Below are 144,179 nucleotides of genomic sequence, written 5' to 3'. Positions count from 1 at the left end.
CTTACCCCCCACCCCCACTCATGCCCTGTGTCTCCCTTCTTTATCCCCAACCCCCGCTCATGCCCCGTGTCTCCCTTCTTTCCCCCCACCCCCGCTCATGCCCCGTGTCTCACTTCTTTCCCCCCACCCCCTGCTCATGGCCCCTGTCTCCCTTCTTACCCCTCATGCCCCATGTCTCACTTCTTTCCCCCCACCCCCTGCTCATGGCCCCTGTCTCCCTTCTTACCCCTCATGCCCCATGTCTCCCTTCTTCCCCCCACCCCCCGCTCCTGCCCCGTGTCTCCCTTCTTACCCCTCATGCCCCGTGTCTCCCTTCTTTCCCCCCACCCCCCGCTAATGTCCCGTGTCTCCCTTCTTTCCCATCGACCGCCCGCTCATGCCCTGTGTCTCCCTTCTTCCCCCCACCCCCCGCTCATGCCCCGTGTCTCCCTTCTTTTCCCCCCACCCCCCCACTCATGCCCCGTGTCTCCCTTCTTCCCCCCACCCCCTGCTCATGCCTCGTGTCTCCCTTCTTTTCCCCCACCCCGCTCATGCCCCGTGTCTCCCTTCTATCCCCACCACCCCCACTCATGCCCCGTGTCTCCCTTCTTCCCCCCACCCCCCGCTAATGCCTCGTGTCTCCCTTCTTTCCCCCCACCCCCGCTCATGCCCCGTGTCTCCCTTCTCTCCCCCACCCACCGCTCATGCCCCGTGTCTCCCTTCTTCCCCCCACCCCCGCTCATGCCCCGTGTCTCTCTTCTTTATCCCCCACCCCCCGCTCATGCTCCGTGTCTCTCTCCTGTTCCCCCCACCCCCGCTCATGCCCCATGCGTGTCTCCCTCCTTTTCCCCCCACCCCCCGCTCATGCCCCATGTCTCCCTTCTTACCTCCCACCCCCCGCTCATGGCCCGTGTCTCCCTTCTTCCCCCCACCCCCGGCTCCTGCCCCGTGTCTCCCTTCTTACCCTTCATGCCCCGTGTCTCCCTTCTTTCCCATCCACCCCCCGCTCATGCCCCGTGTCTCCCTTCTTCCCCCCACCCCCCGCTCATGCCCTGTGTCTCCCTTCTTTCCCCCCACCACTCATGGCCCATGTCTCCTTCTTACCCCCCACCACCCGCTCATGCCCCATGTCTCCATTCTTTCTCCCCACCCCCGTTCATGGCCCGTGTCTCCCTCCTTTTCCCCCCACCCCCCGCTCATGGCCCGTGTCCCCCTTCTTACCCCCCACTCCCGCTCATGGCCCATGTCTCCCTTCTTCTCCCCACCCCGCACTCCTGCCCCGTGTCTCCCTTCTTACCCCTCATGCCCTGTGTCTCCCTTCTTTCCCCCACCCCTCGCTAATGCCCCTTGTCTCCCTTCTTTCCCATCCACCCCCCACTCATGCCCTATGTCGTCTTCCTTCTTACCCTTCATGCCCCGTTTCTCCCTTCTTTACCATCCACCCCACGCTCATGGCCCGTGTCTCCGTTCTTACCCTTCATGCCCCGTGTCTCCCCTCTTCCCCCCATGCCCGCTCATGGCCCGTGACTCCCTTCTTAACCCCCCCACCACCCGCTCATGCCCCGTGTCTCCATTCTTTCCCCCCACCTCCCGTTCATGGCCCGTGTCTCCCTCCTTTTCCCCCCACCCCCCGCTCATGGCCTGTGTCTCCCTTCTTACCCCCCAACCCCGCTCATGGCGGCCCATGTCTCCCTTCTTCCCCCCACCCCCCGCTCCTGCCCCGTGTCTCCCTTCTTACCCCTCATGCCCCGTGTCTCCCTTCTTTCCCCCCACCCCCCGCTAATGTCCCGTGTCTCCCTTCTTACCCCCCACTCCCCGCTCATGGCCTGTGTCTCCCTTCTTACCCCCCACCCCCGCTCATGGACCGTGTCTCCCTTCTTCCCCCCACCCCCGGCTCCTGCCCCGTGTCTCCCTTCTTACCCTTCATGCCCCGTGTCTCCCTTCTTTCCCATCCACCCCCTGCTCGTGCCCCATGTCTCCCTTCTTCCCCCCACCCCCCGCTCATGCCCTGTGTCTCCCTTCTTCCCCCCCACCCCCCGTTCATGGCCCGTGTCTCCCTTCTTCCCCCACCCCCCGCTCATGGCCCGTGTCTCCCTTCTTCCCCCCCACCCCCCGCTCATGCCCCGTGTCTCCTTTCTTTATCCCCACCCCCGCTCATGCCCCGTGTCTCTCCCCTGTTCCCCCCACCCCCTGCTCATGCCCATGTCTCCCTTCTTACCCCCCCACCCCTCACTCATGCCCCGTGTCTCCCTTCTTTCCCCCCCACCCCCGCTCATGGCCCGTGTCTGCCTTCTTACCCCCCCCCCACTCATGCCCTGTGTCTCCCTTCTTTATCCCCCACCCCCGCTCATGCCCCGTGTCTCCCTTCTTTCCCCCCACCCCCCGCTCATGCCCCGTGTCTCACTTCTTTCCCCCCACCCCCTGCTCATGGCCCCTGTCTCCCTTCTTACCCCTCATGCCCCATGTCTCCCTTCTTTCCCCCCACCCCTCGCTAATGCCCCGTGTCTCCATTCTTTCCCCCACCCCCCTGTTCATGGCCCGTGTCGCCATTCTTTCCCCCCACCCCCCGTTCATGGCCTGTGTCTCCCTCCTTTTCCCCCCACCCCCCGCTCACGGCCCGTGTCCCCCTTCTTACCCCCCATCCCCCGCTCATGGCCCGTGTCTCCCTTCTTCCCCCCACCCCACGCGCCTGCCCCGTGTCTCCCTTCTTACTCCTCATGCCCCGTGTCTCCCTTCTCCCCCCCACCCCTCGCTAATGCGCCGTGTCTCCCTTCTTTCCCATCCACCCCCCGCTCATGCCCTGTGTCTCCCTTCTTACCCTTCATGCCCCGTGTCTCCCTTCTTTCACATCCACCCCCCGCTCATGGCCCGTGTCTCCCTTCTTACCCTTCATGCCCCGTGTCTCCCTTCTTCCCCCCACCCCCGCTCATGGCCCGTGACTCCCTTCTTAACCCCCCCACCACCCGCTCATGCCCCGTGTCTCCATTCTTTCCCCCCCACCTCCCGTTCATGGCCCGTGTCTCCCTCCTTTTCCCCCCACCCCCCACTCATGGCCCGTGTCTCCCTTCTTACCCCCCAACCCCGCTCATGGCCCGTGTCTCCCTTCTTCCCCCCACCCCCCGCTCCTGCCCCGTGTCTCCCTTCTTACCCCTCATGCCCTGTGTCTCCCTTCTTCCCCCCACCCCCCGCTCATGCCCCGTGTCTCCCTTCTTTTCCCCCCACCCCCCCACTCATGCCCCGTGTCTCCCTTCTTCCCCCCACCCCCTGCTCATGCCTCGTGTCTCCCTTCTTTTCCCCCACCCCGCTCATGCCCCGTGTCTCCCTTCTATCCCCACCACCCCCACTCATGCCCCGTGTCTCCCTTCTTCCCCCCACCCCCCGCTCATGCCTCGTGTCTCCCTTCTTTCCCCCCACCCCCGCTCATGCCCCATGTCTCCCTTCTCTCCCCCACCCCCCGCTCATGCCCCGTGTCTCCCTTCTTCCCCCCACCCCCGCTCATGCCCCGTGTCTCTCTTCTTTATCCCCCACCCCACGCTCATGCTCCGTGTCTCTCTCCTGTTCCCCCCACCTCCCTCTCATGCCCCGTGTCTCCCTTCTTACCCCCCACCCCCGCTCATGCTCTGTGTCTCCCTTCTTCCCCCCACCCCCGCTCATGCACTGTGTCTCTCCCCTGTTCCCCCCACCCCCGCTCATGCCCCGTGTCTGCCCTGTTCCCCCCACCCCCGGCTCATGCCCCATGTCTGTCCTGTACCCCCCACCTCCGCACATGCCCCATGTCTCACTCGTGTACCTTTCCCTGTTTGGGACCGGTATACCCAGATGTGGAGCCCAGGTTGCTGTGCAGAAGGGATGTGACCTAGCAGTTCGAGCTGCACTGCCCTTTTGGGGATGAGGCCATGCCTGAATTGCATATGGTTTTTCCCCGTTCTATAATGACTTGGCAGGTGAAAAACAATGGTCAGGAGTGTTGCCCAGAGCAATGCCAGTGGTTTAATATCAATTCTAAGCCATCCAGCCATCACCTCTTTGTTTTTGCTTACATTATATAGCGCCATTGGCACACACATGTGAAATCATGATGTGAGCTATTTGATGTCATGACTTGCATTTCAAATGCACTCTTTGTCACATATTTTATTTTAAAGGTCACTTGTTTCTAAGTAAAGGAGCAGGTCGAGCATGGCGACTGCTAATAACGTTGAACTAAACTTGCGCTATTATTATCACTCGAGTTAGCAGCTAGAGCACGATTTCGTTGTGTGTATGTCTTGACACCCAAAACTTAAATATTTGTTCTAAGTAAAGCGTGGAAGAAAGTGACCATGCCCAAATTCAAAGTTTGGGTTAAAATCCCTGCTTCGCTGTTTAGCTTAAGTGTGTGATCCTGGGCAAATATTGTAATCTCACCCTAATTTCAACTGCAAAAATTGGAGTGCTTATGAATGATTACACATACATGGTACACCCTTACAATAGGACAGTTTTAATAAGTGTAGTAGGGACACATTGGTGTACGCAGGTGCTCCTAAGCTAGTAGCTCCAATACTGCTGCATAGAAATGCATTATTGCTGCACTGGCCCTCTTCCAGTCTCGTAACACTGGATTTGACAGGCAAACGGTCTCACAGCCAGTTGTGCAGCAGAGATTCTAGTATAGCAGACTGGTAGAACCAACATTACATTTTCTCCCCTGTTGCTCCCAGCCACTGAAGTTGCTTGGGCCGTCCAGAGTACTGCCCCACACTCTGCAATGTCCTGTTATGCTATGAGATTGAGTCTTTCATTGCACACCATCTGCCATTTTGACACTTTCTAGGACCTTCAGGATCTGCAAGAAGTGGGTGTTTCAGACTTAAAGGAGAGTTAACTGATTGTAACATTGAAGCTGCACTAGAATAGTCTTATTACAAGTAATCAAGTTAAATGCCCCTTCACAAGTAAGTTTGCCACCCCTCCACCATCTCCAAAGTTATTGCTTCTCCCAACATTTGAAGGGTTACCCCCGTCTAAATTTTAGCCTAGGTGCACCCCTGGATGTGTGCACTTGCATTTTGTTAGGCAGAGAGGTGAGGGAAGCTTTTCCCCGAAACTGGCGGTGTTAAAGTTTTACAGTGTTTGCTCAGAAAAATGAACTTGAACAAACACAGTAAAACTTTAAAGCTGCTACTTTCACGAAAGACTTCATCACCTCTCTGCATATTGTGCTTTAAAATATACTTTGATAGTTGGTCTCCAGACAGTGGGGGAGGGCGGTAGACAGGAGCAGAGCCTCCAAGTGTGCCCAGTCTATTTTCTGAAGTTGCCCCGGCTAGCCCTGTCTCTCCCTTCCGGCTTGCATTGCGCACTTTGACGCCTCCGGCCAACCCATTTTGCTTTGACATGAGCCCTGGGGGTTTAATGGCCGGGCCCCACAACCATCCCTTGGGGCCCTGTCCTGATTTCCTGGCATTTCTTCTCCTTTCTAGCTCCTGCTGCATCATTCCCCCCACCCCTCTTCTCATTCACTTGGGCCGAGTTGATCATCTCATTCCCCTGGGGCCCTCTCCCCTTTTTTAGGCCTTTGTGTACCACTCTGAGGCCCCCACTCCCCTGTTCCCGACCTTGGGTTGGGGGGGATTACTTTGACCGGGTAGGTATGATTAAAGTGCATAGAAGTAGGAGGAATCTGGCATGAAGTACTAGCTAAAATGGTGGTAATGTGTGTTGAAGGCATTTCATAACCAAGAAGAAGGCAGAACAGAAAGCAGACTCACAAACGGAACCTGGAAGGTAGAGGAGCCCTGCGCTGTTGCTACTAGACGACCAGGCACATATGGGGATTATATAGGGATGGTTGTGGAGGGGCGCTGTTTAAATGTAAAGCAACAATGCAGAGAGATGCATAAAGACTTTACCAGGCTTGGGGTGAAGTATGCACAATTTACCCAAGTAGTCTGTTCTTCACTGGATTACTATTTCTGGGAGTGAGTTGGTGTCTTCCTTTCCCCCAAGTTATCTAAATTGTGTGTGCTTCTGTAGCTTCCTACATTTATTAATTGATGCAGTCTTGTGGGTCCCGCTCACCTTTTGTGAACAGTCATAGATTTGTATGGAGTTCAGGCCTAAGTTAAGAAAACAATCCCTCTGTTCACTGCACATTAATGCCATCTCGTAGACCTCTTTATGCCAACGTTTCTGGTCTTCATTGGTATATGGTCAATAAGCAGCAAAACCAGAGTATCAGAGGCCCTGCTGGACCAACCAAAGAGCAAACTAAAAGTGGGGAGGCGGGCACAGAAGAACCATCCCAGCCCATGTACTTAGAACTTCAAGTACATGGGAAAGGAATCACGCTAATTGCAGAGATTAATGTCTACACACTTGGCACTACTCTTACTATCTGCTTGGCATTTTAAGAGCATTGCCAGGAGGGATCTTTATTATGTTATGAATAGTACGCTATAGTTTCAAAAGCTCAAGCTATGATACGTTTTGAACAACTTTATGTTCAATTGCATAACTAATATAGAATGAAAGGTCATGTCAGGAAGGGTGGTTCAAGTTGTTCATGCTGTTTTCCAGGTAGGAGCAAGGTGCCTGGCAGTGGCATAATTCTAGGGAGAAGCAAGAAAAGAAACGCAGAGGGAGGACCGCTAAAATGGCTACAAAGAGAACACTGCTAGATTTCTTTGCGCCTAGTACAAAAAAAGCCCAGGAAGATCCTGTACTGTTATGTGGAGCAATTGTACATGACATTATTCGCAACTTAGTTGACAAAGTTGAGCAGCAGAAAAAAAAACATACAGGAGAAAATGTTAAAGATAGCACTTTTGCTGAATGACAAGTTAGGTATCCATGTTTAGAAACAAAAATGGATCAACAAGGCAATAGGAGACTTCTATGTAAAGTTTGTGTTAAGGCAAACGTTCGTAATGTGTGGGGACAGGAAGGAGCCACCAATGTTCAATTATCAACCATATCGCGCCACAAGGATTCCAAAGATCATCAAACTGCTGACCGAAAATTGCACACCTTGTGATGTCCAACATCGATTCATAATGTCTAGGTAGTAGTGATAGTGAGGAAGATGTCAGCATTGTTGTAGAAGAGAATGACAAAATATTGTTCAGTAGAGTATTTTATTCAGCTAAAGAGGAATTGCCATCCGAAAAAGTAAATAGTTTACTTGAACTTCAAGCTAAAAATGGAGTTACTACTGTACACAGTAAAGATTACAAAAATGTAAGCTGGGATTCGGTGAAGGATGTACAAAGTAGCATTGCATCTGTGATAGAAAAACAACTATTTAAGCAACTAAAGCAATCACCTGTGTTTGGTATTATGATAGATGAAAGTCAGGATCTTGGTGTTCAAAAGAAACTGGCTATTTGTGTCCGGTACCTTGATAGTACAGGAGCACCAATTACTAAGTTATTGTGTAATTTACGCATTGACGATGGTAAAGCAAGCACAATTGTAGCACGGGTGACAGAAAAAATGAAGAGTATTGGTCTTGATATGGGAAAGCTTGTATCTCTTGGAACTGATGGCGCTGCAGTTATGTTGGGATCAAAGACAGGTGTTGGTGTGCAACTCCGGGCCAAATACTCACCATTCTTTACTCAAACACATTGTCTTGCACACAGACTCAGTCTAGCATGCACAGACTCTATGAAGAAAATGCCAGTCCTCGACAAATTTACATCCCGGTTTAATTCTTTATATGCCCTATTTCATACTTCTGCAATAAGAACAACAAAACTTGAGAAGATGCAAGAAGTAATGGACGATCCTGTTTTAAAAATGAAAGAGACACACTCGGTTAGGTGGCTTAGTATGAGAAAAGCGGTTGAAGCAGTCCACAGAAGCTACCCTTCGGTTGTAGTTTCTCTATCGGAGCTTGCTGCTGATGGGAACGCTACTGCATCTTCACTGCACAAATACTTTAGCAGCTACAAGTCAGCCGTTATTACTGCATATGTTAGATGTACATAATGTTGTGGGAATTCTTTGCCGGGAATTGCAGAAACAGACTTTACTATTTACTGAAATTCAACCATTGGTAGATGCTACTTTTATAAGTCTTGATCCTTATTCAAAGAGGATGGTGATAATTTAGGCTATTTGAGATTATCGTTGGGGTCGCCTGACACAGAGGGCAAATGTATCTCACTAAAAGGTGTAATACTATCTTATAGTTCTCTTTCGGATGCAGAGTTTAACTTATTAAGAGAACAGTATGTCACAAATCTAAAAGAAAACATTGGGAAGAGATTTCAAAATGAGGATAATGCCATTTTTACTCATTTAGGGAACTTGTTAGAACCAGCAACAGTTTTAGACAATAGTGAGTCAGAAATCGGGGAAGCACTCAATGCCATATCCACATTTTATGGACAAGCAAAAAAAGTAAGAATTCAGTATGACAGCGAAGGTCTGCATGTTGAGGAAAATGAGATTGCTTATTAGATGGCCAAACTTTACAGAAAAAAGAATGGCCTCTGTTGCATGGTATGATTAAGGGGAGCTGTAAGGGTTGCAGTATGACAAAAATCTGCAGGCGTGTTGCTAGTTTACATGGTGATTTGATGCCAAATATTGCAAAAGTATGCAAAATTGCTTTATGTCTGTTTGTAACCAGTGTAGAATGTGAACGTGCATTTAGCACACAAAACAGGATTAAAACAAAATTCAGATGCTCCCTTAAAAGTGAAACCATAGACACTTTGATGAAAATCGTCATGTTAGGACCATCCTTTAGGGACTTTGACCCAACTACTGCAATAAAACTATGGCATGCAAGGAAGAAAAGACGTCCAGCCAGGCTTTCACAGCCATACACACCTAGACAAAAGAAAACTAAAATTAACTGAATTCTTGTAGGTTTTCTTCACCGTGGTACTTTGTTTCTGCCGTGATGCTTTCAAAAGCATTATAAACATTTGATGGGTGTGTGTGTATTAGCAAGGACACAGCAAGCCTGGAGTTTTGCATATTCAATCCTCTTAAGCATGGTTGGAGGAGTGAAAGCGGAGACTTTATTTGCCAGAGACTAAACTTCACCCCAAAACAGGGCAGTCATGTACTGTGTAGCCAGGAGTGTTAGTGGATGCAGATGTTTGCAACAATATATAAGATTGTCTTTTGAAATGTAGACTGATCCGTTTACCTCCATTCTCTAGGTGACAATCACACACACCTATAATCAGCTTGCTTTTTAAGTGTGTCAGGCTGTTTTTTCATGTTTTAGTGTGTGATTGTGTAATGGGTGGCTCAGTTTACCTTGCTCCGAGCTGCCATGTAAGCCAGTAAAAGTTGATTCTGGCTAGTGAGTAATGTGTGGAATACTTGGTGATCAAAACAGATTACCTTGGCTCTACGTATTTGTGAAGCGTTGCATGTTATTTTCAGAATTTGTGGAGTCTGTTTTAAATGATAGGAAAGGAGACCACATGTAATCTTTCCAATGAGAACAACACACAGAACATGTTATAGAAATTGATTTTGAAGTTATAAACTCTAGCCTGGCACTGTTTTGTTGACTGCTTTCACTTCTTTCAAACTATGTAAGCAAGTTCTGTACTGTAACACTTGCTTACTCACGCTCCATCTGCAGGAAATGCATTAGTCTCATTCTATAGTTCATAACAGAGTTTCTAGGCCTAGAATTTTGAAAATGAAGCTGCGTATGTAGCATGTACTCACAAGTTATTTTATGGCAGAATATTTTCCACAAGTGTAATAAAATGGTTAAAGGCAAGCCAGACAACTTTGATCTACAACTCTTTTTGTCTACGGGTCTGACTTTACGTATGCATTGGGTGTATATATTGGATACGTTTTACTCTCTTGCAGAGGAGAAAACTCATTTTTACTCTCTTAAAATTGCATTTACTCTCTAATTTCAAAAATCATGCGTAAAATACTCCTACCTCAAAATCCTGATACTACATCTAGGGCCCTTCACTCGTCCTCCTCCAAATTTCTGTGGATGAGCCGCTTTCAGAGATTTGGGAGTAGATTTTTATCCTCTGCTGGTGCCTCCCTCTGGAACAGACTCCCTGCCTCTCTCCATCTTGAGCCGGAACACCTTAAGTTCCGGAAACTTCTCAAGACCATCCTTTTCTCTTTCTTCTCTCTCTCCCTTGCTAATCTCTTTTCCCTCTCTCCTCTCTCCTTATCCCTCCCTATCTCTTTTCAGTTTTTGCTAACTGGGTGCCTGGTTTATCTCAGAGCCTAACAGCCCCCAGGCTCCCCCGTCAGTCTTTTGCACTTGCCTCTGGGCCACTTCACATTTTTTTCAGCATTACTGCTCTTTCAGTTTACAATCCATGAGCGGGGCAACCTCTCTGCACTTAACCCAGGGCCCTGCTGGACCGGACTCGTTTTGTCCACCCCTCCCCTCCCTGTCCCTGCACCTCTGTATGTATGCATTACCAAAATGTTCTAGGATCTGTTAATTGTCTCTCCTGATCCCCCACCGTTTCTCGTCTCCCCCTCCCGACCTTGGTTCCAACTATAACATTTCATGTACTTACACTAGGAGAAATGTTGTCAGGCCTAGTATTCTACTTTTCTTTCTCTGTTTTGATCATTCGGAATCTTCAAGGCCTAAGAATGATTACTGTATTCCCTTGTTCCCTTCCCGCCTTGAAACGCCTTGAAGCATTTCACCTGTGTATACGTGCTGTATACATAAACTATAAATAAATAAATAAAATACACAGTGCTAACGTTTCATTGCTTTCCTTTTCTTTGAATCAGGCACTGTGGAGGCACTCGCTTTATGTGGTCTGCCACAAAGTGCTAATGGTTCTCATCCTTCCTTTGGACCAGCTATTGTGGAGGCGCTTGCTTCAAGCTGTCTGCCATTCAGTGCTACTGGTTGTTTTTCTTTCTTGGACTCTGGCAATCAGGGGTGTTTGCTGTAAGTGGCCTTCCACGTAGTGCCAATGGTTGCCTTACTTTCTTTGAATCTGGTGTTGTGGTCCCTGTAAGCAGTGTAGAGCGTGGTTATACTATTCCTCTTCTTTTCTTGGAATCTGTCCCTGAAAGTGTTCCCTTTAGGTGGTTTTCATATTGTTTCTCTTTTTTTGTAATTTGAGCCATGGTAAGGGTGCACACTATCAGCAAACAGACGTACTGTGCTGCTGTAATTGCTTTCTTAGAATTGCAGGCATGGTAGACACATATAGTACAATGTTGGTAGACACAGATCTTTACAAGGATCCTTTTAATCTTAAGTCAATAAGGAAGTAACTGGGTGACAAATTCACAGGCAAGGCTTAAGAGGAAACAAAACATCACAAGAAGAAATATCACCACAAGTCATTGGTTGTAGAATCAAGAGACTATATTTTTGCCATTACATTGATTGAGCCTGGCCAAATATTTCTTAGCCTATGGTCAATTGACTTTCAATACAGTCAGCACTGAGTAACCAAGAAAATATTGTTCATATGCACTACAAATATACTGGATACTTCAAAATCCAGTTCTTGGTGCATGCTACATAAAATGTCAATATTCCCAGTCAGTTTGATGAAAAAAATGTAAAATAATTGGTGTGGGGCAATGCCTGAGATGCAAACTAAGAAAAGTGCTGCCTTGTTGCAGTAGCAGGGATGTGTTTATTTATTTTATTTATTTATTTAATGGAAACTATAGGGAAAACAATGCATTTTTGGCACACAAACGCTTACAGAACGTGTTAATCGGAGGACCAGTGTCCTTAACAATGGATGAGAGAATGTGGTTATAAGGCCAGATGATGCAGGGGAGGTAGAAGCATGAACCGGGGACAAGGACATTAGATCATGCGATAGGAACAGGATAGTGGAGGAGGAGCTAATTGTTAGGATGAAGGGGCGGGGATAAGTGGCATAGGATTGTAGTAGAGCGGCAGGGGGGCAGGGAGATGTGTTGGTGTTGAATGGTGTGCAAGTGGTTCTTCAGGAAAAGCTAAAATGTTGGATTTAAATAGAGATAGTAGTGTGGAGAGGGAGAGAAAGAACATTCCAGAGTGACAGAATGAGGAGAGGAAGCACACGCGGCACACGAGGTGCCAAGGAGTTACTCTGAGGCTGATTGGAGGGAGTGAGGGAGTGAGGGGGAGAATAAAGAATGAGATGGGCGTATATGTAGGGTTGGGCAATAGCAAGTATAGTTTTGAAGATGATGAAAATTAGTTTATGCTTTGCCATCTGTCTCATAGATAAACAGCTCAACTGAAAACAGCTTGGGAGGTGGAGGTGAAGCGTGTACAGTCAGTTAAGTTGAGGATGTTGTTGAGAGTTGAAAAAGCATAGTTGGGAAGGCCATAAAGTACAGATGGAGAGAGTACTAAACAGGAGATTAGGTGCTTAGCAGTGTTCAAGGGAAGATGTGTCACTGTTCTGATTTTTCTGATTTTTAGAAGATTAAGACTGGCTGCAGTGGCAGATTTGGAGAGGAAGTGTGAGATATTTTGAGATGGTTTGAAGATGAAACCAAGGTTGCAAGCAGAAGCAGACTATGGAACGTAGTCAGGAGAAAAGAATAGAAGAGGAATAGGAAGAGATTGCCTATTTGGATGGGATGTAGAGAACCTCATTCTTATTGGAGTTCAGCATGAGGGAGCGAGGTGCCATCCAATATTTGATGGCAGAGAGACAGATAGCTCATCAGATAAGAAGAGAAAAGAGAAGAAGATTCGAGTGCCATCAGCAAAGAGTTCTAAGACAAGCCATAGTAGGAGATCAAGGTGCCAAGAGCAGAGGTATAGAGCGGGTAGAGAGGTTTACCCAGGACGAACCCATGTGCAGTACAAACAGTAATTTAAATTGCGTGGGGAGGTAAGGCTGTTCTAAGACACCTGGACGTGTCTGGGGGTAAGATATGAAGCAAACCAAGTGAGGGCATTGTCCCTGATGACTAGGAGAGATAGTGTTGAGAGAAGGTCAGAATGGTTGACTGTGTTGATGGCAGCAGAGAGGTTCAGCAGAATAAGATTAGATGAATCGTTAGTATGGTAAGCAAAGAGATCTAGCTTGCGGCATTGAGGATAGCTGATTGGGTTACATGCAGAGGTCAGAATTGAATATGATACCAGAAGTTGTGTGTGTCAAGGAACTCAGTGAGTAGAAAACTACATGCTCTAGTATATTGGAATAGTGCGGTAGAAGAGAGACAGAATGAAAGCTGGCAGGGCAGTGTTTTTAAGGATAGGGCTGACAGTAGCAGACTTGTAGGATGATGGAAAAGTGGCACTGTCAAGAGAGGACTTGAAGAGGGGAGCATGATATGGAGTAACTCTAGAAGATGTGAGTTTCACTACATGTGGGGATAGAGGGTCGATGGGGACTCATGACATTGTAGAGACTGGATGCTCGGCTGTTGCCTTTTTTTGTAGTTAAAGAAGGTCTCAAAATGTATACTGCCTGGTAGCCATCACCCTTGTGATTACGATACAATGTGGCGTGTCTATGTGGAGTACTAGCATTCATGCCAGGGGTTTTGTGACTTTTCTGCATGACTAGTAGCTTCTTGAAATCCTAATGCCTGAAAAGTGATAAACTGAGACACATGAAGAACATGTGGACTGTACACAATGGTAATTGTTACTTGCCCATAGACCCATACCTTACCATTGATATTGCATGGTTTTCAGCCCATTGACCTTTCTGCAGGTATGTTTTAAGTCTAGTTACACTGCTCCATTTATGTGTCTGTACGCAATCCTGTCGAGGCAAGTGTGTTGTTGCAGTAATTGATCATGATGCTGATATTACCTGAGAGAGGTCAGCTGGTGCTCAGCAACAGTGCTTGTAGACTCCCCAAAGCCACCCTTAAAATCTGTGTGCTTTCTCATTGGCTAACTAGCACAGACAATGGGCATCTCCAATAAAGGTTTTTGTATGTCAGTAGGTATTCATTGATTTATTAATTGACTAAAATATCTATTTCATACATTTTGTCCCAGCAGCTACTGGGATGCATAAGACTTAACATACATATCTGTTCAGTTAAACAAAGGGCAAGACCAACAGTTTTTCTCAAAAGGTTTCCATAAAAGTGATGGGTTCCACAAATTCGGTCTGAGAAAGTTACCTTGAGTGCTCCTTTTTGGGTGCTCTTGGGCTGGAGGAGATTGTTGTCCTAATTCCCAACCTATTAGAAAAGACATGGAGGTAGGCGGAAAATCAGGAAGAAATGACAGTTCAGAGAGAACAGTAAGTGATGAAGCATGAGTTTTGAAGACATTAAGGTTACAGAGGTAAGGGTGCATGGAAGATGCTACCACCATGGAGAAAAATACTGTTACTGCTTTCTTTATTGTGTATGTGTGTAGGTTTTATGTGTAATGGTGTACCCTTGTCTTGTCAAGAGGGGACATGAAACCCTCTCAGCGGCGGGGGTAGGCCAACCAGGAGGCAATCCAGAGCCTGACCTACATGTGAGGAGGAAGGTGGCAGCTTAGAGGTCCCCAATTCCTGTCCCCCTCCTTGTGTCAGCAATAATTAGTGCAGTACAACTTTGTCTCACACTATGCTTTGCCAACAAAATACTTGCCAGAATGTTTCTATCTCTTGTAAGAACAACATGCTGAGCTGAGGGAGTGTCGAGAACCAGAAGAGAGAGTAGTCAAATAAAACACCACATGCAGTCATTGCAAAGTTACCAGAGACCGAAACCCAGGCAAACATGAGCAACCTTCCGGCTGCTCACACAACCAGTATTCCAGCAGACGATGGCGAGAGTGCCAGAGATGAGAGAGAAGCTGTGGGAGAAGCGCTGCACACATGTGGCAAAATGTCAGCCTGCACTGCGTCTCATAGCAGCGAATACACATAGCTTAGAGCTATAGATAATAACCTACACCACCAGAAAAAATAATTCAAGGGGCACAAAACTTTGGACACATGTGACTTACATTTGTGGAGCTAGATCCAAGGCCCCTAACACAAACTTGGACATTCAGCTTCCAGGACCACCATCATTATTCCGTGGTAGACCCACGTGCAGAAATGAGATGGGGCTTAGCCCACTATTTATAACTCTTGCCGCATTTAACCCCTCCTGGGCGGGGAAGATAGGACCAGATTAGCCAGGGAAAGTTGATCAAATGAAACAGGAGGGGGAGCATAAAAAGTGGGGCAGAATGCAGGACGTTGTGGGTTTTTCGGGTGAGGTCACAGGAGGAGGGGGTGGCAGACCATGAGCAAAGAAGGAAAGAGTGCAGAGTGTGGAGGTGATTCCTTGAAAAGATGAGGTATTGGTTAGTGAATGCAAGTGGTACTGCATTTTGAGTGTCTGTTAGATTGTGACAGGCGTGGTTAGGAGCAGGAGAGTAGGGAGTGCATGTGAAGTGATTCTGTGAGTGGTAGTGGAGTCGGGAATAGTAGTGTAGAGTAGAGAGTTGTTGTGAGGAGAATGGAGTAGTAATGTGAGAGGAGTGAGTAGTTATATTAAAGTGTTACGGCAAGTCATAGAAAGAGTGAAAGACTGATTTGGGACAGAGAACAAAGATGTGAAGAGTGAAAGGAGTAAAGGTGAGACTTGATTTGAGGAGAGCAGTGATTCGGGCCCACCAGGAAGTAAGAGGGGAAGGATTGCAAGGGTGTGGAAGAAAGGAGACTGAACAGGGTGTCAGAAAGGCACAATCCTCTTCCCTGTTAGACGACTTAACTTTGGATAGAGTAGGGGAAGTTCAGAATTCACAGAGGGAGTTTTAGTCAGATAAGGCCACAGGGATTTAAGTTTACACCAGAGAGTATTTAGCCTTTTAGCATACTGAGGTTGGAACGAACAGTATCTACTTAAAGGAGGCTAAGGAACCCTGGCTTTGGGAGGACGTGCTTGAAGCCGAGAGAGAGGGTTGGCCATCAGACCCATTAAAACATCAATAAAAATCCTTGCAGCGTCTCTGAGGCATGACATAATTTGCGTGCTATATATGACACGACAATCAGTGGCATGGCAATGAACATTACAATCTTTTTTTACCATAGCGTACAATTAAAGGAATTCATACAACCTATTGAAGAATGACAATCTACAATACATTCCATTTCTGCCCTTACTAACTTTCAACACAATAAAACCTGCCTCAGTGGATATGCAGTCAAAAGGTTTATTGGAAGCTTAATGCAAACTATTAAAGTTTGTAAGATATTTTAAATAGTACTTCCTAACACAAAAGAGGTTACAAAATGATCAATATTTAGTAAGTTAAATATTGACACAAAAGTAAATGAATTCAATGAAGGATTCTAGATGCATTGCAGGATTCAAAATGAAGTTTCAGAGAGCAGGAGCTAAAACCAGATCCTGGGTTTCAGGTGTTACTCTGTAGGCAAGAGCTACAGCTGGGGAACCGGAGTGGGTTTACAGCACACTGCAAATCAACCTTCCACAGGAGACGCAAACTTTGACCTTTTACTCATTATGCATGATCCATTAGGGTTAAATGCATACACAATGTGTCCTAGTTCTTCTTGATCCCCTCTGTCAAATACTAAAAATTAATGTCACATGTGTATGTTTGTAAGGCACCAGTTGGCCTGGGGAGCAAAATCATAGATGCTGATTTAAAGCTAAGTAGGCTCCTCAAGGCTAGAAACAGGAGCTCAATAGACAACCCCCTTCTCTTTCAAATAGCTCTGCATTTCCTACAAAACCAGTTGAGAGTCATTGTTCATCACAATGCACTTGGGGTTATGTTCCCTCATGCACACCTTCTCTGGAAATTCGACGACCATTGCTGAGGAGATACTGTGAACAAATGTGACCGTAAAGCATTTGGATGTGTAGCCCATCAAGACAATACCAAACCTACAGCCATGACCTGCCCTTCCCAAGTGATCCATAAAGTCTATACCCATTTTATCCTATACACACTTGATGCTCATCACAAGAATCATCTCTTGAGTGTGAGTCCTGTGCCTCACATTGCACTTTGCACACACACTGGACTCCTTCACACAGCCCGCTACTAGTATGCCCATACCTACAATCTAAAACCTGAAATGCAGCATCCTTTTCATTGGACTGCAGCCAAGAGAACCAAGTGGGCTAGTTTCACTAAGGGCCCATGCAAGCCCCTGAGCGGGACTATCCAGTCACCTCAGGACAGCTCAGATTTCACCTTAATGAAGGAAAAGAATATAATATGGGTGTCTCTTTGACCCATTGATGTACTAAATACCCTGTGATTTCACCTCTCCCTGCCCACCCATTCCTCATCCGCTTTGCCATTGACCACCACTTAATAGTTTTGGGGAAAGTGACAAGCATTCACCGACATGGCTCTCCTTCCCTGGTACATATGCATGGCAAAGGTGTACTCCTGCATGCCCACCAACTACCTGTCAATGCTGGTGTTTCTAATCCTGACCCTCACATGGAAAATAGGTGTTGTACTGGCTTGTGGTCAATGCAGTCAGAGTAAAGTATTTCCCATACTTATGTCCTGGAATATCAGGAAGTCCAGCAAAATGAAAGGGCTTCATGCTAGATAATGGAATAATTATTTTCACTGACAACAAGTGGCTCTGATGAAAAAGCAATGGGACCCATCTCTACACCCTGCAAAACCTATGAGTGGGCTTTAAGCCAGGTCATGATCGGTACATGGCCAATTAAGCATTCCCTAGGTTAACAATAATCCATTGCCTGGGCCCATCACTATTCATAGCCATTGACCTCATACGCCATGTCTGGAAGAGGTTGGATACCACAAATTATACCATGTTGATATTCGGGGAATGATGAAATAATAATAATGTATTAACAAAGGATTAATAATAATCCTTTGTTCTATGTATACCATAGTTATTACAGAGCGTATTTAGGTATTTATTCCTCTTACCAGCATACATCTCACAAAAAAACAGGTAGTGGCATAGGGTCTCTTTGGCCTGGCCACAGGCCTTGCAGATGTCATTTCTCCCTACTTCCCATTTGCTTGTACGGTAGGCCAGGTCAAGTTGGCCCTGCCTAAACTTTGTGTACAAGCATCTAGCATAGGGATGTATAACCACATACAGATAGAGTTCAAACCCCAGGCACACTGTGCATTCCATATAATAATCCTGTGTAACCAAATTACCACAAGCCTTAATCTTATCTGTTGTGGTGGCCTCCCGCGCCATGCTCATTAATTCCCAATGGTATGTCAAGTGGATGTATCTAATAGGATTCCAAGTGGAGTCTATTCAGGTGTCCTTTAACATATACAAACCAGGGCAAGGAAAGGTCACCCTCTGAATCCAACAGATGTAATATAGCCTCACGGTACACCATGAGCTCTGGTGTGGTCCATGCCCTGATCTAATACAGAGCGGGCCTAAGGGTAACGTCGAGACCTATTACATGGAGCCCAAGTTCTAAATAAATTGGTGTGCCCAGACATGGGGATAGTAGGCTAATCAATCACTTAAAGACATCTCTCTCTACCAAGTCTAGCTTTTTAACTGGGGCATGGCCCCAGATCTTGGCTCCATACAGTGCCGCAGCCTTAGCTTGAGCAGTATAAATAGTCAGGGCAGTTGAAACAGCCCTGCGTCCATGTGCGAGTACAAATCTCCAGACTGCACCACTATATTTGTCCAGGATTGCACGTGATTTAGCTAACTGTGGGGTCCAGCCGCCCCTATCCTCAAATATTACACAAAGATAGTCAAAGGTGCATACTTGCTCCAGGGGGTACTATTGATGTGGAGTTGAATTTTAGTAAATGTTTTAAAGACTGGGATTGCCACAAGCGCTGGTGCACCACCTAACACCAACAAGGAAAACGGTACTGAGTTGAGAAGGTGAGGAGGAACGATAGGAGGGGGCCCAACCTGAACTGTTTGAACCCGATCGTTTGAACAAACGTTTCCATCTTGGCCCCACCCTGCCTCCTTTTGTTCATTTATCAGCTTACAACACTCTTTTATGCCAGCTACTGTAATGGAGTGTAACGCTGACACGTAACCAATCCCCTTCTCTATTGCCACAAAAGTTTCCTACCTATGTTCAATCCTCTAGAGGAAAATCCTGACTGTTAGATGAAAATTGCCACCCTCATTATCAGGTTCTGATTCGAAAACACCCCCCCACAGCTCCACCAAACTCACAGGTGAGGCTTACCAATTAATAAAGGATATAAAACATTTCTCAGGGGGTACTTTGGACCTCGTGTGCTGTAAAACCACTGTCCCACATGAAGAGGTCACTCCCATTGCTTCATCAGAGGATTTTCCCAATACATAAGGGCCGGATCCACACAAGGTCAAAGCAGGAACTTATGTGCCATCTACATGGAACTCACTACATCTGTGAATGTCTCTTGCCAGACAGGAGCAATTCCAGCTAAACTTAAAATTGCTACAGCTATTCCTTTGATAAAGAAACCGTCACTCGACCCTTCTCTCCTCTCTAATTTCTGCCCTATTTCTCTTCTTCTGTTTTCTATTAAACTGTTGGAATCTCTGGTCTCCCCTCTTCTCTCCTCTTTTTTAGAGTCATCTACACTGCTCAATTCCACCCAATCCAGCTTTAGGCCTGGTCGGGGTACGGAAAGTGTATTAGTGTCAGTCTTGGATGACATGGCCAGGCTGGTTGATGCTGGTGGGGTTCTGATTTTGCTGGATCTTTCAGCGGCCTTTGATAGGGTTGATCATGCCATCTTGCTCACCCGCCTGTCCCAGATTGGGATTAAGGGGCAGGTCCTCTTGTGGTTTTCTTCTTTTCTGTCTGATTGCACTCAGGTGCTCTCTCTTCCTCCTTTTCTGTCTCGTTCCTTTAGACTCACTTGTGGAGTGCCACAGGGCTCTGCCTTGCCACGCATTCTCTTCAATATATACATCTGGCCTCTCATCTGTCTCATCCGCTCCCTCAGTGCCAGGTGCTATTCTTATGCTGACGACATCCAGTTCCTAATTCGTTTGGATTTAGCTCCTACTGAGGTGTCGTTTGTTTGTTTGTTTTATTACTTGTATTGCGCACCAGAGCCGTGGGTATTAGGGCGCATTGCATAAGATCACTCGCAGCTTAGTTGCACATAAAAATGTACATTTACATAAAGCAATATAGTTACACACAGGCAAATTATATACATACAGGGTATATACAAACATGAGATTCAGACTATGTAATGAGAGCAGGCACGTGAGATCTTAGGAGAGTCACGGTTCGTACGATATTAGTCTGTAGAGTGTAGTAAACAGTCAGTAGTCAGTAGGTGACCAGTACTGGAGTATGTTCAAGGTAGTGTGCCAGTCTAGGTGTCATAGGTCGACCTAGATGTCAGCATCTCTAAGCCACTTCATAAGGCTCTGGCGTAATTTATGGTACGAATGCTATACTGTTAGTGGTGAGGGTAGCAAATTCCATATTTGGGCTGCATTGACCTGGAAGCTACTGACTCCAACTCTGGCCAACTGGGAATCAAGAAACAGTTCGTATGAGAGAGTCTAGTTGTTCTTGTCGCAGGTTTCGTAATAATTCTATCTGAAAGGTAATGTGGTGCTGCATTGTTCATGCATTTGTGTGTGAGAGAGGCAGCTTTTAGTTTAATTTTATCGTGTGGACAGCCAGATGTTGGCTCTTCTCATCTCAGAGATATGTTCTCTCCTTGCAATTCCAAGTGCTGCTCTGAGAGCATTGTTTTGCAAGTATTGGATTTTCTTGATAATTTGTTTGTTGGCCCCTATGTACAAGGCGTTGTAGTAGTCAAGCTTTGATAAGATAAGTGCTCTGGCAAGGGTGATGCAGCTAGTATTCAACAGGAAAGCTTTTCCTGCTCTAATCAGTTTGCAGGTATATGCTGTGGCCGAGGCCATAGCGTTGACCTTTTTGTTAAAGGAGAGAGTACAATCCAGATAGAACCCCAAGGTTTTTAACTCCTTAGTGATGATAATGATATTTTGGTCTATGTTAAAGGCTGAGTATGTGGGACTGCATTTTTTGAGGGTCGAGGGAGTGCCCAGGATGATGATCTCTGTCTTGTCATCATTCAGGCATAGTCCATGGGTGGCCATCCATGCCTGAATGATGAGGCATACCCTGTTCACCAAGGCCAAATCCTTGTCATAATACCAGTGAGAGGTAGGAGGATCTGAGTATCATCGGCATAATTAGTGTAGGTGATACCCAGATGATCCAGATCATCGAAAAGGGGCTTAGTGAAAATGTTGTGTAGGGTGGGCGTTACGCACACCTGGCTCCCACAGAGGTGTCGATCGAAACTGGACAGCTGCGGTCTCCACCAATGTGACACATAGGGCCGAGATGACGGACTGGACTGGCCCACCTAGCTTCGTTTGCTTGGCCCGTAGGAATATTCTTCTGCAAATGGAGAAAGGAAATTAACCACCCGTGGAGTTGAGCGTAAATCCCCCCACCCCCGCTGTTCTCCCCACAGATCACCTTTGATGTCCCCTCTTATAGTCTCACCTAATGGTTTGAAAAGATGAGCTGTCCATCCTGCATTGAGCGCAGGGGTGCGTTGATATCCAGTTGCTTCACTGGATCGAAGGAATTGGTGAGTTCCATAACAATATTGACTCTGAGATTCCCGGCAAGGTGCCGTAAGTATAAAGTTCGTAAGAGTTCAAATGCCTGACTTTCACTCTTGTCCGATTCCTTGCAGGTTGCAACTTGACCCTAATGAAGAGTTCCTCGTGGCAACCAGTAGTATTCTGGTAAGGATTTGTATTTTCCAACACAGTTCGATAAAATAATGTCAATATGTAACCAGTTGCTTTCTCCCTTATTCAGGCGCTGAGAGAAAGTATGAAGTCTCGGGGAATAATACCTCCGGCGGTAAAATCAGGTAAGTCTATTGTGGTGAGGAGGGTTCCCCTTGTTAGTCCCTTTGTTTCACCTTGCTGTCCTTTTGTTTCCCCTTAGGGGCCGGGGTTCAGCGGAGATGCAGTGGAAGCTGTGCCGAGCCGTGAAGAGGAATAGTACCCCCGGTGGTAAAATCAGGTAAGTCTATGGGGGGTAACTAATATTCCTCTGTTTATTCCCTGGGCTCACCTTGCTGTTCTTGTCTTCTCCTTAGGTGCCAGAGTGTGGCGGGATCATGCAGCAGGATGCGGTGGAATGTGAAGATGCTGTGAAGGCCGGTGAGTTCAGCGCAGCGCTGCAGCAGGCGAGGCGACGCGCATAAATAGCTTCTTTCTTCCACCTTGAAGGCGCGATGGATCGGGAATTCAGGTAAGGATCAAAGGTATTGCTCTTGTTCTAACCTTTTCTCCTTCTTTCTCCCTTTTTCTAGGAGCTCCAAACTCGTGGCAGGCGTGGCAGAAGGCTGGATGCAGACTTGCAGGCACGGTGAGCGTTACGCTGCTGGATGCAGAATAACACGAAGCGTGTGCTGCTCTTCGGGCGTGGTTTAAATAGCCTCCAAAGTAGTCCCAGGTAAGTATTCCTCCCCAGCCCTGCCCGAGTAAAAAAATAGTCCCTAAGTAAAGTAGTCCCCTCCAAGCCTCTTTGGCTTGGAGCTCTTGCAGCATGGTCTGCATCAGGTACGTTTTAATCTATGAGCCTGGCGTCATAGGCGCCAGGACTGACTCTCCATACAAGTCTGGCGCCATAGGCACCAGGACTGGACCCAAATAGCCTGGACCTAATAGGGGTTTTTGGGCCTGCTTAGGATAACTTGATGCCTGCTTGCAGGGTTGCTGGACTTGGTCTGGGTCCCCGGGGGTAGGCATCATGACAGCACTCCCCCCCAAGTCCCCTCCTAAAGTCGTTCTTCCCTGTGGTTTCGGTTTGTCTGGGAAATTTCAGTGGAATTTTTTCACCAATCGGGGTGCATGAACATGGTCACTAGGTTCCCATGACCTTTCCTGTGGTCCGTAACCTTTCCAGTCGATTAAATAAAAGAGTTTTGACTTAATAAGCTTGGAGTCCAGTATGTTCTTAACTTCAAATTCGGGTTCGCCGTCTACAAGGATAGGGTCTGGTGGCTTGGTCAGTCTTGTCCCTGGTTGCACTGGCTTCAAAAGCGACACATGAAAGACGGGGTGAATTTGCATATTAGCAGGTAAATCCAACTTGACAGCCACCGGGTTGATAATGGCCTTAATAGAGTAAGGTCCAAAATATCTGGGGTTAAAGGTCTGTGTTCCCTTTAGAGGTATATGTTTTGTGGCTAACCATACTTGGTCCCCTATCTAGTATTGTGGAGTATCACTTCTATGCCGATCAGCATCTTTCTTGTATTTTTCTTTCGCCTGTTTTAAATGTGTAGTTGCTTCCTTAAGGGCTTGTGTAATCATAGCATGCAGATGGTCCACTGCGGGCATTTCTAAGTGTTGGGGTGAGTCAAGGTCTGAGGTTCGAGGATGGTGCCCATATAAGGTGTAAAAGGGGCTTTGTCCAGTTCCAGAGTGTACTGAATTATTGTATGCATATTCGGCGATCCAAAGAATGTCTTTCCAATTACTCTCAATCTGATGTAACATACAACGCAGGTATTGTTCGAGAGTCTGGTTGGTCCTCTCCGTTTGTCCATCGGTCTGGGGGTGGTGAATGGTCGATAACCTAACATCGATTTGCGCCAATTGACAGCATTTTTTCCAAAAATGTGAAATGAATTGACTGCCCCGGTCAGAGACCAATATGGACGGAAATCCGTGTATGCGAACAATGTTTTCGAGTAGCTCCTTGGCCAGGATTGAAGCTGAAGGTAATCCCTTTAAAGGAATAAAGTGGGCCGTCTTGGAAAAAAGATCCACGATAACTAGAATGGTGTAAAATCCATTGCATGGTGGTAGATCAGTAATAACGTCTAACGATAAGGTGTGCCATGGTGTAGACGGAATGTCTAAAGGTTGTAAGAGTCCAGCTGGGTTTTTCTTTTGACTTTTGTTTTGGGCGCAAATGCCACAAGACATCACAAATGATTTAATATCCTTTCGCCAGGTGGGCCACCAGAATTGTCTTTTCATTTTAGCTTCAGTTTTTGCAATACCTGGGTGCCCCTCCATTAGGGTATCATGATAACGGGAAATGACTAGCTCTTGTAGTTCCTTGTGTGGCAGAAATATCCTCCCATGGTAATAAGGCAGATCATTGGTGACAGAGTAGTCCGGGACTTTTTTTACCCAGTCCTGCAGGGCTGTAGGATCAAAGAGTTGCTGGATCTTTACCTGAATGTCCTCTAGTGTCTGTAGAGTAGTCATGCCAAGAATTCTTTGTTCGGAAATTATAGGTACTGGTTCTGGGTTCACTTCTGCCTCTCCCATCCCTATTCGGGATGAGGCGTCTGCTTTACCATTCTTACAACCTGGTCGATAGGTTATTACGAAATCGAACTCGGCAAAGAACAATGCCCATCGGAGTTGACGTGACGATTGGGCCTTGGCTGTCTTTAAATACTGTAAGTTCCGGTGATCGGTGTTCACAGTAATGGTTTGCCTGGCACCGAGAAGATAGTGCCGCCAAACCTTGAAGGCAGATTTAATGGCTAATAACTCCTTGTCGATAACCGCATAGTTTAACTCGGGTGCCGAGAACTTTCTGGACCAAAATGCTACTGGATGAAGCTGGCCAGTTTCAGGGTCCTTTTGAGACAGGACAGCTCCCATGGCTAGACTGGATGCATCAGTTTCCACTATGTATGGAAGTTCAGGGCACGGGTGCTTTAATACAGGTGCAGACGTGAATTTCACTTTCAGCTATTGGAAGTTATTTTCAGCTTCTTCAGTCCACATAAAGCGTTTATTTTTTCGCAAGAGTGCTGTGATGGGATGTACAACATGTGAAAAATCTGGGATGAATCTGCGGTAGAAATTGGCAAAGCCGAGCATGCTTTGTACTCCTTTAACTGAACTTGGTGATGGCCACTTAAGGATTGCGTCCACCTTTCGTGAGTCCATTCGGACCCCCTTTGGGGTCAGGATAAACCCAAGGAATTCAACTTCTGTGGCATGAAAAACACATTTTTCCAGTTTTGCATATAGTTTCTGCTGGCGCAATTTCTCAAGGACTGCTCGGACGTGCTTCACATGGTCAGATTCTGAAGAGGAGTATACTAGAATATCATCGATATATACGACAACACAAACGTCAATGAGTTCACGAAGAACATCGTTCATGAAGTATTGGAAGGCTGCTGGTGCATTGCACAACCTGAAAGGCATCACCTGGTATTCGAATAATCCATACTTAGTGTGGAAAGCAGTCTTCCATTTGTCGCCTTCTTTTACACGTACCAGATGGTATGCCCCCCGGAGATCTAATTTAGTGTATATACAAGTGTCCTTCACTTGGTCTAGTAGTTCAGGGATCAGAGGCAATGGGTATCGGTTCTTAACAGTTATCTGGTTCAATGCACGGTAGTCTATGCACGTTCTGAGGTCACTTTCCTTTTTGGGCACGAAGAACAAAGCTGAAGATGCAGGGGACTTGGATGGGCGAATAAAGCCATTGGCAAGCTACTGGTCTAAGTATTGTCGTAGGTGAAGGTGCTCAGGTTCCGTAAGGGCATAGATCCTGCTACAAGGGGGTTGTGCACCGGGTATGAGTCCGATTTGACAATTGTACGATCTGTGAGGAGGTAAGGTGTTTGCCTGTTCTTTTTGGAAGACATCCTGGAATTCTTGGTATTCTGGAGGTAGTTGCATGACTGCTGTGGTTACTGTGGCCAGGCCTGCGTTCTGACTTTTCTTTGGGTAACAGGTTTGTGCACAATCCGGGAAGGTTATTCTCTTCTCTCGCCAATCAATACAAGGATTATGTGTTTCCAACCAAGGTATCCCCAGTATTATTTGGAACTGTGGGACTTTGATTAGATCAAACACAAACACAATAGTCTCTCGATGCCCATCCTAACCCAATAGTGTCATCTCTGCGGGGGAATAAGTTACAGGCCCAGAGGCAATTTCAGTTCCATCGACTGTGGTGATGACATCTGAGCTGGTTTTTCAGCAGAGAGGTAGATTCATCCTGGAGGCCAATTCATAGTCCACATAGTTTCCTATGGCCCCACTATCAATGTATGCCCTTACTGCGTGCATACGCGATGGCTGCCCTGGATCTACGAGGACCATTGGTATGATGAAATGCAAGGTCTGAGTAGCCTTCTTCAAGCTCGGCAAGCGGACCTCTACGCTAGTCGGGCGTGGTCGTTTCCCGAGTCTGACTCCATATGGATTTTATCAGCAGCTCCGACCACCTTCTTGGGTGGTTTTACAGGGCAATCCCGTAGAAAATGCCCAGAAGTTTCACAATATAGACACAATTGCATTTGCCGTCTCCTTTCTCTTTCCTTCTGGGTTAAGGATCCTTTAACCCCTCTGATTTGCATGGGTTCTGAAGCATCTGCTCCTTTGGGGTGAGCGTGGGTTTTGACCAACACCCGATTCTGAAACTTGGCTCGATCAGCCTTTCTGTTCTGAAGTCTGTGATCTAACTGGACCAGTAAGTCTATATATTCAGCAAAGTCTTGAGGTGGGTTCACGACTTGAGCCAAGACATCCTTGAGTTTTCCTCGAAGCCCTCGATGAAATAACATGATTCATTTTACCTCAGGCCGTCCAGTTTCCACTATGAACCTATTAAAGGTTGCGATGTAGGATAGAAGGTCCTGGTTACCCTGTCGTAGGGACAAAAGTTTGTTATCCAGGGCCTGTCCTTGGGAGTGCTGGGCAAATAGTCTTTCGATGCTTGTTTGAAAGCCCTGAAAATCCCGAAGAATTGGGTCATCCTGAGTAACTAGTGGAATTGACCAATCACCTGCACTGCCGCTGAGATATGACAATACAAAGGTTACCTTGGCTTAATTGTTTGGGAAGGCTCCAGGTCTGCATAAAAAGTGCAAGCGGCATTGGTTCATAAACACGGCAAACCTTTTGGGATCTCCAGAAAAGCGTTCGGGTGGAGCTAATGGAATATTTCCTGGTAGGTTTATTTGCACAGGATTACTCAATAACACAGGAGCTGGATTTCCCCCGGAACCAGGTAGGGGTGCTTGTCCAGCCTGGCTTTGCAATAGTTGCCTAGCAAGGTCATCAGTTTGCTCCTTTGACAAAATCAGTTCTCTCCTAAGAGCATTGGTTTCTTGACGGGCAGAATGCACTTCAGCCCTCAGTTCCCCTAGTAATTGGGCCAATTGGTCAGTCTCTGAGGTATCCATAACGCCCGGGTGGGAATTTCTGGGTAGGCTTCATGTTCTGTTACGCTCACCTGGCTCCCACAGAGGCGTCGATCGGAACTGGACAGCTGCGGTCTCCACCAATGTGACACGTAGGGCCGAGATGACGGACTGGACTGGCCCACCTAGTTTTGTTTGCTTGGCCCGTAGGAATAGTCTTCTACAAATGGAGCAAGGGAATTAACCACCCGTGGAGTTGAGCGTAAATCCCCCCACCCCTGCTGTTCTCCCCACAGATCACCTTTGATGTCCACTCTTATAGTCTCACCTGATGGTTTGAAAAGATGAGCTCTCCATCCTGCATTGAGCGCAGGGGCGCGTTGATAACCAGTTGCTTCACTGGCTCGAAGGAATTGGTGAGTTCAAGAACAATATTGACTCCGAAATTCCCAGCAAGACGCTGTAAGTATAAAGTTCGAAAGAGTTCAAATGCCTGACTTTCACTCTTGTCCGATTCCTTGCAGGTTGCAGCTTGACCCTAATGAAGAGTTCCTCGTGGCAACCGGTAGTATTCTGGTAAGGATTTGTATTTTCCAACACAGTTCGATAAAATAATGTCAATATGTAACCAGTTGCTTTCTCCCTTATTCAGGCGCTGAGAGAAAGTATGAAGTCTTGGGGAATAATACCTCCGGCGGTAAAATCAGGTAAGTCTATTGTGGTGAGGAGGGTTCCCCTTGTTAGTCCCTTTGTTTCACCTTGCTGTCCTTTTGTTTCCCCTTAGGGGCCGGGGTTCGGCGAAGATGCAGTGGAAGCTGCGCCGAGCCGTGAAGAGGAATAGTACCCCCGGTGGTAAAATCAGGTAAGTCTATGGGGGGTAACTAATATTCCTCTGTGTATTCCCTGGGCTCACCTTGCTGTTCTTGTCTTCTCCTTAGGTGCCGGAGTGCGGCGGGAACATGCAGGAGGATGCAGTGGAATGTGAATATGCTGCGAAGGCCGGTGAGTTCAGCGCGGCGCTGCAGCAGGTAAGGCGACGTGCATAAATAGCTTCTTTCTTCCAGCTTGAAGGCGCGATGGATCAGGAATTCAGGTAAGGATCAAAGGTATTTCTCTTGTTCTAACCTTTTCTCCTTCTTTCTCCCTTTTTCTAGGAGCTCCAAACTCGAGGCGGGCGTGACAGAAGGCTGGATGCAGACTTGCAGGCACGGTGAGTGTTACGCTGCTGGATGCAGAATAACGTGAAGCGTGTGCTGCTCTTCGGGCGTGGTTTAAATAGCCTCCAAAGTAGTCCCAGGTAAGTATTCCTCCCCAACCCCGCCCAAGTAAAAAAATAGTCCCTAAGTAAAGTAGTCCCTTCCAAGCCTCTTTTGGCTTGGAGCTCTTGCAGCATGGTCTGCATCAGGTAAGTTTGCAGCATGATCTGCATCAGGTAAGTTTTAATCTATGAGCCTGGCATCTATGGCACCAGGACTGACTCTCCATATCAGCCTGGCACCATAGGCGCCAGGACTGGACGAAATACGAAATAGCCCCTAGTAGGGGTTGTTGGGCCTGCTTAGGATAACTTGATGCCTGCTTCCGGGGTTGCTGGACTTGGTCTGGGTCCCCGGGGGTAGGCATCATGACAGTGGGTGAGACACAGGAACCTTGGGGCACTCTACAAGTGATAGGGATGGGGTCAGCTGCAGCCGTTGGTGAGAAGACTCTCATTGTCCGATTACTTAGAAAAGATTGTGTCCATGCTATGGCTTCTGTTGAGAAGTCAGCCGCCGAAACCAAGTGACTGCGTAAGACCCGGTGATCGACCAGGTCAAACGCGGCCAATAAGTCCAGGAGGAGAAGAAGGGCTGATTCCCCTTTGTACCTAAGTTCATCGATCTGGGCCTTCAAGTCTATTAGCGCTGTTTCGGTCCCATGCTGAGGCCGAAAACCTGATTTCCTTGCTCCTAGTAAGGAGTTGGATTCCATGTGTTTCAAGAGAAATGGCACTGTGGCAATTGGTTGGTAGTTGGTGGCAATCAAAGGGTCTAGAGTCTGTTTTTTAATAATGGGAGCACCCAAGATTCCTTAAGTTTGGATGGGATGGTATTGGACGTGAATGACGCGTTGATGAGTTTTGTAATAAAGGCGGCCAGGTCTCTGGCTGCATCCTTTATAAATTGACCGGGACATTGGTCACCTTGACAGTTAGACAGTTTGAGTTATAATATAGTCTTTTCAGTTTCAATTATTGTGACTATAGAGAACTTAAAGCGGGAAGGTTTGACAGTGTTATTAGATGGATCTAGGGTGGTTCTATTGGGCATATTGCTAGTTAATGAAGCTTTTTTCTTAGCTATTTTTACTTGTAGAGTCGTAACTATATTGGCTAGTGCTTGCTGTATTTTCGAGCACAAGAGTTTATCCGTTGTCTGGCACTGGGATGGAAGCTTCTAACTCTTTGAGGATGACAAAGGGTTCCTTCATATTTGAGTTAGCTTGGGATATTCTAGCATTATAGGTTTCACGTGTGGCTAGGAGTATTTCATTTTTGTATAGGTCTGTGATGGTGCTGAGATTAGTCTCGTTTTCTTCAGACTGTTGTGCTTTCCAGGATGTTTTGCATTGCCTTTTTTTGGTACACAGTGTTTTTAGATATGGTGTGTACCAAGAGTTGAGATGGGCCTTGGGTTTGCTTGGTCTTAATTTGAGTGGCATTATTGATTCTAGTGAGGTGGTTATGATATGATTATTTTCCCTGATCAACGCGTCGGGTCCCAAATTTTCCAGGATTGCATTAAGTGTCGGGAGGATAAGAGGGAGTACGTTGTTACAGGTAATATTCTTTTTATTCCGGGTGGGAATAGGTGGAGCTGGTGATACAGGCACGAAGATGGGTTTTTCCGTGGCTAAGGTGAAGGTTATAAGGTAGTGGTCCGACCATATCTGAGGGGATAGAGAGGAAATTGTGGCATTACAGTTATGGTCTGCTACCCATTCCAATGTTCTTCATTTAGTATATGTAAAGGGTGGAGCACTTTCTGGGTAAAGCCTTGTTCCATTAGGATATTTGCCACATTTGATGCGTGTGCATCTTTCGGGTCATTATAGCCTAGATTTAGGTCCCCTAGTAGTAAGACTTGAGATGAATTTTTTAAGTTATTGGATACAATATTAGATATGTCATCCTCAAATGTTCTGATAGGGCCTGGAGGTCTATATATCAGATGAAACATGAGAGTCTGGGAGCTGTTTATGTTGAGGTTGGCTGTCAAATTCTCACATGATTTGATATCCAAGGATGGCACTAGTCTAATCGGTAGATTGTCTCTTGTTATAAGTGCGATGCCTCCTCCACGAGTATCAACTCTGTCTGATTTTAGGATAGTATATCCATTGGCAATAGCTAATGAAAGAGCTGGTCCAGCGGCAGCATGAAGCCAGGATTCAGTGATCGCTAGGAAGTCAAGGTGTTCTACCTGGATGATGTCTGCTATCTCAGTTGCTTCAGCGACCAGAGATCTCGCATTTAGTTTCATCAGTTGTGCTTCCACCAGTGCCTGACTGCTGTAGGTGAGTGGATGTGTTATACTGTACATGTAATTAGATAGCCCGAATGGTATGAATAGTATGTTGGCCAGAAGCAAATTGCATCATGTGACAAACATTGCAAACTTGAAACCTGAATGTGACCATTGGGAGTCCATTTTGTAAATGCTGGCTATTTTCTTTTCTGTAACTCTTTGCAAATATATTCTGTGATTCAGATCTACACACGGTGTGAGGCCACAGCTTGAACTATGAATACTAACATAGACAGGAATGTAAAACCCTGCAGATATACATTGTTTTCCTCTTCGTAAGGCCTTGAAACCCGGGCAAGAGCCGCCATTAATCAACAACCGAGGTGCCGGTTTGTCTTGCAAGCGCTGTTGTAAAAGGCAGATAAATGTGAATTATATGCAACTAACGGTGCTCCTTCACGAAGGATGGTATTTATCTCTGCTTTAGAACTGTCTGAAAGTTAGCTCATGAGCACAGTGAACAGATAACGTTGGTTGGAATGTCTCCCTGCAAGAACATGATATCCTTCCCTGTGCCAGTGCCCCGTGTTCCCCATAACAGAAAACTGTCTCTGCAGCCTTTGCTAGAATACTAATGTTTAGACTGACTGAAGTTACATTCATAACTGTCAATTACCGAACCCTCGCTTGTATGTCATGTATAAGGACGGGCCGATTGGTATTGTGAAGGATGATGTATTATGTATATATATGACTGCTTTAGCGCTGCTCGCTCTCTCTCATCTCACGGTGTCTCACATATTTTATGAATAAACCAGACTTGTTTGGAAAATGAAACTCACGACTGGTGTGTAATTAGTATGGTTATGGTGCCTTATTCCATATATGGTCTTACAGATGAGCCGGAACTGGCTGAAGCTGAATGGGGACAAGACAGAGGTGTAGATGGTTGGTGCCCCCCCTGACCCTTCACTTTGGGTGTCCTCATTCAGGCCCTCGTTCATGCCCTCTTCTCTTTCCTCTCTGCCAGTTCCAATGACAAAGGTTGGGAATCTTGGTGTTATTCTCTCGACTTCTCTTTCAATGCACGACCAGGTCTCTGCTGTGTGCAAGACAGGCCACTTCCATCTTCATGTTGTTGCAGCCACGGTGCTTAGCGCCTGGATTACTGCAATTTAACCTAAAGGCTTAATCCAGCGGCTTCAGCGCCTCAAAAATTTGGCTGCACGTGTTGCCACTGGATCTCCCTATGGAGCTCATATTTCCCCGGTGCTACGTGCTTTGCACTGGCTTCCGGTCAGTCGAAGAATTGAGTTTAAGTCATTGTGCATTGTTCATCAAGCACTCCACGGACTGGGTGCAGAATACCTTGAGTCTAAGTTTGTTTGTTATCATCCTGTTCGTATGCTGTGCTCCTCCACAGCGGAACTGCTGGTAGTCCCTTCTTACCGCCACAAACGCATTGGAGGCAAAGCATTTTTCGATTGCGGTAGCCCAAATGTGGAATAACCTTCGCCCTTTGATCAAGGCTATATCCAATCATTTAGCCTTTAGAAAAACTTTGAAGACCCTGTCATTTTAATTCTATGTGGCTTTGTCGGCTGTCATCCTCATCCCCTCTTTAGCACCAAGATACATCTGGTGACCACGTGCTTTAGAATTTCAAATAACATAAAATCACCCCTATCGCTTCAGCAATCAGTGTCGCTAGCATTGGAGCATAACAACATCCTTGCATCTCCCATAGCCCTGAAAGAACAGTTGGCTTAAACCCAACAACCCTTAACCCTGATTGTGTAACAGACTTCCCACTTAAGACTGTAGCACCTAGCCCTATACCAAAAGGGTTGCAGGGGGTGGGGGATTTAACATCCAAGTCTAACTTTTCCATACAAACCCTAAGCAAGCCTAAGGCCCGCAATATAGAGGTGCTAGCCCATAAAGATGAGGTGCAGACCATATGAGCTGAGGAAGGTAACCAGTCGACTGACAGCCCACTTGCTCAACAGCCTCCTTCCAAACACTTGCCACCCTGACCCCCTGTGTGGTTCATGCCAAAGAGGGCCCTTTAATTGACTGCAAGTGTGACTTAGTCCTCAGAGAACTGGCAGATATTAAGAGGTTGTTTGGGCTTATCCTGCAGATTACCGGCATTGTGGTGTCATGGGGGGAGTATCAACGTAGTCTACCTACTCTGAAGGTTACCACAGGGGCAACACAATTTACTCCTGTGAAACTACATAGTACCCAGCCAGCGGACGCAAATATGAGGGACATTCTTTGCTTACGCACTCCCCTGCTTGGAAAGGGGTTCCTGATGCGAGTTGAGTCTACCACCTGCCCTACCATCTGCCTGGAAACCTTAACCCAGCAACCAAAGAATACCCAAAACCACCTATGGTCCACACAGGAGTCCACCCAGGTTAATTGGAGCATGAGTAATTTGCCTCAGGGCGATACAGAAGCACGAAGGGTATGGTTAGCATCTCCGATTTTTTCTCCCAGGAACATTAGCCGCAGCGACCCAAGATTACAGCAACGACAAGCCCAGAGCCGTGATCACATGAGAGGTTCAAATGAGGGGGGACGGTTATTCCTGCACAAATGCACCAGTGACCAGTGTGAAACCAAGGACTCCTTGATTAACAAATTTACTCGCTGGCTCCGTTTGGTATGAAAGTGTCATTCTCTCATCCCAGATGACATCAGTAGTTGCACCAGGATCCACCAAAATGAAGAGTCTCTTGACAATATCTGTGTCAAACTGAGGGACTTGAGGGTGGCACACAGAATATTGAGAATGGTCAAGTGACAGTGCCTGCAGCCAGGATGATTGAACTTAGCACCCATTATTCCCCCAACATTGCTCCCTCTTAAAAACCGAGGTCTCAGCCTACCCCATCTTTCGGGAGCTAATATAGTCCCACTTGGCCAAAGATCTGGGGGGGGGCAACAGGGGCAGTGGGGTGACTATGGCCAATGGATTGGTTCCCTAGGGAGGGATCATTATCTGACCAGGCTTGAGCGCTATGGCTGTTGATATTGTTTTTTTAGCCTGGAAGTTTGGCCGATACTTTGATCTAATTGAAATGTGCATGAGTGTTGTGTATTTGTTTGTTGCACTTTGATGGCCCTATGGCTGAATAAAGTTATATCGATGAAAATTACTTTTAAATTGGGATTAAACCTTAGTTTCTCTTCACAACATTATATTATACCCATGGAGAGGAAATACAAAACTCAAACTTGCTCACTTTTTGAATCAGAGTGGTATTTGCATAAAAAGTTAGATGAAGCAATGCTCGTGATGTGCAGAGCTCCGATAGACATTCAATAAATCATATGTTACATTTACGGGTCATAATAGTGCAGATTTGTAATAAGGTTCATACAAACGAAAACTAAATTAACCAGGTATTCAATTCTTTGACTCTACACGGAAAGCAATGGTTAAACATGTTTAAATCCTAGAACAAAATTATATTGGACAATAGGGTGTTCAATAAAGGAAACATGGGAGAAGAGAGAAAAGATATGTGGCAGCTAACACCTGAGAACACATAGCTTTTATCAATTCAGAGGAAATAAAAGTGCAGTTCTTTGTCTCCCTAACTTTCACTATTTTGGATGTTGTGATTCAAAGTCATGCATCAACTTGAAAACCAGTGCAGGCTTTCATTTTGGAAAGATAACTTTAATTTCAGCTAGATTTAGCATAGAAAAGAAAATCATGCTTGGGTACATTCTGCAAATGCATTCCTATGTCGAATTGGCAAACATATGTTTATGGCAGTTAAATAGGGCACATACTATATAATACCTGTGTGATTTGACGTATCCTTCAATCTTTGAAACAATTATCAAGCATCCTGAATCTGCCATAAGTCCTGTATCAGGAATCTCCCCTTGTTCAATACCAGGTATAATCACCACATCCAGGCACGCGAGGATCAGCGTTTTAGCTCATATGCACAAGCCAAATAATTGCCTTCACTTCCAGCAAACAAATTCAACAAAGGAGACAGCCTCATTACGAGGCTGGGGGTGACCTGCCGGTTCCACTGGAGGATAAACTTCTTGAAGAGGTGGGTCTTGAGTTATTTTCTGAATTGTCGGAGCATGGAGGCAAGTCTGATGCTGACAGGGAGGAGGTTCCATCATCTTGGGGCGTAGGCAGAGAAGGCTTGTTTTCTGGTCCTTTCCTTTTTGCAGTGGCAGATTTCAAGTCTCCACGGGTCCTGTCTTCTGGGGGTGCACTGTCCGCCGGAGATGCTGAGTTTCTCTGCAAGGTAGCTGGGTGACTCGAGGGTGACAGCCTTACAGATGATGCAGCAAGACTTGAAGGTGATTTGTGCATGCAGTGGGAGCCAGTGAAGTTTGATGAGGGCCGGGGAGATGTGGTTGCATCTGCGCAGACCCTTGATGAGGTGTGCACCCGTGTGTAGGACACTTCTGTGGGTCACAAGGGAGGACGGCGTGAGACCTTTGAGGGGGCATTGCCACCTAGAGATGGGATAGGAAAAGTGCTTGATTGGTGGATCTAATGCTGCCTGAAGGGAAGAAAGGATTGATTTTCCACAGAAGGGAGAGCTGATACCAAGCTGTATGAGTTTTCTTAGCTATGTGTGTTTTGAAGGGGAGGTGTTTGTCGATGTAAAGCCAGAAGGACTTGGTGCAGGAAGTGAGCATGGGTGTGAAGGCCTCAGAGTTCTTGGTTGATAGCCAGGTCTGTATGTCTTGGCGTTCAGTGTTGGTGATGAATTTTGTCTTGGAGGGCTTGAGCTACAGGTATGCACTGGAAATCCAAGACTGGATCAGCAAAGGGCAGCTTTTGAGTCTGTGGATGCCTTTGATGGAGTTGATCTTGAGGTATAGCTGTGTGTCATCGGCGTATTGGTGGATGTGGATGTTGTGTGTGGCTAGGAGGGCTCCCAGCAGCCTGTCAGATAAGGCACCTTACTCCCCAACCTCCTCCTCACCTGAGCTTTCAGATGATATGTCCTTGGAAGAACTCGCAGCAGGCTTCTTCCTAGCCTTCTTGTGGTCAGTTGTTGGCTTTTCTCTGATTGGTTTCTTCTTCTTCTTGCGTAAGTAGGGTCTGGCTTCCTCAGAGGCCACCTTGGCAGGAAGGGAAACCTGCCTAAAGGGGACCCAAAGGAGCCAAACCCCAAATCCCAGGGAAAAAGCCTTGGCAGAAAAAAAACCCTGGTTGTCCAACGGGAAATAGTTATTGAATCGTGAATACAGGAAGATGTAGATCAACTTCTTTAATCTTGTTCCCTAAATCCGTAACCAATGTTTCCCTGATGGTATGGCTGTAGATGGCAAGGGATTTTGCGACAAGCTCAGCAGAGCGCAAAGATGGTAATGTTTGGAAAGGGAAATGATAAGTGCAATAAGCACCTACAAATAAGAGAGAGAGTAAGATACTCAGAAGGTAAGTGTGGAATCCAGGGGAGGAAGGAAAGTAGTAATTGGAAAAGCAGTGTCTTAGAAACCTACATACCTGAGAATAAATATCGCCGGGTGTGTTGGAAGCTGAACCGCTAACACGGAGAAGGCGAAAGTGGCTGCGCGACCGCGAATGGCACCAATTAAATAAAGGAAGCCGAGTAAACCATAGAAACCACCCTGGGTGCAGCTCTGAAAATATAGAAAGACAGAGGAAGGCGTAAGAAGAGACAGAAAGGTAGGTAAATAGAATTAGTACTGTAAGTGGTGGAAACGGAAAGAATTATAGTTAGAAGGTGGAGACACTAAAGGCAACGGGCAAGGTGGGTTGAAAGGCAACGAAGATCCGTGGAGTGAATACACTGAGCCGAAACGCAGCAGCGTTGGGAGCACTGGATACAACACCCTGAGCTATGGGCGTGGCCTTGATTTAAAGTGTGAGCCTCCATCTTGGATGAGGACTAGACCGAATCGTAGGATGAGCCGACTACAATCGCCAAAAACTCCAAACCTTCCAGAGGCGAATCCTGACAGTATACCCCTTCCCTATCGGGGGCCCTCCGGGTTTCCCCGGGTGAAGTAGATGAAATTGCCTTACAAGTCTGGGGGCATGTATGTGTCTCTTGGGTTCCCATGTTCTTTCTTCTTGAGAATAGCCCTTCCAATGTACAAGATATTGAACACTATCCTTTCTGTAACGGGAGTCCACCAAATATGCCACCTCGTATTCCTCCTGACAAGGAGGGGTTGAAGGAGGCTGGATTGAAGTCTTATGGAAATATGGGTCTGTCTTGTGCTCCTTGAGTAGGGAGGTATGAAAGACTGGATGTACCCTTTGAAGGTATTGAGGTAACTTAAGTCTGTATGCTACTGGATTGATCTGGGTTTCAATGGGGAAGGGTCCTATAAAACGAGGAGCAAACTTCCCTATATGTACCCATCTAGGTAGACATTTTGTGGATAACCAAACCATTTTCTTTGGCTTCCAGTCGGGATGGTTCCTCTCTTCCGATCAGCCCACTTCTTATGTGACTGTTTGCTGACTTCTTATGCTTTCTTGGCAGTCTTCTGAACCTCTAGAAGTTCCGTCAAAAGACTGTCAATGGCAGGTGCGCTGGTGAAAGATGTATGAGTCCATGGCAGAGGCTGGAGATGGTAACCATAAGTGCAGAAGAATGGACTCATCTGAATGGAAGTGTGAAAAGTATTATTGTAGGCAAATTCTGCTTGAGGAAGGAATGAGACCCAATCTTCCTCTTTATTACTACAGAAACACCTAAGGTACTGTTCAAGATTGGAGTTGAGTTTCTCCGTCTGACCGTTGCTTTGCGGATGGTAGCCAGACGACAAAGCTCTGTCAATACCCAGCTGTTGGCATAAGGTAGACCAGAATCTAGAGGTAAATTGAGATCCTCTGTCTGTTACTATCGTTCTTGGTAATCCTTGCAAACGGACAGTGTCACGTAAAAAGACTGCAGCTATCTCTGGAGCAGAAGGTAGATGGGATAAAGCAGAGAAATGTGCCAACTTGCTGAAGGAATCTATGGTCACTATTACTGTATTCATACCGTGGGAGATGGGTAGTTCCACAATGAAATCAGTAGAGATGTGTTCCCATGGTCGCTCTGGTATTCTGAGTTGTGTAGCAAGCCAATCGGCTTGCCAGTAGGATTTTTATTACGGGCACAGACCGGACAAGATGAGACGTATCTGTTGGCATCTTGTAGAATAGTAGGCCACCAAAATTGACGACGGATAAGTTCTTGAGTCTGGCATATTCCTGGGTGACCTGACAATGGAGTATCATGACACCATTTGAGGACCTGATCTTGAAGGCTCTTAGATGGTATGTACAGGGCCTTATCATGATAATACAGACTGTCATGACCTTGAATGACCAAGTGTGGAGATCCTTTTCTTGGTGGTATTGTACCAAGAGGTCTTGTAAAAAAGGAACCACCACTGCCACTCTTTGCCACTCTTTGTACACCTGGGAGAACTAGGTTGTGGCCTTGAAAGCTAGTAATCTCTTCTCCTTGGCTTCGGGATAGAGCATCTGCCACTTGGTTTTCTGTGCCAGGGATGTAGGTTATGTGGAAATCAAACTGTTGAAAAAATAAGCCCAACGAGCATGGCGAGCATTAGTACAACTCATCTGTTGCACGATTCTTAGATTTCTGTGGTCAGTGCGAATTAGCAACTTCTGTTTAGCTCCTTAGAGATGACACCATTCTTGACAAGCCAGTTTTATTGCCAGTAGTTCCTTCTCGAGGACGGAGTAAATCCGCTCGCTACTGGTCAAAGTTTTTGAGTGGTACACTACTGGATGTCGTCAGTCTTTTGCAGCAGGACTGCTCCCACTGCTCCTGCGGAGGCATCCGTCTCAAGGATGAATGGTTTGTCTTGATCTGGTGCACCAGAATGGGGGCGGAAGTAAAATGTTCCTTCAAACTGCGGAATGCCTCTCTTTGTTCATGATTGAACTCAAACTTAACTCCCTTCTTGAGGAGATTTGTTATTGTTGTACTAGTCTTGAAAAATTGAGGATGGACTGTCTGTAAAAATTAGCCAATCCTAGAAACCTCTGAGTCTCCTTGACGTTCTGGGGGTATACACGCATTTCGCCGACCTATTTTTGGTCGTGGTACTTTTCATCACCGGATTTTACATCGCCAGAAACCCTGTTTTTTATTTTTTTTATTTTGGGGGTTGTTTTTTTGAGGTTGGGGTATTATTATAATAATAACGGGGTGGTCTCGGGGCGGAACCCCCCAATAATAAAAAAAATAAATAAATAGGGTTTCTGGCGATGTAAAATCTGGAGATGAAAAGTACCACGACCAAAAATAGGTCTGCGAAATCACATAGAACCGTTCTGGGGTACCTTCCAATCAAGGATGGCCTGGATCTTCCTGGGATCCATCTGAACGCCTTCTCTTGAATGAATGAATCCCAAGTAAGCTACAGAACTGGCTTCAAAGGTGCATTTCTCTGGTCTGACCAGTAGTTGGTTAGTCTGAAGACAGAGCAGTACTTCCTTGACCTGGTTCCTATGTTCCGGAAGGTTATGTGAGTACACCAGAATGTCGTCAAGATAGACAACAACAGAGATAAACAATAAGTCAGAGAAAATCTGGTCAATAAACCGTTGAAAAATGGCAGGGGCATTGACTAGCCCAAAAGGCATGGTCTTATATTCAAAAAGGCCCAAAGGGGTCCGAAAGGCAGTCTTCCATTCATCACCCTTGCGGATCCTCAGGATATCGTAGGCTCCACTGAGGTCCAGTTTGGTGAAATAACATGCCCCTTGGACCGCTTCCAAGATGTCTCTGATCAATGGCATAGAATAACGGTCTCGGTTGGTGATCTGGTTGAGACCACGATAGTCGATGAAAGGCCTGAGTTGAGGATTACTTTTTGGGTATGAAGAACAATGAAGCTGCACAGGAGGATCTGGATTCTTGGATTAATCCATTCTGAAGATGGGCATCTAGATCCGTGGAGTGAATACACTGAGCCGAAGCACAGCAGCGTTGGGAGCACTGGGAAGCAGATACAACATGCTGGGCTGTGGGCGTAGCCTTGATTTAAATTGTGAGCCTCCATCTTGGATGAGGACTAGACTGACTCCTAGGATGAGCCGACTACAATCGCCAAGAACTTCCAGGGGCGAATAATGACACAGCCCCATGTATAGATTGAAGATAACTGGGGAGAGGAAGGAAACCTACGGCAATACACACGTGATGTTTAGCATTGGCGATCTATAGGTGTCCCAGGTTAAGAAGAACATTCCCGTCTAATTAAAGTTTGGAAGAGCACAACTGACCATTGTGAGCCAGGTGCAATTGATTCATAAACCCAAGAAGATCACATAATGAATAAGTCAAGAGTATCTCCAGTGGTAAAAGGAACCATCAAACTCACACTAATATTAACTAAATTCCCCCCCAAAAAATGTAGGGTTAAATAATACCAAATATGGTCTTATCACACATGACTCATAATGTAAGAACACTGTCTATTCATTAGCAGTGATACAGATATGACATATGCCTCACTGCCCATGCATACACCCACGAGACACTGCAAAAGGCCAATTACAAGGAAATTGCTCTGGCTCAGGGATAGTATATTATTTACTTGAAAGGAAAGCAGTCCATGGACTTCTCTATCCCTACTCGTGTCTGGCTCATGTCTTGAGAATCTGTCAGTTGCCCAAGGTTGGTCAGTACAAAGCCAACCAATCGAAACCCGACTAGTGAAAAATATATTGTAGAAGTGATGTATTTTTTTTTAAAATCAATTTAGTTGTGGTCTCAGGAGAAGACAACAGAGTGTTGTAATCCAATCAGATGTTTAAGCCTTACAGAATGTACATGTAGTCAATTCCTTTAACCAATCCCATCGCCAGTAGGTATTGTGTGATGCAAATTATGATGAAAAGTCAACTTAAAAGCTGTTGTTTTTTATAAGCACGCTGAGAGCTTCAAGGCTTGTATGCTTGTATGCTGTCCCTGTTAATTTTTTATAACAATGTAGCTGGGTTTTGCCTTGCACTTTGTCTATTTCTGTTATTGCGCTTGTCTTGGCCTAGCACCAGAACCTTTGTGTAATATTAGGGACTTCCCAGGCCATATTTACAAGTCACACTCTATAGTCTCAGGGGCAAGTGCATTCCTTTTCTCTTGCTCCCAAACATGAAACAAGAAGGTTGACCTGCTCCAGGTGCCATGCGGTTTATTTGGGGCAGAACCTGCCTCTGCCTTGGGATACTGTCTTAACTTCACAACTGGAGGACTTTGGGAAGAAATGCTCTCTCCAAAATGGTCCAAACAAAACCTTCCTCAAGGCTTGAAGTCCAGAGATTATTTAATGAAGGAGCGATAGACACCTTCTTTTACATGTAAAAATCTACAGGTTATCGAACAAAAACAAGCCTGTTTTAAGGGTCAAATCCCTGTTCATGGGAAAAGTGGACCTTGCCTTCTAACTTGAAACCCAAAGTGCTTTGTGTTAAAGGAAGTGGAGGGGAAAAAGGAGGAGAGATAAAGAAAGATAACACAATGGTGGAAACTTCCTCGAGCTGGTCTGAGTGAGCTCCCTCTGCCTTAACAAACCCACCCCTTACAGTGTGAGTAGCATCAAAAGATCTTTTGGAATGCAGCACCTGGAGTGAGGCTGGTCCTTTTGTGAAGGGTATACCCTTTGGTTCCTGTTCCCAGAAAAGCTTCCCGTGGAGGTGCTGTCCAACTGGAGAGGCTGTTACCCAATCCCAGAAAGGATCAAAATATGAGGTATAGCCATATAGTCTTGTGCCCTGTCACTTGTCAGGGCCAGGCTGTTTGAACAGAGTACACATAACCCTTCCACAGTTGAGCTGGGCCCACAGTGTTAAAACATGTGTGATATCAAGTTTCCAACCGCCACCAGGACAGTAACATTTATATCTTTAAAGCAGCTCCTGTGCTGCAGAGCCGTGACTGTCACTGCAGAAGTCAAGCGGGCACCTTTGATTCTTCAACATGCTCTGTGACAATGGCGAGTAGTTGCCACAGATCAGGGAACCAATTCAGCAGGGCACAGGTGTACACTATGTTTGTAGCATGGAGCTTATAAAAGGGATATCTGATTAGCAGAAGTCCTTTCTGACATGGAATTACCGGCATCGTTTTATTAAGTAATACAAATCTAAGAGCCAGGGCTTCTTCACCCTTGGCAGATGGTAATTCCTCAAAGCGCCTTGAAGAAAAAAAAGATGTCTGGCCTGCCCACATATCAACATTCCGCTCACAATCATGATTCCCTGCACGGGGCAGAACTACAAAATTATTCAGCATTTGACATGTGCATTCTACAGCATTGTATACTTGATTATGTGTATGAAATGCTCCGTGTGGGGCTACTGATTCACTTCTACATAAATGCATGAACCTCCACCACCAGAGTATCAAGCAATGCACAACAGAGAGGCCAGTTTCTGAACATTTTTTCAGAAGCTCCCTGTTGATACCTTGTTCATTGCACATTTGCTGTACTCCAGTCAGGAAGGGTTCTATGTCAAAATACCTCTTTTTAAAGGTCTCAAGAGAAAAAGACTGATTTACATTCACCGATTTTCTTTTAATTGGCAAACAGGTTTATTTTTCTTGAGACCCTTAACACGCTGTTTTTGTTTTTTTAAATATTCCAGGGGTTTCACTCCGAAGCCCCTCATTGTTCTGACCCTACCTCATCCCACAAACCCCCAACCCACACTCCCTAAACCAAAACACATATATACATACAACACACACACCAACACACATGTACCTACACACTTACCCGTTCTCCTGGTCCTGTGCTTCCGGGTTCCAACCTGCTTGTCGGCCACGGCGCACACTCATGTGTGGCAGGGGCACGACAGTTCAATTTAGAAAGACCGCTCTGTGTGGTCTAAATCGAACTTTTTAAAAATAATCTTCTCACTTAGTACCTCAGGAAGACCTATCAATTCAAATGCATATGCATTTTCTAAACACTGACAGGGGGCTTGAAATATATAACAGTTTCATGAGTCACTGACTCTCACTTTTTCCACCCATCAACATGCAGGGCTCATAACATTCAGACCTGACCCTTCCTATTCTTTCTTCCAAGCCATTCTTAGGCATCCAACTGATACTGCACGAGCCCCACAAGCATCTCTAAGTCAATGATGCATTGCCAGACTCTCTCCATTCTAGATCAATCTGCCCACAAAATGCCCCAGCCCAAAAGCTTCCCAGAGATTTGTGAGAGCACCTGTCTCAAGTCAAACCCTACCCTTTTCTCATGAGTGTGCTGTAGCAAAATCCTGATATGGTTTTTGACACAATTGTACCGCACGGGGCTCCACAAGTAAAAGACTTAATACGTGACTGGTTGTGCCTCCCATGTTTCGGCCTTCTAGAGGCACACGCATGATATGCGGATGATTGTGCCATCATCTGATTTTGCAAAGAGACCAACCTAACATATCAAGCACTTACCATGTCTGACACTGTTCTATCCCCTCCTGCCTTCCTGAGAGCACTCTAGCAGGGTGGGCTGTGTTTTCTTCTCCATTTGTCTTTTTCCCTTTTCTTTATTTCCACGGACACCTGCCCCACTTAACACAGTGTGCCACTCAGACCTTGATGACTGCAATGTGCCTGGTGAATTTCAACATCTATTGAATGCCTCTCTGAGCATGACAGACATGTGTAGATAAGGAAAAAAAGGATTTCCACAAGAGCCTATTTAAGCTGTAATGCTGTAATGTTTTTCAAAGGCTTCATTTCATCAAAACACACAAAGGTCTGGTAGCCCCTCTGCCGAGAACAAACTCAGCCAATTAACCTGTTCTATTGTTAGTTGCTGACTTCGGGACAGTTTACAACCACTTTTTAGCTCACTGTACTTTTCACAGAGGAGAAATATCCATTTGCATATCACTCTTTGTCCCACCCACAAGGGCAGTCCAGCACCGAAAAGCTAAGCATTTCTCCTCTCAACCAGAGTACCAACAGCAACCCCAGACAGTCCTGAGGACGTGATAAAATACCACGAAGGCTCATAAATAAGGAAATAAATGACTTTGTTAGCCTCATATAGGTGTTGACTTGTTTTGACACATATATCTACATATATACATATATACATATATACATAATTAATCTCAAATAAACATCTCCTTTTCCTGCGATGACTCAGTTTCACAGATATTACATATTACAACAAATGCTGCCCAAATAAAGCAACAACAAATGATCTTTTTGCTGAAAAATATGTGTAGTTAACTAGAATTTCTCACATTATCTTTTGTTTGTGCTGGTTCTTCTTTTATTGTCACCATGTACTCGAATGTATGGCAGGGGTTCTTGTCAAAAGTAAAATCATGTTTGTTTGCCTTGCCCTTCTTCAGAATTAATTTTTAAAATGATAATGCTAAAAATGATATTGCAAACATTTGGATTGATAGAGATAATTTTAAAGTGTCTAACATATGCCCAAAGCATACACTGACTTCATAATGGAAAGCACGGGCCATGTTTTTATCATGCATTTTCTTCTTTTTATGGTCTATGTTGTGTTCTTTGTCTTCCTTAGCACATTTTTAAAGTCTGTGTTTTTTAGACTGTATATAATGGGGTTACAGAGCGGAGTAATGGCGATGTAGGACAATGACAGTATCTTGTTGCTTTGCATTGAAAACGTTGATGTCGGGCGCATGTATGTTGAAAAGAGTGAACCGTAGAATAAAATAACAACCGTGAGGTGGGAAGCACACGTGGAGAAAGCCTTATGTCTGCCCCCAGTAGCTTTTATTTTCAGGATAGACGACGCAATGTTGACGTAAGATATGATGATTAAAACAAAGGACATCACTGTTAATATAGCACCCATGATATAGGTAACAACCTCAACTATGAGTGTGCTTGTGCAAGATATCTTCATCAGGGCGGTCACATCACAGAAGAAGTGATTGATGTTGTGTGATTTACAGAAGGAGAGCTTAGACAAAAGTAGGGTGTGTGGCAGTGCATCCATAAACCCCACTGTCCAACTGCCAACAGCCAGGCGGAGGCAGACAGCCTTGCTCATGATGGTCGAGTACCGCAAGGGATTGCAGATGGCCACGTAGCGATCGTACGCCATGACTGTGAGGAACACGACTTCGGTGGATAACATGACAATGAAGAAATACATCTGCAGCAGGCACTCTGTCATGGAAATGTGGATGCCCTCCTGAAAGAAGTGGGCCAGCATCTTTGGGAAAATGACTGAGGTGTAGCTGATGTCGATGAAGGACAGATTAGAGAGGAAGAAATACATGGGGGTGTGTAGGTGCGCATTAGCGTAAATAGTGGACATTATTAGAAGATTCCCAACTAGAGTAATCAGGTAAAGCAGTAGAAATGCAACAAAAAGTGGAACTTGCAGCTGCGGAAGGTCAGAAAATCCCACAATTATGAACTGCTGTAATGAGCTCAGATTTCCTCCTTCCATTTGTTCTATAGTGCGGCAAAGCTTGGATCCAGCAGCAAACTGAAAATTAAAGAACATCATTGTCAGGATAACTGTGGCATGTGGGCAGGCTGATGCAAGGATTATCCTATTCTAGCTGCTCAGTCAATTTAACTCTATTATCCGAATGTTCACTCCCTTCCCCAGCCAAATCCCTCATATACAGTCAGCCGACCCCACCCTCTTTCATTTAGGGTTGGGCAGATTCTCTGCTAGAAGAAAGAAATTTGGTAAGTTTCACCCTATCTTTTGCTTTCACCATTTTGCAGAAAAAAGGCATTTCCATTATCAATTTCACTTGTGTTAAATCTAAAATTGTGCATTTCCCCAAGCAGAAATTGCAGCAACTTGCCAATTTCGCAGCAATTTAGGCCACATAATTGCAAAGATATTGCAATATCACTTAATTACATTTTTCATGGGACACCAGCATGTTCAGGCAACATTTGTGATAACAGGTCAATTTTTGATACATTTCAGAAATGTTTCCATGAAATGGATTCACAGAATTGTATCCTTTCCACATTATAGTTACCCTCTAATTTTTAGACATGTTAACATAGTATACACGCATTATAATACTATTTCTTACTCTTTGTACATGAGAAGACCATATCGAGCAGGATTAGAAGCAGTGGTATTTCAGGCAGATGTCAACGTATCAGGCATGATTAGAAATAGCCATATATGTCACATGACTATTTCACGATGTTAGGGAGAATTCTCTGTTTAGGCTGAATTTCCTAACCTAGTGAGTCCCCCAGCAGCTTTGCTGGATTTCTGGAGTTTGTTTTTTTACATCCTGCCAAGAGTGAGACTCTTTTCTCCCACTCTTGGACATGAATGTGGTTAATTCCTTTGAATGTCAATGTGTTCTATGGGCTAGGGGTCTTTTACTCCATACAGTCTCATATGTTTTGCTATGTGTGTTACAACGCACCCTCTGTGCCGTAACACCGGGGCGTCCTAGAGGATCCCCACCATAGACTCCATACCCTGGGGCTGACTACTGTCTCCCAGGGCATGTAAAGTCACCATTGGCTTTACTAGACCTAAATTTACTAACATAACTAGTACAAACCATCCTATTGTGGACGTACTGGTAGGGGTAATTCGATTACCCCTGGGTCTGTTATTCGAGGGGGCACTGTCCCGTCCCCCCTCGTCGAGTTTTGGCTGGTGGCAGTGGAAACTACTTCTTATATTCGACCCCGAATATAACTCTATGGGATTCTTCCCATTGTTGGAGGTTAATACTTTTTCTCGTTAGTCTCTAACATACCACCGGTTTATTTGTCTTAAATAAATCTATCGGTTGGTATTTTCTGCCAGAACTGAGCCCTTTGTTCCACTTTTGGCGGGCTTCTGCACAGAGGCCCTCCAAAGTGGTGCCATTCTGTCTGGGTACCAGAGGGGGTGTGGGAGGGGGTTTAGGCACCCTGGACTGAGTTGCCTTGCCAACTCAAGTCGCACTCTGGTGTGATTGGCCCAAGTGGTGAGCCACCCCGCTCACGACTTAGCATGTTTTGATTGACAGCTAGGCTGAATGAATGGGGTTTTTCTGCATAAAAGCAGGGCTTTTGGGACTGGATCTTCAGAAGTCGCCACAGGACCTAAGAATCCGACGAGGGTAAAGCTGAGCCGACCTGCAATGACGACACCTCCGGTGGAGCCCTGCTGTACCGACTCACCACTTTCCGAGTACAGAGGAGATCTCCCCGCCGGAGAGTCTTCTTCCCCTGACTGGTGGGCACAACCAGTCCCCTTTGCTTTTTCTTCGCTTCCAGGGCGTAGTGGTCGAATTGCCCGTGCTGAGCACCCCGGCAACCAGATAGCCACTAGCCCATACCGCAACCAAAAGGTGGTGCCTTGTGATGGAGCACTCCGCGGCTGGTCTCTTCCCTGGTGGTGCAACGATCTTCAACTTTCCTTCGACGACGAGATCATCTCTTCTCTTGGCAAATCCCTGACTTGCATCCACCACCAGGAACAACTGCCCCCGCCGGAGCTGTCTCTCCACATACAAGGTACCGTGTCCGCCTGGCTTCCCTTGTGACGGTTAGCATGAGGTGTCTTAATCCTCGCCTCTCCATTGGGTCGCCTCCAAGCTTTCTTAACTTTCTGTTCTGAACTGGTCCAATCTTTCTATAACAATTTGCGACAAAGACTCGAAGTACATTTCCACTGTGATACTTTTTGGGACATATCGCCTTTCCTCTCTCCGAGTGGGCTGGCCTCTGAACTTTGCCATCTACAGTAGACCCTGCCTTACTTGCCTTGCATTTGTTCATAAAAGTGTTGGTACCGAGTTGATTTCATACCCTGCCTTTTCTCTCCTATCCTAACGAATATTAGAGTCACATCTAGGTTAAAGCATTCACCTCTGTCTGCAAATAAGTGGTGCCATTGAACGTAGACTTGTCGAACTATTGTTAGAGGGATTGATTTACTTATAGTAATTGTAATTGAAGTTGTTTGCCGTATTAGTGCCAGAGTGTTTTCCATAGATGTGTTGTTATAAATAAATACCTATATATCTTTACACCCAAGCTCTGTTCCGTGTTTGCTCGTTCTACTGTGTAAATTGCCCTATTTTGTATACTCCACATACTGCCTAACTTTTCTTGAGAGAGGTCTGACTGCTCAGCCACAGCTACCAGGTGAATCTGTGTGGTACGGACAGCTACCAAGTGGGTTTACTGCCAACACCTGTAAGCCTAAATCTTTTGCAGTGGTCCCAGAGGGAACTGCACAGGATTTCCGCTTAACACTGGTGTACAGCGGTGGGATTTGTATCGGGTATACAGTTTAGAGTGCTTTTCAACACTTTAGGATAACTAACCACAAAGCTTAGCACTAAAAAGCAACTTTCAAAAAAACATGTCTACTATGGAAGTTTACAGTCAAGAGTCCTTGTCAGGTGAAAATACTAAGAGTTTGAGAGCTCTCTGTAGACAAGAGAATCTTTCTGAAAAAGGCAAGAAAATAGAACTGATAGCAAGATTGCTGGAAAACCAAAGTCTGGGTACTGGTTCAGAGGAGCCAACTTCTCCAGCAAATGTAGATGACAGTAATGGTGTTGATCTAAATCAAAGTTCTGATGATAGCGATGAAGCGGCTGAAGAGGAAGGAGAGGCTAACAAAACTGTCTCCGCTACCCCTCTGACTGCCTTACCAGCTGTACCTACAGGGCCTATAACAGTACAATAGAAACAATGAAAATAGACTTGGAATTCAGAAGGATTACTGCTCAAACTGAACAGAAGCACCAAGAAATGCAACAAATTCTTAGGCTCCGAGAAATGGAGTTCAAGCATGAGTTAGAAATGAAAAAGTTCTCTGTCGAAACTGCTTCTGTCTCTGGCTCCTCTAGAAGTTCCAGTCCCAAAAGACCCCGGATCCCGAAGGAATTAATTGGTATGTATGAACCAAAGTTGGATGTGTTGGATTGGCTGAGCTTGTTTGAGTACAATCATGGGCTCCAGAACATCACAGGTAATGAGTTGCTTACCTGGTTGTTCTCTAGCCTCCCCCCTGTTACAACTGATGTGGTAATGGAGTTGGGGGAGGAGGATAGGATAGAGTACGAAAGTGTGAAACTAGCTTTGATAGCTAGATTTGGGAAGTCCCCTTCCCAGTATCTTAAGAGGTTTAGAACCCTCAAAAAGCATGATGGTACCCCTTGGGCTACCTGGGTGAGTGAAGGGTTGAAAAACTTAGAGGGATGGATTAAGGGTTACAAAGTGAACACTTATGAGGGTATGAAGAATCTTTTTATGTTGGAGTCTATTTATGATGCCTGTTCGCCTGAGCTCAGACAGCACTTGGATGATTCAAAGGAATTGGATTCCAGGAAGCTAGCCAAGGCTGCTGACTTGTGGGTTGCCAACAGGGCTACTCGTAAGGATTCTGGGGCAACTCAGAAAAAGGATGAGGGAAAACAGCCTAAAAAAGACTCAATAGAGAATTTGAATAACTCAAATTCCAAAGAGGGCCCTAAACAAAACCAGAAAGGTAAGCCACAAGGAAAACCGCAGCAGAATAGTGTGCCTTCTGGTGCCAAACCGTAAGGAGTCCAGAACAAGCCACCATTCCAGAAAGCGTTCGGTAAATGCTTTGTTTGTGGCTTGACTGACCATGTGAAAGGAGATCCCAGATGTAAGGGTAAACCTTCAGGGGTCCAGCTTGTCTCCTTAGCCTTCGCTCCAGAGGAGGAAGTCCAAATGGCAAGTGGAAACTTTTTACTGCTGGCTGATGAACCCATTGGAGTCTCAGCCAGTGTTTCTTTAGTGTCTCTGGGGTTGTGGGAACAACAGAATTTAGATGTCTATAATTCTATCCCCGATAATACTAAAGAGTATTATAAGGACAGTGTCCAGGTGAATGGTCAGGAGACTCCTGCCATTAGGGACACTGGGGCCAGCATAACTGTGGTGGATACATCGTGTTTTTCAGGCTGAGGATGTTGCTAAGGCACCCAAACGCCTCACCAAGTTAGCTGGGGGCCTGTGCAGATGCTTCCCCAATTACCAGTTCTCATCCAGTGTAACGACATGACTGTGAAGATACCTGTCAGCATACAGAGTGAGGTACCAGGACGCGTTCTGTTGGGTAACGATTTGAAAACACTTGGAGTTGTGTCGCATACCCACAGGACCTCCTAGTAAACGGTTACAGGAGCTAACCAGACCTGCAAGGGAGAGAACCATGCGAGGAACTCTCCAGGAGATGATGAAGAAAGATATCACTCCTGCTCCACTGGAATTGTCAGCTGCTTTATCAAAGAAATCAGAAGCGAAAGGGAAACCTGAGACTTCTATACCGAAACCAGCAGCCAGCATTTCCGTGCAGCCAACAAGGACTTCCCTGCGGTTGTCCAAAGTTACTCCCATAACTCCACCTCCAGCTGCGGCTGAGAGGGAGGTACAACCCTGTGTGGTAGAATTAGACTCTGAAGAAGAGCTAATGGAAGGCCAGGAACTAATTGGAGATCTGGATCCTGTTGACCATCCTGAGCTGCAGTCGTTACTGGCAGAAGGTGGACCCAACAGGGCAGACTTCAGTAAGGGACAGAGGGAATGTCCAACTCTGGAAGGTCTTTGCCACCAGGCAGAAGCTCAGGCTGAAGGGCAAGAGCCTGGGAAATACAGGTTGCACTGAGAAGATGGCCTCTTCTACAGTGAACCGACCGAGTCTGCACCTGGAGACTACAAACGCCTTGTAGTACCCCAAGAGAACAGACCACAGTTCTTGCAGTTAGCCCATGAGATTCCTTTGGCTGGTCACTTCAGTTTCAAGAAGACTAAGGAAAGGCTCTCTCTCTACTTTTATTGGCCGAAGATGGGGGCCGAAGTAGAAAAACACTGCAGGAGCTGCCACACCTGCCAGACCTCTGGTAAGGTTGGCGCCAATAATGTGGCACCTTTAGTGCCTCTCCCAGTTGTGGGAGTCCCATTTGAGAGAGTAGGGATTGACATTGTTGGTCCCCTTGATCCTCCAACCTCCTCAGGCAACAGGTTTATACTTGTTGTAGTAGACCATGCTACTAGGTATCCTGAGGCAATTCCTATGAGGACTGTTACAGCTCCGGCTGTGGCTAAGGCCCTCCTTGGTATTTTTACCAGGGTCGGGTTTCCTAAAGAAGTAATCTCTGACAGGGGGTCAAACTTTATGTCCCACTACATGAAAGCCATGTGGAAAACCTGTGGAGTTACTTACAAGTTCTCAACAGCCTACCACCCCCAAACCAATGGGTTGGTAGAACGGTTCAACCGAACCATGAAGAGCATGATAGTTGCTTTAGAAGAACCCCTTAAACGAAAGTGGAACCTTCTACTGCCATGCCTTCTCTTTGCTTATAGAAAAGTCCCTCAGGAGGGAGTAGGTTATTCTCCCTTTGAGCTCCTCTATGCTCATCCCGTCAGAGGTCCATTGGCCCTGATTAAGGAGGAGTTGGAGAGTGCTCCTTCCCCCGAGCCAGTCAGAGTGACCTACTACGTGATAGGTCTCCGGAGGAGAATGTCACACATGATGACAGAAGCAAGCGATAACTTGAAAGCTGGAGAAGCATTGGTCAAGCACTGGCATGATCAAAAGGCTAACATGGTTGAGTTCACCCAAGACCAGCTAGTTCTCGTTATGATCCCAACAAGGCAGAGGGCCTTGCAAGACAAATGGATGGGACCCTTCAGAGTTTTGGGTAAACTCGGAGAGGTCAATGTTAAGACGGATTTCTGAACTCTGTCCTGGCGGCGCAGAAGTTCAGAAGGCCAACCTAATTACTTGGAACAGGGTAACCTCTGGACAAGCCAGACCAATCAGGGTAGCGATTGCGGCGGTCAAGACTAGGTCTCAAGAGGGGTGAGGGTGACTGAAAGCCCGCAATGAGCACACAAAGCAAGGACACTTACAAACTATTCCAAACAGGTGTTATATTAAAAATATATACACATTTATTCCAAGGCCTTTAAAACAATGACCGTAGCGAGAAATCACAATACAACTCTAGTAAACCAACACATACCATACCAATACAATATATATACAAATACAAACAAGTCTAAAGCGTTAGATGCACGAAATGTGTAGTCCACCTAGAAGGGAAGGAAAACAGGCAGTGCGAAATAATGCTTAGACCCAGTCCGCCTTCAGAGGCACCTAACTAAAAGGAAGTCCGAGCCCTACGAAGAGTGGAGCCTTGTGCTCAAAAGTACCTGCACACGCTGGTGCCAACGGGCAATAAGGGGAGTCTCTTCGAGGGAATCAGGCAGTTCAGTTTGGTGCACAAATGAAGAAGAACAGAGTTCCGCGACTTAAGCGCAGCCTCCACTGTGGGCAGAAGCAGAGCGCGAGTACGGAAAGGCGTGCTGTTTTGGCACAGCGGGGAAAATCTATGGGCTCCTGCAGGAGGGCGACCAGTTCCTAGAGATGCTACTCACTGGTCCCCGATGCAAGGAGACCCAGGCTTCTCCGCGTCAGTTTCAGTGCTGGAAGGTTCAGGAGAGCAGGAGACGTCTCGTCATCGTGTAGATTCTGCAGCAGCAGAGTTGAGTTAAAGATGTCCCAAACGAAGTGAACCCGCACAGTTTGTTACCACAGCAGGGCAGCGGATCGGCCGTGTGTATCTCAGCCAAATGTACACTACTCACTTCAGACCTGGGAACGCCAAGTGTACGAATCGTGTGAGAGTGACAAGGACTCGAAATACTACACAACCTGGCGGCGGTTACAGAGCAAGACTCCTGAGTAGGCTGGTCAGTCTGCTGGATGGCCCAGAGACACTTCCGAAGGCTTACGAGCAGGAGATGGTGAAAATGCCGAGAATAGCTGTTCCCGCTATTCCAAGGGTCGAAGTACCAGTACAGGCCTTCTGGTTCGATCAGAGGTAAAAAGGGTTTCACAAGGCGACAGTAGTGCAGAGGAGCAGTCCTTCAGTGGGTCACCAGCAATTCCTCGGTTCAGCCTCGTGGTTGCAGGATACTTGGCTCCTGTATTCGTTCGTTCGTGAGAACTCAGGAGATCGATATGGTAGTGGCGTTTCCAGCCCCCTCTTAGCCACGGTTCCCTTCGGCCCAAAACGGAGGGGACCCAATGGGAGATCCGCTCATCAACACTCACACCATACGTGGACCTATCACGGACCACGGTGGTCCCAGGCATTCACACCACCCTAGACTCTCTGGCACCCAGGATGTGTATTGGGACCAGACATCCCAGCCCACATCCTGGAGGCACACACAAGGCCTGTAGAAGCCCGCGAAAGCATCTGTGTTTCGCGGGAAAGTACATGCCCAAATAAGGAAGGCCCTGGGTCGGCTCGACCTGGGGAAGGTGAAGGGAGCAAGACGGTCAGCGAACAGGACAAAGGAGCCTCGTGGTCTGGCCATTTTGGGAGCCAGGCCACTATTTTGGGCTAAGTGCGAGAAACGCGCTTAAAACGCCAAAAGGAGCTCAAAACACAAGAAACGATCACTGCCACCATTCCCGTCCGTGATTCACTTGCACCGATCAGTTACAATCCAAAAAGAGTATCTAGGGCCTGTAGAAGGCTAGAGACCCAAGAGAGCAGTAACTTAGCTTACAGTTCCCTCTTGTGTCATGTTGCACGAAAGCCGCAACATGATAAAGAAACTACGGAAAACAGCGTTTCCCGGTACTGACTGTCTTAAGGGCATGTCAGTTTCCCCGTAAGAATGGAGCGAAAGCCCATAGGAGTGCGGCAGAAGGCTGCACTTCTCTGGCAAAGTCTAGATCATTGTGAAAAACAACAGCAAAAAGTTTAGGGGTTGCCACATGGAAGGAAAATTACCCACAATTACGAAATCTTTCCTAACACTCGCCCTTCCCAGACTATGGACAGGGGGAACTAATCCACCCCTGGATGAGTCTCTTGTTCAGGTCAGTTAAACATTCTGGACAACCCATCAGCATTGCTATGTTGGACTCCTGGCCTATGCTCAATAGTGAAGTCGAAGCCTTGTAGACTTATGGACCACCTAAGCAACTTTGGATTCTCCCCCTTCATGTTCATTAGCCACTTTAAGGGCTTATGGTCAGTTTGCACAGTGAAGTGGGTCCCATAGAGGTAGGGCCTCAGCTTCCGGAGTGCCCACACAACAGAGAAACATTCTTTCTCTACCGTGGACCATCTGAGCTCTTTGTCCATAAGCTGGCGACTAATAAAACCAATAGGGTGTTCCTTACCCTTCTCATCTACTTGCGATAGTACAGCTCCTATCCCAGTGTCAGAGGCGTCCGTCTGCCCGGTAAAAGGTCTTTGATAATCAGGGGCCCTGAGGACAGGGGCCTGGCACAAGGAGTCTTTTAACCCATTGAAGGCCTTCTCACACTTGTCGGTCCAAGTTACCTTCTTGTGTTTCTTCGGAGTGGTGAGGGCAGTCAGAGGGGCAGCTATGGTGCCATAGTCTGCCACGAAATTGCGGTAATACCCCGTGAGTCCTATGAAGGCTCTCACTTGGGTCTGGTAGTGGGGGTAGGCCAGTCTTGTACTGCTTGTACTTTACTGGGCAGAGGCTGTATCCTCCCTCCACCTACTTCATGTCCAAGGTAAACCACTGAGCCCTGTCCAATTAGGCATTTACTAGCCTTTATGGTCAAGTGTGCTTTCTGAAGAGCCTGGAGCACAATCCCGTGGTGTTTCACATGGTCTTCCCAGGTGGCACTGAAAACTGCTATATCGTCCAGATATGCAAGACAGAATTCGTCCAACCCATTCAACACATGATTCACAAGCCTAAGGAAAGTGGCAGGTGCATTTTTCAACCCGAACGGCATTACCCTGAATTGGTAAAGGCCGTCTGGAGTAGAAAACGCTGTCTTCTCCTTGGCATGTTCTGCTAAAGCTATTTGCCAATAGCCAGCAGTGAGGTCAAACGTGCTGAGGTACTTGGAGGCACCCAAAGTATCCACCAGCTCATCTGTTTGAGGCAAGGGGTGTGCATCTGTATTTGTCTGACATCCTGTATCCCCTACTTTTGGTAGGTACACTGTCTCCTGTGTCTATGTTATGTTTGCACCAAGGTGTCAAACCAGGCGACTGTGAAAACAGGGGGGAAACTGCCCTAGCAAACTTTTCACCTCAGCCTGCTGATCAGAAGTCAGGTGAGGGGCCACTCGGACACCCTCAAAGGAGCTATCTGAAGGACCGCTTTGGAACAGGTCGGGGAGAGGTTCAGACTCCTCTTCCTCAACATCTGAAGCCAGTAGCAGTGCTGCGATTTCGACTCTTGGGACAAAAGCCTTCAGCCTATTTACGTGAAACACTTTTGGAGCCTGTCCAGGCCTTCCAAGGTCCACTAAATAGTTAACCTCACCCAGGGGCTCCACCACTGTGTAAGGGCCTGACCATTTGTCCTGTAAAGCTCGAGGCCTTATGGGATTCATGATCAGGACTTGCTGACCAGGTGTAAAGTTGATGAGGGAAGCTTTCTGGTCGTACCAATGTTTCACCAGCGCTTGTCCTGCCTTCAATTTATCACTAGCCAAGCCCATCAGAAGTACCATCCGTTTTCTGAGCCCCAGCACATAATCTACTACGTTGGTAGTAACAGGGGGAGTGGGCATCTCCCATCCCTCTTTGACTATGGCTAAGGGTCCCCGTACAGGATGACCGAACAGAAGTTCGAAGGTGCTGAAGCCAACACCCTCCTGTGGTACCTCTCGGTAGGCAAACAGTAAGCATGGTAAAAGAAGATCCCATTTTCTTCTCTGAGGTTCCTACAGAGCCCCAATCATGCTTTTTAACGTTATGTTGAAACGTTCCACCAGACCATTGGTCTGGGGATGGTATTCAGAAGAGAACTTGTAGGTGACCCCACATTCTTTCCACATAGCCTGCATATACTTCTACATAAAATTGCTGCCACAATCCGACACAACTTCTTTAGGGAAGCCAATCCTAGTAAATATGCCAAGTAACGCTTTTGCAACTGACTTGGCAGTTACAGTTTTCAATGGGATGGCCTCAGGATATCTGGTTGCATGGTCGACCAGCACCAGGATAAACCTATTGCCTGAGGATGTTTGCGGGTCAAGGGGACCAACGATGTCGATCCCTACCCTTTCGAATGGTATTCCCACAACTGGGAGTGGTATCAATGGAGCTTGGATTGTCGAGCCAACCTTACCAGATAACTGGCAGGAGGCACAACTCCTGCAGTAACTTTCTACTTGCACCCCCATTTTGGGCCAGTAGAAGTGCATGGATAACCTTTGCTTGGTCCTCTTAATACCAAGGTGACCAGCAAGGGGGACTTCATGCGCCAACTGCAGGAGGAAGGGTCTTACTGCAAGTGGAACCACCAACCTCCTATGGTCTCCTTCTGTAGACTCTGTGGGCTCACTATACAGAAGTCCACCTTCCCAATAAATCCGATGCGTCCCAGGAGGTTTACCCTCCAGCTGGGAGCAGGCCTGTCTCCTTAGGCCTTCCAGAGATGGGCACTCACGTTGGCCTTTACTGAATTCGCCCCTATCAGGACCGCCTTCTACTAACAAGTCTTTTAGTTCAGGATGGTCGTAGGGGTCAAATGCTTCAGGCATCGCCACCTCCTCGTCAGGCCCGGGCGATTGACCAACCTCCTCCACTGCAGTGGTAGGCGAGCTCGGGGGAATATTCTCTTTCCCTCGACTTGACTTATTTACTCCTTTCGCCTTGGGTTTCCCCTTCGGCTGGGGCGGCGTATTGGTCTTGGCCAATGCTGCCCGTGCATGAGACCATGTATAGGGTCTTTCGGCAGTGTCTCCTACGAGCCCTAAAGCTCTGAGATCATTACCTAACAAGACCTTTCTTGGGACGTTTCTCTGAATGCTCACTGGAATCCTGACTGCTGTTCCATTTAAAGTAAGATTTACAGGTATTACTGGGAACATACGGAATGGGCCGTCAGCCAACTTAGTGGGCATCAGAGTAGCTCTGGCAACTTCCTCTGAGTCTACCAGGGTAGAATCCACTACAGTTCGACTGCACCCACCCTAAGAGCTGGAGTATCTACTCCATTGATCAGCACACTGTCTTTAAAGTAGTGCTTGGTATTATCTGGAATCCTAGCATAAGCCTCTGCGACTTTAGGCTCCCAGGAACCCAGGGAAACTAAAACTACCTCAGCCTCTATCCCGCTGGGAAATGAGTCTGAGGAGAAGGATGCTCCTGTAATCTCTTCTTCCTCGTAGGAGGAGAAGGCCAGATTAGCGGAGTGGACCCCCAAAGGTCTAACCTTACACCGGGGATCCCCCTTCACGTGGTCAGTTGCTCCACAAGCAAAACAAGATCCATTGAGTCTATTTACATAGGGAGGCTTATTGTAACCAGAGTTCTGTTTCGGAGGCTGACCTCCACTACCCTGTGAGTTCTCTTGTGTCTTACCCTAATTTTTCTTTTTGTGGCCCTTTTGAGAAGAAGATTTATCAGATTCTCCACCCTCCTTATCTTTGGACTTTTTCCCTTCCTCCTGCTTCCCAGGATGAGTTTTGTCCTTATGGGACACTCGATGTGACACCCATAAGTCTGCTGCAATGGCCAGCTTCTTAGGATCTATCTCCTTCGAATCGGCCAAATGCTGCTTAAGCTCCGGGGAAGAAGATGCAAAAATGTGTTCAGTTATAGCGTCAAGCTGCGCTTCTTGCCACGCCACGATTCTTTGGATCATATCCAATTTCGTGCCTTGAGAGGAAACACCTCTCTCCGCACACATCTTTTTCAATGTTTCTGATTTGGAAGCATTTAAAGTAAACAAGGTATTTGTTTCCATACTGTTAGATAGGACTATGGCCTTTTTTAAAGTTATACTATAACAATTCACTACGTGTCCTGGTAGGAATAACTTGAAATGCCTTAGTTTGTGCGCAACACTGGATACCTTCAGTCGTATCCCACCGCTGTACACCAATTTGTTAAGACGGATTTCTGAACTCTGTCCTGGCGGTGCAGAAGTTCAGAAGGCCAACCTAATTACTTGGAACAGGATAACCTCTGGACAAGCCAGACCAATCAGGGTAGCGATCGCGGCGGTCAAGACTAGGTCTCAAGAGGGGTGAGGGTGACTGAAAGCTCCGGGGAAGAAGATGCAAAAATGTGTTCCAGCATGACAAGATTTATCATGCCTTCAAAGGTAGAAACCTTATAACCTTCGACCCAGCCAGTTAAGTTTTTTAAGGATTCAGTTACATAAGATACCCAAGTACCACCTTCTTTTTTCTTGTACTCTCGGAATCGTTTTAAATATTGGGCCGGAGTCTTTCCAAACTTTAAAATAAGAATTTGCTTTAACATTGCGAAATCAGCTCGCTCAGCCTTCGACATTTCCATAATGGCACTACAGCCAGAATGGGCCAGTCTGCTGAGTAACCAGGCAATCTTATCAGCATTGTCAACTTCTTGAACTTCACATGCATACTCAAAGTTATTCAGCCAGTCCATAATGTCATTCCTTTCCTCATACACACTGAGCAGATCTTTCGGAAACCGTGGATGAGAGGAGGCCCCAGACCCATGTCCAGGACCCTTGGATCCATTTGCAACCTGAAGCTTGGCCAGTTCCAACTTGTGATCCCTGTCTTTCTGTTTTTCTGCCTGTTCGATTTTTAGTTTGGCTATGCTGAATTCAAGCTCCTTCTGCCTAAACCGCAGCTCTTGCTTCTTGAATTCAAGCATAGCCTCCCCATCAGCACTGGCAGAGGAAACATTAGACATCTCATCCTCCCTGTCCTCGTGGTCGCGGTGGATCAGTGCAGCGGCAGAACCGTCGGTTCTACCAGTGAGAGCAGCCCCACCTCCTTCCGCACTGTCCTCAGAAGTTATAGCGTCAAGCTGCGCTTCTTGCCACGCCACGATTCTTTGGATCATATCCAATTTCGTGCCTTGAGAGGAAACACCTCTCTCCGCACACATCTTTTTCAATGTTTCTGATTTGGAAGCTTTTAAAGTTAACAAGGTATTTGTTTCCATACTGTTAGATAGGACTATGGCCTTTTTAAAGTTATACTATAACAATTCACTACATGTCCTGGTAGGAATAACTTGAAATGCCTTAGTTCGTGCGCAACACTGGATACCTTCAGTCGTATCCCACCGCTGTACACCAATTTGTTAAGACGGATTTCTGAACTCTGTCCTGGCGGCGCAGAAGTTCAGAAGGCCAACCTAATTACTTGGAACAGGATAACCTCTGGACAAGCCAGACCAATCAGGGTAGCGATCGCGGCGGTCAAGACTAGGTCTCAAGAGGGGTGAGGGTGACTGAAAGCCCGCAATGAGCACACAAAGCAAGGACACTTACAAACTATTCCAAACAGGTGTTATATTAAAAATATATACACATTTATTCCAAGGCTTTAAAACAATGACCGTAGCGAGAAATTACAATACAACTCTAGTAAACCAACACATACCATACCAATACAATATATACAAATACAAACAAGTCTAAAGCGTTAGATGCATGAAATGTGTAGTCCACCTAGAAGGGAAGGAAAACAGGAAGTGCGAAATAATGCTTAGACCCAGCCCGCTTCAGAGGCACCTAACTAAAAGGAAGTCCGAGCCCTACGAAGAGTGGAGCCTTGTGCTCAAAAGTACCTGCACACGCTGGTGCCAACGGGCAAAAAGGGGAGTCTCTTCGAGGGAATTAGGCAGTTCAGTTTGGTGCACAAATGAAGAAGAACAGAGTTCCGCGACTCAAGCGCAGCCTCCACTGTGGGCAGAAGCAGAGCGCGAGTACGGAAAGGCGTGCTGTTTTGACACAGTGGGGAAAAGCTATGGGCTCCTGCAGGAGGGCGACCAGTTCCTAGCGATGCTACTCACTGGTCCCCGATGCAAGCAGACCCAGGCTTCTTTGCATCAGTTTCAGTGCTGGCAGGTTCAGGAGAGCAGGAGACGTCTCGTCGTCGTGTAGATTCTGCAGCAGCAGAGTTGAGTTAAAGATGTCCCAAACGAAGTGAACCCGCAGAGTTTGTTACCACAGCAGGGCAACGGAGCGGCCGTGTGTATCTCAGCCAAATGTACACTACTCACTTCAGACCTGGGAACGCCAAGTGTACGAATCGTGTGAGAGTGACAAGGACTCGAAATACTACACAACCTGGCGGCGGTTACAGAGCAAGACTCCTGAGTAGGCTGGTCAGTCTGCTGGATGGCCCAGAGACACTTCCGAAGGCTTACGAGCAGGAGATGGTCAAGATGCCGAGAATAGCTGTTCCCGCTATTCCAAGGGACGAAGTACCAGTACAGGCCTTCTGGTTCGATCAGAGGTAAAAAGGGTTTCACAAGGCGACAGTAGTGCAGAGGAGCAGTCCTTCAGCGGGTCACCAGCGATTCCTCGGTTCATCCTCGTGGTTGCAGGATACTTGGCTCCTGTATTCCTTCGTTCGTGAGAACTCAGGAGATCGACATGGTAGTGGCGTTTCCAGCCCCCTCTTATCCACGGTTCCCTTCGCGCCAAAACGGAGGGGACCCAATGGGAGATCCGCTCATCAACACTCACACCATACGTGGACCTATCATGGACCACGGTGATCCCAGGCATTCACACCACCCTAGACTCTCTGGCACCCAGGATGTGTATTGGGACCAGACATCCCAGCCCACATCCTGGAGGCACACACAAGGCCTGTAGAAGCCCGCGAAAGCATCTGTGTTTCGCGGGAAAGTACATGCCCAAATAAGGAAGGCCCAGGGTGGGCTCGACCTGGGGAAGGTGAAGGGAGCAAGACAGTCAGCGGACAGGACAAAGGAGCCTCGTGGTCTGGCCATTTTGGGAGCCAGGCCACTATTTTGGGCTAAGCGCGTGAAACACGCTTAAAACGCCAAAAGGAGCTCAAAACACAAGAAACGATCGCTGCCACCATTCCCGTCCGTGATTCACTTGCACCGATCAGTTACAATCCAAAAAGAGTATCTAGGGCCTGTAGAAGGCTAGAGACCCAAGAGAGCAGTAACTTAGCTTACAGTGCCCTCTTGTGTCATGCTGCACGAAAGCCGCAACATGATAAAGAAACTACAGAAAACAGCGTTTCCCGGTACTGACTGTCTTAAGGGCATGTCAGTTTCCCCGTAAGAATAGAGCGAAAGCCCAGAGGAGTGCGGCAGAAGGCTGCACTTCTCTGGCAAAGTCTAGATCATGGTGAAAAACAACAGCAAAAAGTTTAGGGGTTGCCACATGGATGGAATATTACCCACAATTACGAAATCTTTCCTAACAGTCAACTATCTGGTGGACTTGGACAATCCCAAGGAGGCTCCGACAGTCTTCCACACCAACCGACTCAAAGCGTAGGTCTCGAGACCTGATGTAGGAGCGTTGCTTCTAGCATCATCCGAGGAATAAGAAGAGAGTGAAGCTCTTCCGGATCTCCTCAGAGGCTTACCTTTAGACGGAAAAATTGAAGGAGTAAATCTCTCTTCAAATCTGACACCTGAGCAACAAGAAGAGTGCAAATCTATGTTAAACCAGTTTGCCTCTCTGTTCTCACGTTCACCAGGCTTGACCCCTTGGAGCCAGCATGACATACTCACTGGTGACTGTCTGCCAGTCAAAAGCAGAGGATACGGAATGTCAGAAACCGTACGACCCCACATCAAAGGTGAGGTCAGCAAGATGCTTGATCTCGGGGTAATAGAGCCCTCTACTAGTCCATGGTCTAGCCCAGTTGTGTTAGTACCAAAGGGCGGATCTAAATAACTTAGATTCTGCGTGGATTATAGAGCTCTTGATGCAGTCACCAAGACTGATGCCCACCCTTTTCCAAGAACAGATGAGTTGGTGGATAAACTTGGCGCAGCCAAGTTCCACAGCACATTTGACTTGACGTCAGGCTATTGGCAAATAGCCCTGACAGACCATGCCAAGGAGAAAACTGCATTTTCTACCCCCGTTGGCTTATACCAGTTTATGTTAATGCCTTTCGGATTGAAGAATGCACCTGCTACATTTCAACGGATGGTAGACCAGGTTCTGAATGGGATGGAGGACTTCTGCATGGCATACTTGGATGACATAGCAGTGTTCAGCAATTCCTGGGAAGAACATGTAACCCACCTAAGAGATGTTTTGCAGGCTCTTGGACGGGCCAATCTGACCATAAAGGCGAGTAAATGCCAAATTGGACAGAGTAAGGTAGTCTATCTTGGACATGAGGTAGGAGGTGGAGAAATAAGGCCTTTGCTCAGTAAGATTGAAGCTGTGCAAAATTGGACAACACCTACTACTCAGACCCAGGTGAGAGCCTTCTTAGGCCTCACTGGGTATTACAGGAATTTCATTGAGAACTATGGGACCATAGCTTCTCCACTGAACATCATCTCCTCTCCCAAATTTCCTAAAAGGGTTAGATGGAACGAGGAGTGCAATCAGGCTTTTGAAAACCTGAGAAAAGGCTCTTTGCCAAGCCCCAATACTCAGAGCTCCTGATTACCGCCAAACTTTCATTGTGCAGACAGATGCTTCCAATGTAGGAATAGGTGCAGTACTCAGTCAACTGAATGGGAAAGGTAGGGAGCACCCCGTTTGCTTCATCAGCCGCAAGTTGAAGGATCCTGAAACAAGGTGGGCAACAATCGAAAGAGAGTGCTTTGCTATTGTGTGGGCTCTGAAGAAGTTTAGGCCATACTTGTATGGTTGTACTTTTGTCATTCAGACTGACCACCAACCCTTCAGATGGTTAATGCAAATGAAAGGGGAAAACCCAAAACAACTGAGATGGTCAATCTGCCTGCAAGGGTTCGATTTTACCATTGAGCACAGGTCAGGGTGTCACCACCAAAATGCTGATGGTCTCTCTAGGATGTATGTCATCGACTAGAGGTATGAGATTCATCCAGGAGTGGATTAAATCCTCCTGTCCCTTAGTCTGGGGGGGCGAGTGTTAGGGAAAATTCTCTGTTTAGGCTGAATTTCCTAACCTAGTGAGTCCCCCAGCAGCTCTGCTGGATTTCTGGAGTTTGTTTTTTTCGATCCTGCCAAGAGTGAGACTTTTTTCTCCCACTCTTGGACATGAATGTGGTTAATTCCTTTGAATGTCAATGTGTTCTATGGGCTATGGGGTCTTTTACTCCATAGGGTCTCATATGTTTTGCTATGTGTGTCACAACGCACCCTCCGTGCCGTAACACTGGGGCATCCTAGAGGACCCCCACCATAGACTCCATACCCTGGGGCTGACTACTGTCTCCCAGGGCATGTAAAGTCACCATTGGCTTTACTAGACCTAAATTTACTAACAGAACTAGTACAAACCATCCTATTGTGGACATACTGGTAGGGGTAATTCGATTACCCCTGGGTCTGTTATTCGAGGGGGCACTGTCCCATCCCCCGTCGTCGAGTTTTGGCTGGTGGCAGTGGAAACTACTTGTTATATTCGACCCCGAATATAACTCTATGGGATTCTTCCCATTGTTGGAGGTTAATACTTTTTCTCGTTAGTCTCTAACATACCACCGGTTTATTTGTCTTAAATAAATCTATCGGTTGGTCTTTTCTGCCAGAACTCGGTTTTTAAAATGGCGTCTGTGTTCGTCTCTGTAACTCCTAAACCAAAGGTTGAGCCCATTGGCCCTCCAAAGTGGTGTCATTCTGTCTGGGTACCACAGGGGGTGTGGGAGGGGGTTTAGGCACCCTGGACTGAGTTGCCTTGCCAACTCAAGTCGCACTCTGGTGTGATTGGCCCAAGTGGTGAGCCACCCCGCTCACCACTTAGCGTGTTTTGATTGACAGCTAGGCTGAATGAATGGGGGTTTTCTGCAAAAAAGCAGGGCTTTTGGGACTGGATCTTCAGAAGTCACCACAGGACCTAAGAATCCGACGAGGGTAAAGCTGAACCGACCTGCAACGACGACACCTCCGGTGGAGCCCTGCTGAACCGACTCACCACTTCCCGACGACAGAGATGATTTCCCCGCCGGAGAGTCTTCTTCCCCTGACTGGTGGGCACAGCCAGTCCCCTTTGCTTTTTCTTCGCTTCCAGGGCGTAGTGGTCGAATTGCCCGTGCTGAGCACCCCGGCAACCGGATAGCCACTAGCCATACCGCGACCAAAAGGTGGTGCCTTGTGACGGAGCACTCCGTTGCTGGTCTCTTCCCTGGTGGTGCAACGATCTTCAACTTTCCTTCGACGACAAGATCATCTCTTCTCTTGGCAAAGCCCCGACTTGCATCCACCACCAGGAACAACTGCCCCCGCTGGAGCTGTCTCTCCACATACAAGGTACCGTGTCTGCCTGGCTTCCCTTGTGACGGTTAGCGTGAGGTGTCTTAATCCTCGCCTCTCAATTGGGTCGCCTCCAAGCTTTCTTAACTTTCTGTTCTGAACTGGTCCAATCTTTCTATAACAATTTGCGACAAAGACTCGAAGTGCATTTCCACTGTGATACTTTTTGGGACATATCGCCTTGCCTTTCTCCGAGTGGGCCTGGCCTCTGAACTTTGCGATCTACAGTAGACCCTGCCTTACTTGCCTTGCATTTGTTCGTAAAAGTGTTGGTACCGAGTTGATTTCATACCCTGCCTTTTCTCTCCCATCCTAATGAATATTAGAGTGCCATCTAGGTTAAAGCATTCACCTCTGTCTGCAAATAAGTGATGCCGTTGAACCTAGACTTGTCGTACTATTGTTAGAGAGATTGATTTACTTATAGTAATTGTAATTGAAGTTATTTGCCGTATTAGTGCCAGAGTGTTTTCCATAGATGTGTTGTTATAAATAAATACCTATATATCTTTACACCCAAGCTCTGTTCCGTGTTTGCTCGTTCTGCTGTGTAAATTGCCCTATTTTGTATACTCCACATACTGCCTAACTTTTCTTGAGAGAGGTCTGACTGCTCAGCCACAGCTACCAGGTGAATCTGTGTGGTATGGACAGCTACCAAGTGGGTTTACTGCCAACACCTGTAAGCCTAAATCTTTTGCAGTGGTCCCAGAGGGAACTGCACAGGTTTTCCGCTTAACACACAAAGCATGTGAAATAACAAGCGTATAGTAATAACAATATGAGGGTTCTAAAGTTGTTCATGGCAGATTCCTCCTGATTCTAAACACTGTTCGAAAAGCTGTTCATATCACCCAATTGCTACTCATCATGAAGGACAGGATTAGAATTAATGATCAGACACATGCTCCATATTTTCTTTAAATATATTTCTTGGAATTTTATAAAATAGACAACTGAATCAAGTTTATAGGTTAGTGGTCAATACTTTTGGTCTCATTATAAGTTTGCCAATATCCCGCTGGTAATTCCTACCATTGCTGACGCCTGATATCCCAGAATTTCCCTGATATTACAGTTGGTGGATAAGGCGGTAAATGCCCATTCTGTCGAGCCCCACAGGACTCCATGGAGGGGATTTCTTTTATTACCGGCACTGGTGCCAGTAATAAAGGCAGTTTTCTCCCAGCGGTCAATCGGGTATATCAGTGGTCAGTGGCCATGAAATTACCAGCGCTTTTACCTGCAGTTTTCCTGCACAGCAAACTTGTAATGAGTCCCTTTGAAATTCTCTTCACACAGCTAACAGGCCAGTCGCTGGTGCACAGATGCAGCACAGCACAATCCAGACTTGTCCACGCCACAGAGCCATGTAATTGGACTAAATGAGGATGGGAGTGTAGCTCAGCTTAGGGGCAACATGCTTGCTTTGGACCATGATAATGCCGGGTAACATGGTACAATCCCTGGTCAGGAGTTTATAAACTGGAAAACTCTGGCATTAAGCACAATATAAATGAACGTTAACATGTATGGGTCATGATATATGATTTCCTGCCAGATTACAGAAACTTTGCACCGGTGCAAGTGCAAAATTACATGGTATTAGAACTAGGGTAAAGTGTGCCCTATTTATAAAAACACTGGGATATATTAGAAATCCATTGCATTGCTAAGACTGTATAAACTACCCCTTGTCAAAATTACAGGCATTTCATGAGCAGCGACTGAGCAATCCAACTGATACCGAAATACTTACCAAACCCTACCGAGTCACGTGTAGGGCACGACACATGGAAATTGGTTATGTACGCACTACTTTCGACAATAAACAAACGGCGTGTAGAAGTGAAATGCTTAAGCACTTCTATTTACATATTTCAAATGCTTGATAAGTGCTTGAAGCATGTCAAATTGTGGTACCATAATTAGCACCGAGGTCCCTTTGTGGCACCCTACTTTAACGGCTGGTAAAAACAGCCGTTAAGGTCGGGTCCCGCAAAGGGACCTCGTAATCAGGCGTTAAGGGTTTAACGGCGCCGACACCTTTTACGGCGCTGTTAAACCCTTAACACCAGGGTTGTAATGACCCCCAATGTGTGCACCAATGAGCTCTTTATTAGTAGTACACGGCCACTTGAGCGTGTACACAGTAGTCACTGCACCTGTAAAGTACACAACACATGCAACCAGGTTGCCACACCTCCTGAACTCAATACAGGGAAAAAGAGTTGCCAATTAATAAGCAATCGAACTATTCAATAAATGAGGCAAAATGCATTTTTAGGCTTAGTCAAGTCAATTGATACTGCGTACATTGGCTGAGTCATGCATTGAATGTATAATTTTTGAACAAATAGATAGTTTGATTTGTTAGAAACATAAATCATGAATACAGATCACTAATACAAAAGTGAAGAACTGACAAATAGTTCATACAAGCAACGTAATACAGAGATATCAAATACACGACCAGGCAATACCCTATTCGACTTCAGGACCCTATTCTTGTTCCTAATCTAAAAAATAGTGAGGGGGAGGGGAAACTGTTGAAGGCCAGGCCAGTAGGCACATCCCATGTCTACATATCAATGCACATCTCAATTGCACCGTAGATGTGGCTAATGTGTTTTCAATTATTTAGCAAAGCTTTTACAGAGGTTTTGGCAGAATTGGAATACACCACCTTCTTCAGGACCCCAAGAATATGGAGAAATGTTGATGTGACAGAATTAACAAACAATAAAAATATGCTAAAGAAACAGGTTATATACCTTTACTAGTTAAAATATAACCAAACTCTCAGCCATAATGGCCCACTAAGTGAACCATCACCAACAGAAGGAGAATGTGTGGAAATACAACATGAAACTTCAAAACAATAAACTTTGTGTTACCCAAGAAGGGGAAACCTGCATCTGACCCCGCCCCCACTGCTCCCAACTCTCCAGAAACCACGTTAAGTGAGTATATATGTCCACTAGAATCAATACCAGTGGCCCAAAAAGGGGGGCCCAACCCACCAAAGGAAATACAGGGACGCCAAATGTTTACCACTGCATCCCACTCTGGCCAAATCCAGATGATTGAGCCAAGATGTCCATGTGTGTGAGTTCACCTAGCCAAGAGCTAGGCTACTCCCGTCTCATGGTTCTCGCGCAGATGCTTGAGCCGAGTCTTTGGAGAAAGTCTAAATTGTGAGCCAGAATATGCATCTTCCAACACATATTGCTGGGGCTAATATCGTAGCTCTTATCTTCCGATGTGGCAATCACACATGGATGGTATCCCATCTCCAAAGCAAACTCAAAGATACAATTAATCATTGGTAAGCAGGAGATGCTGCTAGAGGGCTGGAATGGCCCATTGTACAGGGGCAACCTAAATCGGGCAACATAACCAGATTAATCCAGTTAGTCATTACATATCTAAGATGATGAGAAGTATGCACGTCATAGGGCTGACTATATGCATTCACCCTATTTATTGTCCTGCATTATTCATATTGCTATAAATCATTCCAAAGCAACAGCAGCTACCAGCGAAACCTATCTCTAGATGGACAAAGGAATGTATGCATACTTTATCTGTCACAAGCAGGGCGAATCGCCATTTGTGCACCTTCCGAGGACTTGAGACATGGAAAACTAGCGGCTGTGAGTATCATATATATATTTACTTCTGGTCATGGGATGAAGGGGAGGCTAGTATGAAAGCCCACTCATGACCAACAGGTCATGGCGTGAACGGTCTAATCTAAGACAATAATTAAACCGTACTGCAAAAGAAACTGCCTGCAGCAATGGGTGGGTGGACAAGAAATAAGTAGGTGTTGAGGAATTAATTAATAAATAATGAAAAATAGAATTGGTGTATCAATGGAGGGGAAACACGCAAAAGAAAATGAGAGGTAAAGCGTGACATCCATAAGCACATATATATGAGATATCAGTGTGTGGGTGTCTCCAGGCCATCACAGTACTGTGCACACCTGCTGGGTGGCTCACATGTCCATTGCACACAGAACCTGCCCAGTGGATCCAATGGGCAGCCTATCTCAGAACCTTAACCCAGCCCCATTGAGGGCTCATATGTGATCACCAATAATTTGGCAATGTCTCATTCAGGCCGTTCTCTAGGTTGTCCATACTGTGGATTGATCTAGCCTCCTGCACAGACAGGTTAAGGCTTGTACATGGGTCTTTTGGGATAGTATCCACAATCTACCACTGGATGTCCTCTTTCGAGTGGCCGTACTCTATGCATTGTGAAACTAGTGGTGCCTTGATGGTCCAGCATTGGAAAAGGGATCTGTGCTCTACAATCCTGGTTTGCACTGGTCACATAGTGTTCCCCTCATATTTAAGCCCACATGAGCATTGAATGCGATCAAAATGGTGATTTTGTAATTGGTATGTTTACATACCTGCCATTGTCAGCCCTGTACCTCAAAATATTTTAATTTCCTGCTGAATTTGCAAACCGAGCAGTTGCCACAACGGAAATGACCCACAAGGGGTCTTAGGTTCCATCCTGTATTGGTCGACCTATTTTCCTGGGGTCTGGAATGCAGAAAAATGGGCCTGCATGTTTTTTTGTTGTCTCATAGCAAGCAAAGGTGTGGGTTCTTTTGCAATGTCAAGTTGGACAACGGGCCAACATTTTTTAAATCAATTTCTTCACTGCAAAAGTGTGTGCATACGGAGGTTCTCTTTGAGACTCCTCGGATGGAAACTAGAGAAATGCAATAGTGTATTGCTATCAGTTTGTTTTTTGTACAGTGAGCATTCCAGCACATTGCCATTCTCTCGGATGATCAGATCAAGAAAATTAATTTCTTTTTTTCCTAGTATTCATGGTAAATTGGATATTGCTATGGCACCAATTAAGCCAAGATCAAAAATCAGTTAAGTCTGCCTCAGAAACTGGCCAAATGAAAATAATGTTGTTGATGTATTGACACCACAACCTTATATGATTGAAGAAAGGATTGATGTTAGGCAGCACGAATTGTTGTTCCTATGCTTCCATAAACATGATAGCCAACGTCGGAGCAAAAGCTGCACCCATAGCTGTCCCTTGTGTCTGCAGAAAGAACTGTTCTTTATACTTAAATACATGTTTTTGTAATCCAATGGACAGGACAGGAGTACTAGAATGAATTCTGCCAAACTGTGTCTGGGTAGGGGCTCTTTTACAAGGGTATACCTTTTCTGGAGGGATACTGCTATACAGTGCCCATATATCAAGGGCAACCAAAACTTCCTCGGTTGATTGAACCGCCTACCTTCAAATAGTCGGATAACCGATGTGGTGTCCCAAATATCGGTCTCAGTTTGCTGGGTAAGGGGCTGCAGAAACATATCTATGTATTTACATATAGGCTCTAATACTGACCCACAGCTGGACACAATTGGGCGACCCCGTGGTTTGATGGCATCCTTATGGCTGCATATGTCCATCGAAATTTACACCCACGGATAACCAAACACCCAGAGAGATTCTGACGTTTGAGAAATGCATACTCAAAGAACTGAGGAAGCTTGGACATGTTAACCAGGATGTCAGGTACAATCTATCCATAGCAGAAAGACATGCTTTGAAAGTGTTAGCAAATAATCCCAATCTGACAATTAAGTCTGCAGATAAGGGTGAGGAATAGTAATGTTCAGTACAGAACAATATCACCAGATGGTGATGGATCTTATTCAGGATACGTCTAGCTAAAAATAAACTGTGTAAGAACCCCACAGATGCATTGAAGAAGCAAATCCTAGAGGTGACGTCCTTGGCACTTCAAAGGGATGACTGACAGAAAACTTCAGAATACCGCATTCCAGCAATTTACACTATTCCTAAAATACATAAGGATGCACATCAGTCATCCAACCATAAAAAAGTGCAATATTATAAGATTTCAGCAACATACGAATGTCTGTTGTAACTTTAAAAGATTTATAAATGGAATCAGAATAGCCAATTTGAGAGAGACCATCTATTTGGGCTCCTGTCTATCAGGAATTGTTAATAGATTGGCTATGTTGAAAAGAATTGGCCATCAAATGAAAAAGATCTACTACAAATATTGCACATTCTCAAGCAATCTTTTATTGAGCTTCTATGTGGGAAAGGTCATCCCCAAAGCATTATATGGCCTTGCAATTGAACCATCAGCTATGTATCCACCCTGGGAGAAGCTAGAACAGGAGTCCCCAACCTTTTGAGTGCAATGAGAAAAAGGCGCTTATAAAAAGAAATGGTGAGCAACATCCATTATCTGACAGAACATTCCGTGCTCAGTTTTTGGACAAATGATTGCAACACAAATTATAAATGTAATACATTTAAAATGGCTAACAGGACTTATTAATTTGCCAAACTTCAATGTATGTAGACCATGTGCCATTCTAGTCGAGGATTTGTGCAATGACCTTTAACATAATTTGACATTAAATGGTTGTTTACAGGAAATGTTGAGGGAATTATGTGGTAAGTGGGACATTTCTAGACAGATAGGACACGCAGAGTTGTTCAAAAATATGGCAGGACTGAATTACCATGGAATTTTGGTTCTTGCTAAAAAATATTTTCAAGAGGTTTAGTGCAAATATTTGCACATTCAAATTGGTCACAAATGGACCGCTGATATTCAGGTGTACTTTGGGGTTCTTCCCAAGGAATTTCTGTGATCTTTAGTGGCAAACGGCGAACTGCTAAGCATACAATACCAGTGATACTGATCAGAACATGGTAGGCTTTACAGATCACTACCCCCCCTAAGAATTCTTTTGACATGTAATGTCAAACAGTGTATTTTAAAGCACCTGCAGCCTGTTATATTGGGGGAAAGTTGTTAGGAATGCAAATAAAAACATTCTGAAGGATTCAGTTCCTCCTTCCTTTGCCCAAAAGGGATTATGTGTTACATGTAGTGGCACACATTGGTCTGAGCCTTTGTAAACCACTTTATAGAGGGGTGCAATGGTGTTAACTAGGTATTTGATATAATTAATTGGCTTGTTAGTTGCTTCATTGGATTTGAACATAAGGCAAATTATTTAATTCTGAAAATTGTGGCATGCATTTGACTTATCTGCCATTTTTTCCTCATGCCAGGTGTACAGAGCATTAAATGATGGCAATTTGTGCACCACAATACTATGCAACACTAAATGTAAGTGACAATGAAAGTAAAATGTCTGATAAATATAATGCATGGTATGATATGATATGGCATTTATAACGCGCCTATACACAGTTGTTTCAAGGCGCGATAAGGCAAGGGAGAGGGAACAGAGGGAAGACAGAGACAACAATGTTACTAGGCCAGGTGGCATTGAGATCGTGCAAGTGCAGGGGATGGGGGGAGGGGAAATGTGCATGGGGAAAGGGGGAGGGGACAGTGTAGTACATAGGATAACAGTTACATGAATAAATAAAGACAATAAATAAAAAGTACGGCCAGCTGGTGGCAAGTGCAAGGGTAAATTCAGACATCAAGGTGTAAAGTGCTGGTGGGGGCTGTAGGGATCCAGAAACAGTCCCCGAGTGCAAGGGTTGCCAGGGGGCAGTGCAAGTGTGTGCAGCTGGTGAGGAGGGGACCTGGGCCCAAGATCAGAGGGTAGCCAGGTAACCAGTGCAGTTTCAGCGAGGAGATCAGCAGGGGAGAGGAGGAGAGAAAGCAGAAGCAAAGAGGAAGGTCTTGAGGTGCTTCTGGAACCGGAGATGGTTCTCCCCAAGTTTCAGAGAGGCAGGGAGGCTGTTCCAGAGGGAGGCAACAGCACAAGAAAGAGATCTACACTAACTATTTGCTTGTAGAAGCGACTGACCCTGAGGGAGTTGGAGGAGGATGACCGAAGAGCTCGAGAAGAAAGATATTTAGGAAGAGAGAGTTGAAGGTATTGAGGCCCCAGGCTGAGAAGGCCTTGTGGACAATGCAGAGGGTTTTGAACTTAATCCTTGCCACCACTGGGAGCCAGTGCAGAGATTTCAAACCTGGAGAGATACGATCCCTGGGCTTGAGGCCAAGGACAAGTCTTGCAGCCCTGTTTTGGATGAGTTGCAGAGGGGGGAGAGTAGGGGCAGGCAGATTTAGAAAGAGGCGGTTGGATTAATCCAGCATAGAGAGAACCAGAGTTCTGAAGACAGTGAGCTTCTGGGGGAAGGAGAGGAAAGGAAGACTACCTCTGAGGAGGTGCCGCTGGTAGTGTGACTTCTCAGAGATGTGAGGAGACAAGGAGAATGTGGTGTCAAAGATGACCACAAAGTTTTTAGCCACACAGGTGGAAGCAGGAAGAGGGCCAAGAGAGGCCGGCCAGAGAGTGACAGGAAAGGAGGGAGCAGGTGTGCCAATGAGGAGAATCTCGGTCTTACTGGCATTAAGGCAGCCATAATTGGCGGCACACCACTCATGCATATCAGACAGTCAGAGATGAGAGAAGGAGAAGAAGTGGCGGAAGGTAGCCTGAAACGAGTTGAGTCATCTACACAGCACTCAAAGTTTTGGCAGAGAGCGGCAATGTAGTGAGCAAGAAGTGCCTGTTATTGGTTGAACAGCCAGGGAAAGAGGTTAGACCCCTGAGGAACAGCAGGTAGAGATAGAGATAGAGAAGAGGAAGGACACCAGTTGAACCTGGGAGGGTCGATCAGAGAGGAAAGAAGTCAGCTAAGCCAGGGCCAGATTGCTGATACTGCTGATACTCAGGTTATCACAGAGATGGTTGGGCAGGATGGCATGGTTGACCGTGTCAAAGGCAGAAGAGACTTTCATGGGGGTATCAAATAAAAACCTCACATGTGCACAAATCAGCATATGCAAATTATTTAATTAAAGAAAGTTGGCTATGAATGCCACTTATTTGTCCGTTATGCACTTTCTAGCTGTTCAAATGAAAGGATGGCCGTTTTCTCTAGGACATAAACATGGGCACAGGGTTTAATTATTTTCCACATTAAAGCATTTGCCAAATGGGCAAAATATCTTAAGATGCCAATTTCTTAAGAATAACACTTCAACGTGTAAAGACATTGTCTGAAAAATAATTTGCATGGTGATGACAACCTCAAATTTTGCATCTAATATAATAAGCCAAATGGAACCACAACAAGTACATTGGCTAACATGCCCGCACAGTTCAGGACCCTCAATCCTGTCTATAATGTTATTGTGGTCTCTTGCCTTCAGCACCTCCTTCCATACCATTGCCCAGAGCAGCTGGCAAGCAACATTTTAGGGTGCCACGAGTGACATGTTGCTCACAAGCTACACATTGGGGATCACTGGGCTAGAAGGTCGGGTATGTTAGCGTTTATTGGTCTTCCAGATACTTTGCCCATGGCAGCATTGAGGTATGAGCTAGGGCTAACCTCGTTACAGGCATGGCACATGCTGAGATTGGCTTCACTTTTAGGGAAAATGTATTCTCCAAAGAAAAACACCTGGTATGAAACTCTCAATGTGGAATTATATAATGAGACATTGGGCCTCATTATGATGCTGCCCGTCCGGAAACAACGGTGGCCGTAAACCCGCCGCCACCGTTGTCTCTGGACTGGCAGATTAAGAGTTCTGCAGGCGGGTGGTGTCACTCCCGCCAGGTCTGCCCTGTTGGGAGTAACGCCAACCACCTGCAGACGGAAATGGAAACACTGGCACCATTATTTACGGTGCTGGTGTTTCCATGGTCCCCATCCCCATGGAGTCCTATGCGACTCCATGGGAATGGGGATGAACGGAATACCACTTCCAGAATTACCGGGTCACCGGGGTTGTAATGCCCCAGTGATTCCGGCAATCGCGGAGGCTGTAATTCCCTACGAGTCTGGCCGTTTTTCAGGCACGCTACCACTGGACTCGTAATGAGGTCCATTGTGCCTATTAATCACCATGAAAGCTCATTTATACAGTATGCTTGAACATTGTGGGCAGGGGTGGAAAGATTTGGCGGACAAACCACTTGGAGTAAAAAAGAAAGTGTAGGAAATGGATTGGATTGATACGATTGCGTTAACACAGTCATATAAAGTCCATTCCCCAATCACAAAAACAGATAAGCCACTGGGCTCTCTACCTAAATATCTAATCCGATTTCCCTGTCTGGGTAAAAGAGAACCATTTTTGCGTTTCCGCTTAAATATACTTGCATGTGAGGAAATTGTATGTATTTGCTCAAAAAACAGGAATGGGAGGGATAACAATTGTTCTCTTTGTAAAGGTTCTGGTGTTGTCCAAACTTTGAAACACATTTTGGCGGAATGTTCACTGTTAATTGAGATTAGGAAAAAAAATCTATGGTGTTTCTTTAGAATGTGTCCGGTTCTGATAAAGAAGAAATTTGGGACCTTATGAATACAGAGCAGGAACTCTTTAGTTAGCATGCTATGTCTACTGCATATCTCTAAAGTTGAAGGATCTTATGCTAATGAAATAATTTGTTTAATTTGCTTAATTTGTTTGAATTCGGTAATATAATGAAAATTCATTTCTGATACAAATAGGTTTGAATTAATTTAAAAATGGAATATTGTAATTTAGTACTGATTTATGCATGAATTGATTAATGTATTAGTAGGATTTGAATAAGGATTTTAAGGATGTGTACTTTGTTTACTATTTGATCACTTTCTATGGATATGTGTGATTGTAAAATTGTATAGCATTAACTATGCATGTGTTCTACTTTGTGAAAGATCATAGTTTTGATCAAACACAATAAAATAAAACAATTAAAAAAATTATTGTACAAAATGCATCATTTAGTAAATTCCTTCTCAGAAGAGGAAGCATCACCTGTTCCTTCAAAGCAAATCCCCCCCCAAAATAGACAGCTTCACTGGCCCTTACAAAATGGCCACTGCTGTAACTATGCTTTGGGCAAGATATAGGAGTTGAGCATGACCGAGCAGTTGACTCACACCAGCAGCCCACCCTTGGATTATCTTCTTTTGCTCTCCCTGGTAGCAATCAAAGCTCACTCCAGCCTGACCTAAAACGAGGAATCGTTTTTGCCATGTATTTTCCGACATGCGATTAAGCCTATTTCATTGAACGAGGCCTGCACAGATACAAGGAAATTATACATTGTGTTTGAATTGATATGTGTATTATTTGGCTTCGGGTAGAGGCATTAACTTTGCATCTATACAAGTAGTCATGTATTAATTTGAGAAATTACGTGTCAATCATCACACCCATTATTTATAAGGGAAGGTGACATGATGATGGAGGCATCAGCATTAATCAAACATTGTCGAGCTTGTTTCATAGTTCATGCAAGGTGTTTTCAAAGGCCATGGGGGTCATTATGAGTTGGGCGGTAAGGGATTACTGGCACCGGTAAGGAGACCACACGTCCTTTATGGGTCCCGTTAAGGGACCAGGGCGCTAATAACGGGCCTGCCATGAGCAGGCCCGTAATTAGCGCCTTCCCCATTCCCATTGAGCCCTATGGGGGCTCAAATGGGAATGGGGAATGGTTGGTTCAATGGGGACTTACCGGTCCCTCCAGGGTCGGAATGCACCGGTAAATCCCCATTGAACCAGACCTGGTGTCGGACCCGGTATTGGAGGCAGCCATGGCGCAAATAGCGTCATGGCTACCTCCAATCTCGGAATGAGGCCCCATGTCTTTGGCCTCGTGAAATGTCAACAGATGCATTGCATATTCAGTATATACGAGTTTTGGCTGATCCCAGTACTGTGGCGCATGCTGCCCGTCCATTTTATAGAGGACTTGTACCTGTGAAACTCTCCGTGACCATAGCTTTCGGAGTATTAGTTAATACATTGGTATTATGATTGTGAAGACTTTATTATATAATAATGTATTTCTTAAAAAGCGCTACCCACACATAGGTCTCAGAGCACTGAAATAACAGAAGACGGTATTATCCCAAAAAGTGGTACTCAATGTATCAACCCTGCCACAATAGGCTTCGCACAGATATCAGTGGCGAGTGTTTAGCTCACTGGGCTATCTGACCGGCTTCAATCAGCTACAAGTTAGTATCTATATCTTGAGAAACCTTAGCTTACACATAAACAAACGGAAGGACCATTGGGGAATTGAAACCCACTATTTACATGATACAGGGAAACACAAAAGATGACATAGGGGGTCATTACGACCCTGGCGTTAAGGGTTTAATGGCACCGTAAAAGGTGTCGGTGCCGTTAAACCCTTAACGCCTGATTACGAGGTCCCTTTGCGGCTCCCGACCATAACGGCTGGTCTGGACCAGCCGTTAAAGTAGGGACCCACAAAGGGACCTCTGAGGTAATTACGGTACCGCAATTTGCGGTACCATAATTACCGCCCTCCCCACTCCCATTGAGCCCTATTGGGCAAAAATGGGAATGGGGAAGGGCCAATGGTAAATGGGGAATTAACGCCCGCCAACCTTGGAATGGGGCGGTATTTCCCCATTTACCATTGGCGGACTCGTTACAATACCAGCAGCAACCATGGTGCTAATAGCGCCATTGGTTACCGCCGGTGTTGTAATGAGGGCCAATACCTTACTCTTTCCGATGGATCCTATAAAGCCTGATACGCAAACACTTCTAGGATACAAGTGGATCCAGGAAAAACCTGCTTTAACCGGTCAATTGGAATGTCCACAAGGCTGGAATCTGACAGAAATGTCCCAGTTTGGGAGATGCTGGTCCAAAAGAAGAGGTTTTACCAGATGATGCCATAAGGCAGGAGACACACCTTCCAAACGTACCCTATGGGTGCCGCTCATGTCCATATCACTTCCAGCTGAGATGGTCAATAGCACCATTCTTAACTCGGTCACAGGAACATTATGCAGTTCACCAGACTGTCCAATAGAATGTCCAACGCGGACATAGTGATTCTAATCAAAGCTGCTTTCAGAGTCACACACTGTTACCTGTGTTTACACGCAAAAGGTCATACAGATTAGGTGTAGTAAAAGGAAAGGAGACCACATGTTTCAAAAAGGGAAGTGGGTGACTGTGGTCTGTTAGGCAGAATCATATGCAGTACCCTTTGGGAACACCAAACACAATTAAGACTACAAGTGTAAGTACAAATTCACATTTGGTACAAGCCTGTACTACACAGTAAAGTGGTTGCGATGGCTGAGCAGCCAGACTTATCTCAAGAGCAAGTGAGCAGTATCAATAGTTACACAAAGGACAGCAATTACTATCATTCAAACAAACACTGACTCAGGTTTCTGAGTAAAAGAATATACATTTATTTACATATCAGTTGTATAACATTTCACAAATGTAAAGCAGTTTAAAAATCACACACTTAATACACCACACCACTCCCAATAGATTCCAGACAAGTTAAGCTCACAAATGAAGTGGGAGCGAAATGGCACTCCAGCAATTTAAAAGGGAGGGAAAGACAAAGTTAGGCAGACATTGAGCTGCACCAACAGGTAAGTACGCAGGGCAATCTAGAAAGAGGAACTACAGTGATGGAATCAAATCAAAACGGCATAGGGCCAAAGTCAATAGGACAAAAGTATTTTGCTCAAGATCACACAGACCGGGGTAGTTCGCGGTTAAGTCATTCCCAACTGGACGAAGTTGGTCGGCAGAAAAGTTAGTTTAAAGAGTAGAGAAGGACAAGCCGATTGGAGAAAGATTTCACACACTTTCACCGCGGTTGAACAAAATGAACAACCAGATTTGCACAGTACCTTCAAATGGAGAAGAAGCTGTAGCTGAGGCAGACGTTCCTGGCAGTTCCTGCAGGCTCACGGATCCTGAAGTGACTGTCTGACTGACATGAAGTAGGAAGACTGGAGGGTCCTGCACTACCCAGAGAAGAAACCAGCAGCAGAGCAAAGCAACGAAAAAAAGGTGCGCTCCTTAAAACCCAAGCAGGGTCTGACCTTCCTTGCTATCCGGTTCACTGTAGATCTGTACTGGCTTGCAGTTTGGGCAAACTGGTTGGTCCCACTAGCTCAGGGGAAGAAGATTCTTGGTAGATCCTCTCTGTCGTTGGAGTTTGAAGATTCAGACCTGCAGCAGGGCTTCACCGGGCGGTTCAGTTGTTGTAGGGGTCCTCTTCGGTCAGCTCCTCATCGTTTTTTCATTCCGGTGGCGACTCCGCCTTTTTCAGACCCAGACACCTGCTTTTTATGCAGTTTTCCCCCATTCACACAGCCTGGCTGTCAATCACGCGGCAGGGTGGCTGTCCCACCGGAACAGTCACCACAGCCACTCATTTCAAAGTGCGACATGGGTCTCCCAGAAGACCCTGTGCAGGGAGTCCTAACCCCCCTCCCTCACATCCTGTCCCCCTGACATACAGGCGCTTAAGGAGGGCTTCTGCATAGAAGCCACCGAAAAGACGGTGAGCAGAGGAATCAAACGTGGTTTGGCGTGCAGAGTAAAACACGAGAAAGACTTTTACAAAAAGAAATGGCGAATAAGCCAGCTGGAACCGTAATAAAACATATATGTTCTAGCGGGTTTAAGTTCGAGGCTACCAAGATAGCCTAAAACAATGCCAAGGTTATTTAAGATAACGGCGGTAGGAAAAATAGGGTAGTTACCATGCCACCAGCCAAATCTTGATGAAAAGGGAGCAAAACAATGCTCCAAGAGAAACAGACAGAAAGGGATAAGTATTAACCCTTTCCAGTACTCTATGTAAAATAGGGTGTACTGGGTCTGTGGTTTTACAGAGGCTAATAAAGTTAATGGCAACTTTATGGGTACTGGGAGACAGGAGTCAGTCCCAGAAAATGGAGTCTGAGTTGGGAAGTCTAAAAGACAACCCTGTGTCACTGCACTGAAGGTGCTGTGTAACACACAGTAAAAAGATGATGCCTGTGGAGTAGGTGAGGCTCCACAGTCTATGAACACAAATATGTTAAACACACACAGCAAAACACATGTAAGAGTCGGAAAAAAGGCTCAGACTCTTTCTAGGTGAAAAAAGTAAATCCTAGAAATCCAGCAAAGCTGCTGAGGGACTCAGCAGGTAAGGGACATTAGCCATTCTGAAGAATTTTCCCTAACATGGTGTATGCAAAATCCTTAACGCTTTTTCTCATCGTCTTCGATAGTGGGCAATTGCTCCTGGTAGACATTCAAAGCTGCCTGCTGCTTTTTTTTGTCATTTAACAATATCCGCTAGTCTCATGTTAGAACAATAATTGTTCTTTTATAACGCGCGTAATACCAGAAACCAGATCCTAAGCGCGAGAGAAGGGGATTCGAACGCGTGTTGCTGTGCATTGTCTTGCTTCCAAGGTGTAGCCAGGCAGCGGCTTTGCTCAAAACCTTCACTGTTATTGGCGCACTCTTTGGATGGCATAGCAACAAAAGGTGCCCAACAAAATCATTCCTACGTGTGATTGATGGGCTTGCAGTCCCTATATTGCTAATGGAGATTTGCTCCATCGGGAATATTCATTACTAGTGTGATTGATGGGCTTGCACTCCCTATATTGCTAATGGAGATTTGCTCCATCGGGAATATTCATTACTAGTGTGATTGATAAAAGGAACGTTTTGGGCAGTAGCGCAGACACAACAGTGTACCCCTGGTGTGGATAATAGTTCAGAATGCCTGTCATCCTGGTCTGTAGAGGACTAATCCTGCACTGCTTCACAAGATATTAAATCCACAAAAAACAAGAAAAAAAGAAAAGAAGTTGGGCCAGAAAGTTCAATAACCGCATCATTGCATGAACATCATGTTTACCCATAACCCCCTCCTTTGGTGGGGATTCACACTGGATGCTCACTTGTCCAATTCTTTTGATGAACACTTTCAGTAATTCAAAAGTAAATTGTACATTGGCTGCTGTTAGCGTGCACACGCACACACCACACACCCACACACACACTCACACCCTTCACACTTACCCACTGGCTGATTTTCTGAATCACTCACTGAATGAACGCAGTGATGCACAAGTGTGTACTCTTCGAATGCACGCTACTAGTTTAAAAAATGCTTCCACAAAGGTTACATTTAAAATATGGCGGGAAGATTGCAATGTGCAACTCAATCGGAAAATATAAAAGAATGGAGCAATTATTTATTTTTAAAATAAGAATAATAAAGACTATTATTATTATATCCTGTGTCAAGAGAGGTTTTGCATTACGGTCCCCGAGCTATAAGGCCACAATTGTTACTTGCAGATGCAATAACTACTGGAGGTATCCAAGCCAGGTGTGCCCTGCACTACAACCAAACCTGGTGGTTATATGATATGAAAAGAAAAAGAAAATTGTGCTTTATTGTATTATAGTAGAGAGGGGTATTCATTGCATTGAGCCAGTGCTGTCAATTGAAATGGTATATTTCAGTCATGTAAATAATACATGCTGTTTGTGCTCCAAATGCAGCTTGCAGATATAACCGGCCAAGTGCTGGGTTATATCTGTACCCTCCCTTCTCACTTTCCAGCCAAGTTTCTCAATGCATCTGGCCTGTATCCTGTCTGCATCGTGTGGCATCTGTCCCGTCTCCTGCCTGCATTGTGTGGCATCTGTCCCGTCTCCTGCCTGCATCGTGTGGCATCTGACCCGTCTCCTGCCTGCATCGTGTGGCATCTGACCCATCTCCTGCCAGCATTGTGTGGCATCTGGCCCGTCTCCAGCTTGCATCGTGTGGCATCTGCCCCGTCCACTGCCTGCATCGTGGGTAATCTGACCCCTCTTCTGCCTGCATCGTGTGCCATCTGGCCCATCCCCTGCCGGCATCGTGTGCCATCTGCCCCTTCTCCTGTCTGCATCGTGTGCCATCTGCCCCGTCTCCTGTCTGCATCGTGTGGCATCTTGCCTGTCTCCTGCCTGCATAGTGTGGCATCTAGTCTGTCTCCTGCCTGCATTGTGTGGCATCTGGTCCGTCCCCTGCCTGCATTGTGTGGCATCTGCCCCGTCTCCTGTCTGCATCGTGTGGCATCTTGCCCGTCTCCTGCCTGCATCATGTGGCATCTGACCCGTCGCCTGCCTGCATCATGTGGCATCTGGTCTGTCCCCTGCCTGCATCGTGTGCCATCTGGCCTGTCCACTGCCTGCATCGTGCGCCATCTGGCCCGTCCCCTGCCTCCTGCCTGCATCGTGTGCCATCTGGCCCGTTCTGTGCCTCCATCGTGCGCCATCTGGTCTGTCCCCTGCCTGCATCGTGTGCCATCTGACCCGTCCCCTGCCTCCATCGTGTGGCATCTTGCCTGTCTCCTGCCTGCATTGCCTGGCATCTAGTCTGTCTCCTGCCTGCATCGTGTGGCATCTGACCCGTCTCCTGCCTGCATCGTGTGGCATCTGGTCTGTCCCCTGCCTGCATCGTGTGACATCTGGACTGTCCCCTGCCTCCATCGTGTGCCATCTGGCCCGTCCCCTCCCTGCTTTGTGTGCCATCTGGCCCGTCCCTGCCTCCTGCCTGCATATTGTGTCATCTGGCCCATCCCGTGCATCCATCGAGCGCCATCTGGTCCGTGCCCTGTCTGCATCGTGTGCTATCTGGCCCATCCCCTGCCTCCATCGTGTGCCATCTGGCCCGTCCCCTGCCTCCTGCCTGTATCGTGTGCCATCTGGACCCTCCCGTTCCTCCATCGTGCGCCATCTGGTCCGTCCCCTGCCTGCATCGTGTGCCATCTGGCCCGTCCCCTGCCTCCATCGTGTGCCATCTGTCCCTACTTCGCACATGGCCCTGTGCTATCAGCGCCTGGCTCACACTGGTTGCTCACAGCATCGTGGCACATTCATCCCTCGGTGCTCGAGATCCCACTCTCTTTCGCTCACTCTTATGATAGCGATGCCTACCCCTCTGATTTCTTTCATTACAACAGAGCACATCTGCAGTGTCCAGTCGTCACTTACGTTTGTGACATCAGTGCCCCCTCCTTGCACGTTGTTTGTGACACCAGTTCTCTCTGGCTTTCCTCACTTGTTTCCTCTAGGAGTGCTGCTTCCTGTGAAAACGGCGCCCACTGCTCCCCTTTCCCAGTGGCATCAATGTCCATGTCTTGCTTGCTTTTGTGATGCCAGATTATATCCCAGACCTGTTCCCTCAGTCATGCTTGCCCTCTCCTCGTTATTTTCCTGTGACATCATTTTCCACTGCTTGATTGTGTTTTTGAACTCAAGCCCACCTCTCACCGATGCATGTGGCATGCATCTCCTTGCTAGTTTCTTCGGAATGGACTCCCCTCTCTTATCAAATGGTTTTTCTCACATCCTTGACTAGTCCTCCTTTGTTTCCTGTGACATCGGTTCCCACGCCTTGCTGGTTTGAAGTAACGTTGCTTCCCGTTCCTTGCATATATCTTGTGACGTCCAAATCACTCCGCCCACTTTCTTTTTCCTATTGACCTCAGTGTCCACCGTTTGCACAATACGATACGAGTTTGGTTTCTAAGCGCAGATCCGGGATTCAAATCTCTTTTGCTCTCCCTGGTCTTGCTTCCAAGACCACCACGTTGCCCCTGTGCTATCCTCCGTTCAGAATTGTTTCATGTGAGGTCGTGCTCCTTCCTGTCATGTTATTTATTTCTCCATTTGTTAAACGTGCACAACCCTGGGGCCTCAAGGCGCGGTTACAACCAGTTACACACACTTAAATGAGGATGTGAGGTTTAAAGATTTTTGATAAGATCTGGAGAAAGTTTCTTGATATGTACTAGTCACATTGTAATTCTAATTGGACTGGGTTGGGGTAGGGGTGGGTTGGGATGGGTTTCGGGAACATTTCTTTGTTATTGGCTGGTTGCATGGATCTTTTTATTTCTTTGTTACGTGTCATGTTACTTCTGTTGACTATGTTGTTTGCTGTATACCCCCTTTTCACCGAATAAATACATAATGTAAAAAAAAATATTCACAGGGAATTTACCACTGGTTCTTCTCATATGCCTACCCAAATACCTTTAAAAAGTAATGGGATGAAATACAGAACCCTCCCCCTTACCACTATAAATATTCTGAGGTTGGTCTACTTACCTTAAAGAAATTAAAATTGGTTAAGGGAAGATTACAAGCAGAAATCAGACTTTGGGTAAGCCGATTTCAAAGTAATGGCGATAGCAGACAAGTCAAGTAGCCATCTTAGACTGACATCATCAGGGCTGAAGGCAGACAACTCTAAGAAGAAGGCGACATCAACCAGATCTGAATGCAGAGCATCCAAGGGGAGAGAAGTGACACATATCTGGGAAGATGCAGCGTAGCCTCAAATCACTTTGCAGGCTGTCAGTAGGCTCTCGCTTCCTTGGCAGAATTATATAAGCCAGTTCTGCACCAGCTGCATCCCCCTGGCACTCTATCTCCAGAGATGGGCAGGCAGCTCAACAGAAGCAGAACAATTATGAAATGTGTGTTGGTTATTGACTGTCTTTCCCAGTGTGAAACTTTTTGAAGTCGATCAATGAGTCAGATTAATTTTTCATTTTGGAGGGAGTGAATTCCTTGGGGTCATAGGACAGTAGCAGCCAACATCACCATCATGTAACACTGAGCGATGACTTTAAAGTTATTTAATTGGTCAACATCACGCCTATGTTTGTCTAAAACTGTACTATGTATGACCACAGCTCAAATGTAACTCTGCTGCCTCCTGTACGTGTTTTTAACAATGTAACCAAACGGCACACTGTAATGAGAGAACCTCTCACGCTTATCTAAACAATGAAAGGCGATTGTAACCAAGCCACTCACCTGAAAAACTATAAACAAGACATGTTTTTTGCGGGCTAATGTAACCTAACCGCCCACGTATATGTTTTGCAACTAAGACATATTCCTGTAGCAGCGCCTCGATGCTCCTGGGTTGTGTGAGCGCTTCATAAATGCAAATAAATAAATATGTATCTACAGGGCTTAGCCAATCAATATTGCTTTATCTTCCTGTAATTCTAGCTCTGACCAAAAGGTAAACAATGGAGACTGTTGCATGCGGCATCCATGTTAACGACTGTACTAGCGGTCTCCTTTATGCCTGTTGCATTATCAGCATTGCCAACATGGTATCTGGGGGAGAGAGAGAGAGAGACAGAGACAGAGACAGAGAGAGAGAGAGAGAGAGAGAGAGAAAAAAGGGAGAGAGAGAGAGAGAGAGAGAGAGAGAGAGAGAGAGAGAGAGAAAGAGGCAGAGACAGAGAGAGGTTGCTTCATTGGGACAAGGAACACTGATTCTCACCATTATTAACACACATTATTAGGTCATGGGAGACAATACACATATGCATTATTTCCTTTGCTACACCCTTTCACCAGCATGTTCCATTAGTGGTGGAGGGCCTGCATATGGTATTTGATGCATGTCTTATTTTATGAAAGACTAGTGCATGTGGTAAATAGTTCATGATTAGGCGATGTGCTGGACATTCCTGGTAATGCCACAGAAGTAGTGCTCTGTAACTAAGGAGGTTTTTCCAATAAGAGACAGGTGGCAACAATGTTGGAAATCATCTTGCAGCCAAGGGCATCGGGAAGTGTGTGTGGTGGATGCACACATTCTGATTCCATTGTTCCATCCTTGTGCGGATTTGCTCCAATAAAGGGATGAGAGGGGCATAGTAATGTGTGTCCTGTAGCTACAAAATAGGGGGCCCACTGTAGTACCTTAAAGAGTGCAATATTCCCCTGTGTCTGTTAGGAACAAGAGCAGGGCAATGCGCAATGTTCAGAAGTCCGCACACTGACCCTCCTATGCATTGCCCAGAAATCAGCAGCGGTTAAAACCTCTGCTTATCTGCATGCCATTCAATTCCTTTCACAGTAATGACAAGGCATGTTTTAGTTGAATTGAAAATTGGATATTGGTCTGAATGTAACCACATCCAGAGCTCAATTGCACACCATATAGAAAGAAAGTTAAAAATAAATTAACGTCCACAGTTAACTAGAAGAAAATCAATGTTTAATACATAGTTATGGCGAATCAACATTTAAGCAATATGCCCCGAGCGGCGGGGGCATTACCTGACTCGGTAATGCCACCGCCACAAGGGGCATATTGCTATTAGTACCCGGGCCTGCGAGACCGGGGTACTAAAAGCAGTTTTTTCTGTCGCAAAATGCTGCGGTGTTTCAGAACATATTAAAAAAATGGCTGTCGGGGAAGGGAAAACGGAGTCCGTTTTCCCTTTCCATGGCAGCCATCAGCAGCGAACACATTGGGAACACTTCTTTACCAAGAGCGTCTGCTCCCGAAAAAATAAAGAGAAGAAGGTAAGGATAGCTCAGCGGCAACATTCTCGCCTTGGAAGCAAGACGACACGAAGCAACACAGGTGCGATCCCCGGGTCCACGCTTAGAAACCTCTGAGTATTTAAGTGCGTTATAAATACGCAACTAAGACAAAAAAAACAATTACGCAACTAAAACAAAACAAATCCTGTAACAACGCCTCGATGACTGTGGTCTGTGTGAGCGTTTAAAAAAATGCAAAATAAATAAATAAAGTGGGGTTGGGAGGGCAGGGGAAAAAATAGAAGAAAGGAAACATACCTGGGTGGTCCCGCTTCGAGTCTCCACACAGCTGGAGGCTGCCATCGTCCCCCGCCGGGGACAAAGCAGGCAGAAGATATGTGGGGTTGGGAGGGTGGGGAAGGAGGAGGAAAAACAACCAAAAGAAAAAACATTCCTGAATCCCCAAAGGGGGACGAAAGCGGCCTTCAGCCGTGTAGAGGCTCGGAGCAGGGATGGCCCTACTTCGAGCCTCCTCATTGGCTGAGGGGCTGCCACGTCCCCCCTCAAAGGGACAAAGGCGTGGAATCTGAGGGATTCCCGGCCGGGTAATGCCCCGGTGAGGGCCATTCACAATGGTTCTTTCATTCTGATTCTCCCTCACCGGGTACTAATAGATGGTATATTTCCAAAAATCAAGATAAAGAAATTAGTGCAAAAATAGTGACGATCAAGTATTAGAGGTAGGCAACCTCTTGATAAAGAACTTTCCAGGAGAACCTGACACCTATTGAACAACTTAAAACAAGTATACAAAAAATCAATAACCCAACGCATTTCGGAACGCAGTCCCATCTTCATGGGTACATCCCTACAACATAATACAAACATAGACATATTAATTAACATGCATCCAAACTCACAACTCCTGAAACAATGCCCTCATTACGAGTCTGCTGGTAAACCGCAGGTGCTACCGATGGGTAAGCGGCAGACTTGCCTTACCGTTTTCACTGCCTGATAGCCCGGTATTCCCGGGATATTACAAGAGGCAGAAAGGATGGTAAGTTCCCATTCCATGGAGTCTCAGAGGACTCCATGGGATGGGAACAACTGAAGCACTGGCACTGTTGCTAACGCTGCCAGTGCTTCAGTGAAAACTCTGTTGTTAGGGGTCTGAACTACCGGCAGGCCGGGCCTTCTGACTCGGAGTAACACGGTCTGGAGAAAATGCCAGAGCTGGTTGTAGATTAGATTAGATTAGATGAGGGATTTGTAATGTGCATATCCCTTCGGAACCAAGCAGTAAACTGCATCTAGGAGCAGGTGTCAAAATCCTTTGCTCACATCCGGACACAGTCACAGAACCCATCAATCACTGGAACAGGTATGAGTTGAGTTTTTTTTCTGAAAGCAAATAATAGATGACAATAGTCTGAAGTTCTGCTGGAAGTGCATTCCAGAATTGGGGGCCCCAGATGGAGAAGCATCGGTCTCCCCCAGAGAGGCATTTGAATAAGGGGACAGTCAGGAGATTTTTTCCAGAGTAGGCCAAAGTATGCGCTGGCTGATAGATCTTAATTTTTGAAATCGGATACCTGGGTTCAGTTCATTGAATGCACCTGAAAATCAGGCATGGTAGTTGGAATGTAATTGCTGCACTGGCAAGCAACCACTGCAATTTTTGACAGTACATGGAGATGGAAACTCTTTTTGGAAGTACCAGCCGTGGAATTTAATCACATTCAATATGACTTAATATGACTTAATATGCGTCCAAAGAGTCTAATGATTTGCTTAACGTAGTGAAGACGGCATAACCTTTGTCATGTGGTTCGCAACCATTTGTTTAAGAAATCTTGAACCATGTACCAGGGCTAATCGAAATAGTCGCTGTCTGTCACTTTTCAGATACGAGTAGTTACTGGTAGACTCAAAAGAAAACCACAGCAAGGGCCACCAACTAGTATGCGACTCCCCTTACTGAGTAACAGACATAGCTAAACTTGTAGACTCAGTCGGGAAAGGTCCCATAGAGAAAATGGTCTCTGGCATCACGTAATATAGTGTATGGTAACAGCGACGAATGTCTTGTCAATATTAAATCCACACGAGCTGTAAAATAAAATGGGGCTACTAAAGACTAAATTAATAACCCAGCAATCTGGACAATTCACTCCATTTAATTCAATGAACATACCTCTTCTCGTATAATCGACAGCAACTGAACACACTTATCCACAGATGGTGGGAAGGGCCTCACTTCACGTTGCTGATAAATTCTGAGAGACCACAAGCATGGTCTATCACTCATACCTAACTCTCCTCACAAAGTTACACATAGTCAACACATGTCTTAAATAGGTGTAATTAATCTACCTGAAATTAAGGCGAACCAATGCTCATAAACTTAGTTCTTAGCAAACTCTGAAACAAACTAAGAAACTCCCAACAATGGTCCTATAAGTGTCCATTGTCACGTGAGCAAGTTACGTGTATGCTGTGGATGCTATTGAGTGGCTGCAATGCCATACGTGCCATGGCGTGCTGTAGACTAGTTATGTGCTTACTGTAGAAATGGCAATATCACCATGGCGCTCAGTGCACCATCTTGGAAGTGTAAAACAAAGTTGCAGCATGCTATGACACCAACAATTGAATACAAAGAAATAATGCATGGGCCCTCCTGAACAATTCTTATTGAGGCCAATGTGGATTCCACTAAGTGAAGTGTTTCACCCAAAAGTAAGGGCAATTTGAATAACAAAGTTCACATATACGGGCATACAATGCCCCTGCTGTAAAGGTAGTTCAATTTCAGGTCATACAAGATTTAGGAACCACATTTGAACACAAGTAACTTTCCTTAGAGTACGAAACAAGTACATTGACAAACTACATAATAAAGTCCCTTGATGTACATTGATAATACAGTTAGTAATCATTCTATATCATTTCTTACAATGTTTTGTTTCTGATTTTATGAAATTTAGTAACTGTTTGCAAAAGTCAAAATCGTGGCACGGTACTGACTTGGGTGCCCCTTTTTTCCGAGCAGTCAAATGTGGAAAGACGCGTGGTGCCAAGTCATCCTGGTGAACTCACAAGATCTTGAAATAAACATGACCCGCATTACTTGGTATATGGCAGTAGTGTCCTGATAATGATAGTTCCAAAGCCGGTAAGCTACATCAGCAATGCAATTGTAAAAACAATTGAGCATGAGAGTTATTCAGCAAATTCAGATGAAACCATTCAAATCAAAGTCAATGTTCATCCCCTTAGGAGACAATATTGAAAATAGGTCTATCTGATGTATTTCTTGTTGTTGGAGACATTGAAGAATGTTCCCACCGCGCATGGAGACTGTAACTTGTTCCAGGACAACAAATCTTAATTGAGCCACTGTATGTTGATTTTCTGGAAAATGAACCGCAGCTGGTGACTTTTTGCTCTTTTTCCAAATTTGTGATTATTGATCTGTCCATCAAAATTTGACAGATCTAGTGGTTAAGCCAACATAGTATAGGCCACACGAACAACGTAAAGTGAACACAACGTTAACAGAATCAGTTTTATCAAAACTTGACAGTTGGATTTCTTTCCCACTATAAGGAATTCTAATTGTGGGGCCCTTGATCAAGTTAGTGCAATGTTGGCAATTATAGCAGGGGAAGGTCCCCAATCTAGAGGTCAAACAAAATTCCCTGCTAATATCTCCATGGACTAACATGTCAAGGATGGATCTCAGATTTCTAGAGGCAAAAAGTGGAGGTGTGGGAAATAAATGACTATCTCATGCTGTAATATCTCACAGTGGCCCTCATTACAACACCGGTGCTAAACCATGGCGCTATTAGCACCATGGTTGGTGCTGGTGTTGTAACGAGTCCGCCATGGTGAAATGGGGGAAATACCGCCCCATTCCAAGGTTGGCGGGGCGGTATTTTCCCATTTCACGATGGCCCTTCCCCATTCCCATTTTTGCCCCATAGGGCTCAATGGGAATGGGGAAGGCGGCAATTACGGTACCGCAAATTGCGGTACCGTATTTGCCTGTGAGGTCCCTTTGCGGGTCCCTACTTTAACGGCTGGTCCAGACCAGCCGTTCAGGTCGGGTCCCGCAAAGGGACCTCGTAGTAAGGCGCTAAGTGGTTAACGGCGCCGCAGTCTTTTACGGCGCCGTTAACCACTTAGCGCCTGGGTCGTTATGAGGCCCAGTGTCTTTTTATAATTTGTCTCACCCTGTCACTCTGACGGGCATACTTGTGTATGTAAACCAGAGATGGACTTTCTTTATGAGGATGTTCCTGTAGTAGCTAGCCTCTGTGTCTAAAATGATCTAGCATTAATGACACCGGTTGGTGTAGATAAAAGGATCAGAAATGATCTGTAGCAACCTTAGCAGTTGGCTATAGGGTAATCCTTTGAATGCCCTTCTCAGGTGAAAACTGCTGGCCTGTAATAAGCAATTGCAGTCAAAGGGCTTAATATATAGCCCTGATGATAAAGTCTGATCAATGATTGACATTTGAGAATCCATAAAGTAAATTATGTCCTGATTATACTTCCAAGTGAATTTAGTGCTTTTATGTTGTAGATTAAAATCATCAAGGAATTAATGTAACTCTGATGGTGTACCACCGCAAATGCCAAAGATGTCATCAATGTACCGAGTATGAAACAAAACATGTGATTCAGATCTTGAATCATGTAAAATATGTTGCTCAAACTCATACATGAACACATTGGCATAGCAAGGAGCCATGGTGGCTTGCATTGAAGTTCCTGTGTTTTGAAGAAATAACTCTTCGCCAAGGCAAAATAAATTGTTGGTTAAAACTGACTTCAAACGTTTTATCAGCTCTGACTTAGGTTGGAGCCGAGAGCCTTTCTTCATGAGGTATGGAGGTGTAGAGTCTCACTACATCCCCTATAAATATTGTAAATCCTGAAAGTCAAAATTTCAAATTCTGTAATTTATTCTAAAAAGTCAATAGTATCTTTAAGGTATATGGGAGTTTGTGTAATCGGGGGATGGATAATGCATTCAATGTACTGCACTAATGGCTCTGATAGTGATCGATAGCTGCCATAATTGGCTCTCCATGTGTGCGTATAAGGGATGTGTGGACTTTATAAAAAAACAGTGTCATAGGATGTATGTTCATTAGAACGTTTTTTGTGTCATATGAAATGAGATCTACATTTTCTGCGGTGCCTCGTATTTTTTTGATCAAGGTTTGCAATGAGTGTGTAGGGTCAGAGTCCAATCTCGACTATGTATCACTGTCACTAAATTCACACTGACATTCACGGTAATCCTCTGCTCAGATTTTATTTCTGATTAGCAGATAAATTGTTTGCCTTACGACTTTGATATGACGTTTTGGTAAGGGCACCTTGTTGGTTAAAGTGGGGCAAAAAAATCATTTTGGCTTAAATTCCAACAATTCAATATCTGACTCTGCATGTAAAGGCGGCCTTTTACAATCGACAATGAAAAGTTTTAGTCACAATTTCCAAAGAAAACAGTGAAAGTCAAACCTCTCTCATAGAATACTGGTGTTGTATATGCCTACAAAGGACAGAGCCAATGCCAAAGTACATTTCTGAAAGGGAGTAAGTGATGCTGATAGTGGTAGTGGTAATGGTAGTTTGTATTATGCTGTAGGAATTTAATAAGGATGTACCCTTGAAGATGGGGCTGCGTCCCTGAATGCACTGGGTTATTTAAGTTGATCCTTATTTTAAAGTGTTCAATAGGCATCAGGTTCTCATGGAAAATTCTTTATCTAGAGGTTGCCGACCTCTAATGCTTGATCTTCGCTGTGTTTTCACTAACTTCACCAAATACTTTATCTTGATTGTTGTTTTTGGAAGTATATTACCTAATGTTGATCCACCATCACCATGTATACAAAAGTTGTTTGTTCTAGTTAATGTCAATTTGCTGACTTTCATTCTATACAGTGTGCAATTGAGCACTAGAGTTGGTTACATTCAGACATTTCTTTACTGTATGTTGTTGTAGGGTACCAGGACGTACTGTGAGGGGTCACTTGGACTTGACTAACAGTTCACAATATTCAACAAGTCTTTTATCTCTCCACTGGTGGTAAATAGTTCCACCTAAATGCTTCTCAGAAAACAAGTATACTTCTACTTCTGTGTCAACAATATTGTCTTTGTCAGGTTGATTCCACAACAGTTCACAACATACTGGCATCAACAATATTGATTTATCAGGATGATTCCACAACAGTTCATAATTATCTTTAGAGGTCTTGCCACTTCTTCTTCAACACTTCTAACCACACCACATTACTTCAATGACTTCCACATGGTTCACTCACCTGCCAGGTCTACTACTATAAGGTCCCTTGTCCTTGTGTACTCACCTGCCAGGACTAATTAAACTCCTAACACTACAACAGTTACCTCTGTGGCACAGTTTACTTCAAACAACTTGTAAAGTCTCTTCGCTTTCCAAAATATCAGTTTTGAATACTTCTGCTGGGAAAACATGTAACACATTGGTGCTATTTATTCCACTCTTGTGATTGCCACATGCAATGCAGGCTATGCTCCTCTTATCCTGACTAATTTCTGTCAGAAGGGCAGCTCCCCTGCCACTCTTGTTTTCCCACTCTTTTATTAATCCACTACTGATAACGGTTTTGTCTTATTCTGGCTCTCCTTTGGCTTACATATTGCTTGTTTAGGTCAGTTGCCTCTATTACTCCTTTCTCCCGCTGGCAAAAGGGTCAACAAACAACTTTATGATTAAGTGCCCTTTCTTGACTTTGGCAATACTTATTTGCATTGGTTTTTAATAATATTGCCCTCTTCTGTTGTTGCCAATTATTCTGACCCCCGAAGCACAATTACACCTTTCTGGCATGTTCACCAAGTTCTTATACTGCCGCTTTCTCTTCTTTATATCAGCTTGGTAAAAAAATATATATTATTCTTCTTTTTATCAGTTCGGTATTCAAAATGCATATTGTCTGCCACCTCTCTCTCTTTACGTCAGCTTGGTACTCAAAGTACCCAGATCTGGCCAGCAGGTGATCGTGGAGCGCTCCGGAGGTTAAAAAATGTGCTAGTGAACTCACCGGGTCTCGCATACTTGTCCATTCGCTTAGCTGCCTCCAGGTCTTCCGCTTATTCTGTTCTGCTTGGCTTCGCAAACTGCTTCTCTGTGTTTTATGTGGCTGCACCATCGGAAAAGGAGTGCTGCTTGCTCCACAGGCTCCACAGGCTATCTGATGCTCGCCAATCAATGGTTCCTGACTCAAAATGGGGTAAGCTTCAAAACTTTACACTTCCCACAGTGCAACCTCTGCAATAAAGGTCTTTGAAGGTGGAGACCCTCCGAGAACCGGCACCCAATCGGCAAACAACTGCTCTCCTTCATCTGCAGCTGCACTGTGGAGTTACTACATTAACTCCACCTCCCAATACTTCTCCCTATGTCCTCCACCTGAGGGGGCTTAGTATGCCTCCTAGTCTCCCTCAGTTGTGGATCATTAACCTCAGGGCTCCAGATAAGGTGCTTACCAGGCATTTTCATGCATGAAAATCTTGTAAATACGACAGCTTTATTATTTTCCTGTGTACATTTACACACACGTTGACAGCAGAGGGCAGTGCAAAGGTCAGGTTACTTGTCACAAACCAGAAGATTTCTTTTGATTTTTATTTACTTGAATGTAATTGCGAGCCATGGAGAAAATCCTCTGAAACAGAATGTATTTCTCTGAAGCCTTTCAAAAAAAGAAACCGCACACTGTGTTTAAATGAATGCTTTATTTCCAGTCAGCTTCTGCTGTGTTATTTCTCATGGAGCAAACAGAAGCACTGTGCATATTTATTTTCCTAGCATTTTAGGTTTATATAATTAATTAGATGGAAATATAATAGCCTGATTCATGGAATTATTTGCGTGAAAAACGCAGATTTGCGCGCCTTTCTGCCCGAAAATCCCCATACTCCAAACAGGGATTTTCAGGCAGAAATGCACGCAAATCTGCATTTTTCACACAAATAATTCCATGAATCAGACAGTCTTTTGCAATTGAGAATTAAGATTTTGTAAAAATAAAATATGCTTCTTTTCTGGTGAAAGCAAATCTGTATTTCACAATTGTATTTTTCAGAGTTCCTGTGCTGTGTGCATAATCATCCGTAGGCAGACCGTGTTTACACTTATAGGGCCTCATTACACGGAATGCAATAAGGGATTACCGGCACTGGTAAGGGCACCAGTGCCGGTAATCCCTTACCGCCCTACTATGAGGTCCCTCAGCGGGTCCCGTCCTTAACGTGTGGTCAGACCACACGTTAAGGACAGGACCCGCTGAGGGACTTCAGAGCTAATAACGGTACCGCAAATTGCGGTACCGTTATTAGCTCCTTCCCCATTCCCATTGAGCCCTATGGGTAAGTCCCTATTCCGGGAACCCGGACTCCGACGGCGGTAGGGGGTAGCCATGGCGCTAATATCGCCATGGCTACCGCCTACCATGTAATGAGGCCCATAATCTCTAATTATAAAAACAGTGTTTAAAATGATGACTATACACGGTCTAGTTTACATCCATTCAACCTTATAGTCAATGGGGTACATTACTATAAATGATCAGTGGCAGCAGAGTCTTTGCTCAAGGGTGAGTGATTGTCATTACAGAAATCACATTTGTGTTAGCCTCTGAAATCTTAAAGACTACAATTAAAACATCAAAATACTGGGCCTCATTACGAGTCCAGCGGCAACCAGCTGTTTTTTCCGGCTCAGTTACCGCCGGACTCGTATTACCATTCCGCCTCCGTGACTCCTGGAATTACCAGGGCATTATGACCCTGGTGTCCCGGGAATTCCAGAGGCGGAATTCGGTAAATCCCCATTCCCATTGAGTCCAATAGGACTCAATGGGAATGGTGAAGTGGAAACACCAGCACCATCTCGTGATGGTGCTGGTGTTTCCACGTCTGCCTGCAGGCGGGCGGTGTTAATCCCGCCAGGTCAGACCTGGCGGGAACATCACCTCCCGCCTGCAGGACTCGGGATCGGGCGGTCCGGAATTAACAGTGGTAGCGGGTTTACCGCCACTGTTATTTCTGGACTGCCTGACCCGTAATGAGGCCCACTGACTCCAGGAAGTGCTGTTCAAAAACAAACAAAAAAAAGTTACATTTGTAATTGAAATAGAAACTCAACAAAACGTGTCCCTGTGATAATCCAGATAGCTATTTAACTTTATGGTGCACTGCATACATGGTTCGTCCAACAGTTAACCGAGCACTGAAGGATGTTAGCCAATAAGATATCTCAGCCGGTTGAGCACTCGTTGCTGTGATCTGTGCCTGATCTTGCAGGTTCGAATCCCGGAAAGGCCAACTCACCCTTTCATCCTTTATTGTATTTATTTATATATTTATTACATTTATTACACACCCAGACCCTGGGTTATCAGAGCTTAGTTGCAGAGCTCTTTGGCATTAAGAGTGAAGATATACATTTGCATGATTGGACATAGTCAAGCATTTGCAGGAATTAACATAGACACAATTACAATATATATAATCAGACAGTAGGCAAACAATACATACATTCAGCTAGTAGGCATTTCTTATATATGGGAGGAATGCATTGCGGAATCATATTTATTTGCTTAATTAAACTAAACCTACCAAACGATGTGTGACCTTGTAGTCCTAGATGGACCAATGAGACCTGTGGCTTTTGTTTACTAGAATTGGTTAAATAACCAGGTTTTTAAAGATATAGGTTGGACACATAGAGGCACAATTCATACTAAGGAAGTACAAAATGCACTCAGGAAAAGGGTGGACCTTTGGGACTGGCTCGAGAACTTTGCCCATTTGAGCACCCTTAAAAGCTAGCAATTCATTAAATATAGATTGTATACCTATATGAAGCCCCAAGTATATCTGTAACTCTGTCCTACGAAAAGACTCAGACGTTTTATCAATCTGTTAAGATTGGAACAACTACCTACTCTGAGGAACTTGGGAGTCAGGGAAAATATTCCTGTCCATGAGCGAATCTGCGCCTATGTAAGTTACCAGAATGTTTGGAGACAGCCAAACATCTTCTTACGGAATGTCTGACATTGACTAATACAATAGTATTATACCTTGCTGAATTCGCCCACAACCCCCTAACTATCTGTGAAATGTCGTTCTGGCTATATTGTGCAAACACCTGCAATATGCATCTGTTTATAGCACTCTATAATATATGGCTAAAAATGTAATCAAAATTGGGCCATTTGATCTGAACAATCTGATCATTGTAATAAGGAAAAATCCCTTGATATTTTGAGACATGTTATTTGCCTGCCACATATTTTGTCCATTATATAATTTTGAGAAGAGTAGTTGTGTAAATATGTATATTACTGATCAAATAAGTATAAATTTGTCTAACATTTGAGGTAAAGTTGTTAACAATATTGTTCTTTTAAATTCATATTCACTGTATTGAATATCATTTGTCTATTGCTTTGTTTGTTATTTTATCAATGAATAACTGTTTATTATGTGTAAAGTTTGAATTTTTTCATTCTATATCACATTAAAGTTTATTATTATTTAAATATTTTTTTAAAGCCCAGAAAAGATTCCTATTTTATTATATTTAGTGGGAGGGTGTTCCACTGTTTAGGAGTCAAAACTTGGAAGTTGCTGCCTATTGCTCTAGAACTTTTGTACCGAGGGACCGCAAGGAACGAATTGTTGTTGGATCTGAGCGTCCTGCTGGCGTTTTCTTTTCAAGATAGTGTTAGTCAAGTAAATATTTCAAGTTTGATAAAGTAGTACCCACTTCGGTTTGATGATAATTGGGTATAAATATGTCTTATGTACAGCGCTTTGGCGAAAGCACTGTATAAATAAACATTTGACCATGAGATTAGATATAGAATTTAGCATGTTGTATGATAACATTGGCATACATTTTGGTATGGATAACTCCAGGAAATGAGGACTTTACTTAAACATCAAAAGACAATTCTGCTCTCGATCCTCAAAACACACAATACAATTCATGTTTGCTTCACTATGTAATTTCCTAGGTTTTTATATTTCAACATTTAAATATATACAGGAGAGATCAAACGGCCAGACCTTAGAGAACTAATGAAAGGTATATTCTGTCACAATGCAGAAAGCTGCCGCATGGTATTGTTCCCATACAGTGTTTTGCACACGTCGGCTGGATGTCACATACATTTTACTCTCTTGCAAAGGAGAAAGGTAATTTTTACTCTCTTAAAATTACATTTACTATCAAAGTTTAAAAATAGGGAGTACCCACCTCAAAATCCTTATCTGGAGCACTGATTAACCCTGTTAGGCTGCAACTTGCAGTCCTGTGCCTCTGCATCACTCTTCTTCGTCCCAATACTTTGGGCATTATGGGACTTGAAGTTCCCAATGTCCATACCCTTTTCCACAGTTTCAATTTTACAATAGGCCATTAGTATGGTAGGCTCTCTGGGAAAGTTATTAATGGGGGATTCCAATTTCCTCCTGACCTGCTCCACTACCCCGACCGATCCTCCTTCAGAACACTACCCAAGGGTCTGGATCGGGAAGAGTCTGCCTTTCTCTGGCCACATGAGAAGGGTCCCAGGCTAGGTTTTTGGGGGAATCATCTGTGATTCATCCCCCTACCCTTTTTCAATTGAACGCCTGTGTGGAACATTTTAAAGTGTTAATTATTGTATTAATGTAGTTGTAATTTGCTTACCTTTTTGAGTGTGTTCTCTGTTGCTCTTGCTGTTTTTGAAATACACCTCACTGTTGTTCCTTTACTACCATACACCCTATGGACCATAGAACTGCTGCATGGGTAACTCAATTGCCACATGTGTTTTTTTCAAAAACAGAATCTCCATAAACACCCAATGAAGCCATAAAGTACTGGTTGCTGTTGCACAACCATATTAGTTACAATCACTGGTAACCTTTAGTTGTACACCAAGCTATCGACCTGTCTCCGACATGCCTCACTACTCTAAATTTCTCGATTAGGGGAAGTTCTACAGTATCACTGTCTTCCTGTAGACCAGTTGACATTTCAACCCCTTTCAATATTGGTCCTGTAACAGCCACTCCGCAGAAGACCAGTCCTAACCCCTGCAATATCCTTTCTACTCTTATCCTTCTCTACCTGTTGGCTGGCTTGCACAGAATGGCCAATTTTCTCTTCACTCTTTCTTCCACGCCATGACTTGGATCGTCTTTTACCTCACTGGCATTCCATCACCATGTCAGGGTATAATCACAACCTCAAGAGCTGCTATGGAACATTCAGTAAGCAGAGCACCTTTAACAGAGAAATGCAAGATTGAATAATTGCTCTGCTGTAGCCATTTTAATTCACAATCAACACTGTGCTTCAGATATTGTCAACAATCAGATTTGCGGAGTGGTCAGCCCGGGAACCAGACTGAAGCACACCTGCACACTCTTCCACGAATGGATCACCACAGACACTAATATCTGGATTTGAAAGCTTTTTTTAAAGCTCCACCTATTATCATGGGCAGGCAGGAACTCTGTCCTTGTCACGTTTGACGGCCTTTTACACAACATTACTCAGTGGGCTGACCTCAGCCCGAGTCTCACAACATTTCCATATATATCAACAGTGCCATTCTGAACAAACAATGGCATTCTTTGGCACATGACCCAGGGGGCTCATGTAACAGTTTCTTCTTCACTGGTGTGTAACTGGACAGGGTTTATCCATTTACCTCGGAATGCAGTGTTCTTCTCAAGGACACCTGGTAGGGCACAAGTCACCCGAGGTATCATATAGACACTGTCGACTGCACCCACTGTTGCACTGCACCCTATGTCACCAAAACAGATAGAAAGACAGCAGCATAAGAGCAGAGTTATGTTATAATCATTTCAATCAATTGATACTAATGAGTTTATTCACATCAGTCTTTTGTGCCAGCCGACATGCACCCATGACCTTAATTGAAGCATATATCGGTGTGCTCTGTGACAAATCGGTTGATCATGTGATCTCTTTTTACAGATGTAGACAGTGATGCCTTTATTCAGGGCAACAATAATGTCTATGTAAGTAAAATGACCTTGAAGTTTTCAATTAGAGAAGCCCATACACTTGTATCCTCTTTTTTAAGCTCCGTCATGACCCATTTGCTTGCTTTACTTTCGGTCAAGCCTGCAGGTGATGTAGACACTATGTATTGGCTTTCTTCAGGCTTATCTGGAAATATTAAAGCCCAAAATAAGCATGTGTCTTTACTTGGGCATTTTACCTCAATCCCATTAAAAAAAACACTAATGCATGTCTCATTTCATTGTACTTTTTTGTTTGTCTGCTTACGACTGGTGCCTGAAATGTATACAAAATTGTTATTAACTTTTTAGTTAAAGCATTGTCGTGTGTACTTGCCAAAGAGAGAGGTCTTCCTGGCCCCATTCAATTTTGGAATATGTGTTACACAATCCAGTGCTTTAACTTTCTAGCGCCTCATAGCCTGCAACAATGTCATTTGTAGGGGTAGTCCATCATTCCCCTGGCTCCATATTGAGCCACAATTCTCAACACTGTCCCATCTGAATCCAATCCCATGTCTCCATGTAATTTTTATTGTAATCATAGAAACTAAGCAGGTGCTATTTGGACTTAAATGTAGAGCATCCTCTTTACAATGTCCATATGTATAACACATGCCTGGTGTGCACTATCGATTAAAAAATAATGAACTGTAGAAGTCGGGCCACGAGAAAACAAAACCTGCAGGACTATTACCTTGTGTTTGTCCATTAAGTCAACTCTTTGGAAGATTCAATGCAAGGCTTGCCCTCTTCATCTTGTATGGGTGGTGGGCATCACCTATCAGGGATGCCCCCTACAATATCCTCATGTTCATCCAGTGCGAGCTCTTAGACCTTAGCTAAACATCACCCATTGCACACATTGGCATTAAACTGTCCAATGATGACCCTTAGCGGGCCAGAACTATCCGCCTGTAGTAAGGCGGACAGTTCTTCCGTGCATCCTTTCTTCATCCCAAACTTGTTATCAAATACAATATATGTGTGGACCCTGAAAGTCACACTTAATAATTGTGTTGTATGTAAACTTGATTTCGGCCATCCTCCCATAAAACCACCTACAAAACATAAAATAATACCACATAGTTAACACTCAATACAAAAATGGAAAATTGATACATACACAAACATGACATAGTAAGAAACATTGCAATCCATACAATTCATAAAACCATACATTCTCTCTGCATTATTAAGCCAGAATTTAATGAAAGAACTATAATCCCAAGCGATCCCAATCAGAGAAAAGTACATTTAATTCACAGTAGGACATATAAGGACAACCACTGTTCAATCATAAAAATATCCATTCAGACAAGGGAAGAAGAGTTTTTTCTTACTTATCGTTAAATACTTCCTATTTTAACCAATCTCCTTCTCCAAGCTCTCGACAGCTATTTGCGCACAGAATGCACCCCTAAAGCATCATTTGAATTATGACGCAATATCATTGCCTGAGCCATTGAACGAATCAACCTGAATAAAACACAGTTTTTAAATAGGTTGTTCTAATGACCAGATATCGTGACAGATCAGCATACAATGGATGACACTCTCTGGTATGGTGTTGCAGAATGGACAATCATCCCGACCTCCATTACACCAATTGCTGCTCCATTGTCTGACTGGTAAGGTGCCCAGTCGCAATTTAACATACAGAGTTCTCAACCTTTCAGGCTGCACAGCAACTAGATAACTCTCATAACCATGGGTATTTTTGCAAACCCAATATGCTTTTAACCTCGGTTGCTGATCAATCAGGCTTAGCTTTGAGTGCTCTTTTAATCTCGCACTTAGATGCAGCACACAGCATCTCGGGGCCAGCCCAGAATGCACCCAGTCCAATATCAGCGAGACCATTTTTGATATGAGAAAGCCACAGGAGTGAGGTCCCGCCAGGTTCTGCTTTATGATCCCTTACTTCATCTTTGCACTATGTAGGTTTGGGGTAGTCCATAGTCCTACCCAATAAAGCAGAAGTCTGGATCTATTCAGCAGATCTACCCTCTGTAGATCTAATTCTAGGTAGATTGGCAAATTTGGGGTGCTAGTTGGTAACCCTATAATGTTTTTTTTTTATCAAAGACAGTAAGGAATTATTCACATTCCCCATAGCTGTGCCCCATAAACAGCTGCCTGTCTGGCCTGGATCTTGTAAGCCTCTATGAAAACTCTAACTGGCCCATTGCCATGCCCATTGCTAAATCTGCCAATCACTCCTCTATATCTTGATAAAACCATGCCAGACTTCGCAATTTGGCCCGTCCATCTACAGTCACCCTTCATCCGTAGTACAAGGTTATCATAGGTTAGAACCTGCGCGATAGTTCTCCATCTATATCCGATTTGTACCTGCTTTGTGCTTAGTCCGTTTGCCCCTAAATACCAGGGCTTTTGTTTTGCTTAGGTTCATTGACAAGCCATTGGCCGCACAAAATTCAATGAACCTAGATAAGTGCAACTTTAGACCATTTGATGAGAGTGACATTAACACTGCGTTGTCAGGAAAATGAACGATCAGGATAACATCTCCCATCAAGGATGAAGCATCTATACAGACCACAAACAACTTTTTAATTACATCATTAATAAATAGACAAGATAGTTTTGGTGCAATGACGCACCCTTGGCAGACTCCCATCTTGATCCCCAAATCTCTTTGCTACACTCTCTTCCAATTTCCACCTGATCTTATTACCCATGTACAATCCCTGAATTGACCTCCGCATGGTAATTCTAAAATCTACTAGGAATTTCCACAATTGTGCCCTCGAAGCTATATCAAAGGCCGTTTTAGTTTGCTAAAAAGTGTACAGAAATATTTACCACAGAGTCAATTGCTTGCTGCATAACAGCTGCAAGCTGAGACTTTGGTCGATAGCACTAGAGCAAGGCTTAAACCCTGCCTGGAGAGGCTCTATTACACTTGGCTATCCATGCAATGCCCTCCTCATACGTACCTCGTGCAATAACATCGCCAAACTCCAACCGGTCCAAAACAATGCCCTCAAGCTGCTACCGGGATCTCTAGAAAGGACCACATTTCTGAGGTCAGGAGAAAGGTCCACTGGCTTCCCGTCAAAGAAAGAATTATCTCTAAGACCCTCGCCCTTACACATAAATGCTTTCATGACCAAGCCCCTCTGTACCTAGTCCAGAGAATATCCAAGCACACCTCATCCAGACCAACCTGAACAGCCTGTGCAAACAGGATTGCCATTCCCAAGACACATAGGGTCTGCGCAGGATGCACCAGTTTCCCAGCCATGGCCGCCTCACACTGGAACGCTCTACCTGCGCACATCAGATCTATTGACTCCCACATAGCTTTCCGCAAAGCTGTCAAAACCAGGCTATTCATATGAATGCACCCTTCTGCTCAGGCTCAATGCCCCACTCAATGTATCTAATATTTAACCATTGCATGAACCGTCCACTGTCTTTTGTCAAACTACATGTGTAACTAAGAACTCCCAATGTTGGGCAGCTGCTAATGTAACCCTGAATCACGCCTCCTTACAAACGGCATGTACCAGAGCCTCGATGCCTAAGGGCTGTAGAACGCTTTACAAATCCAAATAAATAAAATAAATTAATCCATGCCTCCAAATGGCCCAAAACTACTTTGGCAAAAATGTAGCGAGTGGCGTTGTTCATGTAGATTGGCCTGCAATTCCATGGTAGGTTCAGGACCCTTTGATATGATATGATATGGCATTTGTAACGCGCCTATACACAAGGCGCCTATACTCAAGGTGATCATGTATATGGTACCATATCGGCCCTTAACCAGATTGGTGGGACAACACTGGAATCAAGGACTGCATTAAATAATCTTGTAAAATATGGTACCCAAACCATAGACTCCTTATGACGTTTTCCGGGGTTGCTGATTTTCCTATTTTTTATTCATTAGGGCCTGAATTACATCCTCATTACTGAGAAGTAAAGGACGGTGATCCACCTATGAGTCACTATGTTCACCTTTCGCCACTTTCTTTTGAGAACTGGTTTGGAATCCAGTTTCACCATATAGATGTTTAAAATGGTCAAACCAGGCTTCAATAATGTGCAACATTGGAGTAATTGTATCTTATTGTGTCACCTTTCAACATGATCCTATAAAAACTCCATTACACTGCCCCACTCTGCTTACCCCTGGGGCCTTTTCCAGCAGAGCTGTTATTGCAGGGTGCATAAAAGTGTTTAACTCATCCAGATACAAGTCTTCTATTGCCCATGTCTTCTGCAGCAAGCTACCATCAAATGATTTAATATAATCCAACCATTCTCATCTTCATTTTCTACCCTATGCCAGCAATGTTTCACCGTATCAATATAAGTTCATTTGCTGATGTGGCAAGCAGGCGGATTGCATAGATGGCATATGTGGGCATGACTTTCCCAAGTTCTCTGAATCTCTGAATTGCACATCTTTTGAAGCCAATCATTTTTTTTTTAATAAGTGTTTTGTGGGTTGTAAAATCCCTTACACACTTAAAAGAATAGAAAGTCAAATTCGAAATTTATTTTCGCTCCAATAGACTATTGTGCAAAACAATCCTAAAATGGCAAGACAGCAAAATATGATGCATTAACATTCCCTAGAAAAATGATGCCTACAAAATAATTCATTTTTCAAATCAGTCGAAATATTTTCTTCACAATTGTCCAGTCCAGATCATACTATATATGGCTGTTTCAATGTTTCATTCCTGTATTTAGCCAAACCCGCCAAGGTCTAAGACTTCGGTCAATCCATTTCAGTCAATTTCATCGAACTACCATTCAGACACCAATGAGGCAAATGACTTTTAAGCCAATGGCCAGAGTTTACTTATTAAAGGTAATTACTTTGACAGCAGCTCATAATCTATCAACAGGAGAATGGATTCCAACCTCAAAATCACTTCAGGGTCCATGGCTTTTGCATTCAAGCACATCTCGTTCTCTCCTTTTCTTTGCAAATGTATCCCAGATAGTTCTGTGCATTTTTTGAGTGCCTAAAATGTTTATAGGGTCAATTAAAGTCCATTGGTCTGACACTTTTAATATTTAAAGATAATATGTTTATAAACATGGATGTGTTCTTCTCTTGTTCTGCATAGACACCTAACACATGCTTCTACAACCACCTGCGTAGGTGCAATTCCATTAAATAGTTAATTTGTACGCGGTGCACTTTCACTTTCACTTTTGGCAGGGCTTATGCTTTGGTGTTGTTTCTTGTAAAGTCCAGCTTCTGCCAACATTTGATTTTGATACTTGAGGTAATGGATTGGGTTCCTCTGGAGTCGGCCTGCTTTTTATACCTGCTAAAGAAAAAGCAGATGGATTACATAGGAATCCATTTTGAATGCAGCCTAAAGACATTTTGAACTCTGAAGTGAAAAACAAGGTGTGAATGGGAATGTGCCTGCTTTTAGACCTTATTAACCTTTTGTGGTGTCAATGATGAAAATTGCACAAAGAGGTCCATATATAACAGGTGCTGTTCATGCAACTGACGAGGTCCTGGAAAATGACCACCATTGGGTCCACCACAATTATATCTTGCCTACCCAGCTACCCACAATTATTATAGGAAAAGTGGTGACCAAAGTTATTACAAGTGAAATGTGGGAAGTGGTAGCTTGAGCATATCACACCTTAATACACAGCAGAATAACTGTCCAAGTAGCATCATACAGAGCAGGGGACTTCATTAGCAACCACTGGCACAATATAGTGTTATTCGACCCAAGCATGATACACTGGTGGGTATTGTTTATTCAATTTTCATTTCATCTAATTTGCTTTGTTTGTTAATTGTCAAAAAGGAAGGGTCTACCTAGGGAAATCTCTTCTGCTGCTGATCAATTCAGAAGGGCTGCTTATCTGTAACAGATGACTGCTAACAATGCAAATGTCTCCTGGGGAGTGGGACATAACTTGTGGAAAGAAGATCCCACATTAAGATAACCAAATCAATTAATTAAGATGTGTATACATCCGCGTCACTTATTATGTACCAGATGCTAAATGTGTGTGGAATATTTCCCCTATATTTCTGTAGCAGAGTGTGGTGCTATTTGACTAGGATGTAGACGTAATTGAATCATTGATATATTTCTCCTATGTTTGCTCTCTGTTTCATGTAAACATCAATAAACCTGTGATATTGCTATCCTGAGAAATGTCTCTATTTTAGAGTAACCTAATGATCTGGTTCACTATGTTATATTTATTCCTTTAACTCAACTCATAACACTTGCCCCATACATAGGGATATTTTTTCAAGTCAGTCGCAATGGAGAACCCCCATTTTCAAGCCAGCGTTACGGATATGGGTGCAAAGTACATAATCTTATGAGTAAGTATTGAGCTGAATTTCAGCTAAAAGAAAGACATTTGGCGTGAGCTAAATACTCGGATATTTTGTCACTTTCCACAGAGTAGGTTCTTCATTAACAGAAACCTAGAGCTGTGATTGTGGGCTTGAAAAACACCTGGTCCTTATTAAGAGATTAGTGGTACTATCTCAAATAATGCTGCTAAATGATAACTGTTACTGCACACAGTGAGCTGCAGAAGATTGAAGGGGCTGCATGATTCTGGGTCAAAGGATTGCATTGGGGATTGCATATTATCATACATAATTATAGTACATGTGGTAATGGTTGTCTACAGAGGAACCAGCCTCTCCATCTTCAGATGACTAGGAAAAGGAGAAATATGCAAGGAATACTTTCCCTTCTGTCCATGCAGGGTAGGCAGAAGATCATCTCGAAGTGAGAGCACAGTCTCTGTAGTTTGAGTGTGGACAGACCAACCTTTTATTAAGTCATTTGCTGTGGATGGTGAGCTGAGGTAGAAGTATTACTCTCAGTATTGTAAAGATGCAAAGGGAAGACACTAATCTAATATGTACTTTACTATTGAAAACCATTGCGCCGGTGAATAGTTTAGGAAATTGCAACATGAAAATGGCTATTCTATACATTTTATTTCTTCTGCTGATCAAAAGCTATGACTAACCTGCAGATTCCATCCCCACCTGTCACCATTTAAGATAAGCAGGTGGTTCATATGTTCATGGTATAGATCCCTGCAACATTTGATCTCAGTATATTAGCTCAGGAGGTAATGTACCTGCAGAGCAAATCTGTGTGTCATCTTCAGGCTGATAGTTTTAAATCAAGTCAGATGGCTCAGTGGAATAATGTACCTGGTGATCTGCAACCACTGTATACATGACATAGGGCCTCATTCCGAGTGTGGCAGGCATCCGGCTGTAAAACTGTACAACTACCACCAAAATTGGTTACTGCCCATGGACTTACCACAAAATTCCATGCAGTGGTATGACATTGTAACTACTTTATTTTAAGATATAGTGCCTCATTACAAGGTTGGTGTTAACCCCATAACACCGAATCTAGTGCCGGATTTTGTAACTCTGCATGGGGAGACGGAAGGACTGACACCGTTGCAAACGCTGGCTGTGCTTCCTTGAAAAGTCTTCCTACTGGGGCCGCTTCACATGGCAGTTCAGACCTGTCTAGCGCAGCAGCCCCAGCAGACAGACTCGGAGTGTGGCGATCCAGAAACAAGAGCTTACTGGCAGCCTTGTTTCCGGACAGCCACACTCATAATGAGGCCCATTGTGTAGCAGCATGGAATACCACATGGCCACATTTCCCATGTTTACCGCACTTTTTCTTTTTTAAGAGTTTTGTATACTGTCCTCTCAGTGATATCTCTCACACTTCTGGCCATGGAGTGGTATCTACCAAACAGCTCAATAGTTCCTTCTGCGAAGTTGTATTTTATTATATGGTAGCACAGGATTCAAGTGCAATCTGGGTGATAACACCCTACCCCATGCCCACACACTTTTTCAAGTCCAGCGCTGTCACACTAAAAAATTGTCTTTCATACCTATCATTATGGAAAGTTGTGTTGGCTCTTGCTTGATGATCATACTATCACAATGTCTGATGTTTGATTTACAACAAGCACAATGTAGCTCAGTTAGAGCATAATATATTGTTCCATAGGCATAGAATTGATAGACGGAGCTCTATTTTCTGTAAGTCTCTGTGTATTACTTGCATTTTCGTCATTACCTAAATAGAGAAGTCTCTGGCCACTAGATGGAATGCATGCATCACCAAAGTAATAATGATATATTTCTACTATCAATATTCCTACTGCGATGGTCTCTACATTTCGCATTCCCCCTCAATATGTACTGTGCTCAGATGACAGCTCAATGTGTTCTTGGGCTGCGATACCCACAAACACATCATTGCATGTTGGATAACTGCAGAGGTGTATTAAGCCATCCGCCATCCCCTTCTGGATAACAGGGTATTTCATGCAGAAGATCATTTCTTCTCTATACCCCATTCCTTTGCCTTTTGAAACTGTTTGCGTGTGTCCATTCAATTTGCATTGAAATCCCAGAAATAAAAATGGTATGCTCATTGTCAACCAAACTGACATCATTGAGCCAAAGGGAGCTGTTGCGTGTCATTTCCTTAGCTCGGTACCGTACAAAGCAGACGGTTCAGGTATTTTGCTGTGTATTGGTTTCAGACACACTCTGTTCATTTTCAAGGTTTTTGCCAGCAGTCATCTGAAGCAGTTAGGCGTGCACATTTTTTGCGGAAAGTCAAATGCATTTCTCTAATCAATTCCCTGATGAAGTCCTTCTCAGAATCCTATTATCCCTAGTTAATTTCTGTGAGAGGTTCATACTTGCTCTGACAGTTTATTTATGCCACTAGCTCCATTCTTGACAAAGTCCACCATCCATTAAGCTCCTCACTGACCGGTCTCTCTAAAACTGTGCAACATTCACCACCGGCTGGTAAAGGGTTGGGCCCAATTTACAGGTCTGAGCAAATCAAGAGCCATAATGCTGAACCCTTGTGCTGTTACCAGGATGGCGAAGACCGCATAATGTGTGATCATTGCTATTAGCACCACAAGGTAAACCCGTGAGGTGCTAATAGCCATAGAAGAAAAAAAAAACATACCAGCACTGCTTTGTTCGCAACAGCAGCCGGGGAGAATCAGGGTTGCCATGGCTTCAACAGGAAACCGTGTAGCCCGGGTGGAGGTTTAAGCAATAGGGAGATTTGAATGGGCAGGTTGTGCGGATGGGGTCGAGGTGCTGGATTTGGGGGCTAAGGTGGTGGAATTACCAGGATGGCGAAGGCCGCATACTGTGTGATTATTGCTATTAGCTCCACAAGGTAAACACTTGAGGTGCTAATAGCAGGGACGTCATTTCACCAAAATGCCTGGGGTAGCAGAAGTGACAACACATGGCCTTTGACCTCTGATGACATCACAGGAAGCAATGTCATTTGACCCCCCACCTCAAAGTGACATCACGAGAAGCAATGCAACACAACCTTTCACCCTTTGACAAAACAGGAAGGGACGTCACATATTGTGTACGAGAAATATGGTTGCAATATCACTATAATGTTATATACATTTCATAGAAGAATGGACCACTATATGTATCATTAATATTAGTGTGTGTAGGACCATATTACCAAATTACTGCGAATGCAAGCAGTCTTTCAAGGCCAAATGATAAAGATAAGTTATATATAGCACTTACGGTTAACCGCTTATACATACAATATCACCCACCTGTGTTGGTTCTCATTTATTGACCTCAGAAGGGTGAAAGGCTGTGTTGAGGTGTTTACGAACAGACGAAATCAGCGACTCGCCACCTGAAGTGTGCCTGGAAATATACCTTTATGAGTCTAGCAATTATTGGATAGAATTGCAGAAAGACAAATTATGTATTATTCCTATTCTTTCTTATTTAGCGTCGCTGCTCAATGTGATACAATTGGGGAAGCCCGTTTTTTTTGAGAGACCTGAACAAGAAAGTCAGCCACGTCAAAAATAAAGAGCCACATGACAGTGGCCACAGCCCGGGAGCTTACATTTAAAAAAAAAAAAAAAGGTAAGCAAAAATATATTTTTTCTAGGGGTAGCAAGGGAGAACACAGGGGTAGCAAAGGAAACTCAGGGGGCGCAACTGCGACCCCTGATAACCCCCAAATGACGTGGCTGGCTAATAGCCATAGAAAAAAAACATACCCGCACTGCTTTGTTCGCAACAGCAGCTGGGAAGAATCAGGGTTGCCATTGAAATGGAAGGCGCAGCTTCCCTCTGAGCTCCTTTTCCATTTCCATGGCTTCAACAGGAAGCCGTGCAGCCCGGGTGGAGGAGCCTTTAAGCAATAGGGAGATTTGAATGGGCAGGTTGTGCGGATGGGGCCGAGGTGCTGTATTTGGGGGCTCAGGCAGTGGAGGAGGGAAAACAGCTGCATCAGGTGCAGCAACCACTCGGGGAGCTCCGAACCCAGGCTGCCATTGGAAGATTCAGCCTGTGTTTGGAGCTATCTGCCAGTGTGCATTGGCTTTCCCAGCTCAAGAGACTGCGTTGCTTAGGAGCTACTGATACTTTCCGGATGTTCATTAATTTTTAATTATAGATTATTCATAAATAATCAAGTATTCCCAGCTCCAACCAAAGAAACAACAGATTCATCTCCCTTGGATTTCTTTGCTGGCTGTGTATTCCTCAACCCACAGATGCCAGAAATGTCAAAGCGAAAGTAAATACACCAATCTGTGCTCAAATAACACATAGATCTCGCCTAACTACCCAAATGGCCAAATAGCTACAGAAGAGGAAATCCAGTTATTTCACATCTCATTTGCAGTCAGTTCACAAAAATGTAAAGTCTGAAATTTACAGCTGAGAGTATAATATTAATTATAGTTCTCCTCACTTAATATTAAGCCAATTTTTGCTAAATCTATTTTTATCTAAGTTACCATTGATAGCATTTAGTTGTCCAAATGTTTTGGGCTTCATTGTTCTGCAGTGCATTCCTATCACATGTTTGTTATTTTCCTGAGGGCATTCTTAAACTCTGTGTTTTTCAGACAATATATAACAGGGTTGCACAGTGGAGTCACAGCAATGTATAACAACATAATTTTGTTCTCTTTCATTGAATATGTTGACGTTGGTCGCATGTACATGGAGCAGAAGGAGCTGTAGAATAAAATGACCACAGTGAGGTGGGAGGCACAAGTGGAGAACGCCTTGTGCCTCATAAGGTTAGATTTGATCTTCAGGATGCACGAGGCAATGTTGGAATATGTGATGATGAAGAAAATAAATGACGTCACTGCTACTATCACACCAATGATATAGGTAAGGGTCTCAATTCGGCTTGCATTGCTGCACGAGATCTTCATCAGTGCTGTCATTTCACAGAAAAAGTGGTTGATCGTGTGGGATTCACAGAAGGAGCTTTTCATTACTGGTATAGTGTGTGGTAATAAATTCAAGAAACCAAAAACCCAACACCCAGTAGCAAGCTGGTTGCAAGCAGCCTTATTAATGATGATCATGTATCGTAGGGGAATGCAGATGGCCACGTAGCTATCATACGCCATGACCGTGAGCAGTAGGAACTCCACTGATGCCAAAACCAGAAACAAGTACATTTGCAAGAGACACTGACTTAGGGAAACATGAGTGCCCTCTAGAAAGAAAAATGCCAGTGTCTGGGGAACAATTACGGAAGTGTAACTAATATCAAGGAAGGACAATTGAGTAAGAAAGAAATACATCGTTGTCTGCAGATGTGAGCTAGAGTAAACTGTTGCCAGGATTAAAGTGTTTCCCACCAGAGTTACAAAGTAAATCACCAGAAATGCAACAAAAAGCGGTATTTGCAGCTGCGGAAGATCAGAGAATCCCACAATCAGGAAATCTTTGGCTGAGGTCATATTTTCATTGCTCATTTGTGCAGCGATGTAGATTAATTCAGATTTGACAAGAATCTGAAAAACAAAACAGAAAATTTTCAACATGAATTGAGGATAAATGTGTTAAACTATTTATAATGTATTAACCCGCAAAATAAGCAGATGTGTTTGTACGCAAGGGACATTTTAACATAACCAATCTTGGTTATTCCTCACACAAATGTCACAATTGTTTGGGCTACATTGACAATTACTTAAATAACAGGTTAGCTCAGCAATTTATCACTCGGATCTTCACACCTCAAATTCTTTAGTCCATGCAAATACCCGGTCATATTGAAACAAGACCTTCTCGTTCGAAACATACACTTGTGTGGGCAGTATGATCGCTTGGCTTTCTGCATAGTATTGAATTTTAGAGTGTATCCGCAAGCATCAAGTGTTTGACCATAAGGCACGGTCCCATCTATGGAAGACTGCCACTCCTGCACCTGTTACACCTGCTTTGGTATTAGTACATGGGTATTTAGTTTTGATCCTAGATTTTGAAAAAAATAAAACCTCAAGATGTTTCGGCCTGCTACTCCCATGATCCATTGCCTCCAGCTATGCTGGCTAGGGTTGATTGGAGTTGTAGGCCAAACACCTGAAGTACTGCAGGTGCACTGCCACTGGTGAAAGCCATCAATAACAATGACTATAACTGAATTCCAGTTGTCTCGATAGGTATACTATTCCACAATTCTGGACCACAGAAGTTCATGATGTTCGAGAAAATTGCTGCCAGATGCTAGACCCTCATTGACAACCTTTTGAAAATGAACCAGAAAGTGGAGTGATCTTGGCAAATACAGTAACTTAAAACAACTGGAGAGTAGCGCAGGAACAACAATTGCAAATCTATAGCATAGTGAAACTAGGGGAAAAGGGATCCCAGAAAATATGTTCTGCAGTATAACAGGTTTCCACCTCACATCAACCTACCTTTATCTATCTCACCACAGACTGGCAAGCACACTAACTGCCTCCACAGTATTCTGCTCTCATACACAGGCAGGATGCTCCTACCATATAGCACCTCAGCCATCCACAGGTCCCACCCTGCATAACACCATGCCACCAAACTATTCATAATGATGAAATACTACCCTGCATGCGTAACATGGTATAGAGTACCCTCCTCGAACCATCATTTCACTCCTTGAGCACTGTGTGATGTGCCTGGAAAAGACTTGGAATAAGTGATATTGTTAGAGTTTGACATTTGTGCCTCAGAGTAAATCAATTATCCCAATCACATGTCTGTGACTGAGTGTGTCTACTTTGGCTTATAGTTGCTTGTTAATGTTATTAAACAAGTACGATTTCATGACAGATCAGAAGCTATTAAATGTGTTACTTTTAGAGTGTATTGCTGCCTTTCATATGCTCCCACAAGTGGTCCAAAGTGATGGGCTGCAGTATATCTGTGGTGTTGATGACATCAATACCTTTTGTGGTTTCAATCCTAGTGCTTGCACTTTTTCACTTGCACTTTGTAGATAATGTTTACTCTAACAATAGCCTAGACCTTTTTTCCTCATATGGGCACTAAGCACATTGAAACACGTCCCTATGCAGATGGTACTATAGCCTAATAGCGATAATGACAGCTCTTGAGGTCCATACGGCACATAACGGCAGTAGCAATATATGTTCTGGAGATTTGTTGTTGGAGCAAAACAGCTTAGTTCAATAATGAGAATGTAAACTGACTCACAGATTTAGCACATTAAATGTGGTTCTATTTTGTTATATTTAAACAGAATGCCTGTCTTCATCTGTTAAGGATTTCAATGGCAAGAATTATTAGGTGTCTTTCCCTACATGTTATTATTTCTACAGGATACTTTACTTCTATAATGTAAGGGTATTTTCTACAGCAGTTTCATTTCTACTGTCAAAATAGCTATTAATATGATTATGTATACCTTCAATATAAAGGATCATGTTTTTTTATCTGCAACTAGATGGATAACATACCAATCAATATAACTTTCTAGACCATGAAGTGCCTACATAATCCTATTAAAAGCCAGAATGTTATATCATATCTAAACAGAACCAAACAATCCACTGTGTGCATTCAGGAAACTCGTCTTTCAGAAGTAGAAGCTGATAAATTTAAGATGTTCTGTGCCTGTCAATTTTTCACAAGTGCGGCACATGGCAAGAAAAATAGGATGATTATTTTTACAAAAAATAAACTCTTAAATGTAAAGTTATTAAACAGACATTGATGATTTGGGGAGGTGGGTATTAGTGCAAATTGTAGTGGAATCAATTATACTCAATGTATGTGGTCCTACTCCTCCAGATGCTTCCTTTTGACTGTCATTGAGAAAGTATCTCTTTTAATCTAACGCTCATGATCATATTGGTTGTGGAGACTGTAATGAGGTTATTGACCCTTTTCAGAATAAAAAATCAAATAAGTCACATAAGCAGTTCCTGAATTTCAGATCTGAATTAGGACCCATTGATACATGGTGCATATCTCATCTTTCTGATCTAGAGTTCACAATTTATTCCAACCCCCATAACTCGTTTTCCAGAATCAATTATATTCTCTTCTCTAAATCTATGTCAAACTCCCTTTTAGATGCCATTATAGACTGTATATCATTATCAGATCATGCCCCAACTCATATAAAACTTTCGCTTGTACGAAATAACCAGAAATCTAACAGATGGAAATTCTTTACAGCTCTGTCAAAGGATGAGTTATTTAATGCTGTTCTAACTAAGATGCATAGGGATAGCTTTGCTGAAAACAAAATCAAAGATATGTCCATTGTCAATAACTTGGATTGTTATAAAGTAGTACTAAGATGCCAAATTATCTCATTTGTTGCCAGGAAAAAGAAAAGAAATAATGCAGGAATCAGGAGCAATTTAAAAAAAAAATTGAAATCCATTGATATACAATACATCCATAATCCTACTCCTTCCATGCTTAAACATAATATTTATCTGAGACTTCAATACAACAAAATTGCTTCAGAATGTTTGAGTGCTAACATTTTAAAATACAAGGCTAAAACGTATCAATTTTCCAATTGGACAGGCAAATTACTTGCCTTATATTTTATAATTGAGATGGAAAATGCTAGAGTTGCAGTCATCAAAGATCATTTACGTCATAGAAAATGTCATGATAAAGATATTTTTGCCATCTTCTGTAAACTATACCAAACATGATATACTTGCGCATGTATCCCACTCTACATATCCTAATGTTGATCTTAGGTCACTAGATGAGCCCATTTCCTTAGATGACATTCTTAAAGCTATTAGAGACCTTAAAAAAGTAAAGCCCAGACAGATTTTCTCTATATTTGTATGCACCCTTTAATAATGTCCAAACTTGACAAACTTTTTCCCATTTTGTTACTTTAAGTAAAGCATAAGAACCTTCTCACAAGCCATGCTGATTTTGTTACCCAAACCTAAAAAAGATCCTGAACTTCCTCAAAGCTACAGACCAATATCCCTCATAAACACTGACCAAATCTTTGCTAAGATTCTAGACAATTTGATTAAAAAAAACAAAAAAACAAGTGGGTTCTGTTAAAGGTGTTAAAGGTAGATTGTCCTCTTCAAATATAAGATCATTCCTAGATATTTCTAGATAGATCCAAACATACATGCATTGCTCTTGTTCTTGATGCAGAAAAAGCATTTCATCGGGTAGAATGGGATTATATGTTTAACGCTCTCAAATGGCATGGGTTTGGTGGCCCCTTTCTTTCCATGATTATTGTGTTATAATACAGCCCCAAAACTTCTATATTTGTAAATGGACTAACTTATTCATACTTTCCCCTATTTAGATTTATGGATCAAGGCTGCCCTCTGCCTCCTTTTCTTTTCATATTAAAGATGGACTCTTTTCTGGAAACATTTAGACTTGATAATGGTGTTTCTCTACAATCTAGTACCTAACGAGATCAAAGATGTGGTGGTAACGCCCCTTGGTAAGAAACCAGGACTGAATCCAAAAGTCCCCTCGAATGTGTGATTTTTAAGAGATGGGATCTTTAAGTTGATTTCAGGCTCACATGTACCTTGTCATCAGAGGGGAAGGCTTCAGCAGTGAGAACCCTGAGGAGAAGGCCAAAGCAGTGTTTGGCACACATTTTTATCGTTGGCAGTGAAGGTCATCTATTTTGTAGATGGAGTAGAATGCCAACACAGTGAGAACCCTTTGTTTGTTTCACCAGGACGTATGGCAAGTCATTGTTTGTCTCATGTATTATGAGTGGATTATAAGTGGAGGAGAACATCAGAGCATTAATAGGCACACATGAGTTTTGTAGGCTGAGGAAAAGGACAAAGCAGTCAGAATCCCACATGTGATTTGTAGGTGCTAGTCCAAAGAAGCATTAGGTACATGTTTTTTTTTCCATAAAGGAGAAGGCCAAAGCTATTAGTTACACATCTGTTTGCCTTATTTGACAGTCTGTTTATTTTTGGGCAGATGTGGATAAAATAAACAAGCCTGAATGTGCTGTAGTACTGAAACTGGCGGATGAATATATCCAACATGTGTGATGTCATCTTTGATGTCCTGGGTGTTATTGTTAGCAGTGGGTGGTGTTTGCTTGAGTTATCATTGCTTAGCTTACCATAACTGGCAAAGTGCTTGGGTTTTTTGGTTTTACTTGTAACCATAACTTCGCTTTACCAATGTTTTTCCCCTGAATTTGATAGATATTTATTATTGCATTTTAACCATAAAGTCCCTTTAACAAAGTGTTTTCAGTTTTATATATATATATATATGTATATATATATATATGTATATATATATATATATATATATGTATATATATATATATATATATATATATATATATATATATATATATATATATATATATATATGGAAAAAAAGGAGGAAAGAGCGAATCGCACTCCCGCAGGCACAAACATGAATGCCAGGTTCAAAAGGGTTCGGAAAAAACAAACAGACACAGTATAGGAATTACTGATGTCTTTAATGTTTTGATAAGTTAAAAACCAAACGCATCGTGCAAAAAGCAAATACACGATACATAGCAGCACATAGAAGACAGAACAACAACAGGACGCCTAGGGGCAGCAGCCTGCAAACAACGCGTTTCGCGCTATACTGAGCACTTGGTCACGTAAGGGGGAGAAGGCTGGACAGTGTAAATACATCATCAATGATGGTCCCTCAATTATGTCGATGGCAATAGCTATTACCAATTGCAAGGGAACAGGGGCGGCCATGTTGGAAGGGAGTGTGCATATATGCTAAAACCTAAAAGATTAGAGCACAGTGCTTGGCAGATGCTTTTATCAATGATCAGTAGAGAAAATCTCAGACTGACCCGGGTGTTAAATTAAATAGTACAACACCATAGTCTCTGAATTAAGCAAAAAGGGCCTCAAACATGTAAAAATACATATAAGGGGACTTGACAACATATCAATACACAGTGCATGAGATAACAGTGTGATAATCGCATAGCATAAAAGATATAATGAGCCACACTCAAAATAAATAAACCAACATTAAAAAAACACCCCATGTAAATGCATAGTCAGTCCAGTGAAAAAAGTCATTCCCAACACTAAAAATAGACAATGCAATACAATGACAATAAAACGGGTTAACCACGATTAGGTGTAAAATCAGGTTAAAAACAGTAGGACTGGACCTCAATGTTAAAATTTAGCAGCAGGGTAATACAGCCGGCAAAATATTTTTTTGGTGCAAACAGCAGAGATAGCAGCTAAAACATCCAATGTCAATAATATAGTGCAAATGAGCAAAATAAAGCAGCATGGCAACAGTATGCCTATCCAACCTCCGAAATGGAGGATGTAATAAGGTGCTGGTGCATCAATCTGATAAACTGTGCAAAATTGCAAAAATTAGCAGCTAAGTCATCAAAGTGCAAGTGCAAACCATGATGTCAAAATATCTAAAGCTGAAGGCACAAACGTACTATGACAGATCCAGAACATACAGTGAACTAGAACAGAGATTTCGAAGCATTGAAGGATAATAAAGAGCAGTGTCAGGAAATGAAGGGAATGACCCGAATAACTAAAACAAAGGACTACATACAAGTCCCCAAAATAAGCAAAACATAGTTGAGACAACGCTCCCCCTATTGCAAAATAATCAGCTAAAACAAACAGGTGAGACAAAATGATAAGCATAAGTGCAAGAACAGAAAAAGATCAGTCAATACCTGTGAATAAACCATCAAAAATAGAGCAGGAATACAAAAATACAGAAGTGATAAACCAGAGAGACAAAATAACCTCAACCATGGAACACATAGCATAAATGACAAGGAAAAAGCAATAATGAAAATGAAAATTACGCATAGGAACAAACTTAGGTTCCCAGAAAGGTATGCAATTCTTCGTCTACATTGTGACCTCTGGGAAATTTAGTGTCAAGATCCAAGATGAATCTGGTTTCGAGTTGTCTCAGCCTCAAAGTACGATCACCGCCCCTCGGATGAGGGGGTACATGTGCCACAGCGAAAAATGTTAATAAATTAGCATCATTGTTGTGTACAGATTTAAAATGCTTGGCCATAGGATATGTCGGATCAGAATTCTTGATGGCTCTCAGATGTTGAAGAATTCTGAGTTTTAGTTTACAGGTAGTACTGCCCACATACCAACGTCCACAAGGGCACGAAAGCACATAAACAACAAAATTAGTGTCACAATTAATAGAATGACATATCATCTGCTGGACTTGTGTGATAGGATGCAGGAAGAATTTCTTGACAATAGCATGGGCACATGCTTTACATTTCATACATTTAGTGAATCCTGTATGAGAGGCTGGAAGCCATGTATTGAAAAGCTGGATCTTGCCCATAGGAGGTAGAAAACTAGACACAAGTTTGTCCCTTAGAGAGGGAGCACGTTTGTAAGTCACAGTCGGACGCTTGCCCAAAATGGGCTTCAAGTCAGCATCAAGGGTAAGAACATGCCAATGTCTTGCTACGATTTTACGAATGTCATTAGACGAAGTATCAAATGTAATGATGAGTCTAGGATCATCATTTCAAACAGTTTTGGAACCAGTATCATAAATCAAGGTATCTCTAGACATGCCACGAGCTCGGAGATATGCCATTTCAATTGTTCTTTTATGGTAACCTTGCTTCAAAAAATCCATAGCTGCTTGTGCACAATAATCATCAAAACATGCAATGTTGGAGCATTTGCGACGATATCGAATACATTCCCCATAAGGGATTGATTTTTTGCAAGGTGTAGGATGACAGCTATTGGCATGGAGTGGCAAGCCAGTATTAGTAGATTTCTTATGTAATGCCGTACTGATACCTGAGTCATCCATCATGACGGTTACATCCAGATAAACAATTTTAGTACGGCTGTGGCATTCAGTAAAGCTGAGATTGACCTGGTTATTATTGATACTTTTAACAAATGAAAGCCAATCAGTTTCGGTGCCCTTCCAAATGATAAAAACATCGTCAATAAACCGCCACCAAGAAATAATCTGTGTCGGAAAGAAAGATAGTAATAGGTCAGAAAGGAAAGTAGTCTCCCACCACCCCATTGTGAGATTAGCATAGGATGGTGCAAAGGTACTACCCATCGCAGTCCCCCTTACTTGCCGAAAGAAATGGCCTTCAAAAAGAAAAACATTGTTGTGTAGACAGAATGAAAGCATATCCAAGATCATAGTGCTGTGTCCAAGGTAATTTAAAGAACGAGTGTCCAGAAAGTATTTACATGCAGATATACCAACAATGTGGCTGATAGATGTGTACAACGAAACTACATCTAAAGTGGCCAAAAGTAAACCTTCCTCCCAAGGTATATTAGTAACATGTTGTAGAAAATCCTTAGTATCCCTCAGGTAGGAAGGTAATCCCGTGACAAATTTGATCAATGTTTCATCAATGAATTGGGCTAGATGTTCCAATAATGAGCCACAGAGAGTAACAATAGGCCTACCTGGGGGATTAATGAGGCATTTGTGCGTTTTAGGGAGGAAATAAATGGTAGGAATAGTGTAGCATGTAGGAGTGAGAAATTTAACCAAATCATCCTCCAGTAGACCTTCATTCATCCACCTGGTACACAGAGCAATCAAATCTGTCCTGATTTCTTCTGATGGGTCTTTCAACATTTTAATATAGCATTGACGGTCATGTAATTGTCGGTTGGCTTCAATGACATATTTAGTTCTGTCCTGGATGACCACATTTGAGCCCTTGTCGGCTGGCTTGATAACAATATTAGATAGCAGCTGGAGTTCATTCAAGGCCTGGCGTTGGTCAATAGTGAGATTCTGTTTGCTGGTTCCAGCCTTATGACGAAGTTTTCTGAGGTCCTCGATGCATAAGTCATGGAAAGCCTCAATACAGCCGCCCACAGGAAATTGAGGATTGAATCTCGATTTACTTTTTAGCTTGGTACGTATATCCCAATTGGGATTGATGTCAAAATCAGAAAAATCAATATTAGATGGATCATATTGATCATCTTCAAGACATGCCAAATCCATGAGTGAAGGAATGTCTGAAATTAAAAGATCAGTGCCACCCATACGAGGTATTGGACGTTTCATGGGGGCATCAATGTTGGCAAAGAATTTTTTTTGCTTGATTTTGCGCAAAAACTTGTCAAAGTCTATGCGTACTTGGGCGTAATCATAGTTCACAGTGGGACAGAAATTAAGACCCAATGATAATAACGAGGTCTGAGATTTTGTGAGGACATGAGACGACAGGTTGATAATTTGGTGAATCTTCATATTATCTATGGTTGGTTTCTGGCCCCAGAGCGTGTTGCTCTGCCCTGTTGCTGCGCCTTTTGACCGGTTCCCACGTCGGCCTCGGCGAATGACTTTTTTGCCTGCAATTTTTGTCCTCTTCCTCGTCCTTTAGACTTACCACGACCTCTACCTCTTTTTTGATTTTTCCCATCTTGACATAAAAGTCTCATTTCATCTAGAAAATTCATTTTGGGAATGGGTTCGTCAGTCTCAGATGCAGAAATATCTGATTCGGAGGTGGTCGCGGCCAGGTCAACCGATGGGACAGACATAGACTGTATAGCATTGGTTTTGCGAAGAGAGTCAAAACGTTTAGCAAAAGTAAAAACACGACCCATCTCATAGTCTGTTTTATCTCGTAAAAATTTCCTGTGTTTACGCTGTTTGATTTCATCTTCATATACAATTAAACCTTCATCAATTTTTTTGCGTAAAGATTTGCCTTCCTCTGTTGTGGGGACTTTAGTAAGATCAAGCTCTACAATACCTAATTCTTTCAGTGCTTGTTCACGATCCAATTTGGCATACTTAACTAAGATGGTCAAAAACTTGCCAGAACAACCTTTGCTTGCTTCTCCCCATTCCTCAAGCATTAGTGGATTTTGGTCCTCAAAGGACGGAGTAGTCATAATGCGTAGGCCTCGTGGTATTCTCTCAACATCTAAATAATTTTGAAGAGAGTACTCCTCCCACCATTTAGAAATTTCTCTTCGTCGGAGTCTCTCGTATTCCCTCAGCAGGAGCACTTCCTTGCTCACATTACTGCTGGCTTTTTTATTTATCCCACTAACAGGTGGTGTGGGGATAGATTCCTGCTCTTCACAGAATAAATCCTTGGCTTGGAGTAGCCGGGCTGCTACCCAGGCGTCCTGTATGCTTGTCATACTATGGCTGCAAAAATCATGAATATATTCAAAAATAACTTGTATCCAAACACGAACCCAAAAAGCGGAGTACCGTCTATTAGTGATAAAAAACGGTAACCAAAGAGCCCTAATAACTGGACTGAGCAAGGAGCCAACTTGTATCAATATGTATAAAGCAACGGGGAAATGAAAACAAACTGAAAGCACACGCTTACCTTGCAGCGATCTCCTGTGCGTCCTCCGGCACACGTGAAAGCGCCAGCCGGCACGCTGGTCTCAGTTGTAATATTCCCATTTGTGTATTGGCTTCCAGTCTTATCGGCAGTATCATCTGCCTCCAGTGGCAGCAATCCTCTTCAGAACACGAAACATGAAAACAGGACGCGCACAATATAACGGCCCTGGTGCAGATTCAAACACGGAACGCTCCGTGTTGGACAAAATGGAAAAAAAGGAGGAAAGAGCGCATCGCACTCCCGCAGGCACAAACATGAATGCCAGGTTCAAAAGGGTTCGGAAAAAACATATATATATATATATCAGTGAAAAAACGTTCTTAAAGGGACCTTATAGTTAAATTGCAATAATAAAAACCTGGCAAATTCAGTGAAAAAGGGACATTATGATTACAAGTAAAATCAAAAACCCCAAGAAATGAGCCAGTTATGTTAAGCTATGGAACCATAACTCGCACCACCACCATGCACTGTTAACACTAACACCCAGGACATCAAAGATGACATCACACATTACATCATCAATGAAATCACTGATGAAAGCACATATATTATGCTGCACTATATTTCAGTTTTGAGTTCCATAAGAAACCCAAAAAAGGAATGTCTAATAACTTTTGACTTGTATGACAGACTTGGCTGAAATTATGCAAACAGAATTGTACTCATGGGCTCCCACAGACTGTATATTTTATAAATGGGTATATTTTGGGAAAGATCTGTTATTAAGAAAGTAAAACAATGCTGTTTCAGCCTAAACAGCTAGACAGAATTGGACCAGGTACAAAACAACTTGACTCAATTTCTGGGAGAGGTCTGGGTGTTATTGCATCCAGTCGTTTTTTAAATAGTTGATAGAGCAGGGGGTGCCTCCTCCTCCCAACATTATAGCTATTTCTTGAATTGTGCTTTGCAGCAGAGAGGCTGGTGGGATTTTCACAAATAAAAAAGCAGCCATTTGTTCCCAAATTCTTTTGCTAATAACTTGCTGGATGGATTTGGATGTCATTCTCAAAACAAAAAGTTTGTCAATGCCTTCCCAAACTGTACATTTTGGGAACAATATGTTATAAAATGAAAATGTTATTAAGAAAACAAATTCCGTTTTTGAACAGCCATAGCATGAAAACCTCTGGGGGAGATTTGGAATAAATAAAAAAACAACTTGGGCACAAAGTGTTGACTTAAAAATATTTCACAAAGAAGGGGGTTCCCTCTGTTCCTTAAAACATGTATATTGGCTTTGGTGCTTTTTACAGCAAAGAGGCTGAATGAGGTTAATTTGGGAACAATTTGTTAGACAATGAAACAGTTATTAAGGAAACATAAAAACGCTGTTTTCAGCCTACTTGCAACAGGAACGTGCCAGTTAAGCTGATTATGAGATCCCACATCTGCTGAATTTCAAGGATGTTGTTGTGCTACATTTCTGAAACTTAACTGCACAGTATCTAGGTTTTTTTTAAGTGAATTAGAATTTTTTTTATATCATTGTTTTTTACAGGCCTTTGGACATGTCCAGTGTACACACTCCCCCAATATGTTTCTTTTTGGCCCACTAGGTGCCTTCTTCCTTTGCCACTATACATGTCATTTGGGCCTAATAGCCATGGCCTTCGCCCATAAACGTTAGCCCTGACCTTTGGCCATGGCCCCTTTACATGCATCCTCAATAGCATTCTTCTGGTCCCACTAGTCGTGGCCTTTGAGCACGCCATCCCTACTTATTGCTCCAATAGCAAGTGGCCACACCACTGTGGTTCTTTTGGACACGTTTCTTCGGCCATGGCCATTATCCACTTTTCCTATTACATAACTTTGACATGTTGCCCCAGTAGGTTACCACACCTCACTGTAGCTATACAATTTCACTTTTTTTTGTTTTAAACACTTTTTTTTTACCTTTTAGCAATGTTCTACAAATAACCTTGTTTATCTGTAAACACCTGCAAATAACCACATTTATCCCTGTTGCACTTAAATTTCCAATCACCTTTTCTATTATAACCCTGGTTATCCCCAGAATAACCCTGTTTATTTATTTTTTAAAGTTCCTCATAAACATGGTTATATTAGCAATGTACTACAAATAACCAGTTATCTGGGTGATGCACTTTCATTCCTGATTGCCTTTTCTCTTATAACCCCGGTTGACCACAGAATAACCCCAATGATTTGTTTTAAACATATTTTCCATAACCACGGTTATACCAGCAATGTACTACCAATAATCCTGGCTATGCGAAAATGTTTGAGCTCTGAACTGGGTCCACAGCTCGACTTTCCAACTCCCACATTGCTCATGGTGTCCTCTATCCCCCATACCTACCTCTCTCCTTATTTAATTTCATCCTTCTTCCTCCTCCAAATTGCATTTATTTCACTGTTCATTTTCTGCAAATCCCATTTAATCCCAGTATGAGGACTGCATTACTACAAAGCAAAGTTGATATACACTGTATGGCTATCGGTTTAGGCAGGGGTGATAGACATTTTGTAAATAGCAGTGGTGTTTTGAGTGAGGGTAGAGGTGTGGTTCCCAAAACATGAAAAGGCATACTATAGTTATGGGAACACTGATCAAAACAAAATAAAAGTCCTGAATTTTAACAGGTTTTAGCAGTGGAAACTTATTGGAATATGTACATAAAAAGAAAATGTGTGGATGTGTGTGTGTGAGTGTGTGTGTGTGTGTGTGTATGTACGTGTGCGTGCGTGCGTGCGTGCATGTGTTTGTGTGTGTGTTTGTGTAATCTTTAGCATACTTCCCAAAATGCTACAAACCTGAAATTCGGCATGTGGGTAGGTTCCATGGTGTAGACAATGGGCCTCATTACGACCCTGGCGGTAAGGGGTTAACGCCAGCGTTAGCTGCGCCGACCCCTTACCGCCAATTACGAGGTCCCTTAGCGCCATGGCGCTTTTAACACTTGCTTTTAGCAGGTGTTAAAATCCATGGCGCTAAGGGACCATGGAGTTAATTACGCCACCGTAATTTACGGTGGCGTAATTAACGCCTTCCCCACTCCCATTATGCCCTATGGGGCAAAAATGGGAATGGGGAAGGGTAAATGGGGATTGGGGACTTACCGCCCCGCCGACCTCGGAATGGGGCGGTAAGTCCGCCAACCACCATGGCGTAAACGTAGTTTACGCCATGGTGGTAAAGTCACGGCCCAGGCGGTAACTTACCGCCTGGGTCGTAATGAGGCCCCATGTAACCAGTATAAAATATAGCTTTTTCGCAATGATTTATTTTTTCTGCAATGCTTACCCCTGCCATATTGCTCTTTGCGTCATAGTTCTGCCTTAGTTCTACGTTCATTGTTCTTAGTATATCACTTCATCAAAACTTCAGCAGATCATTGCTCCTAAACTTTCCACACTATCAACATTCTTTCTGATATTAGCAGCAAACACTTTTAAAATCATGTGGGTGACACTAAATGGTGCCTTTGTTGTAATGCGGGTGACAGGAAACCATGCATGCCTCTTTAATAGTGTCCGCAATAACATTGCCCGTCACATCGTGGCAATTCTCTCATGATAATTACAGAAACTTCATTTCCCAAGGAAGTTGCTGAATGTGGGCCATCCCAACAGTACAAACCTTACATGCTTCAGCTGTTCACGTACGGGTACAGCACTTTAAGCTTACAGGCTTTAGCCCTACACGAACAGCACTTATGTTGAGGTCACTTTTGCCTCGGCTGTAGACTGCAACACCAATAATGTTGCTATACAATCTCAACGCTCCAACTGGATATAGCTGGAACCGATTTATGGGATTCATGCTTTTCTCATGGTCAGCTTTATGTGGCTCTCTCCGGAGTTGGAAACAAAGACAATATTGTCTACAAAGAAGCATTGGCTTGGTTCATTCTTCAACTTCAAACTAGGACTGAAGTAGGAATTACTGTGCAAAGTATTAGATACATTCAAGTAATAAATATTTAAGATCATTTTCAAAATGTTGACAACAAGTCACAATTAGTTAAGATGAGCAAATAAAACAGAAACAGTTTCAGTCGCAAGCTCAATTCAAATCACATTTCTGAAGGCTGGCTGCAGACAAACTACAGGATATTCAAAAACTATTTGATGAGATGTTATGTTATGCGTATTTGTAACAGGAATTTGCGGCATTGATGTATGTCATGGAGGCAAGCTTTGAATTTGCCCTGTGTTGTTTTGCATTAGGAAAGATTCCCCTGTGGAGGGGCTTCAGGCCTAGCTTAGGATATGACGTTGGTATGTTTCTGACTCAGGTAATCATGCTTTGGGGCCTTCCATGAAGCACAGGTGTTGCAACAGTATGCATCTGTTCATAGAGTGAACCCACTATGTGAGCCCATGTCTTAATGAGGTGATGAGGTTTGTATAGAGTAAATGAGTTTCAAAGTGTTCTGTAAAGGCTGTTAGATTGAGTAGGTGATGTGTGTTGGTTTGGTTGGCTTGGGTTTATGAGGTTATGATTTTGTGAGGGTATGGTGAGATGGTGTTGAGGAGGATAAGGGTTGTTGTTTATGCTGGGATGAGAATGAGGTGTTGAGTGAAAGGTTAGGTATATTTATTTAGAGTGAAATAGCTGACTATATTGGTATACTGCTTTAGACGTATTGAGCTATGTGCCGGTAAGTGCCAGAGTGAGTTTGGATAGGGGGACCTATGGCTAAAAGGTGATTTGTTTGGCATTCAAAGAAATTAAGTTTGGCTTTTATATTGTGCTTCTGGAGTCATAGGCCAAGCCAAGCACTTTGCCTTTGAGCTGTCCTCCATGCCCAATAGTGCTGCTCTGATGTTTCTTCTGTGATATCGTTTAGTAATGTTGTTTTGAGCACCTGTATATTACAAGTGAGGATGATAGAGAAATGTGACTTAGCAGAGGATATCTTGTTTCCGTTGTGCTGAAGGGTTCTGGAGAAGGCATACTGCCTGGCTGTAAATTGTGTGTAGAACGAGTTAGGGTCACATTGTTTTTGTCATTCCCTTAAAACACATAGCTTTAGAAGAGCAAGTGGTTGATTACCCTCGTCCATTGGGAAAAGGAGAGGAGAATCCCAATAACATGTACCCTTGTTTAGACCAACTGCAAAGCAGAACACTGCTGGTAATTCATTTTGAAACTGACTATTGCTTTTGCACAATATCAACAAATATCCTGGTAGTAAACACGTCATTTACAGAGTCCTGCGACAAAATTCTATGCACTCAAAACATGAGAATTACACTGAAGTTCTGTCACTTGTTATGCTTTACCCCCACCTATGACGCACATGGCTCCATATATGTGAAGAGGAGGGGAACAAACACATTTCCTTTTGATCTATTGTTGCTGGTTTTATTGTCCAGACGTGTTCTTGTCCATATTTAATTCTAAACCATGTGACTTACCATTCCAACCCACATGGTCCCAACCCACACCTCGACAACTCTATTGAAAATCCATGATCTATCAATGCTCCTTTCCCTACAAGCAAATGACATCAAGTTTATTTGTCCAGCCCTAAAATAAAGCCCTACGAGGTGGCCAGAATCCCTTGTGATTCAAAAACAGACTCCCATATACTTACAGAGATTGTATTTCAACTTCACAATGCACCTAGGCCATATAAAAGGCCTGTCCGAAACTGACCGTCTGATATTCAACGCATCTGCTGCTGTTTTCTCCAAACCTTGTAAAACTAGTTTTTCAGTCATACAGAGGTCAATTGCCAAACACAGGTTTTCAGCCAGCACAATTCCTAATTTACCAACAAACTGTGGACAAACAGATCTATATATTCATACTGTCCAAAACCTATTTCCCTGGAGACCCTGATGTATGTGTACATGTATTTTCAGGACTACTGCATCCTCTCACACAGATTTTCCCATTGCAAATATCCTACTTCACATGCACATGTAGAGCTCCTTGTGGCCTGCTTGTTAAGCGCTATATGGCATGAAAGACCTATATTTCTTTTACATTGTTTCAGCAGTTTTGATATTTATCTTGCTGCGCACATGCAATTCGAAAATGTATAACCTAAAACACAAACAACACTAAAAATAACACATTTCACATTCTATTAACTACACTGGATTCATGATAAAAAGCCACATCATTTCAACATCGCTGTCACCCCAGCCACCAATATGGTGCGTGCAATTCAAACTTCTCTTTACCCGTGGGACCCTTATAAACTACCCCAACAAAAGTAATAGCTGCTGTTTCATCTATGAATGTAGCAACATCTTTGTCTCTTTGTTTCCTTAAGATGTTGTATATTTGTGTATGTGCTGAATACTCTCTAATGAACCATGCAGGTTCATCTTTATGTCCTGATTTATGGATCTATTTTGCCACTATTGGAGCCTTTCTATTTAGCTTTCTACTTCCTTGAATGTCTGTTGGACCTTATTACTATGACCTCTTTCCTGAAGTCTTATGTCTATAGTAACAATTTCTTTTTCAAGTCATTGTTGTTACAGTTCTCCCAGCCCTTATCAGTTCCCCCTTGGGAATATTTTTGGTAGGACTTTGTTTATGTCCAATGGTGACATGCAGAATAGGATTCCCTGTCCATATCATTAACATATTGTTAATACATCTCCTCCATGTATGTACATATTTAACATATTCTGAATTTCTTTTGATTGGACATGAAATATTTCGAATGTACCCATACATTGAGTGACCAAAGCCAGGCATATTTCACCCCCATCACTACAGCTTTTTCTAAGATGCAATATTTCTTTCAACATATCACAATACATGTAACATGAAGCTGATTCATCTTTAAAATAATTATCTAGTGTTTCAATCACTAGATCATACCAGATTGAGGTGTACAGGGCCTTCACATCATGTGCTACTAGCCAGAATTACTCATTCCATTCAATGGTCACCTGCTCATTTAGGATTTGGATAGAATTGCATTACGTTTGTATACACATTTCCTCAACTGCATATCAAGATACTTTGAAATATGTTCGATAGTCCATCCTATCGCACTCATGATGGTGTCAATTCTGGTATTCCTGTGTATTCACAACCGGGGAAGGGCACTTAGCCAATCAGATGGATGGGACAGTGTGCGAGAATACACATTCTCTGACTGCTTTTTCCAGCCACCCAAGGCCCTTCCCATCTTTTTTTTAATTTTAATGTGATGAGGCAATAGGGAGCTGATCAAGGGGGGTTAAATCTAGCTGAGTTCAGTTCCTCCACCAATGCAACTCAGTGAGTGCATTTCATAATCTTCTTTATGTTGCGGTTCTGGAAATTGTATATCCATGCTATTAACCATTTTTCGGACCCGTCCTAACCCTCCACTCTTCTTCATCTCCTACTCCTTTCCCCACTTCTTAACATCCAAATTAAACGTCCTTCCCCTAGTTCTCCAAAATCTACTCCTTACTCCCTTGCCCAAAATTCCCCATCCTTTGCACAACAACCCGATGCTACATGGGTGGTGCAGAGAACGATGAACACCACTACGAGGACAGTCACAAAAACCTGCATGACATGAGCCAACCACAATGGCAGCTATAAAGAAATGTCATCATACCCATATTCTTTGGGTACCCATATGCTCAATTCCGCTTCCATCATTGTGTGTAACTTATGTTAGGTATTTATGGCTGCGGTCCATCTGCTGTTCTGTTATTTGTTAGCTGGTCTCAGGGTGCAGCAAGTTGCATCATTTGTTGGCCATATTCACCCTTCCATAGCTGTCAAAATGTCCAGGACGTAAGTATGCCTAGGTTGTGAATGTCCAATATTCTACTGGAAAGACAAACCATTTGTCCCAAATGTTCAGCAAACAGATCCTTAGAGAAAGAACATGCATCAGTTGAATGTTTGGCAACATTGTGGACATTAAGAGGGGCAACATCTGAGTGGGGTGCTACCAGGGCTGGGGTGTTAAGAGCTACAAGAGAGCATGGGCCAGCCCAAATGTTGGCAACTGAAGATAGGCTTTGGGCCTGCAAGCCCACCACAGGTCTGTAATGGTAGAGGTCCCTTCTCACATACCGCATAACTCCATCAGATTGGTGCGGTCCTCATTCTCCCCATGTCAATGGTGTCCTGTGCTCTGAAACAAAATGAAGGATGTGTGAGTGGTTCTATTGTTACATGTGTTTTCTTGTTTGTTATCCAAGTGAGGATATGGACATTCCCCTCCCATATTGTTTAAGAGGATGTATAAATGAGGGTTGCCACCTCATGTCCAAATCTCATCAAACTGCCCTGCAGCTCATCATCCCCTCCACCCATTTCCTTCAGAAGAAAAATGCTCCCACTGTATACATCAATGCCCTAATCCTACCCTAGGGTATGGAATGCCCTGATTTGTTCTGGCATGCACATGTGTTGTGCGTTGTGAATGTAACCTCCCCACACAGCCTACATTAGTGCTGTTGTAGTAATTCTTTATACACATTTTACTGTAAATAACAAGAAAAGTGATTGCCACCATTACTATCGTCAATCAGTTCAGGTCTGCCAAGCTATGTGAAGGCAACATAAAGAAGGACACAAATAGCAGATTCCAAATTCAAACAATCATTTTTCTTTAACTTAAATGTAGAAAATACCTTATTCTATGCCACGGTGGGATTTCCCTCCCTAAATAAAACTAAGGAGAGTCTGGGTCATAGAGTTCAACTTAGGAATCTGTATGTGTCCAAAACAATTGCTTGACCTAACAACTATAACTACACAATATATAGAGATATCAGAAATCAACAGTGTTTAAAACTAAGTCCTGAGCATCTTCCAGCTCTTAGCTTCCTTTCAGCTGCCGTCCCCAAGTATAATACACTTCAACAAAGTAAAGTCTCAAAATCCCCTTATTTAAATTAGAATGCAACAAAGTCTCTTAAGGTCTCATGGTTTCCTTCCCCCAAGGTAAGACTTTGGATCCCCTTCCCCAAGTCCAAATCACACAAAATTTCCTTAACATCAAGGCTTCTAATCAGGACTTTGGGTTCCCTTCCCCAAGTTCCAAAACACTCAAAATGACTTTGAAATGAAAGGTTACTAATCAGGATTTAGTGTTCCCTTCCCCCAAGTTCCAAAACAACATTTCTATAGGAAGCAAAAACTGTATTTATCTTCCACAGTTTGGTTGATTTTATTTTCAAATGCACAGTTCAAATGATTGTGTAGTCTCCCACAGGTTGAAATTGACTAAGTGATTTTGTAGTGTTTGCACAAGTTGGAATTCTCCACATTATTTTGGAGTTTTCCAACAGGTTGAAATTGTCTCTGTTTACCAGGCTGCAGTGTCCCTTGTCTGCCTGTTCTTGTCACCTTTTGGTTTCAAAGCGTTGGTGCTATCCATTTAACTTTAAATGTATAAGTCAATGTGCAGAGACCTTTGAAAACGTGTTTCTCATCACACACGATAGTTCTGATGTACAATGTGTAAGATATTCCCTTTTGTTTAATGGCAGGCCAATATAACTGCTCCTTTTGCTTTAATTGGATTATTCGGTGTGCAGCGACTTTCGAGAATATGCACCTTGCCACATGTGACCACTCTGATGCAAATTATTCCCCTTTCTTGTATACTTAACAAGCATAAATGTTCATTCCACTTTAATTGAGCTGTTCACTGTTCAGAGACCTTCTAAAAATGACATATGACCACTCCAATACATCGGTAATCATTACAAGTCTGGCGGTAACCCGCTGGTGCTACCGGCAGGATCCTGCCAGACTCTTAACACCATTTCCACTGCCGTAGAACCCTGTGCCACTGGGACATTACAAGTCCTGGTGGCCCATCATATCAGGCACCAGAAAGTGTAAGTCCAATAGGACTCTGTGGGAATGGGGACACTGAATCACAAGCACCTTTGCTAAGGGTGCCAGTGCTTCCATGAAAACTCTGTAGATGTTTGCCATTATGCCCGCCAGGTCAGACCTGTAGGGCGCAATGGCCCCCTCCCACAGAGTTGTAGTGTGGCAGTCCAGACAGAAAGGGTGCAATGCAGTGCGACCAGCACATCTATTTCCACACCGCCACACTTTTAATGAGGCCCAATGCATTTCATAAAAAATGCTTAAAGGATAGTCCCGGTACTTTTTTTTTATTGTCCCTACGGTTCGGCCATGTGTTTTTAAGCATAACTCGGTAGATCGTAGAAAACTTTCCTATGGACCTTACCCGACTTTTCGTCCATTAACGCACTCGAAATCAGCCGCCATTTTCTGATAATCCTATCATTTCCCCCCATCGACCTGGCTCACCTGCTTTTGCGGCACTAAATCAAATCCCCCGCCCCTGAGCCTGACATCAGCAGACGCATACCGCCCATTTCCCAACGCCAAAGCACATTTCGTGTCAACAATCGCTGCGCCTCAGCTAATGAAGTGTCGCCATGGAAATGGCAGGACGCCTCTTTCCTCAATAAGTATAAACACACCGTTTCACAACACACAGCAGCAGATTTTCTATTCCATTCCTCTCTCTGTGTTACTTTGAGTATTCTGTGACTCGTTTCTGTGCTCTGGTCAGCTACATTCGCCGCTTCTAGGCCTTGTGAACACCTGTACCATCTCTGTAAATTATTTTACTTTCTTTACCACACAACGGCTACAATAATGCTGTATATGTACGAGCCCGAGTACACCGAGGAAGAACTACTGGAAAGGCAAGCACGCGAAAACGATGGGGATTCGGACGGCAGTTGGGAGGACCAGTCAACGGATGAAGAGCCTGGACCATGTCGCATGGACGGCGTCTCCACCTGGTGCACGTGCAATCGGTGCGAGCTAATGCCAACTGAGGAGGAGAACTGCTGCTGCCGTGAAAATTCCGGGTGCTTGGCCTACATTTCGGAAGGCGAGCCAAGTCCGCAATGCATCACCGAGCTGCCAGAGTTCAGGGAAGCCTGCCTCTCACGGACCGTGTTGAGGATGATGATGGTGCTTATGCACGAACTTCGCGGCACTGTTCGTCCGCGTAATCCGAGTAACGAGTAAGTATACTCTGGTTGTGATGTCAGTGATGCCACTACTATTTCATGGTCGTCTCCCACATATAAAATTACATCTACATATCATTCGAACGCATGTAAATTGGTTCCATATTGTGCATTTTCTAGATAGAATTTTTTTCAAAGCAGAATGACATTTTTTTACCTGAATCGACAGTGATAAGAAAGTTTTGTCATTTTAATACAGTTTGCATCTTTCATTTTCACAGGTGGTACAGGCTGGTGGCCTATCGTTGCTTCACTTGGTGGCTTCACGGGAGGCTCGGACACCGCGTTCGGAGAGTAATACCTGCCTGTGCGGTACTTGCCATTAGACAACATTTCCCCAGCGACAGTGGACAATACCGCAGATTTTCCCTAGATGTGCTACAACCGGAACTTTACAATGTGTAATGTTTATTATTTATGTTCAATTGAAATTAAGATCTAAAATAAAACCCAACATATATTTTAACAATGGTTGTTTTGATTTTTTAAATGAATCTAGTGTGTCTCCATTGAATAGTCTTCCTGTGCCTTGTCTTGTCACACCACATGTCTCCGGCCATCATCCTCCCTCACGCTGGCCGCCCATCTTCAATCCACATAACCGTTGAACCCATATGCAGCAGACATACATATGTTATTTTGCGGGTTGGCATCAAGCCTCCCGGCCTTGCCTCCTCCCCCAAAAATACTTACCACACCACTTTGTTCAATCGTTGGCAATAAAAGGCCATTGGATTTTATTGATACAAAACATGGTTATAGGTAAATAATCAATATGGTTGATCATAATAAATCATCCTTTTGGGCACCGGGTACAGAGATGACCCCCTCTGGCCCGTGCCGCCTTGCCACCACAGGCCAGCCTGCTGCTGACTAACTGCCTAGGCATCCAGGGTCTCCAGGGTGAACTGCACCCATATATTCTCCTGGGAGGGTGAGGTATTTATAAACTCACCCCCCTGCCTTCCATGTACTAGATCCTGCAGCCTGCCTCTTACAAGCAGTTAGATGGCCTCTCCTTGGTGAGGCCCTGCGGCAAACGAGTCTTGTCTGCACGACCACCGCCCCAATCCCCATCCCCCGCCCTATCAAAGGCAGTTCGCACCGGGGTACTTGCGCTGGCAAGTGGAGCTGTCAGGGAGCGATAAAGGCCAAGAGGTGCCAAAGACCATGTACACTTCAAAGTGGTCTATAGAGCATGGGTTGTTGTTCCCATGTCTACCTCCAGACCCCGTGTCTCCTGCCAAGCATCCCCCCTCACGCTGGACGGCCCCCTGCAATCCACATAAGTGTGTCTCCATTCACGAGTCTTCCTGTGTCTTGTCTGCACGACCACCGCCCCAATCCACCCCCCGCCCTATCAAAGGCAGTTCGCACCGGGGTACTTGCGCTGGCAAGTGGAGCTGTCAGGGAGCGATAAAGGCCAAGAGGTGCCAAAGACCATGTACACTTCAAAGTGGTCTATAGAGCATGGGTTGTTGTTCCCATGTCTACCTCCAGACCCCGTGTCTCCTGCCAAGCATCCCCCCTCACGATGGACGGCCCCCTGCAAACCGCATAATGCCACGACATATACACGTCATTCATTCACAAACACACCCCTGTTTCGAATTCTTTATAACCCACTTCATATTTCTAATGAGAACTTCTTTGCGCTTTGCTAGTCAACCCGTGAAGGTGCTGGTTATCTGCTCTTCGTCTCTGTGAACTTCCGTGACCACTTCGAGGAAACTCGTCAGTTTGCAACCTGTGAACTGCTCCCTGATCTACGACAAGAAACTACTCTGATCCCTGCATCTAACTGTTTGTTCGTCAAGGTAAGGCCATGTACCATAATCATTTTGCGTCCAATTTCTTTTCGTTCAAGACAGTACATGCAAGGAACTAGTCACATGTTCTGAGTTTAGTGAAATTATTTTTCTATTTTTTTAAAGTTATTCAAATACTTATCCGCATGTGAATAACGTGTATAGTTCCAAGAACCAAAAAGAACCTTGCATTGAACCTTTTATGTGTCATTTAATTTTTTAACACATTGGTATTCATAGAGAATTGTTGATCTTTACTTTTCAGAACTTTCCACAATGCCTGCCTGTTCCATTGGCGGTTGCCCTTCGAAGACCCATAATAAATCTGAAGGTATTATAATGCATGTTTTCCCTAAAACAATAGATCAGATAAGAGAATGGGTCCGATATTGCGGATATCCACCGTCTGAGCTTGAAAGTAGAGTCCTAGAAGTCTTTGCGGACAAGAGGGGTGATCGATACCGCAACTGCAGCAGGCACTTTAGCTCAGACATGTACTCCACATCATTGCTAATAAAGAAGAACACACCGCGAGCGAGGCGAAAATTGCTCTCAACCGCTATTCCCACTCTATTCGTCCACATCCCTCCACTGGTGAGTCAAGTTTATGTATTTATCTCTCGGCCTTGCGGTAGTGTGTAGCATTAGCTAACAATAATTTCCCCATTTATGTATCCACTCAATATGAAGGCGGAAGATTCTCCATCCGTGTCGTTATTGCAGTCATCAGCCACTTCAAGCGCCTATCGGGTAATCTTACTTGGCTATTCTGCCACTGACTTGTTTTAGGCATGTAAATCAATAGTTTTAATTTATCGTGTAATTATTTTACCTAATGGTACACCCTTGTACTCGTCCTCTAGTCTTTGTTTTCAGTTATAATTATTGTTATCCAAAATAATGCAAGTACTGTCTTTCAGGGAGATGCTGAGGAGTCCAACGTATTGACGACAACCGTTGATGTCACTCAGATGCTCGAGGTACGTTTCCGGACAGTTCCATCGATGGAGATCATCAGATCTTGCATTCTTGTAGCGTGATTGTTACAAACAATGTTTCTTTCGTTTTTAGCCATTGATATGTCCTACTGTCGTCGCCCTCCTATGTGTCTTCTTTTTTCAATATTGTGTTCATTACTAATGAAAGTCCTATGTTTCAGGGAGTCGATGGAGCATTAGTCCAAGAAGAAGGGGGAGCATGCAGTTACGGGTCGGCGCAACAGCTTGCAGAAGTGTGCACCGCAGTTACATCGTCCCTTGATGTTCTTATGCATTTCGAGGTATGGATACTGACAGTTCGATCAAGCGAAATCATATGACGTGATTACATCCGCTATACTTCCTTCTTTATTAACGCAAGTACTATGTTTCAGGGAGATGACGGAGCTTCTTCTACAAGAACATCACCCCTAGTAGTTGATGCAGATCTCTGGGGGGTGACACTTCCAACGATCGAGCAAATCGAATCATATTTACATATCCATTATTTATTTTAGACAACTGATCGTTTGTGCAGGTCTATTTAGATGAGCCGTTGACGCCTGCACAAAGTTTATGTTCTTTTTAACAAAATAGAAAACCATACTAATGCAATTACTGTGTTTCAGGGAGTTACTGAAGCATCATCTTCAATAATATCATCAATGGAAGTCTATCAGGAGCCCGAGGTATGGATCTTGACAGTTCCATCTAACTAGATCAACAATGCGTGAATAATTGTCATTTGAATGTTCTACACAAAGCGTTCATTCGTGTTTTGCTATTGTGATGTACGTGGGTATTGGTCCCCAAGTACATTTTTGTGTTTTCAATATTATTATACATACTAATGAAAGTTCTATGTTTCAGGGAGTCGATGGAGCGTCAGTGCGGGATGGATGTGCTTATCATGAAAATATAGTCGTTGCAGCGCAAGAGGAAGTGGAGACATGCACACACGAGTCGGAGCAACAGCGTCCGGATGTTGAAGTTCGAGGCAAGAAAGTTTCAAAGAAAAGAAAGCAAAAGAAGGTTAGTGTCCTGGTCACTATATTATGTTGTTTTTCACTGTTAATAGTTCTATACTGTAAGTTGTGTTTAAACTGAACATCCCTTTTCAAATCTGTCCTCTAGTTGCGAGTGGGTGTACGAACTAGATCTACACAGACAGTGAAGCGAACGAGAGATGTTGCTTGTCAAACCTTTTGGCAGGGACTTGAGACTGGAGATGCATCGTGCCAATGGGAAGAATATGAAGTGATTGACAACGGAGCTATACCACCACAAGCCATTGATAGTGGATGTCATCCTGGTAGTTCGGATGCAGTCGGAGATCAATTCACAGAATCCACACCCGCAAAAACTAAGACCGCGAGAAAGTTGAAGAAATTGTTTTATTCACCCATCGCCAGAGAAGGAACAGATGATGCAATGGAAGAGAATGAAGTGGACAACAATGAAACACCATCAATATCACTGAACATAGCGGAATACGATATCAGAGATTCTACCTTTCATGTGAGTGACATATCCTCAACGTTACAGGCCGAACCAGCTGGGATGCAGAGTGACAGTATAAGGAAAGAGGCCAAATTCATTGTATTCGATAGTTGTTTGATTGATATTATTATTCGGATGAAATTTTGTACCGCGCACTATCTTGAGGAGAACAATCTCCTTTTACGGAAGCACCTCAAAACCTTACTCTTTGCTTCTGCTTTCTCTCTCCCTCTCCCCTGCTACAACTGGTCCACTGTCTGCGACCTCAGTCCTGGGCCCTTCCACTCTCCACCTGCACTGCCTCCCTGTCAACCCCTGCACTGGGGGACTGTCTCAGTATCCTACAGCCCCCCCTTCCCAGCACTTGTTCTGCACTTACCTTGCACTCGCCACCAGCTGGCCCTATGTATTTATTATTTTATGCTACTTACCTTGTACTCCACTTCCCCCCTCCCCTTCCCCTTGCACTTTTACCTTCCCCCTACCCCTGCACTTGCGCGATCTGAATGACACCTGGCCTTGTAGGATCGTTGGCTGTCTTCTCCTTGTTCCCCCCCCCTTCCTGCCTCGCCACGCCTTGAAACACTTGTGTATAGGCGCGTTGCAAATGCCATATTATATCATATCAGTGACGAAGTGGTCCACTGACGCTCAGGCGGCTCTGAAAAAGGCGGAGGAGAGGGGATGGGTTACTGGAAATGACGTATAATACCCAGTTGCACTGTCCTAGCTATGAAATAATTTCCCGACCTAATATATAAAATGAATAATTTTAATAAAGATCTGATGGTGAGACTAATTTCATTTTTTATGTTTTTAAAACAGGTACATCCTTCATTATTGTATGTGTCACGAGTACCAGACACCGGCGGATGGGTTTTTCAACCGCCAGTTGCTTCTCCGCGTGAACAACGTTACCACCCTGACCATTTTATGGGACGATCGCCAAGTACAAGTATGCCCTTATGCGGTACTAACGGCTAGATGCAACATACAGACCGTTGTGGTGGCCTAGTGCCTCGTTGTTGGAACAGCCATGCGATTATCAGTGCGACCGAAGAGCTTATTTTATCGTAAACCAACACCCTGTGTACTGCACACGAACATCGCTTACCTCAAGACGAACTATTTTGGATCGAGAGCAAAGAAAAATGCAAATCGCTGAATATTCTCTAAACATTTGATGTCCAATAAATGTACTTTGCCAAATGTACAATCTTGCCGTTTGCTTTTAAACCACAGTTACATATTCCGAATTGTGGCGCTGTATTGTGAGATGATCTAAGACCCTGTGTACAGCAAAGGAACATTGCGTGCCTCAAAACGAACTTTTTGGAACGTGAGCAAATAAAAAAGAAAATCGCTGAATATTCTCTAAACATTTGATGTCAAATAAATATACTTTACCAAATTTACAATCTTGCGGTTTGATTTAAAAGTACAGTTTCATATTCCCAATTGTGGCGCGCTGTGTTGTGAGCTGATCTGTGTTGATTTCCGGGTTCTGTGTGGAGTCGCGTAGAAGACGCCTGGGCGCGTTTGCCTACGCAGCACAGTCACGTCACGGATAGAGGCGGGGAATATGAATGTTTTGATAAAGTCTGTTTCAGGGGCGGGGGATTTGATTTAGTGCCGCAAAAGCAGGTGAGCCAGGTCGATGGGGGGAAATGATAGGATTATCAGAAAATGGCGGCTGATTTCGAGTGCGTTAATGGACGAAAAGTCGGGTAAGGTCCATAGGAAAGTTTTCTACGATCTACCGAGTTATGCTTAAAAACACATGGCCGAACCGTAGGGACAATAAAAAAAAAGTACCGGAACTATCCTTTAAATTCATATACGTGCACTGGGATTCTTAAGCCCCAGAAACTCACTGTTTTCTTAGGATCATGGACATCATTTAGGGGTCACCAGGGGTCGCAGTTGCGACCCCTGAGTTCTCCCTTGCTACCCCTGTGGTCTCCATTGCTACCCCTAGGAAAAAAATATATTTTTCTTACTTTTTTTTTTTAAATGTATGCTCCTGGGATGTGGCCAGTGTCATGTGGATCTTTATTTTTGGAGTGTCTGACTTTCTTGTTCAGGCATCTTTAAAAAAAAAAAGGGGTTCCACAAGTGTATCACTTTGAGCAGTGACGCTAAATAAGAAAGAATAAGAATAACACATCATTTGTCTTTCTGGAATTCTATCCAATAATAGCTAGACTCAAAGGTTTATTTCCAGGCACACTTCAGGGGGTGAATCACTTTTTAGCCTGTTATTAAACACCTCAACTCAGCCTTTCACGCTTCTGAGGTCGATAAATGAGTACCAACCAGGTTTGGTGATATTGTATGTATATTTGATCTACATAAAGCGCTTAAGCGTAAGTGCTATATAGTAATATATCATTATCATTTGTCCTTGGACGCAAGGAACTTGCCAATCCACTTGCAGTCTCCGCCACCCTCCATCCTTCCCAAACTCTCTGCACTGCCTTGGCCTCCACTTCATAGACAAAATTCAGTAAATCCTCTTTTCACTCTCTTCCACCCCATCTCCTCACCCACGCCTGCTCCTCTGCCTCGCAATGCCCCCTGCTCCTACCACTTTGACTTTCCTTCCTACTTCCCATAGCACCGGATGAGGTCTCTTAAGTGGTCCGCTTTATGAAGGGCTCCTCCAAACAGGTGCTCCCCTGCTCCTCCGGAACCATTAAGAACAGCATCTCTTCTCTTGCTGATTTATGTATCCTCTCTTAAAAAAGCCATATGCTGACTCATCCTGCCCAGCTAACTATCGCCCTGTCTCTACTAACCCCATCCTGGTAAAACTACTGGGGCGAAGATGAGGCAACTAAGAGATATTAACACTCTGCTCTTTTACCACTCTAATACTTAGAAGAGGAAGATGCCTGCTAGGAGTAGTTATGGTCGAACATATACCTTTAATGGAGTGTGGCAGGACTGAATAATCATTCACACCTGCAGCCTATCAAGGGACTGCATGTGTATACATGGATCCCAATCCAGTGGCAGAGAGAGTCAATGGGAGAAGGACCAGGAGGCCAGTGCATGGAGCAGAGTACCGTTCAGCATGGCATGGGAGGGAGGACTCCTTGGAGCAGAGCAAGAAAGGTGAAGGGAGCCATGTTGGAAAGCTGCCCCGTTCCTTTCGATTCAAAGTACTCATTCCCCTGTGTCTGAGGGGAAGATGCTGGAGACCCAGCACTAGAGGAAGCAGTCTGTGTGATCCATGCTGCAGCACAGACATTCTAAGCAAGGACGTCATTTCACCAAAATGGCAGGGGTAGCGGAAGTGACATCACATGACCTCTGATGACATCACAGGAAGTGATCTAATTTGCCCCCTCCCACACCCTTACCTCGAAGTGACATCTCGGGAAGCGATGGACCACGACCTTTCACCCCTTGACAAAACAGGTACATCACATATTGGTCCTAAGTACACTACGAAAAATATGGTTGTGATATCACTATAATGTTATATACATTTCATACAAGAATGGATAACCATATGTATCATTAAGATCAGTGTATATAGGCCCATATTACCAAATTACTGTGAATGCAAGCAGACATCCATGGCTAAATGATAATGATGTGTTATTATGTAAACGCTGAAACAAGTCCAAATTCCCACTCAGGAAGATATGAGCGGAATCCAGGTTTCTGCAAACAGACAGTAGCTGGGGCAGAGTAACAGCTCTTACAGTTTAACACCTACTACTTTAGATGCTACTTTGGATGCGCACGCGCGATGCGCATGCACCTCAGGTAAAGTAGCAAAGCACACACAGGTTTGGCAGGCAGGATGCGGGGTCAGAGGCATGTCGCCGGCACTTGTGCTGGTGATATTTCAGGCAGTCTTCTTAGGCGGAATCCAGGTTTCTGCAAACAGACAGTAGCTGGGGCAGAGTAACAGCTCTTACAGCTCAACACCTACTACTTTAGATGCTACTTTGGATGCGCACGCGCGATGCGCATGCACCTCAGGTAAAGTAGCAAAGCACACACAGTTTGGCAGGCAGGATGCGGGGTCAGAGGCATGTCGACGGCACTTGTGCTGGTGATATTTCAGGCAGTCTTCTTAGGCGGAATCCAGGTTTCTGCAAACAGACATTAGCTGGGGCAGAGTAACAGCTCTTACAGCTCAACAACTACTACTTTAGATGCTAATTTGCATCGCGCACGTGCATCCGAAGTAGCATCTAAAGTAGTAGCTGTTCAGCTGTTTGGCTGAGAGGCTAGAGGCAAAAGGTAAAATAGAACCCCATCTGTCTTTTTTTTTCATCTGTTCTATGCTTTTTGCCCCTGTCTTTTTCATTTTTTTGTTTTTTTGTTATTCTTCTATGGAGTGAAAGCACTCAAGAAGAGACTTGCCCTCGACATTTTTTTTTTCTTTCTAGCAATTTAACTTAAGAGCACATAACATAATAGTTGGAGTATCAGGTGCAGCTCTCTCTTACAATATGGAAACTACGCTGCGCAACGGGAAGACAATTAAAGATATACCCGTTAAAGAGCAGCATTGTGAGAGTATCCTTAAATCTAAAAATAAAAAAAAAACAATGCTGAGTGCTACTGGTTTCTCAAAAGGGAAACGTTCTTTTCTCTCGATGTCACTTCAATCAAATGTAGATGACCATGTACTTGACAACACTGATAAAAATGACATCAATATGGATATTCCAGAATGTAAAGCGTTATGCTCGCTAAAAGCAGCAAATGAGGACATTACACTTGATCCATTTGCCGATAAAGAAATCATAAAGAACACACATCGTGTGGCTGCTGATATTCACGTAGATAAGTGTACTCCACTTGCAGATATTTCAGTGCTCGCACCGGTCATTATGGCCGATCTTGACAAACGTGTGCGGCTTTCTTTGGGTCCTTCTACACCAGTTTCGACTTTTGGGCCCTTTCGTTCACGTTCACTTGCATAAGCCCAACCCAAAAGACCTTGCCAAATCTAGACCTAGGGGGTCATTCTGAGTTAGGAGGTAAGGGGAAAACGATGCGGAAAAGGATTACTGTCATCGTTTCCCGTTACGGACTATTCTGCCCTACCAGACCGTTATTTACGGCGCCGTAAAGTACGAGGTCGTAAATAGCGGTCTAGTGGCGCGCGCCCGACACTCCATGCTGAAATTAGCGGCATGGCGTAAACCAGAGCTGATCCTAAGTAATGCGGACATGCAAAAAACGGCCTCCACAAGACCGCAAAGTACTTTACCGGCATGGAGTAAATAACGACATCGCCGAGAAGGTGTTAAGAACCATGAGCAGTGTTTCCAAGAGGCACAGGTGCCCTCAATCAGCACAGGTGGAGGCAATGGAGTCTGGCACAGCACAAAAAAAGCACACCCACACACCACACCCACTCCCACACCAAGATGATACCAATTGTAGCAGCATTCCTTGAGCTGGAGGCCCTGCTTGCAAGGCAGCAACTACAACAACAGCAACAACAACAACCACAGCCAACACCACAGAGGATACCCAGGAGGAGAAGGAGGGTGAGACAGGCCAAGCATGCCCTACCGGTGCAGCCACCATTACCACGCCGCCAGCCCCCAATCCCCTGCATCAGAGCCACCCCCTTCAACCTCACACCAGAACAGATCCACACCATGAACCGGCTTGACAGGGACACCATTACCACCATAGTGGACCTGTTACATGACGATATAGTTAGCCTCATAGAAATCAGCACTGCCACCCCCCCTCTACTGAAGGTAGTGTCTGTGCTCCACTTCCTTGCCACAGGCACCTACCAGCATACAGTCGGACACATGCATGGCATTTCACAGCCCATATTTTCCCGGATACTCAACCAAGTGCTGGATGCCCACCTCAACCACACAAGGGACTACATATCCCTACCCCGTACTCCCCAGGAGATATATGATAAAAAAAGTTGCCTTCCATGCACTGGTAGGCATGCCAAATTGCATAGGTGCCCTCGACTGCACCCACGTTGAGTTGGTGGTCCCGCATGCCATGGAGGTGCCGTATCGCAACCGCAAGCAATACCACTCCATCAACGTCCAGATGGTGTGTAATGCCAGAAAGACCATCACACATTGCAATGCCCGATACCCCGGATCAACTCATGACTCCTTGGTCCTGCGGAACTCCACACTACCATGCTACATGGAGCGACATGCCGGACGATGTGCCTGGCTGCTTGGTGAGTAACCTGAATGGGCCATGGCAGTGCATTGGGGCTGTGAGTATGTTGGCTGCCTACTTCACCTGGGTGGGAAAGGTGGGGGATGCCTACTTCACCTGGCTGGGAAAGGGGGGGAGATGCCTACTTCACCTGGGTGGGAAAGGTGGGGGATGCCTACTTCACCTGGCTGGGAAAGGGGGGGAGATGCCTACTTCACCTGGGTGGGAAAGGGGGGTGATGCCTACTTCACCTGGCTGGGAAAGGGGGGGATGCCTATTTCACCTGGCTGGGAAAGGGGGGAGATGCCTACTTCATCTGGCTGGGAAAGGGGGGGGGTGCCTACTTCACCTGGCTGGGAAAGGGGGGGAGATGCCTACTTCACCTGGCTAGCAATGTTCACGCCAGTGCACGATGTGCACCTCACAGAACACTGTGCCCCAAGGCAAGTGACACGGCACATGACTACCTAACCACACAGTGATGATTTAGAGCTGACCCTAACACAACATGACTAACAGGAAACCTGCCCAAATACCACAACACATGCACCATTCATCGGCTGCCCTTACACACCATAAGGGCATCCTGCACCATGCAGTGCAATAGCACCATGTCGCAGACTCCTGCATCTCACCACACAGGACAGTCATCCCTGGGAGTGCATAGAAGTGAGTCCAACAGGGATCCCACAGCGTGTGACTGGTCCTGCACACCCATAGGATTGTTGCAAGTCACCATGGCACAGATCAGTGCAGAATGATGAGTATGCCACTAACTACAGGCAACCCCCCGTCACCAAAACTCGCACAACACATCAATGAATGCAGTCCAACACTGCTGCATGCATATACGATGCACATGCAACAAGACATGAGCGCACACCATAACCCATCATGAAGAAGATACCCCCTCCATCATTCCATTGTACAGGACACATTGCCGGGCCAGTAATGGGGTGAATCCATCCTGGGACATGTGTGTTTGGCCAGTAATCACCTGTTGACATGTAAGACTAGTACAGTTCTCCACCATGAATTTACAAACACTTAGCTTCATTCCACTCTTATGCAGGTGATGCTGGCTACCCTTTGAAGCCATGGCTCATGACCCCGGTCCGCAACCCACAGAACAGGCACAAGGGGGACTACAATAGATTCCATACCCATACACGGGTGGTGATAGAGCAGACCTTTGGCCTGTTGAAGGCACGATTTCATTGCCTCAGCCGGTCGGGTGGGGCACTCATCTACAGCCACGAGAAGGTGTCCAAGATCACCATGCCATGTGTAATGCTGCACAACATGTGCATCCGTTGGAACGTGCCACTGCCCACTGACGTGGAACTGCTACCACCAGATGATGATGAGGGGGAGGATGCAGGAATGGCAGGACAGCATCACGGTGCCGATGCACAGGAGGGACGTGCCGTGTGGCAATCATTGATCGGACAATATTTCTGACTCACTAGTCGGCTGAGGGTGTGAGGATGACAGGACATCAGGCACTGGGTGTGTGGATACATGTACACCATGCACTGTGGAACATTAAAAGACACATGCACAATGATCAATGTCCACTCTTTTTTTTTTGGATGATCAACCGGTGTATTGAATGATAAAGTTCTAACGTGTACAACAAAACCTACACCACCACCCGCCTCCCCCTCCCCCCTAACTCCCACACACACCCTCCCCCCTCCCACTCCCCCCAACTCCCACACACACCCTCACCCCCCTTCCCCACAACTCCCACACACACCCTCCCCCCCTCCACCTCCCCCCACAACAACCCCACAATAGTTCAATTGGGCCAACATAGGCCACATGTGTGTGCCGGGATGGTCAATGTGCATTCCCAGAGCCAGGGGGATCCATGTCGTGGTGGCGCAATGTACGCAGTGAACGACGGACCTGGCTGGTCTGGGTGGAGGAGCTTTGTGAAGGTGGCTCCTCCCGCTGGAGCTGTGGTGTGGGTGTGCTGCTTCCAGGGCATCTGCGATCCGGACAAGGAAGTTGCAGAGCTGGTTTGTGTTCGCTGTGATCACCGCGCCCAGAGCCTGAAGGTCATTGCGCCACTCCACCCTTGATTCGCGATTGTCCCTGATGAACTCCTCAATGAGGCCTGTGAGATGCTTGGAGTGCACTACATCCATGGCCGATGTGGCCGATGTGCTTGGCAGGCTTGGTATTGGGCCTGCAGGCCTTCACAGAGATTCTGCAGGGGAAGTAGATACAGGAAAGGCAGGTTGTACTCCTTGCCCTGTGAGCCCTGTTGTTTCACTCTCCCTGGAGTCGCTGTGTGCCATCTGGCTGTATGATGTTGTGTCAGGGGTATGGCCAATGTCAATGATGTCCTCCACGTTGGCTCCCGATATTGATGGGGGGTTGTCTGGTATATCGACGAGGCACATGGCTGCATTCTCACAAGCCACTCCTCAGAGTGCAGCATGGGACATGTGTCCAGCGGCACTGCAGGCATGGGTAGGGGTGCGTGTGGGGGTTGTGCACCCTCCATGGGGGTTGCTGAGGCAGGTGGTGTTGCCTGTGTTGTCTTCCTGCTTGCAGGTATGCGGCGGCCCCTGACTCTGCCCCTGGAGGTACTGGCCCGGGTGCTTTCCTGGTCCTCGCTGTCATGCTCGCTGCCTGTGGGGGGGGAAGAGAGACGGCATGAGCAATAATTTGGGGCTCAGCATTTCTACATGCCTATGGTATCACAATGGGATTGCAGCGGCTTGTTGACATTTCGGTGGTGAGTGGGACAGTGATCTTGGCTTGGATGGTCAATGCATGCAGATGTCTGGGTCACTCATGTTGACTCACATTCACAATGTTTACAATCACAGCCCCGTGTGCCTCACAGATTCGACCTCTTTGTGTGGTATGGGCCATATGGGTTACAGCCTTGCACCTGACATCGGCCTGGGTCCCACTTGTTACAGCATGATTTCATTGGAGGGGTTGCCCCACCATGACATGACACCTTGCCC

The 144,179-nt window shown here is 44.5% G+C and overlaps 1 protein-coding gene across 1 annotated transcript; it reads right to left on the bottom strand.

Annotated features, from left to right (window-relative positions):
• Window positions 1-44,067: 44,067 nt before the first annotated feature.
• LOC138579774 (olfactory receptor-like protein COR4) lies at window positions 44,068-118,627 on the bottom strand. The gene is made up of 3 exons (XM_069650005.1): window positions 117,911-118,627; window positions 109,741-109,875; window positions 44,068-45,033 (listed from the first exon to the last, which is right to left on the bottom strand). The coding sequence occupies exons 1-3, from the start codon at window positions 118,625-118,627 to the stop codon at window positions 44,068-44,070; spliced, it is 1,818 nt and encodes a 605-aa protein (XP_069506106.1).
• Between the last annotated feature and the right edge of the window lie 25,552 nt (window positions 118,628-144,179).

This window comes from Ambystoma mexicanum, chromosome 3p (genome assembly GCF_040938575.1).
Source record: "Ambystoma mexicanum isolate Mex_15411 chromosome 3p, UKY_AmexF1_1, whole genome shotgun sequence".
NCBI classification, from domain to species: domain Eukaryota; kingdom Metazoa; phylum Chordata; class Amphibia; order Caudata; family Ambystomatidae; genus Ambystoma; species Ambystoma mexicanum.
This window is presented reverse-complemented; position numbering and strand designations above follow the sequence as displayed.

Excerpts from the sequence above, each read along its gene's own strand:
- LOC138579774 (XM_069650005.1), bottom strand. The coding sequence starts at position 118,627 with ATGAAGATTCACCAAATTATCAACCTGTCGTCTCATGTCCTCACAAAA. Across the intron at positions 109,876-117,910 it reads GTCTACTGGAGGATGATTTG|ATTCTTGTCAAATCTGAATT; the intron begins GTTAAATTTCTC and ends TTTGTTTTTCAG. Across the intron at positions 45,034-109,740 it reads CGCTTTTTGTTGCATTTCTG|TTTGCTGCTGGATCCAAGCT; the intron begins GTGATTTACTTT and ends TTTAATTTTCAG.